Source organism: Lotus japonicus, chromosome 2 (genome assembly GCF_012489685.1).
Source record: "Lotus japonicus ecotype B-129 chromosome 2, LjGifu_v1.2".
Taxonomy (NCBI): Eukaryota; Viridiplantae; Streptophyta; class Magnoliopsida; order Fabales; family Fabaceae; genus Lotus; species Lotus japonicus.
Genome location: NC_080042.1, coordinates 66469146 through 66613324, shown reverse-complemented (window position 1 = coordinate 66613324; position 144179 = coordinate 66469146). Strand labels below are relative to the sequence as shown.

Sequence of the window (144179 nt, the reverse complement as noted above, 5' to 3'; positions counted from 1 at the left end):
GTGACGCAGGCCACGTCCGAGGAGATCAAGAAAGCGACCGAAGCTCATGCTGAGGCCCTCGCCACAAAAGATGCTGAGATTGCCTCCCAACTGGCAAAGATCAAAGGGCTAGAGGACGAGCTGGCGACGGAGAAAGCCAAAGCCACTGAGGCGAGGGAACAAGCCGCTGACATTGCCCTTGACAATCGCGAGCGCGGCTTCTACCTTGCCAAAGATCAGGCCCAACATTTGTACCCGAACTTTGATTTCAGCGCTATGGGAGTGATGAAAGAGATAACCGCTGAAGGACTGGTTGGTCCTGACGATCCTCCCCTGATTGACCAACACCTCTGGATGGCGACTGAAGAAGAAGAAGAGGAAGAAAAAGAAATAGGAGAAAAAGACAGAAGCAATGAATAATGTAATTTTAATGTCACTTAGCCTTTTCCGCCCTCTTGTAATGTACTTTTCCGCCATTCATATATATAAGCAACCTTTCGCCATAGCTTTTATATCGCCGTTGGATATTTTGTAAATCATGTTGGAATGCTTTCGCCAAATATTCACTCGCCGACCTTATATCTTGCGCTATTTTTTCACGCGTCATGTGATTGAATTACGCCTAACGATTCTGTGCGTTAATTTTAACTAGGACTTGTTGCTTGGTATTTCCCCACCAAGACTTTAACATTTTCCACAAAGGGATAAATGGCCTCCATTCTTGAGGGCTTCGCCCGGGGCTTTGCCCGCTCGGGGCTTACAATGCTTGGGTCCCAATGGCCATTTGGGGGTCCCAAGACTTTTGCCTAGTTAACGGTGCTCGTCGTATTCTGGCGAGACTTACCCAGCACATCGTTTACGGGACCGGCGATCACATCAGACTTTCCGGGGGGTGATTCCCAGGCGTCAAAGGCCATTTGTGGAATCGCCGCCACCATCAGGGTTCCAGCAGGCCCCTTTGGGGATCAAGCTTGTCCCACTTAGTCATCGCCGTAATTCTTTATGTCGATCGGCAATTCCGATCGTCAGGGAATCCCTGGAATTTTTGGACACGAATTTCATGAATTTCCGTTTTATTTTATTGATGGAGCGCCTCATTAAAAAACTCCTTTCGGAGAAAAAGAGCACGCTTTGTTATAGCAATACATTGGAGAATTTGAAGACACTTTTCAGAAAAATTTAAAGGATATCCAGCTTCGGCGACTCCGCCTTATTCGCTTTCTCGCCTGCGATCAACTATAATAGTAGCGCAAGCTCAGACCATTGAACGACCTGGGTAACCGCCTTCCATCAAGCTCTTCCAAGTGATAGGCCCCGGTACCGAGAACTTTGACAATGCGATAGGGCCCTTCCCAGTTGGGAGTCAGCTTGTTTCCCGGGGCTCCTGATCGCCACTTGAGGACCAGGTCGCCGACCTGCATATCTCGGACGCGAACCCTGCTGTTGTACTTGGCTGCCACGCGTTGCTTCATCGCCGTTTCCCGAATGTGCGCCTCGTCACGCGTTTCTGCCAAAAGGATCAGCTCCATCGCCATGTTGGCCTGATTTTCCCCTTCAAAATCTGGTTGAGTCCGCCATGTAAAATTGTCAATCTCCACCGGCAACATGGCATCTACCCTATAGGTTATTCTAAAGGGGGTTTCCCTTGTAGTAGATTGCACAGTGGTGTTGTACGACCACAGCACCACCGGAAGTTCATCCAGCCAAGCTCCCTTAGCCTCCTCAAGCCGTCGCCTTAGTCAAAGACCTTCCCCCGATGTGGCTCGCACACACTCCTTCATGTACCTCAGACATTATCGCCTCGTACTTCTCTGGCGGTACGCATTTTAACAACGGCGTTGAAAAACCACGGCGATACAAGTGTCCGTCAATGAGAGTATAGTGGCTCGCCTCCCGCCGTTGTTCCTTCGTGCATTGCTCCACTTCCGCCGGGTCCCCCGCCGGTACCGAGAACTTTGACAATGCGATAGGGCCCTTCCCAGTTGGGAGTCAGCTTGTTTCCCGGGGCTCCTGATCGCCACTTGAGGACCAGGTCGCCGACCTGCATATCTCGGACGCGAACCCTGCTGTTGTACTTGGCTGCCACGCGTTGCTTCATCGCCGTTTCCCGAATGTGCGCCTCGTCACGCGTTTCTGCCAAAAGGATCAGCTCCATCGCCATGTTGGCCTGATTTTCCCCTTCAAAATCTGGTTGAGTCCGCCATGTAAAATTGTCAATCTCCACCGGCAACATGGCATCTACCCTATAGGTTATTCTAAAGGGGGTTTCCCTTGTAGTAGATTGCACAGTGGTGTTGTACGACCACAGCACCACCGGAAGTTCATCCAGCCAAGCTCCCTTAGCCTCCTCAAGCCGTCGCCTTAGTCAAAGACCTTCCCCCGATAGGTTATTCCTATCACTTGGAAGAGCTTGATGGAAGGCGGTTACCCAGGTCGTTCAATGGTCTGAGCTTGCGCTACTATTATAGTTGATCGCAGGCGAGAAAGCGAATAAGGCGGAGTCGCCGAAGCTGGATATCCTTTAAATTTTTCTGAAAAGTGTCTTCAAATTCTCCAATGTATTGCTATAACAAAGCGTGCTCTTTTTCTCCGAAAGGAGTTTTTTAATGAGGCGCTCCATCAATAAAATAAAACGGAAATTCATGAAATTCGTGTCCAAAAATTCCAGGGATTCCCTGACGATCGGAATTGCCGATCGACATAAAGAATTACGGCGATGACTAAGTGGGACAAGCTTGATCCCCAAAGGGGCCTGCTGGAACCCTGATGGTGGCGGCGATTCCACAAATGGCCTTTGACGCCTGGGAATCACCCCCCGGAAAGTCTGATGTGATCGCCGGTCCCGTAAACGATGTGCTGGGTAAGTCTCGCCAGAATACGACGAGCACCGTTAACTAGGCAAAAGTCTTGGGACCCCCAAATGGCCATTGGGACCCAAGCATTGTAAGCCCCGAGCGGGCAAAGCCCCGGGCGAAGCCCTCAAGAATGGAGGCCATTTATCCCTTTGTGGAAAATGTTAAAGTCTTGGTGGGGAAATACCAAGCAACAAGTCCTAGTTAAAATTAACGCACAGAATCGTTAGGCGTAATTCAATCACATGACGCGTGAAAAAATAGCGCAAGATATAAGGTCGGCGAGTGAATATTTGGCGAAAGCATTCCAACATGATTTACAAAATATCCAACGGCGATATAAAAGCTATGGCGAAAGGTTGCTTATATATATGAATGGCGGAAAAGTACATTACAAGAGGGCGGAAAAGGCTAAGTGACATTAAAATTACATTATTCATTGCTTCTGTCTTTTTCTCCTATTTCTTTTTCTTCCTCTTCTTCTTCTTCAGTCGCCATCCAGAGGTGTTGGTCAATCAGGGGAGGATCGTCAGGACCAACCAGTCCTTCAGCGGTTATCTCTTTCATCACTCCCATAGCGCTGAAATCAAAGTTCGGGTACAAATGTTGGGCCTGATCTTTGGCAAGGTAGAAGCCGCGCTCGCGATTGTCAAGGGCAATGTCAGCGGCTTGTTCCCTCGCCTCAGTGGCTTTGGCTTTCTCCGTCGCCAGCTCGTCCTCTAGCCCTTTGATCTTTGCCAGTTGGGAGGCAATCTCAGCATCTTTTGTGGCGAGGGCCTCAGCATGAGCTTCGGTCGCTTTCTTGATCTCCTCGGACGTGGCCTGCGTCACCGCCTCCATATCAGACTTCGCCAAGGCCAAGGACTCAGCAGACTTTTTCTCTTGCTCCGCCAGCGCTTTCCTCACTAACTCCAGCTCAGCGCGCAATGTGGCGAGCTCTGACTCCTTCGCAACCAGCACCTCGCCTCTGGCGATCAGGTCCTTCCCAGCTTGCTCTTTTTCCTTCTTGCAAGCTTGAAGACTTGCGTCAAGATCATCCTTTCATCAGCGCCAGCTGACCCTCCAGTTCGCCGATTTTAATTCCCGCCGTGCCAATCAACTTGTCGGCATGGACCTTGTCTTTTCCAGCCTGCGTCGCCAGTTTGTCGAAGCGCCTTTCCCAAGCAGCGGCGGCTTCTTGGTGCTGAGCACTCTCAGCCTTCAACCGCTCAGCTTCAACGGCGGTGGAGTTGAATTTCTCAAACGCGTGGGCGAAAATGCACCCAGCACTAGTGGACTGGCAAGGGTTTCCTCCTTAGTCTCGTTGATGCCTCGGCTCAGCACTTCTTTTTCTATGGCGTCGCGGTTGAGGCCAGTGAGCAGGAATTCTGAAGGTTCAATGGCGTTGGGAAGCATATTGTAATAGCTTGAAGAACCGCCCTCGGGAGCAGGAGCTTGCTCAATCCGGGCTGCTTCAGAGGTAATGGCGGCGCCAGGACAGGATCTTTCCTCTTGATGAGGCGGGGAAGGCATGGAGCCCCCATCATTTGTTGGGGGTGGGCTAGGAGGTGCGTCCTGGCGAGTGGGAGATTTCGGGGTTTCATCTTTTTCTTTCTCCCCAGCAGGAGTATCGGAAGACGCAGCAGCTTTGGTGGCAGCGGGTTTCTCAACAGCTGGAGATTGGGAAATGTTGGTGTTTGTGCCAGCGGTTGGCGGCTGGTCAGCGGAGGGGGCTATGGCACCGGAGGAGGCGATTGAGGCGCCAGCAGTGGACTCGGCGGCGGCAGTGGCAGAAGTAGGAGCCGGGACGGTGGTTGTCTCGGTGGCCGCAGCGACGGAGGCTTCAGTAACATTTTGGCCTATAGACGCAGCGGCAGTGTTGGGCTGAGCGCCGGGGTTGGAAGAGCCGGCGACGGAGGAGACTTTGGCCAATTTTCTTCTCTTGGGGGCTTTGGCGCCCTCAGCTTGGTTCTCGGCACCACCCCGCTTTTTCACGTCGCCCTCAGCGTTGAACTTTGGGGAAAAGCGAGCCATTCTCCTCTCGCGGGCCTTCAGGAGCTCGGCGTTCGTGAAATTCATATCTTCTGCAACAATAAAAAACATCAGTGACAACTCAGGAGACGAGAAAAGAAAATGTCGATAAGAAAACCAAGCTATGGACAACCTAGGTATTTGGGAGTCCTTGAGTGGTCAAGGATGGGGAGCGGGGCAAGGAGATTCAGAAAAGCCTTGTCGTTGGTGGACAAGGATTCCTCTGAAGGATCAGTAATCCCATTAGGCTTCTCCGTCCAGTAAAGAGGGAAAAGGGCGGTCCCATCCCTAAGGGTGAAGGCCTTTGGGTAGGCGGGGTGAACCGCCACACGAAAGTACTTCCGCGCGAAGGAGGACTTCGCGTTACTTTTGTGGGGATGCAAGCACTTCCGGCCGGCCCGGGCCTTTAGGGAAATCCATCCTCTGTTTTGATGGACTTGGGGTCAACATCGTAGAGGTAGAAGAAACTGGTGGGAGATGGGGCGATGCCAACCGCGGCGCATAAGATTTCAAAGCACCGAATGAAGGCCCAGGCGTTGGGGTGGAGTTGGCAGGGAGCCACGTTGACGTCGCGGAGGACGGTTTGGACAAAGGGCGAGAAAGGAAGCCTGATTCCAAGCTCGCTAAACATGTATTCATACGCAAAGAAAAAGTGGGATCTCTTTACGTCGCCGTTTGGCTTATGAAGCCAGGGGCGATCCCCGGGGCTGCAGATCCAGATCCTGAGTCTGGCGTTAAACTCATCGTCATTAGACAAACCACCCAGGGACCACACGAATTGCACAATGAGATCGCTATCCTGGAAAATGGAAGGTTGGTCTATAGCCTCGTGAGTGGGGGCACTTTGGACTGGAAGGGGCAGAGTGGCGTAGGTTTTTAGTCGGTAAGGAGGGATCTCCGGGACCTCTAAACGGAGGCCGCCGGCGGCGGTGGAGTCAGGGTCGCTTCCGGAGGAGGAAGAGGAATGATTAGGGGAGGTAGGGTTTGAAGCCATTTTTAGAAGACAGCGAAGTGAAAGAAAGGAAAAGATGAGTATGTGTATGATGCAAAGATAAGGACAGTAGGACTCACCGGAGTAGGATGTGAAGAGTGGGTAGCGGAAAGGGTGATAAGCGACGGCTCCAGAACGGAAGTGGGCAGAGGGAGTTTGGTAAGCGATTAGGGAAGTAAAGAGAGGTCTCGGAAAGGGATGATTGTGGGGAAGAAGGGTTTTTATAGGAGAAGGGGGGAAGCTGGAAGGGTGACGCGTGGTGGACGCGTGTGGAAGGTTGGAAGTCATGATGGTTTTGGGAAAGTGGGTCGCGTGTAATGGGGAGTTACTGCGCACGATGGGACGGTTATGAAAAGTGAAGTGACGGTTCCGGAGAAAGAGGGAAATTGATGTAACTGACGCATCACGTGGGGCAGTCACGTGGGGCAGTTAGGGATTTGAAAGGGTTTTGAAATAAGGGAAAGCGCGAAAGGCCTCGCCACTTAAGAAACCAAACACCATCGCCTGACGGGTGATACCAGCAACAAAGTTTAGTCGCTCCAGAATGATGCCCGCCGGCGAACGATCATGTACCTGCTCCAGCTAATCGCCAGCACGGAGCGATCGCTCTCGCCGCTTGTGGACTTGTGGACTTGCCGGCTCGGGTTGCTCGCCAAGTCAGTGGACTAGGTGGCTAAAGATGTTAGTTTCCTTTTGCTCACGCCATGTTGGCGACGTAGTTTACCACACTTTTCTCAAGTCATGATTGGCAGTTTAGATCCCAGTATACAATAGCACATGTAAAGGCATTTAAAAGACACACTTAGCTCTCATACTTCGAGCTCGGTGTCTTGTGGACTAGTGGACTGGGCGAGCCCCTAGAGGGGCAACGCCCAGCATGTAGCCCGCCCTGAGGCGGGGCCCTGGCCTTAAATTGGGCCTTGATCTCGGAGGTCCAATTGGCCCAATAGGTAGTACCCAAGCTCTATAAATAGGAGGTAGTTACCAATTGTAAGGGACTTTGGCTCATTGGAGGAAATAACACATGAAATTCAGCATTCTCTCTCTCTAGCACAATCTCTCTACCCTTAGGTACTATACCTTTCCTCAATGTTCATTCCGCTGCTGGATGTTGCCAATGCTGCGCATCATATGGCGCCATTGCTCCTGTGTCACCGCTGGTTGTTGCTCCGGAGCAGGTGAATTCTCTGGTGAGCGCTCCAGAGATCCGACCTGCGAAGGCGACGGAGGAGGTGTTGGTGATGGAGGAGGAGAAGGCGGCTGCACCCCCGCCGTTCGTATCGGAGAATCCAGGACAACTCGATGAGGCCGCCGAGGCTGCGAAATTCGCTGTCGCACTGGTGAATGATGCTGCCTCCTGCGTCGAGTCTCCATCCAAACTAGGAATGACGCAAACCCGATCGGAAAACGAACACCGGTCACAGAATCAAAATCAGAAAACCAGAGAATTGCCTAATCGCAATCAGAGATAACTTCCTGCACAATCAATCCACGTGAATGGGAGTAGAAAGTTTACAGTCCCCACAATCGGCGCCAAATGTCCTGGGAATGAACATTGAGGAAAGGTATAGTACCTAAGGGTAGAGAGATTGTGCTAGAGAGAGAGAATGAGAGAGAGAATGCTGAATTTCATGTGTTATTTCCTCCAATGAGCCAAAGTCCCTTACAATTGGTAACTACCTCCTATTTATAGAGCTTAGGTACTACCTATTGGGCCAATTGGGCCTCCGAGATCAAGGCCCAATTTAAGGCCAGGGCCCCGCCTCAGGGCGGGCTACATGCTGGGCGTTGCCCCTCTAGGGGCTCGCCCAGTCCAGAAATAATGGAATAGATAATTAAGAAATTCACATATGTAAACGTGCCACAAAATACTATATTGATGTATATATTGTGTTTATTTATTTTGAACTCTTGCAATATTAGGTTCTGTTATATGGAGCCTTTCAAAGGTAAATGTGCATATGTTGAACAAAAGCCGAAGCCTGGCATAGTCGTTGTTTCCACAAAGCGGTCTAGAGATGATTGCGTGCTGAAAGATTCTGAGAGTAAAAAGATTGAAGCTGGTACGAATGCTTCTGGATCAGGTTAGACATGAGATCAGTTGACTACTAACTTGGCAGACAATATTTTTATTTTAAAAAAAATTACTTAGATTAAAATCTTAATATCTTGGATGATTGTGTTCCTTTCAAATGCTTAGCAATTTAGCATGCTCCTTGCAGAAGAGTCTCCTTGAATTAGGGAGGACAAACCATAGCCCATGACTGTGAAAGTCAATTTAGTCGAATTGGGGTGGTGGCTAGATTTCATTTTTGGAGCAGTTATCAGATGCTTTGATTATGGTGTCGATACATTTTGCGTTTGGGCAGGGCCTTTTACATGGAATCAAATAAGTGTCTGTGTTTGTACCTGGTCCATTATAGGTTAGGTTGTAGGGGTGGGTTCAAATCAACTTGAACCAAAAGTGAAATTGGAAGAGAAACGTTCCATTCAACTGGGTGAAAGTTACAATGAATGGAGAGAACTTGCTCTTCTTAGTGTGATGTCTGCTCCCTGATAGTAATGAAGTAACTTGATTATAATTATGATTCAGATTTATAGAGTTGATTAATTACTTGATACTTGATAGTTTCCTTCTTTAGCATATCATAATCCCTGAACGTTAGTGATTGATTTCCTTTATTTTGTAAAAGAAATATTGCACAAATCAGCTTGAGAAATATACCAAAAATTATGTAATTTGTTTTATATAAATTAGTTGGTCGTTTTACACTTTTTTTTATTCTAACTTCTCAATATTTTGCCAGTATTATCTTAGTATCTCAGATAGGGATGGCAGAGAAGCCCAAACCCGTGGGCACCCGACCCGGCCCGACCCGATTTTTTGGGTGAAAACCCGAGTTAAATGGGTTCGGGTTCGGGTTCGGGTTTTACCCGATTGCTTTAACTGTTTTCGGGTTCGGGTTTGGGTTTGGCCAAACCCGCACCCGACCCGACCCGAACCCGGTTATGTATAAGTAAAATTCCTTATATATCCTTAGGTATATATATGTTACTAGAATAGAATTAGGCTTTGAGGTTCCACTTTCAGTTCACGGCTTTCTCCTTCTCTGCTTCCTCCGAATCTGCCGTTCTCCTCTTCCAGTCCTGCTCCGTCTCCTTCTTCCGTCCACGGAGCCACCTTCCAGGCGTCCACGGAGCCGCCGTCACCTCCGCTTCAGGTTTTCTCTCTTCCCTTCAACCGTTTCCCCTTAGCCTCTTTTTAATCTGCTTCTGCATTTTAATATTAACAATCTTGTTTCTGTGTAGGAATTTGCTCCTAACCATTCTGAATATTACCCATTTGGTGTAGATCGATGTTTTCTTATCTCCGTGAAAAGTGGACCATATAGCTAGGTTTGTGGAGCTTCCTGTTATTGGTTCCTCTGGGAAATTTCCACCCATACTTGTTGTGAATGTACAGGTACTTCTACTTTGCTAAAATATAGTTATAATTTTTTAGTCTTCTTTCTAGTCATTGTTTTAACTTTTAATCCCATTGATCTCCTCGGTCCATTCCATTATGACCTCTGTTTAATCTCCTTGGTCCATTCCATTGTTTTAACCCTTGTTTCGTTGCTGTTTTTTTTTCCAGCCTCTTTGTATCTGTTATCTTATCTTCTTTATATATATATTTCATTCTAAAAAAAACAAAGAGAACATTATTATTCCACCAAGTACTCACAGGAGCTAACTAAGCAAATTTTCTTTTGTTTCTTCTTCTTTATGGGAAGGATTATCCACACAGATATAAACCTGGTCTAATCCAATAGCTATAGGTAGTCAAGTTCAGTGCATAAAACACAAGGCCAGCATTCTGGGTACTTTTTTCTAATTTAAACCTTTAATAGTAATTTGATGGAACACCCTTTGACTTAAATGAACTTTTGTACCTACCATAGTCATTCAAATGTACCTTTCATGTATACATTTATATATATTGAATGGAACTTAAGCCACTCCCAACATTTAAATTCTCAAGTTCAAGACAATTATCTATTTATGTACTTGTCATCTATTCATATTAAATATGACACTGCTGCTACAAATTCTGTTTCTGACTTTCTTTCATAATTCATATATTCCAATATTGTGATGATTAGAAAGTGACCTTTGATAACTAGCTGAACCTGACCACGGCTGAACCCTTAGCTAAATTTTTGACACATAATGCTTTAACATATTCAAAGACTTGATTGTTTCTAGTAGTTATCATTCTAAGAATAATTGAGTGCTAAAAATTGTGAATGACTCTATCTTGGGATCCCTTCTATTCTATATAATTAAATTATTAAATTGAGATAAGTTTAATTTTTGTTTGTTTATCAAACATTGTTGTTTACTTTTTCTGATTTTGTTATTGATGTTATAGGGAAAATGGATCAAGTGAACACAACTCCGGAAGGAACTTCTAATCCTACACAAGAAAGCATGTATGAACCAAGTCTGGAAGGATCTTCTAATCCTACACCTGAAGGTCCCTCACTAAATGATTCAACTCATGATGGGCAAAATGTTGCAGATTCAACACAACCTCCAACAAAGAAGCCAAAAAGTGAGGTATGGAATGATTTTGATAAGGTTAAAGTGAATGGGGAAGTAAAGGCGGTATGCAAGTGGTGCAAGAAACATCTTAGTGGCAATTCAACGTATGGAACAACTCACTTGCGTGGTCATGCAAATAGGTGTACTCAGAAGTTGATTAAGACGAGAGGCCATAACAAAGGGCAAACATTCATCATGCCTAAAGCCATCCAAGGCAAGCAAGAGATAGGCTTTGGAAATTATGATGCAGAGAAAACAAAGAAGTTGATTGCAAATGCAATTGTCATGCATGATTATCCACTATCAATAGTGGATCATATTGGTTTTAGGAGAATATTAGGTTCTCTCCAACCATTGTTTTTAGTTCCTAGTCGAAACACTATCAAGAAGGAGATTTTGAAAATCTATGATATTGAGAGGCAATGTACTATGAAGATGTTAGACACTCATGAAGGAAGAGTGGCCATTACCACAGACATGTGGACTGCAAGCAACCAAAAAAAGGGTTACATGGCGGTCACAGTTCACTACATTGATGGCACTTGGACTTTACAAAGTCGAATTTTGAGGTAATAAAGTTTAAATTTCTTTTATCCTACTAGCTGTTTTTGTATGATAAAATTTTTAAATGTAAGTTAGTTATTTATGTTCCTTGTTATTTTAGGTTCATTTATGTTCCAGCCCCTCACACGAGTGAAAGACTTTGTCAAGTACTTGTCGAATGTTTGATGGACTGGAACATTGACTCAAAATTGTCTACAATCACTTTAGACAATTGTGCTGCAAATGATAAAATGATTGACCTTGTTAAGAATAAGTTGCAGTTGGAGTCTTTGATAAAGGATGGGTCTTTATTGCATATGCGTTGTTCTGCGCATATCTTAAACTTAATTGTTAAAGAAGGCCTACAAGTGGTGAAGGATGGTGTAGAAAAGATTCGGGAGAGTGTGGGGTATTGGAATGGTACCCCAAAAAGGCACGAAAAATTTGAAGAAACAGCTAGAGAATTGAAAATTAATTGTACTAGAGGCTTAGTAAATGATGTTCCAACTAGGTGGAACTCAACATTTAAGATGCTTGAGTCTGCCATACCATATAAGGATGTATTTGTTCGGCTAGCTCAACGTGAAAAGCTATACACTTGTTTGCCAAGTAATTCACAATGGCAATTTGCAAAGGATGTTTGTGGGTGTTTAGGATTGTTTAATGATATAACTGAGTTGGTTTCTGGTACCAAATATCCAACTGCCAATCTTTATTTTCCCAAGATTTGTAAGATTAAGTTGGAAATAATTAGATGGCAGAGCTCCTCTAATACATTGATTAAGGAGATGGCAAATAGGATGATGGAAAAATTTGAAAGTTATTGGAGTGTGATACATGATGTCATGGGAGTTGCTACAGTTCTGGATCCTAGGAACAAGTTGGTAGTGCTTCGGTTCTATTTTGTAAAGTTGTATGCTAACAACTCAGTTGCACAAGTGAAAAGAATCCAAGATTTGTGTTATGATTTGCTCTCTGATTATCAAAGCAAAAACAATTCTATTGAAAGCTCTCCATTGATTGATACTAATGTTGTTCATGATGACCCTTTGGTGGAAGAATTGGAATCGTATGTTGAGAGGGAGGAAGAAGCTAGCTCTACAAATACTAAATCTGAGTTAGATCATTATTTTGGAGAGAAAGTCTTAAAGAAGGCACCGCCTGATTTTGATATTTTAAATTGGTGGAAGGCAAATGGAGGACTTTACCCAACACTTCAAACAATTGCAAGAGATGTGTTAGCTATTCCTATCTCTTCAGTAGCTTCAGAATCGGCATTCAGCACTAGTGGTCGAATATTGAGCCCTCATCGAAGTCGACTTCATTGGACTACTGTAGAGGCTTTGATGTGTGCTAGGAGTTGGCTATGGTCTAATGAGAGTGATGGTAAAAATTTAAAATTTTAATTCAATATCATTTAATTTCAAATTATGTTTATATATTGTCAACTAATCATTCTTTGGTACTCTATGTGGGATATTTGTAGGGAATTTGAATTCTAGTGTTGCACAAGAATATGCTACGGTATTGAATGAAATGGAGTCCGATGACGAAGGTATTTTATTCTTCATTTGCTTTGAATATGTTATTAATGTTAAGCTTCGATGTTTTATTTAATTTTGACTTCTTATTACAGCTGAAATAATAGATGGTTTGAGTTACCGTTTTGATGATTAATAGCTACTGCATCTATGCTTTAATGCATAACACGGTTAGTATTATTGTTAACTTTGATTACAATAACTTGTTTCAATGTTGCTTTAAGAAAAATTACTAATGAGCTGCTTAACGTGAATATAACAGGTTGATGTTGAAGATTGTGGACTTTATATAATTGGATTGAGCTATTGAGAACTGTTGTTTTAATTTGGAAGAGGGTGTTGTTGAAGATTGTTGTTTTAATTGTATGCTTTGAGTTTTTCCTTGTGTTGGATTTATGCTTGATGTTGAAGACTTTAAATTGTTGAGTTTATCACTTTTATTTTACTTGTGGTTTTCAAATGTAATTGAGAAGTTTAAGGACCCATGAATTTTGTAATTGAGAAGATTAAGACTGTTGTTGTCTTTTTAATTGCTTATAATACTATGATTGAGGCACTTGCTAAGGGCCATCATGCTCTTCAAAAAAATGGTGGAGAATAATTGTCAGCCTAATGAATTTACATACAATGTGCTTTTGCACTTCTGGTTGCTGAAGGGCAGCTTAATAAGCTTGAGTGCTTGACAATATTGTGGAGTCACTATGAAATATATAAATAAGCAGGTGTATGTTTAGGTGATTTTGATTGTAAAAAGCAATGAAATTTGCTAAGAAAGTAATGTTATTCAAGGTTAGATCGGGTTGCAACCGGGTCGGGTTTTATAATTCGGGTTCTTTTTCGGGTCGGGTTCAGCTGTTTGTTTGTGGTTGTGTGCGGGTGTGGGTACGGGTCGGGTGAACCCGAAACCCAATGGGTTCGGGTGTGGGTTTAAGTTCACCACCCATTTCGGGTTTGGGTGCGGGTGCGGGTGTGGGTTTTTGATTTCGGGTTTGGGTTTGGGTTTGGCAAAACCCGCACCCTACCCGACCCATTGCCATCCCTAATCTCAGAGCATTGCATTGCTTCGGTTTCATTTCTAATTTGTGAGGCTCAACTTGCAGATGAAAGGCCCAAGTGATGTATTAATCCATCATGACACAGCTGGGGCCAAGACTATGAAGGTTTACTCTAGAAGGGGCAAGAGGGTAAATGCAAAGTAACTACCTAACAGCGGGTAAGAGAGAAAGATTGTATCCGCTCTATGATATAAGGAATGTAGAGAGAGGTTGAAAGGCTGTTCTGGATCATTTTAGTGCTTAGATATGAATAGGAAGCATGAAACGGTTTAAAACAAGCTTTTGCTTATGATCGGTTAAAGTCACATCGAAGATATAAATTGGTTGTTCAGTTGTCAGTTATTATTTCCATCATGATTTTTTGTTACATTATTGACGGTCATGATAATCATAGTAAAATATATTTGTCTAATTTAAATTTATAGAAACTATTAAGCTTCTAGGATAGTTAATTGATTTTATCATCAAGATCAAATTCAGTTTTCTTTAATTAAATTAATAACCAAAACTTTTTATCTATGTAATGAAATGAATGTATTTGCAAGAGATTATTCTTGTTTTCAAAGAATGCCTTGGAAACCACAAGTGGTGAATGTGCTTTTCCTTAAGTGATTTCGCATATGCTTCTGACCCGGGTTTAATGCCCTCTGAGGTAAAAAATAATACATTTGTAGGGACATCACTACTGTATCCTGAGCCAGATTAGTTATGTGGACCCCCTTTCCCTGTGAAGACTGGTGGGCAAAGGTAAAAAAAAATGCGGTGAAACCTACTATTTGTCACGTCACTCTCTTTTTATCGGTTAAAACTTATGTAATATTCAATCATCCATTAAATTATGAGTTTTACTTCCTAGGAACCATATAAATCTCAACCTGGCACTCTATTCAATAAGCATTGAGATCAGCATTGTTTTTAATGAGATACTTAAATTTGTGTTGTCCTCAAGATATTTAAGCAAGTTGCATTTCAATTTTCAATCATGGAAGATATTATTGTTTGTCTCGTTTTGTTTTCTAACTAAGCAAAGAGCATGTTTTTGCACAAGGGAGGTTTTTATTCTTTTCATACTTTTGTCATATTTAGTTTTAACATCCACATTTCTATAAGAGGTAATTCTATTAGAGCTGGTAACATCAACGCCAATGATTTCAGTCGGGCTAGCTCTCCTGATAAAAACTTTTTGTGTACACAAGATTCAAATTCGTGAACTTACATGAGAAATGAGATATCTACCCCTATTTTTCCTTTTCCTGATGTTTTGCAAAAAAAAATTATCGTCACCAAACAATGTATAATAGTTCCATGGGGGCCCATTTATAGGGACATGCAAAGTCAGGGATGGGGTGGGGCCAGGTCTGTTTTTGGGCCATACTTTTTTTGATAAAAATAGGGCAAAAGCCCATCAAGAACAAGAACCTCAAGGAACAATATCATTTCTCAGTATAGGAAAGAGAGAGCTAAGAATATGATTATGATCAAAGTTACTCTCAGGAGAGGAATGTCCCATTTTGGCAAAATCCATTTGAAGGAGATCTCCCAAGTTTGGTCTTCTAAGTATTGGATGTCTCGAATTAGATCAACCCAAGGATGGCCCCTGGGATATTTGACAGTGATAGGGTCACAAGCAATCTTAGAATCCATCTTCACTATGATTTTTGATGGCCTGATTGAGGATACTAGCCTGAGGACTCCCCATAATTTCGCTTTGACAGAGCTACAGAGACCTAGAGAAGAACAAAATCCTGTAATTACTTTCCCTTCCCAATCAATCCCTGATCAGATCTCCCAAGTTTGGCTCTAATAGCCCTTGTTCTTTTCTAGTGGGCTTTTTTGTGTTTAAGTTTGGGCTTAACTGAGAAGGAATAGGATTTAAAAGAACCAAGCGTGGTCGTTCTGCCATTCCGTTTCATTCTTCCTCTCCTCTCCGCAACGATGACGACGCCTCGCGCCTCCATTCCCAGCCCCTCCGATTCAGGTACAAATCACCGTAAACCAAAGCACGATACGCACCATAACCTCTAATTTAATTACAATCGATTTCTTGTTTTCTTTTGATTAGTTGAGAATGACAAGGATTTTGCTCCACTGGTAAAGAAATTCAAAGTTGACAAGGTTTTAGTAGGAGAAGAAGAACACAGCACTGATTCCGGTACAAACGGTCCCTAAATCATATCTTCATTCTTATATATCTTTTGATTTGTTCCCGTTCCAATGGTTTTCTTGTTTGTTTTCTGTTGATCAGTTGAGAATGACATGGATTTTGCGAAATCGAAAGATTTAGTAGGAGAAGAAGACAACACTACCGTTCCAATGTCACAAGATTCCGGTACAAACGGTCCCTAAATCATATTTTCATGTTTTCTTTCTTATATATCTTGCTTGGTTTTGTTTCTGCATTCTTGTTTGTTGTAGATTTCGATCCTAAAGTAAACTAAACCCTAAATCATATTCTATTTTTCTTATATATCTTGCCTGCCTGGTTTGTCTGTTTTTGTTTCTTCTGTGCTTAATTCTTGTTTTATGCAGCAATTGATTTAGACCCCAGAACAGCTTTCAGTATCTGGTGCTGTGTGTATGCACAAGTTTACGAGGACAGAGAGGAGGAAGAATGTAGGTATAAAGTGTTCAAGCAAAATCTTGATAAGCCCATACCCTCAAGTAATGGCAAGAATTATCCGCACTATGCTGATCGAACTGAAGAAGAATTTGCACAGTTCAGAAGCTCTTTTAGGGAGCCGGATTCTTATTCTTCTGTCTCCAGCAAAGAACTCAGTAAACACGCTATCCTTCCACGGCCAACTTGTACAAACCCTAAATCATATTTTGAGTTTAATTAATTAATTAATTTCATGTTTTCTTTCTTTCTTATATATCTTGCCTGGTTTGTCTGTTTTTGTTGTTGTAATTGTTGAAGCTCTTTCTGCTTCCATGAAATTTACTGCCGAGGAAGCTTTCCAAATCTGGCGCAAAGCCTATGGAATGGAATACCGTGACTCAGAAGAGTTTGAGTTGAGGTTCAAAAATTTCCAGAAAGCTTTATATTTGGACCACCCCCCAACTGATTATGGTGTGAATTTACCAAGTTTGGCTGATCGAACCAAAGAAGAACTTGAGGAGGTTGGAGACTCTTTTAGTCACGTGTTTAATAATTATGTATCCCGTGAATTCCTCGTTGTTGAGACCCTGATGATGAAAGGTACAAACCCTATAAATCATATTTAGAGTTAAATTAATTAATTTCATTTTTTTATTTCTTATATATCTGTGGCTGGTTTTGTTTCTTCTGTGCTGATGCAGACAACACTCCTTTTCCAACCCATCCTATCGATCCTAAAGGTAAACCCTAAATCATATTGAGCTAAATTAATTGATTTATTTCATGTTTTCTTTCTTTCTTTCTTATATATCCATGCCTTTTTTTGTTAAACTTTTGTTAGGACCATCCCCCAAGTAGTGCCAGGAGTTTTCTGGGTTTGGCTGATTGAACCAAAGAAGAATTTGATGAGTTTAGAGAATTTCATGTGCTGCCGTGCAATAATTACATATCCCTGTTTGAATTTCAAATTTAAGTTGTAAGTTTGAGGTTTTGTAATTAAGGTTGAATAAGTCCTTTTAAAGTGAATCCAGCACAAATGGATCACCCTTTTTAAGGATTGAAATAAGCTGAAATCTATATTCTATCTTGGGAGTTCGTCGTCTTAGCCTACCTCACTTAGTGGGATAAGACAAGACTTTTGTGGTTGTTCTTAGTAGTCATGAAACAAGTTATTATTTTAATTTTATTTTACATGTTATACCATCTATATACCTTTTACAGTTGGTAGAATTGGAAAACAATGATAATAAATCATTTGAGTGTGATTTTGTTTTATCATATATAACTAGCACACATTGGCTGTGTAAAAGAGCTCTTGTGATATTTTCTCTGTTGATTGATGTGACCAATCAATCATCTTGTGAGGTAAGTCTATAGCGCTGTACGTGTGGGTGGGATGATCAATTTGACACGCTATAACTGTGCATGTAAAACCAGTGCACTGAAATCTACAGCTAAGTATTTGGTTTAGAGGTTTTTTATTGTATTTTTCATTGTTGAAACCATTGTTAATATCAATAAAATTCTCCTAAAGATGTGGAGATTAGAATGTGATGTTGGTTGAGACCATCTTTCTAATTCCTAATTTATCTCCTGATCTATGAAAAGATTCAACTTGAGCTTTTTTTTTATGCATCTAGCAACCAGGTTTATGTTATTGATCTTTGGCGTAATGCCATAAAAAGGAGAGTTGAAAGAAATTGTGTTATTGATATTTGGCGTAATGCCATGAAAAAGGAGTTAAAAAAAATTCTGTAAGAGTTAACACTCAACACTTATTATTATTATTATTAGTTTTTTTTACCCGTGCAACTATGTATGTTGTATTTAATACATCAATCAATACGTTGATTATTAAAAATAGAATAATCTGAAATGATGAGCAAAGTTGACATAAAGTCTTAAACTGAAATCATTGTTCCGTAGATTGAGATTCGTACAATAGAATAACTAATAAAAAGATTGTTTTACCAAATTTCAAATACTGTAAAACATATTAGGGGATGGTTTAATAATGGCTAACTAATAGCTCATTTAATCTACTGTGAAAAAAAGACAAGTTTCTAAATGAACGTGATTACGAGTTCATTTTCGCACGGAAAATTAAGCTAAGCTTGCTTGATTCAGATCAACAGTAACTCGTTTCACATTCTTCATGAACGTGAAGAAAATAGCACAAATCATAGATATGAGGAATCATCAATAGAGCATATGATAAACTGGAAGGTACAAACTCACATGAGAAAGGGATTGACCTTAACTATTGTTTATAGTCATTGTGAAGCATAAAGTTACGAGAAATTGCCTTCGAGAGAATTTGAAGGGAAGACCAGAGTTAGAAGGTGTTAAGCTTATCCTTGGAATGTGTATTGTTTTACCCAACTTAATTCCTGATAAAGTAGTTGCAACAATTATATATTGAGTAAGACGGGTGACTCTCATTGGGTTATATTACACAAACCAGCTGCTGAGTCTATATTTCGAAGAAGCAAGCATGATCGAAACTCCAACTTTCAATAGTACGGTTTGGAATTCCTGAGTATTGCACATCGTTTAAGAACTCAGAGGTTAACCATTCTGCATCAAAACATGAAGTTTTTTTTGTTGAAATAAATCGAAAATAAGCTATATATAAGCATAAGTTCTCCCAAACATTGGCTTAAGAGCTTATGATATCAGATAAGCTCAAATAAGCTATTCCAAAGATTTCATTACTCATGTTTAATTTTCTTCACAGACAACCCTTTATCTTGCCCTTTACCTTGGTGTGTATTTATTTAATAAAAATGATTTGGTAGGCATTCAGCCGGGAGTTGGACAACTTATAAATGCTATAATCACTTACGTTGAACCAAATTAATCCCAGGAAGAAAGCGTGCTTTTTCTCGAGCTCCAAGTTGCATTTCCTTAGAATTTTTGAATAAAGAAAAACTCAAAGAATACTCCACTGTGTAAAAGATAAAAGGGAAGCACAACTAACAAATATAAGAACAAAAGCTTACCATTTCTTAGCTAATCAAAGGTCATTAAACAAAACATATTTGTAAGAATTTTTAACAATAGTAACACAAAAAAAGAAGGGAGACAAGAAGAGAGAAAGCGGAAGCTGCTATAGGATTACATTGCAAAATTAGGGTTACAATAGAGAGCTACAGAACAAATATAAATAAGTAAATACTAAAATGCTAAAAGACTAAGCTACCCTTAAACCTAAATAATATAATAAACCTATATTATCTAACAAGAATAAGAACACAACAATAAAAGCTAATATCAGGAAGCTATGAAGAAGTTAAAATCTAGAGATTGAAACACAAAAGAAAACGATAGTACAAACAAACACAGGGCCTAATAAATTGAGAAAACATAAGCTCAATAAACAAATAAAATTCCTAAAAACACTAATTTAGGAATTATGCCCAAGCCTTCTTGGTCGTCTTCAACAACTTTGGACTGCTAATTCCGGCTACACTGTATGCATTCATCAAACATTCTTTTTTCTAGGGTAACTTTAGAAACATAAATATAGAAAACATCCGCTAGATCTTCAATTTCAACACAAATTCTGGAAACATTTAAAGAAGCATCAAAAAATCCAAAAACAAAAGAAATTTCATAAACAATATTGCTTTTTCTTGACCAATTCATGCGTTCAGTAGGCTTCAGCAACACACATTCAGCGTCTCTCTCCTTCTTCATCTCCATTTTGTGGGGATGTCTAAATGACCCATGATGAAGTTTGGGTTAAATAACCCATCATCCAATCACATTGGAGATAAGTGAGTTGGAATTTTTAGATTTTATTTATTAATTTATTTCCAACTCATTTATCTCCAATGTGATTGGATGATGGGTTATTTAACCCAAACTTCATCATGGGTCATTTAGACAACCCCAATTTTGTTCCTTTCCTTCTCCTTTCACAAAACCTCAAATTCTGAATTTATTCGCAGCCATGAATTACGACTACAACTACAACCACCACCAACAGCCACATTTCTATGAATTGCAGTACAACTCATCTCATATTCAACCCTGCGACCAATCCTATGCATACCAACAACCCTACTACGCCTACAATCAACAATACCCATACGTCGCTGATACCCATCAATCCCACCACCTTCAATTCCAACTAGAACCCTCTCCAGTTTGTTGGAAAAATTATATTTCTTTATTTTAATTTAAAATTATGATTTAAAAATGATTGACATTTTATTTTAACTACTATTTTATTTTCTTATATTTTAATTAATATTATATTCTTTCCTGATTGTTTACTTGTTGAAAAGTATCAGAAAGTTTACCTGTTTTCCTATTTTTTAGCCCACATGAGGCTTGCTTCAAATGAGTCAAAACAAACTCCTATTTTGTTGTGGCAGACTTCATGTTGCCTGTTTACTTGGTGCACGTTCAGCAAGTTAAAAAGATATACGACAACAAAATGATTTTCCACTACATCTATTAAAATCATTTTCTCTTCTTCCTTTTTCTCTGGTTTTTTCCCACAATTTCTTTAAAAAGCACAAAGGAATCTTTTGCTGCACACAACTGATCGAACGAGTTGACGTATCTTGGAAGAGGAGCGCATTTAAGTTCTCATTCTACCCTGTGCAGTGGGGGTGTTTTCTCTCTAAGGACAGCGTCTAGCGTGCTTCAACCCAGGCTATTCTAAACTCATGCTCTTATTTATTTATCATTAATCATTATTTAATTTTTATTGTAATATGTTGTGCTTGATCAATATCAGTATGTATTTCCCCTTTGAATATATATTTGATGTTTCTCAACATTTATTTATTGACAGTATATTCAGGTTAATAATTTTCTAACAGTTCACCCTCTGGACTCAACCCAGCCACTGCTGAACCGAACCCGTATTCGGAGGAGAAGTGGCGAAAGCTAGGGTTTACGGGGAATGTGAAATTGGGGGTGGAACGATGATGGAGTGAAGAGAGGGTACGGAGTTGGTGAAGAAAGAAAGGGAAATGGAGGTAAATAGAAACTAGGGTTTTAGAGCGATTGGGATTTTGCTCTCTATTTTTTGTTTGGTGATTGGAAATTTAATGTCTGATTTTGTGGTGTTTGATGATGAAAAGGGATGAAGGGGGTGGATTAAGGATGAATGGGGAGATTTCAAGGTGGTGATGTTATGGGAACTTACTGGGTGATTTCAAGCTCCCTGATAATTTCTACCCTGCGTATTTGAAGTGCTGGAGCTTTGAAGTCTCTGTTTACTCTATCCTCATCGTTTTCTTCTTTTTTCTATTACTGCCTGTAGAGTGAATTTGTATTGCTTTGTAATTTCTTCTTCATGAATGGGGAGATGAAGATGAAGAAAATTTTTCAGATCTAATGAATGAAGAAAGTGTGATTCGTTTCTCCCAATTAAATTGATTTGTTCCAGATCTAATGATTTTTATCGGTCCCTATTAAATTTGTTTGTTCCATTTTTTTTTTGTATTTTTTAAGATCAGATGAAACTAGTCTAGAATTCTGCACCAGTAATTGAAAATCTTTTTGTCCATTTGTTTTCTCATTGTTCCTTTGGAGTTGGACATCCATATATATATAAATTGGAACTATATATGTTTGTCTAATGGGAATAGGGATGGCAATGGGTAGGATCGGACACGAGTTTTACAATCACTACAAAAAAATCAGCATTTTGCGGCGGTTCTGGGAGAAGCTTGCGGCGCTTTAAACCGCCGCAAAATGTATACTGAGGCGCTTCTTGGGGCGCCGCAGTTACGAGCGTCGGCGGGCGTTCTGCGGCGGTTTTGGCCAAGCGTTGGAATAACCGCCGCAGAATATAGTGGCGGTTTAAAACCGCCGCAAAGTGTATATTTCATTCCGCCTCTGTTCTGCGGCGGTTAGAATCGCTGCAAAATTCTAAAATGATCATCAACAATCAGCGTGCCAGAAGCGAATAATAGTGTAAACAAAAAAAATATTCAACTAACTATAGATAATATTATCCCAAGAGCATATCTAGTATCTTAGAACCAAATTAAAAGCTAGCCAGAAGCTCCACATTTGTGTGATTTACAAAATAGAAATACCATAACAAGACACATGGGAGTATGGGACCAACCAACTCAAATTCTATTAAGCACCAACCAACCTACTGAATTGTAGAGCTAAATTAGCTAAATTTTTACTGAGAATCCTACAGTGGATATCATTGTGCTAAGCAAATCAAGATCCATTTTTTCAAGATTCAAGCCAAGCTCATCAGGGATTCTATTTGACACCTCACCCAGGCTTATGGAAAAAGAAATAACATAACATATTCTTTCCTTAATAAAGAATTCTCCTGGTGAAACCTTAGTAAGCTTTTCTATCAAATCTTTTAGCATAAAACATTGATATCCCTTAACAGCAATAAGAAGTAACCAACCTCATTAGCATTCATGTTACTCTGCGTGCCACTGCCAGTTTGCCACACAAGAAGCGGAAAATGATCATTGAGCTTTCTCTCTGCAACTACTTGAGCAGCTTGCATAACCTCTTTCGCAATGGTTGGATCAAGATCATACTCCATGTTCACCTGCAATTGAACAATGGTTATATTTTGATTCAATTCGTGATCAAATTCGACTTGTATTAAGAAGTTCAAAATTATTATTATGAAAAAATCGTTAAGATAAAGAAACAAAATCTGACAAGCACTAGCATAGGATGAAATTTATAGTTGTTGTTTTTGTTGTTGAGAAGGAAGAAAACGAAAGAGCATATAAGTGTGAATCCATGTGTCTCAATCACACAATAAAGAATAATGTACACAGTAGGAGTCATAAATATAAGGATTTCCCAATTCTAAAAATTTAAAGTGATAAAGAAATTAAGATACACTAAACTAAGGAAATCTGAAAAGAATTGAAGATGAATAACTAAGGGGATAAAATGTCATACCTGGCGCTTGAAGGGTAGACAAACCCACCAATGCTTGCTCATCAAAAACAAGAAAAACAGAGAAACAAAAAAGGGGGTTAATTAGCTACTATTATTGTTCAAGAAACATGTAAAAACAAAAAGGAAAAGAGAGATTGAAGATTTACTAGGGTCAGATGTTATAGCAGTAGTTGTTCCTGCAAACTCACATGTCCCTTGTCCTTGGGCTTTCCTCTGGAAAAAGCAAAAAAGGTTACAACTGTCAGCATTATAAAAATGGAAACTTTTTGAAGAACCATAAGACAGGAATCATAATACACATAAAGAAGGGATGAAATGTAGAAAGACTCTTCTAAACATGATTTTTATTCAAACAGATATCTCCCTGGCTGAGATTAAACAAACTTATCTTTGAAGATTTTTGTGAGAAAAAAAGGAAGCAGAGATAGAGATCAAGCATTCAGAGATATATGCATCTCATGCTTGTTTAATGATGGAAAATTTGTATGCACATCTGTCCATGCAATGTCCATTACTTTTTGGTATGGTAGTAAGAAACAAATGTCTGATGAAAAGCTCAAATTATATGGGATAAAATATCAAAAGGAATGATGATTATCCGTCTAATAGCAAGATACAACAATAGAACAATACACCAATGGGTTAAAAAAATAAAATGAAAGAAGATCTTACTATTTTTTAAAGAACATACACAAGGAAAGTACCGCTTACGGTAAGTTCAAATTTGTATTAAAGAACACTTGGTGTTGTAGCTAGTTCGAATTTTAGCAGGCAATGCAACATTTCCCTTCTTTATCAATAGAACACTTGCTTGCCCTTTCATTGTTGGAGACATGGTGGAACAGTGGTTCTGATGATGATGAATGATGATGGCAGCTAATGTGATGTGAGATCATACATACTCTCTACTTGAATAGGATTTTAGAAATAAATGCCAAAAGCTTGAATGCATCGATAAGCAATCGAACCGTGAAGCCCCATAGTTTTATGTACCCATCTAGTAGTGGTTTAACCATAGGCTCTATAAATATGCTATAAATTTTCAGTATCCATGTTAGTATTGCATGAGGTTTTCTTAAGAACCCTGCATGAACAGAGCATAAATATGTATGTATTAGTCGATGTTCTGTGATATGAATGAAATGAAATCTATATACTTTAGAAAAGAGGAAGGTTGTGAGCCCCACCTCCATGATTTGGCACTCCAAGAATGGCTCTCACCCACCTCCCCTCTTTACTTGACAAGTGTCACCGTCTTATTATTTTGGACCAATATAGTATAAGCCCATTTTGATTTCAGTTTTTTTAGGCCCATTATTCAAAGTCATTCAAGTTTTTGAAACTGAATTTTCATTATGTTTTTAAAACGGATATTTTTTTGTATAAACCATTTATTAGGAGCAAAAAATTCCATTATAGGTTTTTAAAACATTCCTTATTTAAAATCTCCAACAATTTTGCGGTTATGGATTTTTAAAAGATATGGAGGAATTAATTCAATTAGCTCTATTTTTAACAATTTTTCCGTTTTTTTTTATTTGAAATAAATCAAGCAAAGATCAGAATTTGAAAAAAAAAATGTATTAATTCAGATTTTTTTATAAAATATAAAAACCACGAAAATTGGTGTTTAATTAAGGAGAAAAAGTCAGGCCATTCATTAAAAAGGTTTAACTCAAATTGCAAAAAAATAGTGTTAATTTTGCTTAAAAAAAGTCAAGAATTAAAATGGTGTTAATTTTGTTGAGAAAGTCACGGTTGAATTTCATTCAAGCATTAACACCATGTTAATGTTGTTTGCAAAACAAGTCAAACCTAATGAACTTAGTGTTATTTACCATCAAGGTTGCAACGACGATTTTAACATATTAATTAATTTCCTATTTAACTGTATTAAGATCATGTTAATTGTATATCCTATTTTCCTATAATAGGAAATTCTGATGAGTAATTCACGTGCAGCCTTCAAATTTGGTCCATATTAATTAATTGTTATACATAACATTGAGCTGAAATCTCACATATGCAGAATTTGATTCCAAGTTTGTGTAAAACAAAAAATCAACAATATGGGTTCCTAGGAAAAGAGACCTTTCTCTTGGTCGATTGCAATTTATTGCTCCTGGAATGGGAGAAAATTACTACATGCGGGTTTTATTAACTAGGCAAAAAGATTGTGACAGTTTTAAAAGCATAAGAACTATTAAGGGTGTTGTTTATCCCACATTCTGCGATGCATGCGAAGCGATGGGATTAATGGAGGATGACCGGGAGTATGTTGATGGAATTTCAATTGTAAGTGAACTTGGTTCCGGATCTCAGCTAAGGAAATTATTTACTAGAATGCTGATGACAAACTTGATTTCCAGGCCACAAGAAGTTTGGAGAAAGTCTTGGACTCTTTTAAGTGATGGGATTTTATATGACATAAGAAAAGCACTCAACATTCCAGGTATTTCATCAAATTAATTTTTTGGACACAATTAGTAATATTTACTTTTTTCTCCCTTATGAATTAGTATGCGTTTATTTTTTCACATGTATAATTGTCCATGGCTATTACTATTTATTTCCATATGTTAATTGAACCCAACAGTATTTACCGTATTTTAGAAAGTACGCCACAACCTAAGAGATTGGACAGCTACTATATCATAATTATATACCATATCTATTTTCTAATTTTTATAGAGATATTTTGTTCTTATACTCAAATTAACCTATAATTAGTTTTCCCAATAGAAAAAAACAAAGATTCACCTACAAATCTCACTGTTATTTGTTGCAGGTTAAAAAAAAAATTCAGAAAAAATCTATATCAGAGCTTCTATTGTCTAAATAAATGTGTCAATTTTTTTTTTAAAGTTTTATACGTGAGTATCACGTTAAAAATAATACAATTTTTTAAAAAATATTCCAAATTTGACATTATCAAAATATGGCGAGTCTTATTAGAAGGAAAAATTTAAGTTGTGTAAATGCATTTTCTTTCTCAAAATGGAAAAATTAAAACTCAATATTTCTCATTTAATTTAATTTTCTTATTTAATTTATTTTCCTTATTTCATTTAATTTCCTTCATATCTTCGTATAGAGGATGAAGAATTACAGAACTTATGTATGATTGAGATTGAAAAAATATTGCAAGGCAATGAAAGGTCACTCAAGGAATTTCCATGTTTACCATACCCTAAATTTTCAGAAATTCATAATTTTGAAGATAGATTCGTTGCAGGTGAGTTGAATTATAATATGGCTGAAATGGTAAAGATTCATGATGAATTGGTCAGTTCACTTACTTCAGAGCAAGATATTTTTTATAAGAATGTTTTGGACGATGTTTTGTCTGATAACAGTTGATTCTTTTTTCTATATGGTTTTGGAGGAACTGGAAAAACATTTGTTTGGAATATATTATATGCTGCTTTGTGTTCAAGGGGCCTTATCGTCTTAAATGTCGCATCTAGCGGATTTGCATCGCTATTGTTACCTGGAGATAGAACTGCTCATTCAAGGTTTTCTATTCCTATTTCAATAAATGAGATATCAACCTGTAATCTTCGTCAAGGTTCCCCAGAAGCTGAATTATTGAAAAAAGCAAGCCTAATTATTTGGGATGTGGCACCTATGTTAAACAAACATTGCTTTGAAGCTTTAGACAGATCTCTAAATGACATTATGAAGACTCAGTCTACCCATGGTTATGACATTCCATTCAGAGGTAAAGTTGTGGTACTGGGAGACGACTTTAGACAAATACTTCCAGTTATTTCCAAAGGAAGCCGTTCTGAAATTGTCGGTTCAGCTATCAATTCTTCATATCTGTGGAAGCATTGCAAGGTAATGAAGTTGACTGTTAATATGAGATTGCAAAATGCTACATCAACTTCTTCAGCAGCAGAAATAAAAGAGTTTGCAGATTGGTTGCTTCAAGTGGGAGATGGTACAGTTAAAACGATTGATAAGGAAGAAACACTTATTGAGATTCCTCCAGATCTTCTTATTGAACAGTGTAAGGAACCGTTGCTTGAATTAGTTAATTTTGCATATCCGAAACTTGCACATAATTTGCAAAAAAGTTCATTCTTTCAAGAAAGAGTGATCCTTGCACCAACACTTGAAAGTTTAGAGGAAATCAACAACTTTATGTTAGCAATGATTCTTGGTGATGAAACAGAATATTTGAGCTGTGATACTCCGTGCAAGTCAGACGAAGATTCAGGTGACAATGCGAAATAATTTACATCTGAATTCTTAAATGATTTCAAATGCTCTGAAATACCAAACCATGCAATTAAATTGAAAGTTGGTGTCTCTATCATGCTCATTCGAAACATAGACCAAGCTGCAGGGTTGTGTAATGGCACTCGAATGATAGTCAACGCATTGACTAAATATATAATTGTTGCTACTGTTTTAAATGGAAACAAGATGGGTGAAACAACATTTATTCCAAGGATGAGCTTAACTCCATCTAATTCTGACATTCCATTCAAATTCCAGCGCAGACAATTCTCTGTTACTTTATGTTTTGTGATGACTATAAATAAAAGTCAGGGACAATCTTTATCTCATGTTGGATTGTATTTGCCAAGGCCTGTCTTTACTCACGGGCAGCTATATGTTGCACTTTCTAGAGTTAAATCTAGAAAAATGTTGAAGATGCTCATCATTGATGACGAAGGAGTTGTATCTAACACTACACGCAACGTAGTGTATCAAGAAGTCTTCGATAATATTTGACATGTAAGTGCTGATTTATCTTACAATTAATTTGAATTTAAATTTTAGAAATAGGAAAACTGATATGGTTATTCTCTTTATTGTTGGCAGCATAAAAATATATCAAGCAACTTGAAATTATACACTGTTTATATTTGTATTGGTTACTGATTATTACACTTATAATTTTTTTTCCTTTCTAGGTTCTATAGCTCAAATATGCTTATTGACAACAAGCTCGATTATGAAGTTTATATCATTAATCATGGACTACAATTTTGAATAAGGGTTCATGTTGCTGTCATTGTTATGTTTATCTTATTTTAATTTCAATGTAATGCATTACTTAAAAAGTTGTTTTTTATTACTATTCAAGTGTTGACATAGTCAGGTATCTACAACCTCATCAAATTAATCTATTTACTGTGCTATATTCATCTACATGTTTGTAACATATGTTCGGTTCCATATCTTTTATACTTATTGAAAAGAGCCTAAACTAAATTAAAACACATTACTACTGATTTATCTTTACAATAAATTTAATCGCCGTGCAACGCACGGGTAAAGAACACTAGTGAAATGAGAAATCTAGTTATCTAGGAAAATTGACTCACATTCAGCTGCATTTGGAAAGGCATCAAATAGTGTAGTCACAGTCTTCAACACCGTCTGAATTTCTCAAGAGGAAACAAAATAACCATAGGATTGTTATATTTAGGATGTACAAAATAGATTATCATAAGAATCAGAATACTTAGAAGAGTTAGATTGTGTTTTTGGAGTTACCAAAACTATGCTTCCAGGTTTGACTGGTGATTCGATTAGTACTTCAGCTCTCCTGAATATAATTTTATAGTGAGTATATGTATTACACAATAGATGACTCTTGACAATTTGATCGTTTTGCTACGCACCTAATTATCATGATTTCTCCTTCTTTTGAAACTGCAGCCTCTGGTTAAAGGGATCTGTTCCTTTTTCCATTCTAATATACCACAAATATATTCATCAAGCCTTGTATTATTTGTACCTTAGGCTTAGGAAGCAGTAATACATGCATCAAGCCTTGTATTATTTGTACCTTCTTGCATTCTTTCTGTGAAGCAAATCCCCCACAAGCCTTGTTCTCCTTAGAGGTATCCTCATCTTCCTCAATATCCAGTAATACATGTTGACTGCTGCAATTATCATTAAGTTGCAATACTGACCTTTTCACCTCTAACCAAAGAAAAAACCAGAATCAGTTTCCAAAACTAGAGAAACAGTTTAACAAAAGAGGTCTAGAGATAAAGTGAAAAGAGCTATTCTGTGTCAGTCAATGCGCGAAACCCATTCCTTTTCCGTCTCCATTCCTGGTTTGCAAGGAGGCAACATCCCACTGTGACATATCATCGAACAGGTGGTGTACCACTCTGGTTCTCTGTTGCTTCTTTTCCATCAAACGTGGTCCGTATCATACATCTATGAGAAAAATGAAGATATCAGTCTTAAAGCAAAAGCAATTGTAGGACAACAGTAAACAAAACACAAAGAATTAATCGAAGAAGCTGGAATCTGCTTTGAGCGATTCTGATTGTGGTTTGGCTTCGAGGTTGCGGTTTGGCATCACAACCGAGACCATGCTTTGCTCTTCCTTCACTGCAATGGCCATGAGGATCCTTTGGCTTCAACGGTGGTCAACTTAGAAATCGAGAATGCTGTGGTGCTTGAAATCATTGGGTGAATCGGTGACAAGATCGACCGAATTTGTCATTACTTCGTTTCTAACCCATTCAGAACCAGAGGAAATCGAACCTGAGTCTCAAGCTTTTTCTTCATTATCATCAAGATCTGCGTTCTCCTCTGCCTTGCCACACACTAAGGAAATCGCCGTCCCTGTTCTCTTCATCGCTAAACCTCTTGCCAACTTGTTTCCGTTCTCTCTGGTTTCTTCTCCGCCAGATCTTTCTCACTGAATGATGAATGGAAACAATGTAAAATCAAAATCGAAACAATGACAATCAAAATTGAAGATATAGAAGGTTGAATCATGAATCGAAACCTGAACAAGAGAATGTTCGTTCTTCAATCAAAATAGGAGAAGAACACACAAATCGCAAGATGAGACTCTTCAATCCATGGATTCAATCCATCACTCAGTGAAAGTCTTCAATCCATGGCTGGCTGAGTGAGAACGAGATTAGGGTTTTGTAATTTTCAAGATCGCGAAAAAGAAGATGAGTTTCAGAGCAGAACGTGAATGAAACGTGAAGCAAGTGAGTTAGGAATCTCACGTGACCCCTTTTAATTTTAAAAACTATAAATCTGCGGCGCCTTCCCCGCCCCTTGTTAAACCGCTGCAAAAAATTGAAACCGCCAGAAATTGAACGAAAACCGCCACTAATTGTTCCCAACCTGCGGCGCTTGACTAAACCGCCTTCAAAACTGCCGCATATTATACTTTGCCTCTAAAATGAAATTAAACTATTTTCCTTGTAGTGAATTACCAAACCCAAACCCAAATCCCATAACCCAAACCCAAACACAAACCCTTATGGGTGATAAAATGAAATTCATGCCCAAATCCATTGGGTTTCGGATTTACCCGAAACCCAAACCCAAACCCAAACCCATTAGTTACGTAGCAACTCAATCCAGAACTTACTTTCATATAAAAAAAAAGTGAAATTCATATAAAGAAAAAAAAAACAAATATTATTCATCATCCTCATCCATCACTAAAGTGAGACAACAATAGTTTAAAATTTACTTTCTTAAACATACAAAAGTACAATTAATCATCAAACACTAAGAACAAAGTTTATAAATATATATATGTATGAGGGTTTTTTTGTAATTTTATGTTTCGGGTATCTTTGGGTTCGAGTTTGGGCGGGTATGGGCACAGATTTAACTAATACCAAATTCAAACCCATAAATAACTACGGTAACGGGCAAAACCCAAACCTAAACTCAAATCCAGTCAACTCGAAAATTGTTACGTGTTTTGCATATTTACCCTTTCCATACATCTTGAAAATTGTTACGTCTTTTTGTTTTGTTTTGCCTAAAACTGCCAAGTGTGCAATCATCCATGTCAATCAAAGCATTAGCTCCACACACGGTTAACCTGTTCTCTACTTTTTCTTCTAGTGTTGTTGCCTTTCCTATCATGTGTCCCATGTTCTTTCAATTTGATTCCTCACAGGATTGGGTCCCTCAACAACATAATTATTACTTCTCTTTTATTTATTTTTGATAAAATTTATGGTGAACTTATGCCGCATTTAAATTAATTAGTCAAAAGGTTATAACTAAGTATCACTCTAATTTGAGTCATATAATGTTTTGAAGAATTTAATCTATTTTTTAAAATTAAATTAGTCAAAAGTAATAGATTTTAATGGATATGAACGGTACACTGTCATCCAATTATTGTATGCCACGTGGGATAAATACTTATATTCTTTATATATTTTAATTAAACTACAATTATAATTTCTAATGTGGCAAAAATAATTGGACGTATGTGTAAAAAAAGTTTATACCGATGGTGTATCTTTTCTTTTCTCAAAGTAATATATTCATGAATCATGAAAACTTAATGTATAATGAAGTATAACTTTATGTTTTGAGAAGATTTAATTGATTAGAACTTAAATCATACATTAATGTTTTTTTTTTTACAAGAGGAAGGGTGATCCTATGATGAGTGGCTCACTGGCTCTCTTGCTGCTCTGTCTATAGCTTTTGTGCTGGGGTTTAATTCCCTCTCTGTAACAAAAGTAAAGCTAATAGAGTTTAGAACCCGAAAAACACGTTGTTTAAAAAAGCTTATAGTTTAATTGGTTGGGGCTGAGCCGCTGAGGGCAAGGAGGAAGGCGATCAATTAAAACCGTTAGTTATGTTATGCGAATTTTTGTTTTGTATTTAAGAGCATTTCTTAAGATTTTGGTTGCACCAAAGTATCTTATAGTCAATTTGTATGAGATTAATCTCCTCGAAGGTCTGTAATTTGTGTAGGTATTTTCAAAGAAATTTTTGTACATACACACTGTCCAACAACCGAACCTAATATTTGAGATGATTTTTTTGTGTGTAAAAGAAATGAACATCCTCAAGAGTAGTAAAAAAGAAAAAGTTTAAAATAGGAATCCTTTAGACAATGAAAAATAAGAATATTTTAATTTTTAAAATAAGAATATTTGAAAAAATAATAATATATATGATGATTGAAAAAAGAGCAAATTAATGACTTAGTAATTAAAGATTTTTTTAACGACACTTAGTCATTAAAGATGACATGACTCCTTTGTCGATCAAAATTACATAAAAAGGAAACCACCTAAAGTTTTTACTTTTTTTTTTTTCAAAAGGTTGATATTTGTAATATCATTAAAATATCGTTATAAAAAAAATTATCATTAAAATATCAGTCTTATATTTCTATCCTCACCGGCCTCTTCCTAAAAAAATCTATCTTTACCTCAGTGCTTTTAATATTATTTATTTTTCCCTTGTATATATAGAAAGATCCCTGGTCTTCACAATCAAATAGAACCAAACCACCTAAAGTTTTTACTTTTTTTTGAAAAGGTTGATATTTGTAATATCATTAAAATATCGTTATAAAAAAAAATTTATCATTAAAATACCAGTCTTATATTTCTATCCTCACCGGCCTCTTCCTAAAAAAATCTATCTTTACCTCAGTGCTTTTAATATTATTTATTTTTCCCTTGTATATATAGAAAGATACCTGGTCTTCACAATCAAATAGAACCAGCTACCTTCAAAATTTTCATCCATCATCCATGGCTTCTCAAGCTCATCAGGGAAAGCTCAACGTTTCCACATCCCCAACGAGTGAAAGCGGAACGGCGTCAATGCCAAAGGGTCACTGCTTATGTTCTCCAACGACACATGAAGGTTCCTTCCGGTGTCGTTTGCATCGCGGGCCTAACTCTGCTCCAGCTTGGATGAAACACTCCAATTCCATGCCTGCTAATGCTAATAAGCCTGTTGTTTCTAGCTCTCCACATGAAGTTGTTTAGTGAGTGTTTCATGTAAATCTTTATGAATTCTTGATTACTTGAAAATTGATGATAATTAGTATTATATAATTCTTGGAACCTTATCTTTTTTTTTTGAAAGATATGGAACCTTATCTTAATTTGCCTATGCTTAGTTATATATAATTCAATTTTATAGATGTTGTGTGGATTATGAGTTGTTATAACCTATCAATTGTCCCGAAAGCTCATCAAATTTTGATCTAATTGTTTTAATTGCACAAATACCAGCTTCTCTCTTTTTTAAAAAATTTAAAAGCGAATTGTATTGGATTTTAAGCACATTCTTTAAAATAATATTATAAAATTATTCATGTGATTCTTGTTAAATAGTTTAAATTTTCGAGATTATATGAGATAATATTAGAGAATCTTTATGATCAAGCCGTCTATAATTCAATCTCTACTACTCCAAATTTATTAACATATCATAAATGAACATGTGCATTTCTAGGCTTAAAGTCCAAATAGACGCTCAAACGAACTCTTACATAAGAGTGTGTTAAAAATAATAATATAAAATCATTCATATAACTCTTACTAAATAAATAACTTACACTTTTTGGATAAACTATTGATCCTCTACTTGTTGAGTATCCATTTCAAAAGAAGAAGAAAAAACTATTGATCCTCTACATTATACACCGTTTTCAAGGAATCCGATATATTAAATCTGCTTGTGTTTATTTTGATGTGCATAGTTAATAGGAGAAAGGAGGGTATCAACGAACATGATCATCAAAATAGTTTGGAGCTGAAGAAACAGAATTGAAAAAGTTATAAGTTTTTAAAAAATATTTGGGCAATGAGAAGATATTATTATTAGGGGATTTGTGCATATCCACCTTCAACAATAAATTGGAAAATGAAAAAATAAAATAAAAAAAGATACTTATTATATTTGTTTACATTATTAGTGAACAACTGAACACGTATGATCATTGATGTACTTGGTTCACACATTTTGTGTACCGAGATAGTGAGATTGTTTATCTGGACAATAATAAAACGGCTTGGATGAGATTTGAATGGCGTGTGATTTTAGCGGTATTGCGTATATGATAGGATTGAAATTGAAGATAATCATGTTGACCAAAATTCTTTTTCAAGATAATCAAGTTGGCTAATGATTTTTATTTTTCTTGGTCAAGTGTTGTCAAATGACTCAAGCGCAAGAAAAACCACCAATCCCCAAAAGAAGCCATTGGCTTTTGAATCTTGATAAAGACTAAAAAGACACTACCATCCTATTGTAAAGAAACAGAGTTCATAAAGGATCTTAATCCATCTCTTTCTATCTCTCTTATATTTTCTAATTAAAACACAAATCATATCTCTTACTAGCTTCTCTCTTTTATGTATATTAGGGGCGAAAGCAAGAATAATAGACTAAGAGGCGGAAATTTAAAATATGCTAAGTAAGACTACAATGTCAAACTTTTACTATTAGAAATTGTATAAATGAATTGATCTATGGTTTTTCTGTTCCCAGGCGAACCGCCACCACTTTGATTGGATGATTGTGTGAGGAATTAAGGAATTAAAATTTCTTTATTTTCTTATTCTGTGTGGTTCTGGGTTTTGAGTAGCAGTTTTTGTGTAGGTTCTATGTTGAGTTGAAGTGGATCATGAAGATGAAGGATAGGATAAAAGTGAAGATGAATAGTTTAGGGGTCCCTCTTATTATGTCATTCACATTCATATAAAAAAATTATGACATATATCAACCTTTTTTTAACTATTGGACGGCAATTTAATGTATGCACCATATATGTTCAATTTTAAAAGTAGAGAAATTGAAATAATAGGGACCAAAATTACACATTTTTGACCAAAAGTTCATTTAAGCCTATTTATATGAATGCGGTAGTACTTTGGGAGATTTTGAAAAGTTGTTAACTTTGAGAGAGATTTTTAGGTAAAATTTAAACATATAGTTATTATCCAATGAGTTTTTTCTCATGTATAAGAATTAAGAATCGAACTCTATCACTTACTTAAAAGACGACATATTGAACGATTATGAGAATATACTTATTAACTAATTATAGTATTTATTCAATGGAACCTAATTAAAAGGAAAATTAATTATAATGATAATTATTTTTCTCAATCTTTGAGAATTAAATAAAAGTGACATACTCCCTCCGTTCCTGAAAGATTTTTGTTTCAAATCATCTTTTAATATTCCAAAATGTTTGTTGTTTTAGAAAGTCAATGCATTTTTTGCAAAAAATTTTCACCGGTACCCTCATTTTTAATAAATTTTCTCTCACTTATCATATTTCATATGAACCAACTACAACTTTTCTCTATTAACTACATTCTTCTAGTTAAAAAAAACTACATTTTTCTCTATCAAAGTAGAATTTAATTGTTGCATATTGTACTAGTAAAATTAATTAAGGGTACTATAGTAACATTATACTATCAATAATTGTTATCTTACCCTTTGTACCACAACCTTAAACAACAATCTTTATAGAATGAAGGAAGTAAAAAATAAAGAGTAAATAGAGGAATTACTTAATTTTTAAGCGAGGATCGTGTTTATTTGGCTGTATATGAAATATGTGGTGGTGCGGAGGCCTAGGACACTGAAAATAATCATCACCATCCACCTTACAACAATTACCCCCAACAAAACGCCATCGTTCTCCTCCCCTCCTACCACCAACATTGGCTCTGCCACAACACCACCTCCTACCTCCTTTACTCCACCGCCCTCCTCCTCCTCCTCTTCATCGTCGTCGTCGCCTTCTTCCTCTACTCATCCAACCCCAAGGTCTTCCTCATCCGAGCCAGACTCAATCACATTGGGGTTTGAGTCAACCCGAAGCCCGTCCTTGAGCTCTCGTTCTCCGTTAAAGTTCAAGTTTGCAACAGAGACTTCTTCTCGCTATCGTACAACTCCCTTGCCGTCAACGTCGGAGATGAATATTTGAGATGAATTTTTTTTTTCAAAAGAAACAATCAAGCTCAAGAGTAGTAAATAAAAATTTTAAAATAGGAACTTTTTTAACAATGAAGAATAAGAATACTTTAATTTTTAAAATAATAACATTTTTTTTCGGTGAATGATTAAAATAAGAATATTTTTTTTTAACTCGATTAAAATAAGAATATCATCAATTATGAGAAAACAACTTTATCAAGCAAGTTTTTTTGTTTTTAAATTTTATAAAACAGAAAACTGTTTTTAAAAAAAGATATCAAACAGGCCCTTAGTAATTAAAGATAATGCACGTTCAAAAACAATTAAAGATAATGCCATGACCCATCTAGCCAACAGGGTCAAGGAGAATCATCTAGACATCCTCAACACACCTTTCTCTAGGGAGAAGGTGGAAGAGGCGCTTTTTCAGATGCACCCAACCAAGGCCCCGGGGATAGATGGCTTCCCCGCTCTTTTCTACCAGAAGTTTTGGAGTACGGTTGGAGATGAGGTGACTGAGTTCTGCCTGCAGGTCTTACAAGGGACTATTCAACCAGGTATGGTTAATCAAACCCTCCTTGTTTTAATTCCAAAGGTTAAGAAAGCTATATTTGCAAATCAGTTTAGGCCGATAAGTCTATCTAATGTGATATTCAAGATTATAACTAAGACTTTAGCCAATAGAATGAAACTGATTTTGCCTGACCTTATTAGTGAATCTTAGAGTGCGTTTGTTCCGGGTCGGCTGATCACGGATAACGCTTTAATTGCTTATGAATGCTTTCACTACATGAAAAAAAGGATAACAGGTAGGAGAAGAATAATGGCTTTAAAGCTTGATATGTCCAAGGCTTATGACCGAGTTGAATGGTCTTTTCTGAGAGCTGTCTTAGACAGTATGGGGTTTCCGACTTTGTGGGTAAACTTGATTATGAACTGTGTATCTTCAGTTAATTTCTCAATTATGTTAAATGGAAATCCGCAACCGACTTTCGCACCCCATCGGGGATTGCGACAAGGGGACCCTTTGTCTCCTTATTTGTTTGTTCTTTGTGGAGAAGTTTTTTCTGCTTTGATTCAGAAATCAATTGCATCTTCTCAATTACATGGTATTAAAATTGCAAGGTCAGCACCTATGATTTCTCATCTTTTGTTTGCAGATGACAGTGTTCTTTTTGTCCGGGCTAATGTTCAGGAAGCAGAATGTATCAAAAACATTCTTGCAAATTATGAACGAGCCTCTAGGCAGATGATTAATTTGGACAAGTCCATGCTTTCTGTTAGCCGTAATGTGCCGAAGAATTGTTTTCATGAGCTGAAAGAGCTGTTAGATGTAAAGGCTGTTGAAAGTTATGACAGGTAGATGGGTCTTCCAACGATAATTGGTAAGTCTAAAACCCAAGTGTTCAGATTTGTCAAAGAACGTGTTTGGAAGAAACTCAAAGGATGGAAAGAAAAAACTGTGTCTCGTGCAGGTAGAAAGGTGTTGATTAAATCTGTGGCTCAGGCGATTCCTTCATATGTGATGTCCTGTTTCATTTTGCATGATGGCCTTTGTGAGGAGATAGAGAGCATGATTGCTCGTTTCTTTTGGGGGGGGGATGCCTGTTTACATTGGATGAGTTGGAATAAACTTTGCCGGCCCAAACTCATTGGGGGTCTCGGCTTCAGGAATTTTAAGCACTTTAATTTGGCCTTGGTGGTGAAAAACTGGTGGCGCATTCACACTTCTCCAGAAACTTTGTTTGTTCGAGTTTTTAAGGCTGTATATTTTTCAGGGAGTTCTATTGTTGAGGCTAAAAGAGGTTATAGACCGAGCTACGCCTGGTCTAGCATTTTGAAGAGTAAGTGGATGTTTGAACAAGGAAGGTGCTGGCGGGTGGGGAATGGCACTAAAATTCGTATTTAGGATGATAAATGGCTCCCTAATGGAGCACCGATCAATTTCCGGCAAGATGTGGTGGAGGATCTTGGGCTTAAAATGGTGGCTGATCTGTTGCTTCCTTCGGGGACATGGAACATGCCTTTGATTGAGTGGACTTTTTGTCCTGCAACCGCTGAGAAAATATTAGCTGTTCCCCTCCCTCTTCAACTTATGGAGGATAGTTTATTTTGGATGGGGACTAACGATGGTGTTTATAGTGCCAAAACTGGGTATGTATTTTTGCAACAGGTTGATGAGCAAGGTGTGGCTTCCCCCTCTATGTCTGTTTCTATGGAGGAGGGAAGGTGGAAAAAATTCTGGGCTGCTCCATCCCTTCCGCGATGCAAAGAGTTCTCTTGGAGGCTCTTTCATGGCGCGATTCCGGTGAGACAGAAGCTCCGTCAGCGAGCTATTGATGTTGATCCGAGTTGTCCAATTTGTGGTTTGGAAGATGAGTTTGTCGATCACTTGTTCATGCGGTGTGAGGTCATGAAGGCTACTTGGTTTGGCTCTCGTTTGGGTGTGAGAGTAGACCCGCAGCAGAGCTTCTCGACTTTCTTTCAGCAGCTGGTCCGTGATTTGGACGATGGGGGAGTGGCAGAGGTGCAGCGGTTGCTATACGCAATGTGGGAGGCTAGGAACCGAGCGGTTTTTGATGAGCGGCGGGTTGATTGGAGAGAGGTGATGTCGCGTGCGGCAGCGTTACGGGCACCACTGGAGGAGGGCATGACTAGGGATGTGCCGGCTGCTACCATGGCACGATGGATTCGACCAACAAGGGGAATAGTGAAGATTAATATCGACGCTGCGGTGGGGAGAGACAAACTCGCAGGTTTTGGAATGGTGGCCAGGAACTACAATGGGGAGGTTATGGCGTCCGCTTCTATGTATCCAACCATGGTGTTATCGCCAACCATTGGAGAGGCTCTCTCGTTGAGGTGGGCAATGGAGTTAGATACTCAGCTGGGATTCAGGCGAGTTCTTTTTGAGACAGATTGTCTTCCTTTGTTCCAGGCTTGGAAGAAGGCGACCAGAGGCTCTTATTTATTTACTATTATTCAGGATTGTTTTCGTTTTTGTAATTTGTTCGACTTTGTTGATTTTACTTTTGTTCGCCGGAATGACAATAATGCGGCTGACTATATGGCGCGAAATGCCTCTACCTTTACCAATGAAGTTTGGGTGGAGGAAGGACCGCCGGGTTTAGCCCCGCTGTTGTTGGATGATTGTTTGGCTTCTATGCCACTTTGATTTTAATAGAATCATGTTCCTTTCAAAAAAAAAGATAATGCCATGACCTTTAAAAAAAAATATAATAATGCCATGACATTACTCTTAGTCGATCAAAATCCCATAAAAAGGAAAACACCTAAAGCTTTTCTTTTTTTTGAAAAGGTAAATATTTGTAATATCATTAAAATATTATCTTATATCTCTATTTTTTTTTATATTTTATTTTCGAAAAAAATTATTTTTTGATGGAATTATATCTCTATCTTTTTTTTTGACGGAATTATATATCTATCTTCAACTCTTCCTTTTGTAAAAAAAAATATATCCTCACCTCAGTGATTTTAATATTATTTTATTTTTCCCTTATATATATATAGAAAGATCACTATATGGCTGTATTTCACAATCAAACAGAACGTAGCTTACCTTCAATTTTTTTCATTCATCCATGGCTTCTCAAGCTCATCAGGGAAAGCTCAATGTTTCTACATCTCCAACAAGTGAAAGCGGAACAACGTCGTGGTTGTCAAAGGGTCACTGCTTGTGTTCTCCAACGACACATGAAGGCTCCTTCCGGTGTCGTTTGCATCGCGGGCCAAATTCTCCTCCAACTTGGATGAAACGCTCCAATTCCAGGTCTTTTAATGCTAGGGCCCGTTTGGTGGCCAAGACAGGATAGGATATGACAGGATAATAATCATATCCTGTTGTTATCTGTTGTTTGTTGCGCCAGCAGGATAGGATAACACTATCCTGTCTCCTATCCTATCCTGTCAACCATGTGTAAAAGTTATCCTGAGGGGGGAGCTAGGATAGAACAGGATAGGATACCAGTTATATATTTTCTTTCAGTATTCTAACTCCAAATTAATTTATTTTTATATTATATAATTTATAGTAATATTAATTAATAAATATAAAAATATCAATTTAACTAAAATAAAAAATAAAAAATTATTATTCATAAATAGTAAAATAGACTACTCACTTACAAATATTGATTTATTAATAATAGACTAATTTAATATTTTTATCTCCTATTATTTAAAAATTATTTATCTACTTATATAATAATTTAAATATAAAGTATTTATGAAATAATAATATTTTTAATTTAGTTAATTTTTATTGTTTATCACGTGTCACAACTAAATGAAAACTATTGATTACAAATATTGATTTTTAATAATAATAGATTAATTTTTTATTTTCATCTCCTATTATTTAAAACTACTTATCTACTTACATAATAATTTATAATTTAAATATAAAGTACTTTTGAAATAATAATATTCTTAATTTAGTTAACTTTTATTGTTAATTATCACGTGTCACAACTAAGTGAAAACCAATTGGTTAACTGCATAATTTTATTTAAAATATAGGCCATCTTCAAAACAATAAAATAGGTTAATTAATAAAATTTAAATTTATTTTATTTATTTTAAAATATAGACGCATTCATGAAAATGTAAAAAAATTAAATTTAATAGAATGAATAATTTTAAATGTATTTTTTATTCAAATATAAATCTGATACATTTTCCTGATCATATCCTGTCATTATCATCTGCACCTCAAACACAGGATATGATAAGAGTCTATCATGCTCTTATCCTATCCTGTTGCTATCATGTTCACCTATCATATCCTATCCTGACCACCAAACGGGCCCTAAAAATTAGTCTGTCGCTTCTAGCTCTCCACATGAAATTGTTTAATGAGTGTTTCATGTGTATCTTTATGAATTCTTGATTACTTGAAAATTGATGATGATAATTAGTGTTATATAATTCTTGGAACCTTATCTTAATTTGCCTTTGCTTTATTTTATATAATTCAATTTTATAGGTGTAGTGTGGATTATGAGTTGCTATAACCTCTCAATTGGCCCCGGCTTTGTTGAAAGATCATCAAATATTGATCTAACTTGTTTTAATTGCACAAATACAATCTCTAATTGCGTTGGATTTTAAGCACGTTCTTTAAAATAATAATATAAAACTATCCATATGATTCTTTTTCTTTAAAGTCATATGATTCTTGATAAGTATTAGGAAATCTCAGTTTAGAATTTAACTCTACTGCCCCAAATTTATTCTTTTTTGGTCAAACCTATTTTTTTATTAAAAAATAAATTAAAACATATGGTAAATAAGTTTGTGTATTCTCTACCTTTCAAGTCAAAACAAACAAACTTAAACGGACTCTTGTATAAAAGGACATATTAGAAATAATAATATAAATTCATTCATATGACCCTTACCCAATAAATTAAACTCTTTGGATAATAGGTTCATGACACAAGTTTTCAATTTTGTGGATCAATTTTGGTCCTCTACATTATCATACACCCTTTTGGAGGAATCACTAGTATATGTGCTTGTATTTATTTTGATGTGCATAATTAATAGGAGAAAGGAGAGCATTTAACGAGATCATAAGATTCATATCCACGAACATGATCATCAATATAGTTTGGAGCTGAAGAAATAGAATTGAAAAAGTTAGAAGATTTTTAACAATATGATTTGGGCAATGAGAATATATTAGGGTATTTGTGCATATCCACATTCAACCATAAATTGGTAAAAATAGGTATTATACTCGTTTACGTGTTAGTGAACATGTATGATCACTTTCAAAAAAAAAAACGTATGATCATTGATGTACTTGGTTCACACATTTTTGTGTTCCGAGATAGTGAGATTGGATGGGATTTGAATGGCGTGTGATTTTAGCGATATTGCGTATGATAGGAATTGAAGATAGGGTGAACCTAATATGCACCAATTTTAGGTGGTGTAATTTTACACTACCTACTTTGATTGGGTATAGCAGGTCAACACATTATTTTTTTAAAGAAAAAATATCACTAAAAATTTATTATGTATTAAATTTCTTTAAAAAAAGATGTGTTGACCTATTATAACAGGTTAAAAAAAGTGGTCTAAAATTAGACCACTTTAAAAGTGGTCCACATTAGGGGTCTTGAAGATAATCATGTTGACCAAAATTTTTTTTGAAGATAATCATGTTAAAGTTTGCAAATGGTTTTTATTTTTCTTGGTCATGTCAAGTGTTGTCAAAGTACTCAATGCGCAAGAAAAACCACCCAATCCCCAAAAGAAACCATTGGATTTTGAATCTTGATAAAGATTAAAAAGACACTACTATCCTTATGTTTTTGCAACTTTAATATATTGATATTCACACACAAATCTTTCTCTTTAATTCATCACACTTTACTCACTTTCTCTTTGAATCAACATCGTTCATCTCAAAATGATGTTTTCTTTGGCTCAACCATGAAATTGTGTTAAGTTAATTAAAAATCACTTATGTAATGTTATAAATGTTATTTTCATATTTCTTAATTGACATGCTATAAATTCATTGGTTTTGGTTTAGACATAAAATGAAATATTATTTGAAAGAGAGGATTTTGATCTTCTCTTTTGATATCTCTTATATTAGATATCAAAACACAAATCATATCTCTTCCTTCTCTCTTCTCTGTATATGATGATATACGAGAAGAATGGAGAAAAACTCGTGATTGGTGTCGAGGGGAAGATCTTTTTATTATATAGTTTAAGAAAGAGTTGTCTCATTGCGGTTGATCGATTTGCATCTATGGTTAATCAATAGGTTTCCAGAATTATTCTTCTATACGATAAATCGCCATCTCGTAGCACCACCACAAAACTCCTCCGACACGAGTCCTAGTCGTTGCACCACAGTCTATTTCCCAGCTTCACTTGCGCCATTTTTTGCACTTATTTAATTATGAGTTTCATCCATCCCCCACTCTAATGAATCTAGTATATATGTATGAAGGAGTCAGTCAAGCAGTTCGGGTTCTCGATAAGTCCCGTTGCTGCTTGATTTTATTAGTAAGTAAACTTGATTTATTTTATAAGGCGAAAGGTTGCTATTTTTATAATTATTATAGCGTTAGCGTTTTAGCCTTAAGTTCAAGAGTGGGTTGTCTCCTCTTCAACATTTCTACGACTTCCTTGCCTCCCCTTTTCAGAGATCTCATTTGTTCCCTTCTCATATTTTCCTCAAAAGCAAAAATAATAGACTAGGAGGTGAAAATTTAAAATATGCTAAGTAAAACTACAATGCGAAACTTTTACCACTAGCAATTGTATAAATGAATGGATATATGGTTTCTCTGTTCCCGGGCGAGCCACCGCTATGTTTGGATGATTGTGTGAGGAATTAAGGGATTAAAGTTTCTTTATTTTCTTGTTCTCTGGTGGTTGAAGGTTATGGTTTGAGTGGGAGTTTTTGTGTAAGTTCTGGTTGAGTTGAAGTGGATTATAAAGAAGAAGATGAATGATAGGATAAAGGTGAAGATGAATAGTTTATTTGGGTTACATCATTTCTCTTACTATATCATTCATGTACAAAATTATGATTTACATCGACCATATATGTTCAATTTTGAAAGTAGAGAAAAATAACTTAGCCAAAGCAACTAATACTATAAGACCAAAATCACACATTCTTAAAATCTTTACTATCAAAAGCATTTAAGCTTATTTAAAGAATGGGGTTGTCTAAATAACCCATGATAAAGTTTGGGTTAAATAACTTATCATCCAATTATATTGGAGATAAATGAGTTGGAAATAAATTAATAAATAAAATATAGAAATTCCAACTCACTTATCTCCAATATGATTGGATGATGAGTTATTTAACCCAAACTTTATCATGTGTCATTTAGACATCCCCTTAAAGTATAGATAAATTAATGAACCTTGTAAGTTTTTTAATTCTAACAATAATTTTAAAAAAATTAACAAACTTCTTTTTTAAAAATAAAATAAAAGTGACGTATAAAAATCAAGAGAAAAAGTTTGATGTACCGACGGTGTAAAGTTTTTTTACACCGTCAACCAATCAGATTTTAAGGATGTGCCACGTCAATTAATGAAATTAAATAAAATGAGAGATTTTCCCACATCTTAAAATCTGATTGGTTGACGGTGTAAAAAAACTTTACACCGTCGGTGCATAGAAATTAAACTCAAAAATCAAAGAATAAATAGAGGAATTAATTAATTAAATCTTAAGCAAGGTTCGTATTTATTTGGCTGTATATGAAATACGTGGTGGTCCGGAGTCGTAGGACGCTGAAACAAAGGAACCATGACCGGGAAGGACGACTCTGTCCCTTACGAGCCCCTTCCCTACAACAATTACCCCCACCAAAACGTCGTCGTTCTCCTCCCAACCTACCACCACCACCACCGCCGCCGCAGCACAACCACCTCCTGCCTCCTCACCGCCCTCATCCTCCTCCTCTTCCTCACCTCCGCCGCCTTCTTCCTCTACCCATCCGACCCGGAAGTCCGCCTCATCCGAGTCGGAATCAACCACATCGGGATCCGAGTCAACCCGAAGCCCGTCCTCGACCTCTCGTTCTCCGTCAGAGTTCAAGTTCGCAACAGGGACTTCTTCTCCCTATCCTACGACTCCCTCGCCGTCGCTGTTGGCTACCGCGGCCGCCAGCTAGGGTTTGTTTCGTCATCCGACGGTGGCAGAATTAGGGCGCGTGGATCGTCCTACGTCGACGCCGTGCTCACCGTTGATGGGTTTGAGGTCATCTATGATGCTTTCTACTTGCTCCAAGACATTGCCAAGGGTGTGATTCCTTTCGATACTGAAACGCGTGTTGATGGGAAATTGGGGCTTTTCTTCTTCGATGTTCCCTTGAAGGTAGTAGTAGTACCTTTACTTGTGAATTTAAGTTCCATTTTTTTATTTGATTTGCTTGAAAGATGCTAAAATTTGATGTGGGTATGTGAGAATTGGTGAATTTGAAGTTTGAAGGTACCTTGTGAATTTAAGTTGCTTTTTTTTTTTGATTCAATTTCGTTTGAGTTTGTCTGAATTTGCTTTGCTTGGAACATGCTTAATTGGGTAAAATTTGATGTGGGTATTGGTGAATTTGATGAGGCTTTGACATTGTTTGAACTCTGAAGTTTCTTTTACTGTGACTTGGCTTGTGATTGTATTTAAGATTTTCATTTGTTGAGATGATGAATGTTAGTGCTCTGTTTTACTTTTAAACCTCTGTACCTGAAGTATTGTGTGTGCTGAATGCAGGCGACAGTGTCGTGCGAGGTGTATGTGAATATAAACAAGCAGACAATTGTACGGCAAAACTGCTATCCTGAGGTGAGAAATTTTGTTTCTTTTATTGAACTTTAGTTTGCAATGCAATTTCCTCTACATGTTTATTGCCAAGGAATCCATTTCAGCTATACATAGAGACTGTTCTTTGTCTGTTCCATTCTTTTGCTGAGTTGTGTAGTTAGTTCTGATTTATACTAGAGCAACTGATTTGTTAGGTGAGATGAAATGTGATATATTATACATATCTCTTTTGTAACATTTGGGGGTAGCTCTTGGGAAATCAACCTTGCATTTTGGTTAAGATATCCTTTCGTCACTATCAAACACTTTATCTGATTTTAGTCTTTTATCATCATACTTCAGTTTCAACCCCATTTGGTAGAGGTTTAAAACCGTTTCAAAGTTAGTCTGATAAAGGAGAGGCACTATTGTAGAGTAATCTACTGTGAAGCATTAGACGCTGCATAAACCCTAGAGAGGCATTTTATGTTAAAAGATTGAAACTGTAAGCCATAAAGGACCAAAGTGTCTAATTTTTCTATAAATTACTCCATGCTCTTCTGTCAATATTTTTAAAATTCAAACAAGCAAAGGTATAAAATGCTATACTATATATATCACTGGCTAATGAAATCCTTTTCTGGCTGAATGCTTGAGGTGTAGAAGCATTCTCTTAAACTAGACATGAAATTTTTTCCATGTTTTATGCTAGTTAAATTGAAGTGGGTATTTTTTCATTTCCAGGGTTGAATTTGTGCCTATGTTTGTCAGCCTAGAAACTTATTGATGTTAACCATTATCCTTGTTTCTTAAATTCCCGGAGTGCTTTGCTCTGGGATTGAACTTCTCCTAGAATCTGTTAGTTTTTATTCCGTTTCATCTACGAACTCTTAAACATGGTTTTGCTAGTTAAAGTTCAAATTGAATTATATTTATGGGATTTATTTTAATGCATAGTTTGATTTATTATAGAAGATTTTGCTAATCCATTGTTGATTTGCTTCAGTCACTGGGAGATACATTGGCTCAGAGCGCAGATATTGGAGCTGAAGAGAACGCAGATGTTGGAGCTGAAGTGAACACAGATATTGGAGCTGAAGATACCTGATATTGTACTATCAATCTTTAGCAACCTTTGTTTATAAAGTGGTGGTGGTGTTCTATTCTTTGCGTTGCTTTTACTGTGCTTTATAAATTGTATATTGTATGGATCTCTCACGCCCTTGTAAAGTATTGAATTTAGCTCTAGTACGAGATAAAAGTGATGAAAATGGTCCCGGGGAGTTTTATCAGATATGAGAGGAGTGAACTGAATTTATCAAGTAGAAATGAAATGATACATGCATCGGGACTAAATTAACCAGCTAACTGATTAGCTGTGCAACTTTCTTAACTACATTAACCAACTAACTAAACGTCATCTTGACAAATGTTTTAGTTGTGCTTGAGAACTAGTACAATATTAATGTCTTCTGCATTGAAATGTCATGTTCTTTACAGAGTTTCCCAGTGACCCCAAAATATCTATTTTATATGTGCATACGTTTGATATTAGTGGAGTTTTCTTTTGTTAGTGCATTGTGGCTTGTATCCTTTTCCATTGGTTTGGTAGCACGAGATTTTCTTTTGTTCTACTATGAAAAAGTAATAATTTATGAAACGGGACAGTGGTTATAAACCATGCCAGTAGCTTTTCTCATAAAGTGTAATAGATGGCTTTTGGAAAAATACTTTCAGTACCCGATTTCGTCCCACACCTAGTATGAGATAGAAATTTTTCCACACCAATAGCATAATGGGAAGTATGATGTGATTAAAAAAATAAAAGAGAAATAAAAAGTACATGAAAATGAGATGGAATAATAATGTGTGAATGTATTATAACATACATAGTGAGATTTGGTTCCTTTAAAATGAAAGACTCATTTTGATGTGTAAAATAAGTCATTGCAACTACTATTGAAAAATAACCTGTTGTGATTTAAAGAACACGAGGGAGAGCCAAGTCTCAAGCAGTGAATTTATATTTACCAAATGTACTGGACAAACTTGGTTGGTGTGTTTATATTTCTGCTATACTCAAGTTAATGTAACAAAATCTTATATTTTCCGATCCACATTAAACAAATTCTTGCTTCTAGTTCTAGGTTGATCTTGATATATGTGAAGTTAGGTTCATGTTTGCATTGATGCCAAACTAAATATGTGAGAAACTTAGAAGTGTGTACTTTCCAAATGCGGCTATTAGTAGCATGACTTTAACTTCTTTGTGGTTAGAAACTTAGAATCGCGTGTGTGGACTTAGAAGCTACTCGTTTCCAAACATGTGATTCTATGTGATCATGTCTTGTGTTATTGCTGCAAGTGAAGGCATGGAAGACCCAATTACAGACACGTAGAATGTTCATGAGCATGGAGGGTCCTACCACTACCACGATATGATATTGAAATGAAAGGAGTTTTGAATCTCAATTTCTTGGAGGAATATCATTGTCATGTGTGGTTAATGGGTTGCTGTCTAGAATCAAATTTCTGGTAACATTTTCTCATTCAACAAATATTCCGTTCTCAGTGGATTCTTACAATGGCATAAAAGTATAAAGTTCTAGCAAATTGTTGGTGTAGGCGAAAATTCCCAAGATGAAAGAAAATATAAATCAAAGGGTAATAATTGTTGTGTTCCTTTTCAATATTCTAAAGACAGGGTGCTTTTCATATATGTCCTGTCCTCATGCTCAAAAGAAGTATATTATGCTTTTTAAGACATTATTCCCCAACAAATAAAACGCTTCTATAATTTTCATCTTTCATGATATGGCTCCTAAATAATACCTGCTCTGTGGACTCACCATCGCTATATTATTAATTAATGGAAGAAGACCGAGTCTTTCAAGATTGATATTATCTCCTACAAGCACTTAAATAAACAAAAATTCAACCCAATAAAAATTTTATGATAAAAATTAACTATGGATTTCCTAACTCAATTATCTTAATTATCATTCATTTAATATTATAAATCGATTAATCATCCTCCCCTAGCCTGTCAATTATACAAGGATACATCACCAAGAGATTTTAAATAGAAAATGAGTGGATGAGATGAGTAGAGAGATACCCACATAGAAACAAAGAGTTGCAACCTCTTCTATTCAGATTAATTTTTGTTCAAAAGGTGCCATTATATGTACTCAATTTAAAAACCGTAAAAATCCTCAACCCTTTCGAACCTAACTCATGTAGTTATGATGCATTAGATTAATCAGCAAGGAGAAAACAGAGAAAAGCACTCATTGTTTATTTGTTTATTACAAAATGCTATCAACTCTCTGAGAACCTTGTAATCTCAAATTGATCTTATATTTCATGCATATATGTTTATAAAGTAAAAAAAAAAGGTAGAACCTGAACCTTTATGTACGATTTGAATTGGATATATCTAAACTCATCGAATCAACGGACTACTTAATTGCTCTGCCTCGCCACACATATTCACCGTGATGCTGCCGGCACCGGAATGACCCTGGATGCTGCGACGGCGAGCACGAGCAGTGCTTCACCGCACCACCCTCACCAGAGCTTCCACCACCATGAACTTGCCTAGATGCCTGCCCTGCCGCCACGTGTGCCTCCCGGAATTGAAGCCATCTTCTATGTACCATCAAGATTTCTTGGCTCACAAAAGGAACTCCAGGGTGACACATTGATTCTTCCAAATTTTTTTCCTTTCAAACTCTTTGTTTAATAGTAATAGCTTTAGCTAATAGCTATAATATATATGTGCCTTGCTTTCACGAGTTAAAGGTTGAGAAAGAAAAGAATCTTAAAGGTAATTTGGCATTGTAGTAAAAGAAGAAAAGAAAGAGGAAAAGGTGGAGGATAAGTAAAGTCTAGATATATAGATTCCCTAGAAGAGGGGTTTGTGTTATCATGCATTGCAATTTGCAACCTTAATTTACCTGAGTGTGTATGCCTATTTTTCTCATTCTTGTCATGTGTGAGTGTGATGAACCAAACCAAACCCACTTGATGATGTTTTCCAAAACTAGTGTGGCCCCACCACAAGTGATCAAGCAAAGCTCTTTAGACACCTGCCTTTGATGTTGCCACGTGGAGGCATATTATTATATTTTGTGGCTTAAACCAAAGCATGGCATGTGCCTAGTAGTGTTATTTATAGCATTGTGTTCATTTTTAGACATCTAAATTTTATATAATAACTTCATTTTTCGCTTTTCTTTGTTGCATTTTTTTCTAAATTGGTATCACTAGAATGTGGTAAAAGTTAAATATTTTTAGAATATAATTCCTAAAAATCAAATTCTTAATCAATCATTTGTTTGAATTCTTAGATCAAGAATAGAATTAAGTTCAAACAACTCCTAAATAAAAGTCTTAGGATCGCAAATCCGCAATTTCAGCCTCATGAAAGTCTTCTAACAACTCAAAATATCTCAGCATTACTAATTTCCTAGTATACCAAACAATAACATACCTTCCAATAAGTGTTATATAAGCGCGCGTGCCATTAGAATTTAGAAGGTCCAACTCAACTCAAAAGCTAACTCAAGAGTTGTAGGTTGCTCTACCCTTATAAAGACTATATACGTCATGTCTCTATTAATGTGGGACTTCTAAGACACCCCGCTTACTTTCAGAGTTTTACATTCGGAGCGTGAGATTTGCAGGATTGGACATATGCAGGGTGACCTAAATATGGAGGTCTCCACCATCAAACAAATTTAGGATAGGCTCTAGTATCATATTAGAATTTGGGAGGCCTAACTCAACCCAAAAGTTAGCTCATGAGTTGAAGGTTGCTATACCCTCATAAAGGCTATCTATGTCATTTCTCTAGCTATCCAGTGTGGAACTTCTAACACGTACAAAGTGTGGCAACTGAACTTTCATTGACCTCCTCATATTTATGATCATCTGGAGCCACCCAAGCAATCGCTTGACAAAAGGCCTCTGAGAACTCAATGTCACGCCTGTAGTCGATAACCTGTCTATCGTCAGGCCCAATTGTGCAATGACATCTTGTAGGTGAAGTACACTCACCCACTGCCATGTGAAATGTGAGTTTCGGGTCACCACCGCTCAACCAACGCTGATGTTAAAGTAGCATTTGGTAGACAGATGAGAAAGGAATGACGTGACATACAATTTCGTTATGTGTTTGTATTGTTTTTAAGATAGAATGGAACATGACATAAAGCTTCCGAAATGGGACACATTGGTCTGCAGGAAAAGGTGGAACATAAGAGAATAGAACGAAAAACTCTTCTAAAACTTTCACAAGTTCAAGTGCCCCTATTTTATATTTAAAATGTATAGAAAAGAAGTGCCCCTATCCATATAAAAATTGGGCCCGTTTGTGTGTTCTTAAAAAAGAAGTCATTTTAAAGTTGAATATAAAATTGATTTTATTTTAGGCTTAAAGGGTCCAAAGGCCCCTGAGATTACAAAGGGAATCAAATCCAGGACCTAGAAAAATTTTACGTCAAATTGGGTCCCTAAGAAATTTTTTTAATTCAATTAAGGCCAAATGTTGCCACAACTCAATTTTGTCCTAGTCACTTTTACCACGTGGCTTTTAAAATTATTTTTTAATTAAAAAATTATAAAAAATTATTATTTTTAATTCCAACTCATTTACTTAAGTAGAAAAAAATTTAAAAACTTAATAAATCCCTAATTTAAATAAAATCCCTTACCTAAATAATTACCTAATCTAATAATAACAAAAAATATCAAACCCAACCAGAAATTAACAACTCCAAAAAAACCCATTCTTCTTCTTCCCCACCCCCACCCACACCCACCCAATAAACCTAGACAACCAGAGCCCTACCACCCCCAATCCACATGCAAATCTGAACTCAACCTCACCTCACCATAACTCTTGGAAGTAAATCCCAAGCACCCAAGCAAACCATGTCTATAAGGCAAAAACGTCTTCTTCCTCAACTCCTCTGATTGTGCTCTTTTTTTGGTGGGGGAGAATGAAATGGTGGACCATAACTTGTTGTTGCTCCTTCCTTCACTTTTACTCCTGAGAAAATCCTTCAAGAAAACCCACCTCTTTGAGCTTCTCCCAGCTGAAGAACACCTCGAAGAAGAAGCTGAAGCTGAATGAATTTTCTCGAAACCCACTTCATCACCCACATTCTCCTCTTCCTCATCTTCTTCTTCTCCCTCAATTTTGTTGATTCTTCCAGTCTCTGTCCATTGTAAATGCGTGTTTCTGAGAGGAGACAGAGATCTGGTTCTTCTCCTTCTGTTCCTTCCTTTTGTTCTTCTCATAGGGTACAATTTGGGGATGGGGATGGATAGGGTTCAATTTGAGATGAACAGGTAAGTTTAGGGATTTGTGATTATTAGATTATGTTTTTATTTAGGTTAGAGATTATTAGATTAGGTTTTTATTTAAATTTAGGATTTTATTAAGTTTTTTTTTATTTCTGCTTAAATATATGAGTTGGAATTAAAAACTAAAATTTAATACTTTTTCTAATTAAAAAAAATTAAAAAGACACGTGGCATTGCTGACTAGGACAAAATTGAGCTCTGACACACTTTGGCCTTAATTGAATTAAAAAAAAAAATTCTAGGGACCCAATTTGATGCAAAATTTTTCTAGGTCCTGGATTTGATTCCCTTTGTAATCTTAGGGGCCTTTGGACCCTTTAAGCCTTTATTTTAAGCGATTATTTCAAAAGTAAAAATTAATTTATATTTGTGTACAAATACAAAAATTACATTTCACTTAAAGGGCCAGTTTCACATTGCTTATTTCGTTATATAATTACTTATTTTTAAAAAATAATCATTATTTTTCACGTTGCATATTTGTGTATGCTTGATAAAATGCAAAGTAAAAAATAAAAAAGCAAAAATTTGCTTATTCATCTAAGCAATTTCTTGTAGCGTTTGATATAATCAATTTTTTAAAGTAAATTCGCAATTGAAAAGCACTTTTTTATGTTTATACACAAACATAAATCAATTTTTGCTTTTTGGAAAATCACTTTCACTGAAATTAATTTTTTATTCAACTTTAAGATCACTTGTGATTTGCTTTTATTAGCCCAATGTGATGATCCCCTTAAGCCTCTTGCGGCCCAACAGTGGTATCAGAGTCAATCGTTAGTGCGACCATGATAATGACTCCTTGTATCGAAAGTCTTCCTGACAATGGTTGGCAGGCAGCGTATCTCCCGTTGATAGAGATCCAACAGCTGTTCAAGTAGTTGGAGACTTCCGCTTGAGATAAACTCACACTTGAGGGGGAGATTATTGAGATATCAAGTCTGAGTAAGAAGTCTCACATTAGAGGATTAGGAGAGTGTAGAGCAATTTATAAGTGAGAGGGCTTATACACCTAATACATTAAGATTTTGGGTGAAAGATGTGGTATCCAATCCATTTATGATTTGCTTTTGTTAGCCTAAAGTGATGATCCCCAAAGTTTTAAGCCTATTGTGACCCAACTGTTGGGAATTGGCTCATTAGGAAAATCTGGGGCCCACAGATTTTATTTTGAGGCGAAATATTCAGTTTATTAGGATTTTATTTAATGTGAATTGTAAAAGATTTTAAGGGATTATTATAAGATTTATTATGATTTTATTGTAAAATAGAGATTAGTAGAATCCACTATAAATAGATAAGGTCCCTAACCCTAAAAGTGTGCTAGTATGCACCAGGTGTGTGCGGGGTGCGCCGCAATTGGGCGGTGTGCAAGTGCGCCGTAATTCAACAGTGCGCGAGGGTACACATCAATTGGGCAGTTGAGGAAAACTGCTATTGCAGATGTGTGAGACAATTAGGTAGTTGAGAGAAACTGCTATTGTAAACACGATTGATTATTGAGAATCAATAAATGGAGCTATAACTACTCTATAGCCGCAGAGGTAGGCAATTTGGCCGAACTGCGTGAACAAAGTTTTTTGTGTTGTTTATTCATGCTTTCTCGCTCTATCGTGCTGTCTGAATCAAGTTGTGTTTTTCCTCATCAATTGAGTTTCAAAAGATGCCCCATGCGCTTGGGTCATCTCAGTGAACGTGGGGTGATGGAACTACATAAGAGGAATCTGCTGAAGGGTGTTCGCAGTTGCACAATTGGATTGTGCACGTATTGTGTTCTTGGGAAACAGTATAGAGTTCGTTACAAAATCGGGCAACACAAGACCAAGGGAATCTTAGACTATGTCTATTCTGATGTCTAGGGGCCTACAAAAGAGCTCTCCGTTGGAGGGTTTAGGTACTTTGTTACATTTAATGATGATTTTTCTCGTAGGGTCTGGGTTTATTTTATGAAATATAAATCTGAAGTCTTTGCCAAGTTCAAATTGTGGAAGGCAGAGGTTGAGAATCAGACAGGGAGAAAAATAAAATATTTGCGGTCTAATAATGGAACTGAATACACTGACAAGAACTTCATGCATTTCTGTGAGGAGAATCAAATTCAAAGGCACTTTTCTGTGAGGAAGACACCACAACAAAATGGTGTTGCAGAGAGGATGAACAACATTCTGACAGATAAGGCAAGGTGCATTCGGTTGAATGCTGATCTTTCAAAAGGTTTCTGGGCAACAACAATCAATATGGCGTGCTATCTAGTCAACAGGTCACCACGAGCTTCTTTGGATGGAAAAGTTGCAGAGGAGGTGTGGACAGGTAACCCCATTGATCTCAGTAATTTGAGGATTTTTGAATGTCCAGTATATGTGCATATTTTCAGTGAGGATCGGTCTAGACTTGACCCAACGTCAAAACAATGCATCTTTATTTGCTATAATAAAGGTGTGAAGTGGTACAAGTTGTGGGATCCAGTCAAGAGGAAGGTGGTTGTCAGCAGAGATGTTGTATTTGATGAGCAGTCAATGTTGAAACAGTCAGATCTGACAGTTGTGCCAGATACTGCGGTAGAAATTTTCAGTCAGGACAAGATCCAAGTGGACATTGAGGAGACACTAGTGAGTCATATGCAGATTGTAGCCCAACAACAGAGTGAACCAGACTCAGATTTAGGTGGAGTACAAGACTATAAACTTGTGCGTGATAGGGAGCCCCGTCGTATTACACCGCCAGTGAGATATGAGTTTGGAGACTTAGCAGTATATGCCCTTCTTACCAGCTCATGAGACCCCTCTACTTATCATGAGGCTATGGCTAGCCATGAGAAAGATAAGTGGATGGGTGCTATGGTAAGGAGAAGATTTTATAAGAGATGTGACCCATAAACCTAATGCCTTAATGTTTTGGGTTAAGATGTGGCGTCGAGATCTCTGGGTGTCTTACTCCTCGGCCCATGGGCTCTCATGTCTCCCCCAACAAGTGGTATCAGAGCTGGTGGTTGGTGTAGCCATGATAAACGATTCCTTATGTCGAAAGTCTTCTTAGCAGTGTGGCAAGGCGGCGGGTTCTGTTGAGCGAATGGCGGTACAAGGTGGATAGCTTCCGCAAACGGGAGGACCATGGATGATGTGGTTGAGGGACTCACACTTGAGGGGGAGATTGTTGGAATCAAGTGTTAGAGTCAAGCCTCACATGAGAGAATTTAAGTTAAGAGAGAGAGTTTATAAGGAGATGGACCCATAAACCTAATGCCTTAAGGTTTTGGGTTAAGATGTGGCGTCGATAACTCTTGGTGTCTTGCTCCTCGCCTCATGGGCTCCCCTATCTCCCGTAATACCAACAAAACACAACAGTACGTATATGAGAGAGAGAGAGAGAGAGAGAGAGAGAGAAACTATACACAAATTTGCAGAAGAGCAGAGTGGAGTGGTGGAGACCAGAGAGACGATACATAGTGGGAAAGGGATTAGTTGAAGAAACTATACACAAATTTTAACTATATAGAGTTTCAATTTTGATGGCTCTCATCTACCTAGAATTCACTTTTGTTCTTTTCTTGATTAAAATAAGTCGTGTGAAATTTCTAGCTTCATAAAGATTTGGTGATTAACATGGAAGTTTTTTCTTGCTAATACTTTTATCTCTATTTTTTTATTTTTTTCATGAAAATATTATATGGAAAAAATCAATTAATAGTTGAATACTCCTTTAAAATTTTAAGTGGACTGATTTAAAAGAAATAAATATCTCTCTAAACAACCTTTTAATAATCTGTCAAAAAAAAAAACCTTTTAATAAGAAATGAAAGTAGTGCAATACAGTGAGAAATACTTTTTATCATAGTAACTTCCACAAAGAACCGATAGAGGATTTTAGTAGTATATGTTTAATTCACTATTTGAGCAAGTTTTGGGTTCGAGTCCCGAAAAAAATGTGAGTTAACCTTATAGAAATATAAATGTTCACATCTTAAACCAAATTACCTCTGGGAGGGAATAAATGAATCATACCAAAAGTGCATGAAAAATTGTACATTTTAAATACATGTTTGTGCTTATAAAAAGTTCTAAATAGAATTTCATTCAGTAAATTTCTTTAAAATGTGACTTTTAGTGTTTGATTCGCTTGAGAAAATAACATCTCTTTTTTTAAAAAAAGAAAATATTCTTTACTCCTTTTTGGAAAAATGATTTTTCCTTTTGAAAAAAATACAAAGATATATATATTTTTGAATTATTTTTTATTTTAATTTTTTACTTTGGAAAATAACACAAAAAATTTAGACACCGACAAGGAGTCCCTCAACATGAGAGTCTCTAAATCCATGGGTGAAATCATACTCACATTAGAAATGGGTACCTTAGTGGACTAGGCGTAGCCCCTTCAAATATTTAATCTAGCTAATAGATAGTATAGTGCTATTAGATAGAGGCTAGAATAAAAGATAATAACTGATTTGGTTATTATGATAAGAAGTTATCTTTTAGTTATCTTCTAGTAAGTTAGATCTTTTATATAAGACATGTATTGCTTTCAGTTTTAATTAAGTCAATAATATATTTTCCCTCAATCCCTCTCTCTACTCTTTCTCGTTATTTCTCTATTCTCTCCTTAGAGGGGCTACGCCCAGAGGATTCCCGCCAAGGGGCGGGTGCCTGGCCAGTAAATTGGGCCTCGACTGCGAGGCCCAACAGACCCATCAAGGGCAGTTACGTGGGAAGCCCAACTCTCACCCTATAAATAGAGGACGGTTACCAATTATAAAAGACTTTTCCTCATTTTCTATCAATAAACAAGTTATTCAGCTATTTCTCTCTAGTGCAATCTCTCTACTCTAGGGGCTACCCCTCTCTTGAGTGTTCGTAGCGAGACCATTTTGGCGCCATCTGTGGGGATCGAACCCACGACCACGTGCGGGCAGTGAATTATGTTCAAGAAGTGCCCTTCGGGTTTGATCATCCAGACATTACGATTACAAATGCGGATTTCAAGGGAATCAAACCCCATAAGGATGATCCTATTGTGGTCCAGCTGAGGATCAACAGTTTTGATATCAAGCGAGCGTTTTTGGATCAAGGGAGCTAAGCATACATCATTTACGAAGACGCGTTCAACAAGTTGAGCTTAACTGATAATGATCTAACGCCATACACAGGGACCCTCGTGGGTTTCACCGGCGAGCAGGTGTGCGTACGAGGGTACCTTGAACTGGATACTATTTTTGGTGAGAAGGAGAATGTGAGGGTACTAAGGGTTAGGTACCTGGTGTTGCAAGTAGTGGCCTCAAACAACGTGATCATTGGGCGGAATACCTTAAATCTTTTATGCGGTATAATTTTAACGGCTCATTTGGCGGTCAAGTATCCGTTGGATAATGGAAAAGTTGGAAGGATCGCAGTCGATCAGCAGCAAGCTAGGGAGTGCTACGACAATTGTTTAGGAAAAATGCCATGACGGGGCACTGATGCTATGAGAAGAGACTCCAGCGGAGAGTCTTGACCCAAGGGGCGAGGGGCGTTTGAATCGGCCCACACCAATTGAAGAAACGAAAGAGTTGAGGTTTGGTGAGAGAATCTTGAAGATTGGAACAAGACTCACTGAGGAGCAGGAGACGCGGTTGGGAAGGCTACATGGTGAGAATCTAGATCTGTTTGTGTGGAGTTGCAAGGACATGCGTGGGATAGATCCCAATTTCATTTGTCATAAATTGGCACTTAACTCAGAAGTTAAGCCAGTGTTTCAAACTCGCCGTCGGATGGGCGATGAGAAGGACAAGGCGGTAAAGCAGGAGGTAGACAAGTTGTTGGCGGCGAAATTCATTAGGGAAATGATGTACCCCACGTGGCTGGTGAACGTGGTGATGGTGAAGAAGGCGAACAACAAGTGGCGGATGTGCGTGGATTACATAGATCTTAACAAGGCATGCCCGAAGGATTCTTACCCGTTACCAAGTATCGACAAGCTGGTAGATGGCGCATCAGACAATGAGCTGCTCAGCTTGATGGATGCCTATTCTAGTTATCATCAAATTCGCATGCACCCGACAGACGAGGACAAAACAACTTTCATGACCGCTAGAGTGAGTTACAGCTATCAGACAATGCCTTTTGGGCTAAAGAATGCGGGGGCGACTTACCAAAGGGCGATGGACAGGGTGTTCACCAATCAGATTGGGAAGAACATGGAGGTGTACGTTGATGACATGATCGTAAAATCTGTGTTGGGAGTGAATCATTATGAGGATCCGTCGGAGGCTTTCGGTGAGATTCACAAGCACAACATGTGACTTAACCCGGAAAAGTGCTCATTTGGGATCCAAGATGGGAAGTTCTTGGGGTTTATGATTACTTCCAGAGGGATTGAGATTAACCCAGTTAAGTGCAAAGAAATACAACAAATGAAGAGCCCCATAAACGCGAAGGAGGTTCAATGCTTAACAGGGCGAATTGCGGCTTTATCACGGTTCCTTCCCCACTTAGGTGACAGGTCAGCACCATTCTTTCACTAGCTTGAAGGAACTCCTGTCCTCCCCGCCCATACTGTCAAATCCCATGCAACGTTTGCTTCTTCATTCTTATTTTGAAATTTGTGATAAGCGATAAGTTCTGTGATTTTTGCAAGAGATAGATGGAGAGGAGAAGATAGTATACTTTGTGAGTCACACGTTACAAGGCGTGGATATTAGATACCAAAAGATTGAAAAAGTGGCGTTGGCAGTGCTTGTAACCGCCAGGCGGTTGAGGCCATACTTTCAGAATTTTCAGGTGAAGGTGCGAACGGATTTGCCCCTGAGGCAGGTCTTCCAAAAGCCTTACTTGTTAGGGAGTTTAGTGGCATGGTCAGTAGAGTTTTCTGAGTATGGTTTGCAGTATGATAAACGTATGAGAATGGGCGCGCAAGACTTAGCTGATTTCGTGGTTGAGTTGACGTTAGAGCCCGGTGAGAGGGTGAGCACTCAATGGACATTGTTCGTGGATGGTTCTTCCAATGGAAAGGGGAGTGGAGCATGTGTAACATTGGAAGGCCCTGGAGACTTGACTCTGGAGTAGTCTCTGAGATTTGAGTTTCAAACCAGCAATAGTCAAGCCGAGTATGAGGCGCTGATCGCCGGTCTGAAATTGGCGATCGAGGTGAAGATTGAGAGCCTACTTATCACGAAAGATTAACAGTTGGTGGCGAACCAAGTGCAGGGGGTTTTTCAGGTAAAGGAGTCACACTCATTTTGTTTAAGCTTTGTGCTGTCCACAGCTACACTGACTGACGCATTTGTGTTGATTCGGTGTGCCCTGTATGTGAGGATTGAGGAACAAAGTGAGTCCATATGGTTTGTTTCCTTTTATCAAGTACGGCTATCAATCTCCTATTTTTAAGTAAAGCTCTATCTTTAAAAGAAAAATTCTTTAACAATCGTTTCAATGCTCTCATTGATTTATTGGAACTCATGTAGACGTAGCTTCTACTAAATTAGAAATTAGATTCATATTTTCAATCAATCTCACGTGAATTTCAACTATTCAATATGATAGTATTGCAAAGTGTGTTACAAAGAGAGTGTTACTAATATTTTCCTTCAATTTCAATTAGATACTTAAACAATATTTTCATGAATTTGTACCTACCACCAATAACTTGTTAACATGCTTTTAGTAAGTTTCTTGATAAGCATGCTTTTAGTAAGGCTATGTTTGGCATGCCATTTCAGCTAGCTTATAGCTTATTTGACTAGCTTAAAGCTTATTTGACTAGCTTAAAAGCTCTTCAAAAGTGTTTGGTGAAGGAGCTTATTTTAGTAACTTAAAGCTTTAAGCTATAAGCTATCTCAGGTAGCTTATAGCTTAAAGCTTATAGCTTATTAAATTTATTCTCATTTTTATCCTTATTATTTTATTAAAATTCTACCATTACCCTTATATATTTATAAAAACAATAAACTTATTTTCCCCTCACACTTACGTATGTAGTTTCCGCCACACCGCTGCGCACCACAAGTATTATAAATATTATATTAATAAAAATAAATAAAAATAAATATTATATTTTTAAGATGATATATAACTGTAGCTAATAAAAATATTTAAAGTGATAATAATTTTAATATTAATATCATATTGGTATTAATGTGAAAATAAAGTAATGTTAAATATAAAAATAATTATACAAGTATGTCCTTTTATGTCATTTTACAATTTCAGCTTGTTTAACAGCTAGTTCTACCAAACACTTTTGTTTCAATCACCTAGTTTTTCAGCTTTCAGCTAGCTTATCAGCTTTCAGCTATCAGCTAGCTTATAAGCTTTCAGCTAGCTTTTCAGCTTTCAACTAGCTTATCAGCTAAACATGCCAAACATAGCCTAAGTATGTATGACCTTATTGACCTATCAGTTTTTTATGGAAATATTGGCTGAGGAAATTATATGGCGATACAACCAAAATATAAACCGCGTATGTTTGTTCTCCTAATGAACCCCCTTCACCACCAATGTTTGTTCTCCTAGTGACTTACTTGTTCCTGGACATTGAACATAGATTAGACCCATTCCTACCCCAACCATTTGTTGCTACTGACGAAGTAGTTGATGCTATGTAATTATTGTTACTGTGGAAGCTGCAGCTGCGAGAATTGTTGTTGAAGTTGAAAGACTTGTGGTTGTTGTTGCTGCAAGGGAGGAAGTTGTTGTTGTTGTTCTTGCAGAAAGTGAGGAAGTTGTTGTTGTTGTTGCTGCTGCAAGTGAGGACGTTGTTGTTGGTGTTCTTGCTGCAATTGAGGAAGTTGCCGCAACTGTTGTGTCAGCCGCTGCTGTCGTTGTAGCAGTTCGCGCGCACGTTCTATCGACTGTTGGTGATGTTGTTGTTGCTGCAAGTGAGGTAGTTGCCGCAGCTGTTGTACCAGTTGCTGCGCTTGTTGTAGCCGCTCCAGGTGCTGTTGTGATTGCATCTGCTGCAGCATTTGTGGTAAATTCAAAGAGATATCCTGCGTGCATTCAAGGCTTAAGTAAATAGGCATGATATATAATGGATCAAAAGAAGTATAATAGAGCCTCCAAAGTCAACAACTAACTGTTACTCCTAGAAAAAAGTTTCCCAAACAAGAGGCAAGCTTTGTCGGGAGCAGAGAATAGTTGATAGTAATTGAATAACTGCACACTGAATTCTACATAATAAACTTCAAGTTGTAGCCTAGAAATCTAGGAGTACTTCTAGAAAAGACATTTAAATGGTACTATTGTCTAGTGCCTATGTCTACTAACAGAACTTTCCAGTGAATTGTTATGAATCCAGAACTCCTTGTGTTGAGGTAAATGAGTTGACAAGATATTTAAATGTTACTACTGTCTAGTGCCTATGTCTGCTAACAGAACTTTCCAGTAAAGATATTCCCAAATCCTCTACTTCAATTACATTGTTACTATTAGAGATAAATAGGCATACTATCCTACGGGATATTTTCTTTATTATTATTTATTTTATTTTGTAATATGCCTCAGAATATTCTTAGCATATTCTGTTATTTTATTATTATAAATAATATTGTCTACCTCACACACAATTTGTGGTGAGAGTATCCAATCTTACATGGTATCAGGTTTAGGTTGAAAACCCTAGCCCCCAAACCTTCCTGTGCCGCCACCCTTTTTCTCTCCCTCTTTTTTCTGATACAACCATTATTTTCCCCTTTGATTTTTGTGCCTGCTCATGCTTCCGTGTGTGCTGTCAGCCAAAAATTTCTGTGCTGTTCTCGTGCTTTGTGCGCCATCAGCAGCCCTACACTCGTAATCATCACCTTGCTTTTCGTGAAGGCTTTGCAAGTATCATTCCATCATCATCACGTTGCTTTTCATATGTAACAATCATTCCATCATCATCACCTTGTCTTTTGTGGGGTCCCGTGCCAGCCAGCCACCAACAGCCATTATTTTTTCTTTGTCATTTTCTAGTGACTCATCCACATATTTGATTATTTGATTTATTTTCCAGTCTTGCTCACATGGCTTCTGATGCTACTCCTTCGACTTTTTCCATGAACACTTTGGTGCATATGCTTACGGTGAAACTTAAACCAGATAATTTTCTTCTCTGGCGTAAACAGGTTACTGCTCTTCTTCAGAATCAGAACTTGTATGATATTGTTGACCCTACCGTCGATCCTCCGCCAGAATTTACTCAACAGACATTTGCACAAACTGTTACTCAACCACAACGTAATGGTGCTCCTTCTCCAAATCCTCTTTATGTTGATTGGCAGGCTCGAGATCGTAATGTCAACAGTCTGCTTCTTTCCTCCCTCACTGAGGAGGCCTTATCTGAGACTCTAAGCGCAACCACTGCTCGTGATGTTTGGGTTGCTTTACACTCTGCCTATGCCTCCCGCAGCAAGGCACGTGAACTACGTCTCCGTGATGAACTTCAACTCATGCGTCGTGGTTCTTTATCAGTTTCTGAGTACGGGCGGAAATTTCGCACTATCTGTGATCAGCTAGCTGCTATTGGTGCACCTGTGCCTAATGATGATAAAGTTCACCGGTTCCTTCGTGGTCTTGGCCCGTCATATGCAAATTTTTCCACGGGCCAGCTTGATCAGGTACCCCTACCTTTCTTTACTGACATTCTTTGTAAGGTCGAAAGCCATGCTATTTTTCAGGCTTCTCTTGAGGAATCAGTGACCCCTCCGCCTGCTGCCTTCCATGCAAGCAATCAGCCCCGCTTTTCTGGTAATCAGTCTTCCAATAGTGGCAACCGTGGTAATTCCGGTGGAGGTTCTCGTGGTGGAAATCGTGGCAACTCTAATGGAGGATCTCGTCAGCGACGCCACAATGGTGGCTCTGGCCGTCGTGGCTCTTATACGCCTCGCTGTCAAATTTGTCGTGAGCAGGGTCATTATGCTGATAAGTGTCCGGTTCGCTGGGATCGGTCTTCTGAGTCTGCAAATCTGGCACAATCGTTTGCTGCAGGTTGTTCGTTGGATAACTCTGACCGTTCTGATTGGTATATGGATACAGGTGCCACCTCTCATATGACTCCTTCTCTATCTCAGCTGACGGACTCTCAGGACTATTCTGGTAATGACCGTGTCTTTGTGGGTAATGGGGCTGGTTTACATATTACTCATACTGGTTCTCGTTCTGTTTCACATTCTGTTCCTTTATCTAATGTTTTGGTTGTGCCTCAGTTAACTAAAAATCTTGTTTCTGTTAGCAAATTGACTCGTGACCATCATGCTAAAGCCATTTTTTTGGATGATTCGTTTGTGATTCAGAATCGAAAGACAGGCGCCGTTCTGGGAAGGGGCAGATGTGATCAAGGACTTTATGTGCTGAATCAGGACTCGCAGGCGTTGCTTACTACTAGTTCTCCATTACCCCGTGCCTCTTTTGAATTGTGGCACTCAAGATTAGGACACGTCAATTTTGATATTATCAAACAATTGCATAAACATGGTTGTTTAGATATTTCCTCTATTTTGCCTAAGCCCATCTGTTGCACTTCTTGTCAGATGGCTAAAAGTAAACGATTAGTATTTCATGATAATAATAAGCGAGCTTCTGCATTTTTAGACCTTATTCATTGTGACTTGTGGGGACCATCTCCCGTTGCTTCTGTTGATGGTTTTTCTTACTTTGTTATATTTGTTGATGACTTCTCCCGTTTTACTTGGTTTTATCCATTGAAGCGTAAGTCTGATTTTTCTGATGTACTTCTTCGCTTCAAAGTGTTTGTGGAAAATCAATTTTCTCGGTCGATTAAAGTTTTTCAAAGTGACAACGGCACTGAATTCACAAATAACAAAGTACAGACTTTATTTACTTCTTCTAGAGTGCTTCATCGTTTTTCATGCCCTCACACTCAGGCCCAGAATGGTCGGGTTGAACGGAAACACAGACATATTCTTGAGCTTGGTCTTGCTATGTTGTATCACTCGCGTGTACCTACTGCTTATTGGGTTGATGCCTTCAGTTCTGCGGTATACATTATTAATCGTGTCCCCTCTAAGGTGTTATCTGATCAGATTCCGTTTCAGCTCCTATTTCAGGTTGTACCCATGTATGCTAATTTCCATCCTTTTGGATGTCGGGTGTTTCCGTGCTTGTGTCCCTACATGAAAAATAAATTTAGTCCTCGGAGCACTCCTTGCATATTTCTGGGATACAGCAGCAACCACAAGGGATTCAAATGCTTCGATCCGACGACTTCTCGCACTTATGTGTCTCGTCATGCTCAGTTTGATGAATTTTGCTTCCCTTTTGCAGGTTTACACTCTTCTCCCCATGATTTGGTGATTTCTACGTTTTCTGAACCGGTTGCGGGATCTTCTCCATCTTCACACCCTGTTATTCCTGTTGTTCCGGAGAGTTCCCCACCGACTGGTCCTCTGCCTTGTTTGTCTTGTGCTGACCCAGATGTTCTGCCGGTTCCTCCTGATGATGCACCACCTTCGCCGGTTCTTCCGGATGATGCTCCCCCTTCGCCAGCTCCTGCTTCCCCAGCACAGCCGACCACTCCTCCTATTGTGACTCAGGCTCCGCCTACTTCCCCGCCTGCTACACCTCCTGTTGTGGCTCAGGTTCCACTTGCTCCTGTTGCTGCTCGTCCGCGGACCCGCTCTCAGAATGGTATTTTTAAGGCGAATCCACGTTATGCCTTGGTTCATGCTCAGCCTACTGGTCTTCTTACTGCTTTGCATACTGTTACTGAGCCTAAGAGATTCAAATCTGCTATGAAGCATCCTCATTGGTTGGCAGCCATGGAGGATGAACTTTCTGCCCTTCATAAAAATTGTACTTGGACTTTGGTTCCTCGTCCTTCCACTACCAATGTTGTTGGAAGTAAATGGGTTTTTCGCACTAAATTCCATAGTGACGGCACTGTTGAGCGTTTAAAAGCGCGTTTGGTGGCTCAGGGTTTCACTCAGATTCCAGGTTTTGATTACTCTCTTACTTTCAGTCCTGTTGTCAAAGCTACTACTGTACGCCTCATTTTATCTCTTGCCGTGCTTAATAATTTGCAGCTTCATCAGTTGGATGTCAAAAATGCTTTTCTTCATGGTCATCTCACTGAAACTGTTTATATGGAGCAGCCTCCTGGATTTGTTGATCCTCGTTTCCCGACTCATGTGTGTCGGTTGAACAAGGCCCTCTATGGCCTCAAACAGGCGCCTCGTGCTTGGTTTCAGCGCTTGAGCTCTTTTCGCCTGCGTTATGGTTTTTCGTGTAGTCGGGCTGATCCATCCTTGTTCTTTTTCTACAAAGGACATATTACTCTCTATCTTCTTGTGTATGTGGATGACATCATCCTTACCGGTAGTGATCCCTCTCTTCTGACTCAGTTTATTGCTCGCCTTAATGCTGAGTTCGCCATTAAATATCTGGGTAAGCTTGGCTATTTTCTTGGTCTTGAGATCACCTATACTGCTGATGGTTTGTTCTTAGGACAAGCTAAATATGCCCATGATTTGCTTTCTCGTGCTCTGATGCTTGAGGCCAGTCATGTTTCTACACCCTTGGCTGCCGGATCTCATCTTGTCAGTTCTGGTGCTGCTTACTCAGATCCTACACACTATCGCTCTTTGGTTGGAGCTTTGCAGTACTTGACTATTACTCGTCCTGACTTGTCATATGCTGTTAACACTGTTAGTCAGTTTCTTCAAGCTCCGACTGTGGATCATTTTCAGGCTGTCAAACGAATCCTTCGTTATGTCTGTGGCACACAACATTTTGGTCTCACGTTTCGTCGTACTTCTTCCCCCGCTGTTCTTGGTTATAGTGATGCCGATTGGGCTCGCTGCACTGACACTCGCCGCTCTACTTATGGCTACGCTATTTTTCTTGGTGATAATCTTTTGTCTTGGAGTGCTAAGAAACAACCTACTGTTGCTCGCTCTAGTTGTGAATCTGAGTATCGGGCAATGGCAAATACTGCGTCTGAGTTAGTTTGGTTGCTTAATCTTCTTCATGAGCTTCGTGTTCGGTTATCAGCGACTCCTCTTCTTCTTAGTGACAACCAGAGTGCCTTGTTTATGGCTCAGAATCCTGTTGCTCATAAGCATGCCAAACACATTGACTTGGATTGTCACTTCGTTCGTGAGCTGGTTTCCTCTGGTCGTTTAGCTGTTCGCCATGTGCCCACTTCTCTCCAGCTTGCTGATATTTTCACTAAGGCGTTGCCTCGTCCGTTGTTTGACCTTTTTCGATCCAAGCTTCGAGTTGGTCCTAATCCAACGCTAAGCTTGATGGGGGGTGTTAGAGATAAATAGGCATACTATCCTACGGGATATTTTCTTTATTATTATTTATTTTATTTTGTAATATGCCTCAGAATATTCTTAGCATATTCTGTTATTTTATTATTATAAATAATATTGTCTACCTCACACACAATTTGTGGTGAGAGTATCCAATCTTACAGTTACTAACGCCAAAACAAAAATTACATTGAAAATTCAAATGAACTTATATAATTGAAAAGTGAAAACACACTATGATGCAATGCAATTCAAAGATAGCAGCGCAACAAACATATATACAGTATGCATGATCTCATGAAACTCAGGTTCTACTACCAAGATATTCCCAAATCCTTTACTTCAATTACATTGATACTAAGCTACCTTGTTTCTAAACTCTGTTTCTTCCCTGTTTTCTTGTTACTTTGGCATGCTGATCTGTATTTGTTATACCTTCGCACTTGTGCTATTGAATAAACTTTTGGCTTATCTAAAAAAAACCAAACTACCCCTTTTCAAAGACGAAAATCATAGTGGTTTGTAATTTCTTTTTATATTTAAACCTCTATTTATTCTTATTATTGTTGAACTAGATCGGGTCGCTAAATCAATGGATAAAAAACCCAGGATTTTTTTTATCTAGAGAGTCAAATCTCAAGACAGAGACCTAAAAAGTTGTTGTTTTGAGAATCGAAACATAACAGACAATAGAATTTTCAAAACCGAACAAGCTTATGTTGTTTGAAAACCCGAGGGTGAACAAATCGATATATATTTGCATAATCAAAATTCCCAAAATTAAGGATCAACAAATCGATATATACATATAGCAATAATAGCATATATGATTATAGAAGTAGAACACCAGAAATCTGGGAAAGATTTTTCGTGCATACCTGTTAAATTATGTGTGAGCGATCTCCTCTTGCTTTGCTTTGAATGTTGATGAGGCGAATTGCAAAGCCTTGTTTCTAGACAGAATATATACTCCTACTAGGATATAGCCTATATGTTTAACAGTCTTTTCAAACTAATTATGACTAATTATGTGATAAAACATGAGTTACATAATTATTATTGATGTATGTCATATTAAATAAATTGACTGTCATTATTATTTATCATACATCACATCTAAATCTATATCTATTTTTTTTAGATATATAAGCCATATCTATATCTATATATGTATGTAATGGAGACTTAAATTTAGTTGCACTCCTTTACATTAAATGCATTAAATGATAAAACATTTCTTTTGCTTCAATAACTTAAATAATAAAATTAAAAACTAAATTAAATTTCTTAAAGTCATAAAATTTCTTAAGTAATAAAGTTTAGTTGCACTCCTATATATGCTAGCTTGTTGTGCGGTTTGCCGTGGTGCTGGTTTGGGGTATCTGGTACTGGTATATCTGGTACATAATTATTATTGATGTACATCTGTGTGTGTGTGTGTGTTGGGGTATTTATCATTATGGAATATGTATGCTTCAAGTAAGCATTTAGTCATACATAATGGCACATGTGCTGCGTGTAAGGGGGGATCCATAGTGGGGTTTCGATCAAGTGATGCTGGAATTTATGGTACTACAACTGTTGTAATTTTCCTTTCATGGGAGTGTTTGTCCCATGGATTTGATTAATAATATTATCTTCTCTAGCTTTTCAAAAAAAAAGGCTAAACTGTAAGTTAGGGTTCATTTCAGTGAAAAAGGTAGAAACTTTACTTTTGTTGCTAATAGTGTTAACGTTCTACATTTGTTTGAGTACATTGAGTATCTCTTTGTCTGCAGTCTTTGAAGGTGAGCTTGAACTTGAAAAATTCTGATAACTACTTCTTAATAAATCAGCTTCTCCTAATTAAAAAACTTACTTAAAAATTCTGATTTTACAGTGCAATAACAAAAGCAAGAATGGATACAAATTCTGATTTCCTGGGTTCATGTAGATATCACAATTTGAATTTTTAGTTTTAATTTTTTTCAGGTGATGTGGAGATGGGCTAAACAATAAGAAATGACACATGCTTTGGGTAAGTAGGAAGTATTAATTATCAGCTTCTACTATGATGACCCATTACAATTTCTCTCATTAGATCTTCTTGAATGATTTTTGTTTAGACATCCCCCTGTTTAGACTAACTTACATCATCATGAATGGAGTTTTAGAATTTTTACAGGAGGATCTGTTTTATTTTTATATGTAGTGAAGATATCTGATTTAAATTAACTAGGAAGTTGTTTGGGTTTTGTTGTTAGTTTTTGTTTGGTACTTATGTTTGAAAATATGTGGACATATTTTGTTTCGTCTTTGACTAGAATGGACGTCCTAGATATTCTGTTGAAATGATGCACCTCTATGAGTTGTTTTTAAGAATTGCAACTACTGTGTTGTGATTTTATGTTCTGATTTCTATTTTCAGGTGGGATGCTGACAGAGCTCTAGATCACCTAGGGCAAAATAAGAAGGCTGAGATTAAGTAGCAATTGATTATGTTTTCAAGGTCTATTTTTATTAGAGATATTAGAGTATTATGATCAACTTAAAGGTGAAACAGTTGTTTGGAAGAGAGGAGCAGCAGAGGAAGAACGTTGCAACAAAGTTAAGGAACCACATTTCATGAAAAGGTATCTTCTACACGATTCAACATTGTCATTGTCGCGCCCCCCTTCCATGACAGGATGCTTGTTCATATATGTCTTGTCCTCCTGCTCAAAAGAAGTATACTATGCTTTTTAATTTATGACATCATTCCCCAACAAATAAAATGCTTCTATAATTTTCATCTTTCATGATATGGTTCCTAAGTAATACCTGCTCTGTGGACTCACCTTCGCTATAATAGTAATTAATGGAAGAAGACGGAGTCTTTCAAGATTGATTTCGTCTACTAGAAGCACTTAAATAAACAAAAAATCACCCCAAAAAATTTATTTATAAAAAAATTAATTATGAAATTATTAACTCAGTTATCTTAAATATCATTCATTTACTTGGAATAAGGTAAAGTAACTCTCATAACTCGTGAGTTATTTAGACAACTAGATATTACTCCATTAATCATCCCCCCCCCCCTGTGTCAATTATACAAGGATTTATCACAAAGGGATTTTGAACAGAAAATGGAAGGATAAGATTAGTAAAGAGATACCAAGAGCAACAAAAAGTGGCAACCTCTTCTGTTTAGATTATTTTTTTGTTGAGAGTGACAATTATGCAACATTAATGTAGAAAAATTAAAAACCTTAGGAAATCCTTAATTAGCTTAATCATGTAGTTATGATGCATTAGCTTAATTAGCAAATGAGAAAACAGAGAAAAACACAGTCATTGTTCATTACAAAACGCAATCAACTCTCTGAGAACCTTTGTATATAATCTCAAATTCTTATATTTCATATGCATGTTTATAAAGTAAAAAAAAAAAGGTAGAACCTTAACCTTTATGTACGATTTAAATTGGATATATATCTAATCTCATAGAACCAAAGGATTACTTAATTGCTATGCTGCTGTGCCACACATATTCACCGTGATGCTGCCGGCACCGGAATGACCCTGGATGCTGCGACGGCGAGCACGAGCAGTGCTTCACTGCACCACCCTCGATCACCAGAGCTTCCACCACCATGAACTTGCCTAGATGCCTGCCCTGCCGCCACGTGTGCCTCCCGGAATTGAAGCCATCTTCTATGTACCATCAAGATTTCTTGGCTCACAAAAGGAACTCCAGGGTGACACATTGATTCTTCCAAACAATTTCCCTATCAAACTTGTAAGATTGGATACTCTCACCACAAATTGTGTGTGAGGTAGACAATGTTATTTATAATAATGAAAGTACAGAATATGCTAAGAATATCCCGAGGCATATTACAAAATAAGTCAATAAATAAATAAAGGAATATCACGTAGGATATTATGCATATTTATCTCTAACACCCACCGTCAAGCTTAGCGTTGGATTAAGACCAACTCGAATCTTGGATCTAAATGAAGGTATGAAAAACGGTAGAAAGGGGGGAGGGGGGTTTGAATAACGTTTTCAGAATAAAACTTCCACCTAAAAGATTTTAGCAAATCTTTCGAGAACAAATAAAGTGCTTAAGATAAGAGATAGAAAAGCACACAAGGATTTTATCCTGGTTCACTTGATGAATCACTCAAGCTAATCCAGTCCACCCGTTAAGGTGATTTCTTCCTTCTTAGAATGAAGGCAATCCACTAATCAGGTAAATGTTACAACTGCACTTGAAACCTACAAGTGACTAACAATACACTGACTTAGCTCACACTAAGATTCACTCTCTTAGTCTTCTCTAGGATCCGATCAACCTTGATCTCCTAAAGGTAAACTAAACAACTGTTTAATTGAGAATCGTTTACAAAGAGATTGCTTCTAAAAAGCTTATAGTAAACACAATGAATTCAAGATGAAAGAATGCTTAGAAAGTTTGAATATAGCTTGCGCGTGTGAGATTCTTCCAACCACATCTTTCAATCTTCAGCCTCTATTTATACTCCAAGGATTAGGGTTTGAACGCTGCATGGGAATGCTACCGTTGGAGGGCAGTTCTGGAAATTCCAGCTTCTGCTGTGGTTGAGAACATTAGGTTAGGTCGTCAGGATAGTACGTTAGCTTTTGTACTTTGGATAGTGACTTGACCTTTAACCTTGTTTGACTTCTGATCAGAGGATTGCTTCGTGTTGGAACTTGTGAAGCTCGTTGATCAGAGTCAGAAGGAAGCATGGATCCTCTGACCGTTGTATCTTCTGATTCTGAACTCAGAGGGAAGTACTTGGTCTTCAGAGCCATTTTGCTTCTGGACATCAGAGTCTCCACTTTTCAGCTTCTGGATCATTAGAGTCTTCTACACCATCAGATCATCTGAACCTTCAGAGTGTCTGGGTTGTCAGAACGTCTAGATCTTTAGAACTTCAAGTGACTGAGTCCACATCAGAGCTTGATATACTTCAGATCTTCTGAAGCTTTTCTACTGTTCAGACTGAACATAGAGATTGCGAAAGCGTTGCTTGGGTCACTCTTTAAGCACAGTGCTTCTGATTTGTGTGAGATAATATTGAGGTCAGAGCCTGTAAATAGCACACTCAGAAAAACACGTTAGAGTACCATAATTGTTCATACTAAAATGTTAACTTGTAATCATCAAAACATAGAGTTGTACTACTCGATCAAAACTTGATCTTACACTAAAAAGGTCAAATAACGGACGAGGCAACGCCTTAGTGAAAATATCAGCAAGCTGGGGTGAAGTGGGTACGTGGCGAACATCTAATCGACCAGAGGAAACCAGCTCACGAACGAAGTGACAATTCAAGTCAATGTGTTTGGCATGCTTATGAGCAACGGGATTTTGAGCCATAAACAAGGCACTCTGGTTGTCACTAAGAAGAAGAGGAGTCGCTGATAGCCGAACACGAAGCTCATGAAGAAGAGTAAGCAACCAAACTAGCTCAGAAGCAGTATTAGCCATAGCGCGGTACTCAGATTCACAACTAGAACGAGAAACAGTAGGTTGTTTCTTGGCACTCCAAGACAAGAGATTATCACCAAGAAAAATAGCATAGCCATAAGTAGAGCGGCGAGTGTCCGTGCAGCGAGCCCAATCAGCATCACTATAACCAAGTACAGCGGGGGAAGAGGTACGACGAAACGTAAGACCGAAGTGTTGCGTGCCACAGACATAACGAAGAATGCGTTTGACAGCCTGAAAATGATCCACAGTCGGAGCCTGAAGGAACTGACTAACGGAATTAACAGCATATGACAAGTCAGGGCGAGTAATAGTCAAGTACTGCAAGGCCCCAACCAAAGATCGATAATGCGTAGGATCTGAGTAAGCCTCACCGGAAATGACAAGATGAGAACCAGCAGCCAAGGGCGTCGAAACATGACTGGCCTCGAGCATCAGAGCACGAGAAAGCAAATCATGGGCATATTTGGCCTGTCCCAAGAACAAACCATCAGCAGTATAGGTGATCTCAAGACCAAGGAAGTAGCCAAGCTTACCCAGATATTTAATGGCGAACTCATCATTAAGACGAGCAATAAACTGAGTCAGAAGAGAGGGATCACTACCAGTAAGAATGATGTCATCCACGTATACAAGAAGATAAAGAGTAATATGTACTTTGTAGAAAAAGAACAAGGATGGATCAGCCCGACTACACGAAAAACCATAACGCAGTAGAAAAGAGCTCAAGCACTGAAACCAAGCACGAGGCGCCTGATTGAGGTCGTAGAGAGCCTTATTGAACCGCACACATGAGTTAGGAAACGAGGATCAACAAATCCAGGAGGCTGCTCCATATAAACAGTTTTAGAGAGATGACCATGAAGGAAAGCATTTTTGACATCCAACTGATGAAGCTGCCAATCATTAAGTACAACAAGAGATAAAATAAGGCGTACAGTAGTAGCTTTGACAACAGGACTGAAAGAAAGAGAGTAATCAAACCCTGGAATCTGCGTGAAACCTTGAGCCACCAAACACACTTTTAAGCGCTCCACAGTGCCGTCACTATGAAATTTAGTGCGAAAGACCCATTTACTTCCAACAACATTGGTAGTGGAAGGACGAGGAACCAAAGTCCAAGTACAATTTTTATGAAGGGCAGAAAGTTCATCCTCCATTGCTGCTAACCAGTGAGGATGTTTCATAGCAGATTTGAATCCCTTAGGCTCAGCAACAATATGCAAAGCAGTGAGAAGACCAGTAGGCTGAGCATGAACCAAGGCATAACGCGGATTCGGCTTAAAAATGCCATTCTGAGAGCGAGTCCGCTGAAGAGCATCAACAGGAGCAAGTGGAACCTGAGCCACAGCAGGAGGAGTGGTAGGCGGTGAAGCAGGCAGAGCCTGAGTTACAGCAGGAGAGGTGGCCGGCTGTGCTGGGGAAGTAGGAACTGGCGAAGGTGGAGCGTCATTGTGAGGAGCCGGCGAAGGTGGTGCACCGTCAGCAGGAACCGGCTGAACATCTGGGTCAACGCACGATGGACAAGGCAGAGGACCAGTCGGTGGGGAACTCTCCGGAACAACAGGAATAACAGGTTGTGAAGATGAAGGAGATACTGCAGCCGGTTCATAAAACGTAGAGACCACCAAGTCATTGGGAGAAGATTTGGATCCTGCAAACGGGAAGCAAAATTCATCAAATTGAGCATGACGGGACACATAAGTGCGAGAAGTAGTCGGATCGAAGCATTTGGATCCTTTGTGATGACTGTTGTATCCCAGAAATATGCAAGGAGTACTTCGAGGACTAAATTTATTTTTCATGTAGGGACGCAAGCACGGAAACACTCGACACCCAAAAGGATGAAAATTTGCATACGTAGGTGCAACATGAAATAGGAGCTCAAAATGAATCTGATCAGATAACACCTTAGAGGGCACACGATTAATAATATATACCGCAGTACTGAAAGCATGAACCCAATAGCTAGTAGAGACATGTGAGTGATACAACATAGCAAGACCAAGCTCAAGAACATGTATGTGTTTCCGTTCAACCCGACCATTCTCTACCTGAGTATGAGGGCATCAAAACTGATGAAGCACACCAGAAGAAGAAAATAAAACCTGGACTTTGTTATTGGTCAACTCGGTGCCATTGTCACTTTGGAAAACTTTGAGCGACCGGGAGAATTGATTTTCCACAAATGCTTTGAATCGAACAAGGACATCATAAATGTCAAACTTGCGCTTCAATTGATAAAACCAAGTAAATCGGGAAAAGTCATCCACAAAAATAACAAAGTAAGAAAAACCATCAACAGAGGCAACAGGAGACGGTCCCCACAAGTCACAATGGACAAGGTCTAAAACGGCAGAAGCTCGTTTATGATTATCATAAAAGACTAAGCGTTTACTCTTAGCCACCTGATAAGAAGTACAACAGATAGGCTTAGGCAAAATAGAGGAAACGTTGAAACAACCAAGTTTATGCAGTTGTTGAATAATATCAAAATTAACATGGCCTAACCGTGAGTGCCATAATTCAAATGAGGCACGAGGTAATTAAGAACTGGTAGCAAACAATGCCTGCGATCCTTGGTCAAGAACATAAAGTCCTTTATCACATGGACCCTTTCCCAGAACGGCCCCCGTCTGTCGGTTCTGAATAACAGAAGAATCAGCCTAAAAAATAGCTCTAGCATTATGGTCACGAGTCAATTTGCTAACAAAGAAAAGATTGTTGGTTAGCCGAGGTACAACCAAAACATTAGATAAAGGAACAGAATGTGAAGCAGAACGGGAACCAATATGAGTAATATGTAAACCAGCTCCATTACCGACAAGAACACGATCATTACCAAAGTAGTCATGAGAGTCTGTCAACTGAGATAGAGAATGAGTCATATGTGAGGTAGCACCTGTATCCATATACCAGTCGGAACGATTGGAGTAGTTCAACGAACAACTCGCAGCAAATGATTGTGCCAAATTTGCAGACTCTGAGGGACGATCCCAGCGAACTGGACATTTATCAGCATAGTGACCCTGCTTACGACAAAGCTGACAACGAGGAGTATAAGAGCCACGACGACGAGAGCCACCATTGTCGCGACGCAGACGAGAGCCACCATTATAATTACTACGGTGACCACCACGAGAGGGCGGAGAGCTAGAAGAGCGAGTCTGATTGCTCGCATGAAAGGCAGCAGATGGAGGTGTCATAGAATCCTCAAGGGAAGCCTGAAAAATAGCATGACTCTCGACTTTACAAAGAATATAAGAAAATAAGGGCAGTGGTACCTGATCAAGCTGGCCCGTGGAGAAATTTGCATATGAGGGGCCAAGACCACGAAGAAACCAATGAACTTTATCATCATTAGGCACAGGTGCACCAATAGCAGCCAGCTGATCACAAATAGTGCGAAATTTCTGTCCGTACTCAGAAACAGAAAGAGAGCCTCGGCGCATGAGTTGGAGTTCATCACGGAGACGTAATTCACGTGCCTTGCTACGTGAGGCATAAACAGAGTGTAGAGCAGCCCAAACATCACAAGCAGTGGTTGCGCTTAAGGTCTCAGATAAGTCCTCCTCGGTCAAGGAAGAAAGAAGCAGACTGTTGACATTACGATCGCGAGCCTGCCACTGAGCATAAAGAGGATTTGGAGAAGGAGCACCATTACGTAACGACTGAGTGACAGGTTGTGCAAAAGTCTGTTGAATAAATTCTGACGGGGGAACAACCGTAGGGTCTACAATATCATACAAGTTCTGATTCTGAAGAAGAGCAGTAACTTATTTACGCCAGAGAAGAAAATTATCGGGTTTAAGTTTCACTGTAAGCATATGCACCAGAGTGTTGAAGGAAAAAGTCAGAGAAGTAGCATCCGAAGCCATGGGAAAAAAAAGGAAAAACAACTGTCCCAAAAAAGAAATTAAACTTCCAGCGAAATCAATCCTGGTAAAAAAGAACTCAATCTGGTCAAAAAACGTCAAAGCTTAAGATAAACCCGAGGTAAAAGCAAACCAACGTGGATCCCCAAAGGACTGACGGCTGGCGGCAGGAACAAGATGTAACGGCACCTGAAGAAGGCTGGAGCGACACGGAATCTGGAGCAGACAAACGGGTTGACGGCGCAAGGGACAAAAGACGGGATGCTCTCCAATCCGTGAAGAGGCGGCGCACAAAGCACTCTGTCTGGGCGGCGCACTGAAGATGCGGTTGGGCAGCGCTGAACGCAAGGAAGAAAACGCGTGAAGCACAGAAAACAGCAGCGCACGGAAAGCAAGGTGGTGACACGCCCAGAACACGAGGATTGCAGAGGAAAAAGGAAAAGTTGCTGCACAGAAATCAAGGCACCTTCACAAAAAGAAGGAAGGGAGAGAAAAGACGGTGGCGGCCCAGGAAGGGTTTGGAGGTTAGGGTTTCAACCAAAACCTGATACCATGTAAAATTGGATACTCTCACCACAAATTGTGTGTGAGGTAGACAATGTTATTTATAATAATGAAAGAACAGAATATGTTAAGAATATTCTAAGGCATATTACAAAATAAGTCAATAAATAAATAAAGGAATATCATGTAGGATATTATGCATATTTATCTCTAACAAAATTATTTGCTTAATAATATATGGCTATGCTTTAGCTAATAGCTATAATATCTACATATGTGCCTTGCTTTCACGAGTTAAAGGTTTAGAAAGAAAAGAATCTTAAGGGTAATTTGGCATTGTAGTAGAAGAAGAAAAGAAATTAAGGGGAAAAGGTGGAGGATAAGTAAAGGCTTCTAGATAGATAGATTCCCTAGAAGAGGGGTTTGTGTTATAATGCATTGCAATTTGCAACCTTAATTTACCTGATCGAGTGTGTATTTCTCTTTTTCTCATTCTTGTCATGTGTGATGAACCAAACCAAACCCACTTGATGATGTTTTCTAAAACTAGTGTGGCTCCACCACAAGTGATCAAGCAAAGCTCTTTAGACACCTGCCTTTGATATTGCCACGTGGGGGCATATTATTATATTTGGTGGCTTAAACCAAAGCATGTTATGTGCCTAGTAGTGTTATTTATAGCATTGTATTCATTTTTAGACATCTAAATTCTATATAATAACTTCATTTTTCGTTTTTCTTAGTTGCACTTTTTTCTTCTCACAATTTTGATTAGGGTGGGGTGAAAATTAAATATTTCTAGATTATACCTTTTATGGATCAAATTCTTGATTTAGAAGTTCTAACAAGTTATAAACATTGAGACTAGGATTTGTTGGGTTCTTAGTTGTCTTTCTCATCTTCTTGTAAAATTATATATATTATTTATTATGTATTCTACATTTTATTAGAGAAGGGGTCCACTTGTTTCAAGAGTATCCCAAACAAGACTTGCGAGGTCTAAATATGAGGGATCTCCACCAACAAACGAATATAGGATAGACTCTGATATCATATTAGAATTTGTGAGACCTAACACCCAAGAGTTAGCTCAAGAGTTGGGGGTTACTCGTACCCCTATAAAGGCTATATATGTCATATCTTTAACCAATGTATGACTTCTAAACACGTATAAAACTTCATTGACCTCTTCATATTTATGATCATCTGGAGCCACCTCAGGCAATCGCTCGACTATAGGCCTCCAAGCACTCAATGTCACGCTTGTAATCGATAGCTAGTCTATCCTCAGGCCCAAATGAACAACATGACATCCTGTAGGGTGATAGTGCACTCACCCACTGCCATGTGAAATGTGTGAGTTTCGGGTCTCCATCGCTCAACCAATGTCAATGTTAAGGTAACATTTGGTAGACAAATGAGAAAGGAACAATGAGACATAAGGTTTCGTTATGTGTTTGCATTGTTATTAAGATAGAACGAAACATGGCACATAAAGCTTTCAGAACGGGACACTCTGGTCTGTGGAAAATGGTAGAATGAAAGAGAACAGAACGAAAAACTCCTTAAAACTTTCACAAGGTGATCAAAAGGGCCCCTATTTTATATTTAATATGTTTAAAAAATTAATCAAAAAAGTATCCATATAAAATTGGGCTCGTTTGTGTGCGCTTAACAAATAACAAAGAAGTGATTTTAAAATTGAATAAAAAATTAATTTTATTTTAAGCGATTATTTTAAAAGTTTAAATTAATTTTTATATTTATGTATAAATACAAAAAATTGCTTTTCACTTAAAGGGTCCATTTGACATTGCTTATTTAGTTATATAATTACTTATTTTTAAAAAGAAAATCACTATTTTTCCACGTTGCATCTTTGTGTATGCTTTATATAATGCAAAATAAATAAAAAAACTGAAATCTGATTAATTATTCCTCCTAGCTATTTCTTGTAGCTTTTGATATAAGTGAGAAGCACTTTTTATAATCATACACAAGCATAAACCAATTTTTTCTTTTTGACACCTATTTTTAAGTAGACAAAAACGGGCTTAAATGGGAAGAAAGAGAGGCAGTTGAAAATCTAAATCAAAGTTTAAATCTGAACCATTACTTTAATGGAGGGAACCATTTCGAGCTAGAGAGAGGAGGTTCTTGAAACTTGAGAAAATGGAGTTTCTTTGTTGGGGTGTATTATATGGGAGGCACATATTGGAGCAGCGACAATTTGCAGAAGAGCATAAGGCAGGGGGGAAAGGATCGGTTGAAGAAACTATATACAAATTTTAACAAATACAGTTTCAATTTTGATGGCCCTCATCTACCTAGAATTCACTTTTGTTTTTTCTGGATTAAAATAAGACGTGTGAAATTTCTAGCTTCAAAAAGACTTGGTGATTACTATTGCAAGTTTTTTGTTGGCTAGTTCCTTCTTTAAAATGGAATGGTATCTCTCTTTTTTTATTCTTTTCATGATGATATTATATGAAAAAAATTAATTAATACTCTTTTTGAAAATTTTAGTGGACTGATATAAAAGAAACAAATTTTGTCTTTTCGATCGGGAAGGTAATGCGTGGACTTTCATTCGGTGCAGGTGGAAATCTTTCCACCTCCCCCCCCCCCCCCCGGGATTGGCTCCTTTGCTGCTGGCTTATAGGCTAGGTGTTCCTCATTTGAGACTTTAGTTTTTCTTTTCTTTAGCGTCTTCTACCAAAAAAAAAATTTATTAACAAGGAATGAAAGTAGTGCCAATACAGTGAGAAATGCTTTTTATCATAGTAACTTCCACAAAAGAACGGCTAGAGGATTCCAGTGACATATACTTAATTTACTATTTAAGCAAGTTTAATTTTGGATTCGGATCTTGGGTACGGAAAAAAATTAAGCTAACCCTATAAAAATCTATAAATCCACAACGCACACTCCCTTCCGATCCGCTCCTTGATCTCATTAAGCATTGAGAGAAACCTTCTACTTTCCTCATCCTTCATAGAAGAAAGAAGCTTTGCAAAATTGACCTCACGGATCACGTCCTTGCAACCACGGTTCCTGGTGAGAGAAAAGTCTTCCCTTGACACCATAGCTTTCGTTAATAAGGGGTTGCCCCCTCCCTAGTGCAAATAGAACTCAAACAACCAATGCCCTTGCTGATTTTGTGCCATGCAATTCTCATGCTCTTGAAAACTGCCATTAAATTGAGTTTGAGGACTCCGACGGGAGGAGGCCACCACTTGCTGATCATCCCTCCAATATCCATCTTGATTGTACAAATTATGTTGATCCATGGAGGTCACATACTTCTTCTAAGAACTTATACTTCTTTTAAGACAAAAAAATATGTGTCCCCTTCTTAAAATTCTTATTCCATGTTAGTAATTAATAATTAGTAGCTAACAACTCATCTAAATTTCTTTCTATTTTTAAAGAGGAAAATGAATAAAGTTGCATATAAATATGTTTATGCTAGTAAAAACTATGAGTTTATAGGGTGATATTTAATTTGCACAAGTTATTAAAAAAACTTCACTTAACCACAAATCACAATTAACTATTTGTTATTTATTGACACAAGTTGAATTTGAGAGAAATTATATAGCTTCCCAATCCATATCGGGGGAGGTGAACGGAGCAGAGCCCCGCCCTCGGAGGGGGATGCTAACTTCTTTCCGACCCTTAAGGAACACCCCTATCTCATAGGAACAAAACCATAGGCAGTTTTCCTCTAGTAGGTATAAATATAAGTAAATCTAGTATAATAATATATCAATTTTGAATCGTGAAATGTAGTGTTGTCACGTGTCATTTACTTCAGTCACATTACATATTTAGCTTAATTTTCATCTTATAGGACTAAAGATATTTCATCTTCCACTATTCTAAATGTAACTTCCATTATAATTATTTCAAAAAAAAACTTCCATTATAATTAAATATAATTCAAAAGTAAATATAAATCTCTTATAATAATTTATTTTCTTATTAAAAATACAAACAGTATATTCTCTAATTGATTATGAAATTTGAAAATAATTACAAGTTATTATTATTATTTTAATTTATTTTTTCTAATCTCTCAACCATCTTACAAAGTAAGTATATGCTCACGCTTTGCACGTGTTTTATTCTAGAATATATTTAATCTAAAGTTGAGATGTGGAGTTGCCGCATCAAAAAAATCCGCTCTCATTTCATGTCGCATAAGTAGTTTTAAGCAGTTGGAGCACGCTCCCCTATTTATTTTTCAACTTTCAAATGATTATTTTCAGTAAGATTTTTAACTTCAATACATGAGCCTCAATTAAGAAAAAAGTTTAAGATATGACCGAATGAATATAGTTAACCTTTCATCTAACCTCTCTTTAAAATATATTTGCACATCTTTGAAGTCACATTAATTTTTTTTTGTTACAAGAGGAAATATGAAGTCACATTAATCTATTCTAGTATATAAAGTTAAACTGTAAGTTACAAATATGACATTGATTACAAGAAAAACAGGAATTACCGACAGACAAAACTGTCGGTAAGCCCAAAAATTATTCAGTAAAGAAAAATCATTGACGGTCTAATATCCTTTGATATTAAGCTCCTTAGTAATATTTACCAACGATTTTCAAAATTCATTAGTAACTTAGCGACGGTCATAGTCATTGGTAAATTATTAATGACCTCAACTATCGTTAAGTTACCGACGACACAGACCGCCTATAATATGTCAATTGGAATGAAAAAATATTCATTACTTGGAATGATAAAAATATTCATTACTAGGAATGAATCGAGTGCTTCATTAGAAAAAAAATTAGTTCGTATAATATAACCTATTTATAGGTTAGTAAAAATTACTCATATTATTAAACATTGAACATTATTAATATGACATATTGAACATTAAACTTATTTAATCACAATTATATTTACTGATAATTATTCCATAAAAATATATTATTTTTTTAGCAAACGCATCGGAAATCCCGTAAGATTATGCATACTGTATCATGTAATCTATGAGTGACATAATTGATTCGAAGAAAAAAATACACTATTGCAAACATGCTTTCTTGATCAATTTTTAATAACACGGCAATATCCAATGGAAATTCCAGAATATGTACAAAGATGCAAACTGGGATCAAGTAGCAAAAATCATCTAAGGCGAAAGAGGCAGAAAAGCATTAGCAGAAGAAACATTCCACAGCAGTCTAAAAGAAGAAAACAGCAGAGAGCTTAGCAACATCGACAACGATCAACTCCTTCAAGAGGAATCACCAGTTTCGAATGATTTGGAAGATGAACTTCCCCACCTCTAACAAAACCAGAACAATTCCCAAGGAATTGCAGACCAAAATGAAAATATCCATCTGGTGAAAACTGAATAACAGATCCAACAACCATGGCTGAGAAATCTAGTGATCCATATCTGCCACTTAAGTTCAGCAACCTTTTCCAGAATTTGTATCATCTCATAGATTGTAAGACCAAAATTCAAAGCCAAGGAGCTTGATGCAACGATCACTGCCCTAGCATGTTTGACTTCATACCCCATAAGTGTCCACAGTGCAGCGGACACAAACACAATAAGGCCAACCAAGATAATGAACCCAGTATACAACTTAGTTTCTGGATGAGAAAAACGAAACAGAACTATTGTTATGCCTAGCTCAAATAACGCAGAAACCGAATAATGGCTGAGCACCAGAATACAATCTTCATGAACCGGGGGAAATCCGTACAAAAGCCCTATCAAGCAGGAAACAAGAAGGGTCGCATTCAGATACGGGCGAGTGTTCTGAAGAGACAGGTTCCAGAAGCGATGGACAAGGATTTGGCACTCAAACAGATATTCGAAAAGCCAAATGAGGTTAGCTCTTTTGGCCTTTTTGTCTGAGCCCAATCATCCATACTAAAAAATCTTTCAAGAGGGTCCAAGATACTGTGAAAATGAAAATCACTAAAACTATGTTGAACGAGATCCATGAGAAAAAAATAAACACAAGCACTGCCGCTGAGAGATGTATACATATTCATGATATTTATAAATATAAACTCAAAATATATCTACACTTCTAGACTCATATAATCTAGGTCTTTTCATTCAGGAAACATATAACACATGTTTATATAACACACTTATAATGCATTGTTATATAACCAACATATAATACATGTTTAATCTATCTATATATTCGTATCAATACACATACAGATATTTACAATATTTTATGAAATATATATATATATATTATTGATATATTTAGTAAAATTTATAAAATAAAAAGATTATATTATACTTTTATTTATTAAAATTAATATTACTTAATTAAGTTTGTTTAAAATAATTTACATTTACTTAGCATGAGTATTAAGTTAGTTGCATGAATTATTGTTAGTTCTATTTCTAAGTTTTAATTATTACCAAATTCTATCGGTATTGACATAATTAATATTTTAGTTTCAAAAATGATTCAAGAACACATCGACATAATAGACATAATTTTCCTATTTACCAAAAAAAAACAAAATAGACATAAAAAAACACTCATTTTCCGACGGATTTTGCTTTGAAGTTTCTTACGTATTTTACTTCGGATTTTGCAACGTTATATAGCAGCGGTTTGAACCCCCGCAAAGTTATTTCTTGCGAATTTTTCATTGAAATTTTTTATATCAAAACTTTCTTACGTTTACGAAATTTTCCCGCGAATATTTTTAAAGCAAAATCCACAGAAACGGAGGTATTTTTTTATGTCGGTATTGTTAATGTGTTCATAAATCATTATTAATTTACCTTACTATTTTATAATTCTTAGCATTTCATTTATATTTTAAAATATTGTTTTAACTAAAAAAATATTAATATATGTTAACGCAACGTGCGAATCTTTCATCTAGTTATAACTTAATTTCGGTAATACTCATTCCCACTTCTCATACTCTTCACTTTCCCCCTTTCTTCTACTCGTTTCGAAGAAATGATGCTATTTGAATCGATGCTAATTTCAATCTTACTCCTCTTTCATCAACTTCAATGTAGCTCGAGCGTGAGCGTGAGTTTCGTTTGTGCTTTTTACGTTCCTTTGATTTGGGGCGATGCTAATTTTTTTGTTTCACGCTGCATTCTTATGTAATTCCCCTTTTCCTCTTTGGTTTAATTGATTTAACAAGAACGCCGTGTTTCTCTTGTTTTGATTTTGGCATGTTGTGTTACATTATTGATTTCTTTTGTTATGTATGATCTAAGCCATAGCTAGTTGTTGCATTATGAGTTTACATTGTAAAATAGACCTGAAATTGTATGCATTACCATTTCATTGAAGAAAAATAGGTAACAAAACAATTAGGCCAAACATTCACGATTTGTTTTGCTTATCAATATTAACTTTCATTACTTATTGCTTTGCCAAAATTTGTTCTGTAAGAACTCTTTTTTAAGTAAACATCCTAGGTTTCAACATCAATTTGGTGCTTTGGAAGTATAGTATTATAGATAACAAGTTGTCAATTTGATTTAACAACATCAATTAGTTTCTCTGGAAGTATAGAATTATATATAGCAAGTTGTTAATTTGATTTAACAACATCAAGTGCTTCTGATGAGTATTGTCTTGCGGAATCACAAAATTGATGTCCATGTTGCATAAGGCTAATTGGGATATCACTAGCACTAGATTTTGAAGCTAACTGGGTATCCTTTCTCAAAATTGTAGGTTTCTTCCTGTGAGTTACGTGAAGAATACACATGATTATCCACGGAGTCGTGTGTTGAAGATTCAAAAAATGTGAAAATGACCTTGATAAGCCTATCTTCTTACCTAGCATGAGTAATAGGTTATATGAATGTAATACTTCGAAGTTGTTTGTGCTCAAAGGTTGGTTATTTGTGACTTCATAATTCATTAAATCAATTTATTCATGAAAGTCTTTTTTTTTTTTTTTTTTCTGATTCTTACACTAGTTTACACTTTGTCTCATTTGGAACGTTACAGGTAAGGTCATAAATGCAAATGCAAATAACAATGGACAAACAAATTTTGGTTATGAAAATAATGTAAGATGGCTTGCATAACGATAAGGATTGATTCTAGCATTATTAACTTGTTGATTGTACCTAGGTGTTGAATTGATTAAATTGATTTTAATATGCACGATATAAGTATTAAAGAATGGCGACACGTTGTACAAAATGGTCATCCCTTAAATGACAAGGAAGCGAATAAGCAAAACTGAATGGTAAGGGTTACTTGCATACATTGCTTATTGTTGCTAGAAGCTGATTTGATATCAAAAAAAATTAATATGCAGAATGTTAAAGCCATAATTGCAATTATTAGTACATTTGATACATGTTCTGACGCTATAAAGTAGTCGACTACCTAGAATCAACAATAGTGCTTATTAGTCATGCTAGTGACACATTGGAGGAAGTTGGTCAGAATATACGCTTGATGGCGACGGCTGAAGCGCAGACAATTAACCATGCCAAGGAGGCAGTTGTCCATGCCACTCAGACCTATGAACTTGCATCTGAAACCAAAAACTTTGTCATGGAAGAGACATACTTTTCTGAAATGAAGTTAGTCCCAAGAATCAAATATCTATTCCGGGTCATTTTGGTGGAAAATGAGACAATCTTAGACTAGGTTCCCAATTTAGAATATGTATTTTCACTTCACCTATATCTTCAAGTTGACTTAACACAGTATTCTAAGAAGCATGAGTATTGTTTAGTGTTTTTGGATTGATTTTTTTCATTATTTAACTTCTATTATGTTACAATTTACATTGTTTTTTCGCACAATGTGTTTGAACGAGAGCGCGAAGAGAAAAGAGACATTGAACGAGAGCGTGAGAGACCACACGTGTGTACAGTCCAGGGTTTCGTGTTGAAACACTTATCATGGAAAGGAATAAGAAAAATTCTAAAATCCTGAGTCTTATAGTGTGGAAGGAAATGAGGAGGCCAATGAGCCTGAAGGCTTAAACATGTTGGTAAGAATTGATACTCGACTGTATTATTAAAAAGGTCAATGCTAGCTGCTAAATTATTAATTTTTTTACAGAATGAAGCACCAAATGGTGGGCAAGGAAATCAGGCAAATGAGCTCAGGGGCTTAAACAAATTGGTAAGAATTGATACTTAACAGTACTACTAGCATTGTTTCTCTAACAACTGAATAGCAGCGAATACAGAATAAGGAATTGATTATTAATTGTATTATTAACATAGATCTGAATTTTCCTAGTTGCTAAATTGATTTTTTTTTTACTGAATGTACATGCATGGAATGCAATGAACCATACAAATGATGTAAATACAAAACATACAAAAATATTGTAAGATATCAAATTAGCAATTGCATAAATTAGTAATGCAATTGAGCGTTTGGATATTATTGCGGAGGGAAGAGGAATGGCAGCAACTAGCCATCTTAGGCAAGCCTTTGCGAATGCTAGAGTATACGTTGAACAAGCCAAAGTGATATTGGATCAAGCACTTACCACTACGCCAAAAGTAATTGTTGTTAGTGAGGGTGCAACTTTATTTCCTTATAGCACAGAGTCCTCAAGGGGCTGCGATGTTAAGCGCCATGGGGTGGGATATTAAGCCCATCGAATCCTAAGGGTGACGCTGGATTAATAAATCCAAAAATCTCCCCCCCAGTGTTAGCCGGGGGATTCGAACCCATGACCTTGCTCTGATACCACTTATTGGATCAAGCGCTTACCACTACGCCAAAAGCAATTGTTGTTAGTGAGGGTGCAACTTTATTTCCTTATAGCACAGAGTCCTCAAGGGGCTGTGATGTTAAGCGCCATGGGGTGGGATGTTATGCCCATCGAATCCTAAGGGTGACGTTGGATTAATAAATCCAACAAGTGATCCATGAGCAGACATGTTTGGGAAATCTGAGGGTTGTTGAAGTCGGAGACTGGGCATATAAGGTGATTTTCCCATATGCCTATTCGGAGGCAAACCTAGATGCCAATCAAGGGGGCATATACGTATCCCACCTAAGCTGAGCATTTTCATCAAACACTTCACATGGTTGGTCTATTTGTTGCAGGGGTAATATGAGAAGAATATTTTAGTCAATATATAAATGTTTTCATCAAACACTTCAAATGGTTGGTCTATAACTATTTGCTTCACAATGTACAATAAAGTTGGCCATAATCCACCATTTTTTTTGACATAGAAAGAGATTAAAGATATGGACAACCACATTATAATAGGTTCACAATGTGAAATTAGAATGTTGAGCCACTATTAACAATCAACATTTGGAAAAAACCAGTCAACCAAATGAAACTAAATGGTCATTCTTTATAACATAAAGAGAAACAATAACATATCCTTCCACATAAAAGCATCCACCACAACCAAGCTCCACATGAAGTTTCCTTCATAAAACTTTCCCTCAGAAACTTCATGCTTGGGCAGGATTTTTACAAATCCTGACAGCAAGAACGATAACAGACACCAAGACACTAATGACATTATAGGGAAAAAAAATTTCTTCAAAGTTGACAAATAATAAGTACCCTTGTAGGAGGTAAAATTACGAAGGTAAAAAAAAAAACTACCAATTTAACCGGATTTCAACAGCTCAATTTGCGAAGGTAAAAATACCAAATCCGGTTTAATTTCAACAGCTCGGAGAAGAAGGTTGAGATGGTGGTTGCGATTCTCCCTTCTGGTGGTTTGAGCTGACTGAGGCAGTAGGTTGTGCGATGGCAATGGCGAGGAAGAAGAAGAAAGAGCTTTTTAGGGTTCTTTTGTTTACGGTTTTGTTTACAGTTTTGGTTATGAAAATAATGTAAGATGGCTTGCATAACGATAAAGGTTGATTCTAGCATTATTAACCTTGTTGATTGTACCTAGGTGCTGAATTGATTAAATTGATTTTAATATGCACGATATAAGTATTAAAGAATGGTGAGACGTTGTACAAAATGGTTATCCCTTAAATGACAAGGAAGCAAATAAGCAAAACTGAATGGTAAGGGTTACTTGCATACATTGCTTATTGTTGCTAGAAGCTGATTTGATATCAAAAAAAATTAATATGCAGAATGTTAAAGCCATAACTGCAATTATTAGTACATTTGATACATGTTCTGACGCTATAAAGTAGCCAACTACCTAGAATCAACAATAGTGCTTATTAGTCATGCTAGTGGCACATTGGAGGAAGTTGGTCAGGATATACGCTTGATGGTGACGGCTGAAGCGCACACAAATAACCATGCTAAGGAGGCAATTGTCCATGATGTTAAAGCTATAACTGCAATTATTAGTACATTTGATACATGTTCTGACGCTATAAAGTAGCCGACTACCTAGAATCAACAATAGTGCTTATTAGTCATGCTAGTGGCACATTGGAGGAAGTTGGTCAGGATATACGCTTGATGGCGACGGCTGAAGCGCACACAAATAACCATGCTAAGGAGGCAGTTGTCAATGCCCTTCAGACCTATGAACTTGCATCTGAAACCTAAAACTTTGTCATGGAAGAGACTTACTTTTCTGAAATGAAGTTAGTCCCAAGAATCAAATATCTATTCCAGGTCATTTTGGTGGAAAATGAGACAATCTAAGACTAGGTTCCCAATTTAGAATATGTACTTTCACTTCACATATATCTTCAGGTTGACTTAACACAATAGTCTAAGAAGCATGAGTATTTTTTAGTGTTTTTGGATTATTTTTTTCATTATGTAACTTCTATTATGTTACAATTTACATTGTTTTTTCGCACAATGTGTTTGAACGAGAGCGCGAATAGAAAAGAGACATTGAACGAGAGCGTGAGAGATCACACATGTACATGTTTGGTGCTAGAAGTAAATGTAGATAAGGGTGGTTATGACCACCATTATGTTAAACATACTACCGTAATATATTTTGTATTATGGTGTTTTGAAAAATGTCGTTTTATACATAACATTGTGATATTTTCCGTAAAACTTCGTAAATTACTAACTGCAATTCCAATCTTTACCTTAATCTATACCAAACTCCACATTTTAATGCCATTTTGTTTAAGCTCTATACTTGTGATTTTAGTTTGACTTGACTTAATAATCGTGAAAACAGACAGCATGTTGGATAACCACCCTATTTTCCCTTAATTGGGTTCCTACTCATCTTGCTACATGTAAGACCTGGATTTTCAGAACAAGTTAAGTTTCCGACTCACACGTAGAAATAGTGTAAGCGTGACAGGAGTTTGACATTTGAGAAAGATTAATGAAGAAGAAAGTTCAGGAATTGCTTGAGGAATGTTGCGTAGCTGTTTTCGGAGTTAGTGCGAGTCGTCTGCACACCTGCCTTATGGCAAGCGTGTCCAGAATAGGCTATTTCGCTCTTAAAGCAACGTTTTGAGTGAGATTTCGAACTCTCGGAAAATTTAAAGATTCTTTTTATTTTTCCATCGACCAGCGTTTCATTTCGGAACTCTGGACTGTACGCACGATAGGTTTCACTTTTCGGATGTCCGCCGACGCTAATTTCTTTGCTTCGAAACCCTATTTTCGAGCAATGGATGAATACTTTTTCTATTCGGGACTTCTAACGAAGATTCCGTCCGCGTTGCCAGACTTGTTTCGACGTTTCCAATCTTTCTTCAGTTGGAAGTTTTGTCGTTTGAGCATCACAGCAAAAAGTAGTTTTTCGGGGCAGATTAACCGACACCGCTTTTGAGTTTTTCGATATCGTTTTTCCCAAATCCTAGATATTTGTTTTGAGTTCTGGAATTCCGACGCCAGAATCTCTCTTAGAATTTCTCGGTGATCGTGCTGCAAAAATCGGAATCGCGAAATTTTCATTTTCCCGCGATTTCACCCGCCTATAAATAGCGCGAAAAAGCAAAATCCTCTCATTTTCTTTCCATTTGTGGCTGATTTCGTGGAGAGCAAGGGGGGAGGGGATTTCCGCGAAAACTTGACCAATCTTCGTGCAGTTCGTCCCTACTTCTAGGTATCGAGGTAACTATCATGAATCCTGCCTCTGATTTCTGTTTCTGCTGAGTTTCTGAAGTCGTTTCTGTGCTCTAAGTTTTGAGCTTTTTCTAAAATTGTCCGATTTCTCTGATTTCTCGCTTGGGTTATGTTCCTTATGTTCCCCTGAGTCTAAAACCTCTGTCAGTAAACTCTGATTGCGATTCAGTTGTCCAGGATCTGAAAAATTGACTCAAAACTCTTTTTGTCTCACATTTCGAAACTTTATTGTCGAAAAGACTTAATATGACTTCGTGCCTTTAGGATTTGTTGTCACGGATATCATGAGGATCGTTGCTGTCAAATTTGTTTTCAGAACTGATAACTTTGAAGTTTTGAGCCTTTATTTTGGACCAAAATGCCCCTGCGTAGTCGTATTTCGGCCCGATTGTCCGAAAATTGTTCTGACAGTTTCTTTGCCTTAGTTTTACCCTAAAACTACCTTGTAAACTGATTTGATCGAAGAAAAAGAGCCGAAGCCCTTTTCTCCTTTTGGCCGTGGGTTTTTCCTAAGGGGAGGGGAGTTTTTCGTTTTCGAAAACTTGTCCTTTCGTACCTGTTTGTCGTATTCTGAAGCTTTGATGCTTTGTCTATCGTTTATGTATTGTATTGCGATCGAACTAATCGATTTTGTGTGGATTCTGCTTTGTTTTTCCTCCGAGGTTCAGTTGAAGGAACTTTGGAAGTTTCAAGGCATTCCTGTGAAGGAGATTTGATTTGCGAAGCTGGATCAGCTCGAGGTTAGGGCAACTTACTATATATTAGCTATGACTGCATGATAGGCGTCGATAAATTCGACTTATGTTTTATCTGATGTTGTTTTTGATGATGAGTTGATGTTATGATGCTTTTCCATACTTGTGATGTTGTGCTTTTGTTGGATTGAGCGTTTTGACGCAATTTCGGAGTGGAGATTCATTGATCTGGTGATCTTTGATATTTCGGGTTGGATGAACAACCCTAGGCAAGTCCAAATGTGGGGTTTGAGACTTAGCCATATGTTGGAATTCTTAGACTTTCCCCGGGAAATGTATTTTGGGTGGTTGATCTTTGAAAACTTAGAATGATAGAGCTTTGAAAAACTAAAGACTTGGGAAACTTAGACTTTGAGAAATAAACTCATAACTTGACTAATTCGAATTGAAACAATTTTTATTAACGTTTAAGCATAGGAGAACTGAAGGGGAAAATATTTACGAAAGACGGGGAAAAGTCGACTTTGTTGTGGGTTTGGAGAGTTATCGGAATTGGGGGAAGCCACTAAGGTGAGCTATGGTGATGATTGAAAGTCACCGAGTACTCTAGTACTCTTGGGGATTGTTGTGGAGCCGTGTTGTATTGACCGACACCTAGTGCTCTTGTTGTTTGGGCTGTGTTGTATTGACCGACACTAGACCCTTGTGTATTCTGTGGATGGAGTTGTGTTGTATTGACCGACACTTACTCCGAGTTGTGTTGTATTGACCGACACTAACTCATGGGTTTGTTGAGATTGGGTTGTGAGCTAAACACTTTCGTGGTAAGGACGATTCGTTGTTTGGCTAACCACGTTGCATTCAATCGGGTGAATAACGGGAATGGTTCACCTGTGCATATCATGGTGAATAACGGGAATGGTTCACCTTGCATTAATGATGAATAACGGGAATGGTTCATCATTCGGTGAATAACGGGAATGGTTCACCAAGGATGAATAACGGGAATGGTTCATCCAGGATGGATTTCATCCAGGATGGATAACGGGAATGGTCCATCCATAGTGAAAATGCTTCACTTGTGGCGAACGGGAACGCGTCACAAATCCGGATACATATTGTGCATTTCACGCATACATTCATGCTGACTGAGATTGTGTGTTGTTTGTTTATTGAAGCAATGTTAGAGCCATAACATGCTAGGATTGTTTATATGTATATATATCAACATATATCTATACCCCATATCACATGTTGAGTGTATATCTACTTATTGCTGTGAGTTGACCCTAGCGCCTTGGCTTTGTTTGTATGTTTGTGTTTGGGCGGTCGGCCTGCTGCCAGATGTCGATGGCCGACTGGTGTTCGATGGTCTCTCCCTCGGGGGGGATCAGATATGAGCTTGTGGATCGGGATGCCCCCACCGCTTGGGTGATCGATGTTGTGGGTCATCGAGCGACGTACCGGGGAAGGGTCATGGAGGACCGGACTGACGAGTGTGAACATCTGACGAAAGAAGTTCTACGACGCATGGAGCTGAGCTTCAACTTGCCGTCTTCAGTTCGCCGAGGACTCGGATGTGTGAGCAGTTATGGGTTGGTAGAGTTAGGCAGGCGTCATATTTGTGTAGAGCTCTGATTCGTTTTGCTTTTGGGACGGGGTAGGTTCCCGACGCATGGCTTTTGTGTGGTTCTCTTATTGAGGGATCACAGTGAGTCAGTCGGACTATAGGAGTCTTTGCTTAGGCCATTTTGAGGCCGACTTTCTCCCAGTGGATTGTAATTATAACCTTTTCACTCACACTTCTGGATCTGTAACTATTTGCCTACGGGCACACTACTTTGGAGTCACTGCGAGTGCGCGTGACATGGGAGTGCAGCTGAGGCTGTACATGTGTATATATTTGTGTGTTGGTTGGGTTTTGTCTTTATTTTCTATTGCTTGATTTAAAAGGTATCAAACAAAAAAAATTACCTGTTTTCAGCGTAAAGTCTATTTTTGGTTACTAAAGTGACACCTGGAAATCGGGGTGTTACACTACACACTTTCTTTTCATCTTAATGAATGCATCCTTATCATCGTTTCACCATATGTCCCAAACATTTGGTTATGTAGTTGTTTTAGAATTACAACATAGGATGGCTACATATTGTACTATATCTGTTGTTGCTTTGTTGCATGATGTCATTTTGTCTTGTTCACGCAGGTGTGCTGGAACCTCTATAATGCCTGTTTCTTGAATTTTCTTCTTTCATTAAGCATGTGTTTATTTTCTGCACTAGATTCCTTGGTTCACTAGCTTCTTTTCATCTAATGTCCTTTCCCTCTTTCACCCTCTCTCAAGAGTGATGCCTTATCATTTTTCTCTACTTCTGTTTTGACACAAAAGCGTGGGGTCCAGTCCAGAGCCAATTTTGAATTTCCAAACAACCACTAATTTGCAGTTGTTCAGGATAATGGGTGACTTATGGCATTTGAATACTTTTTTTAACATGCACTATATTTCCTCGGTTGTGGTTTCACTATTTTAGGAAACTAACAATCCAATATGCATATTTTTATAGCATATTCTCCTCTGACATGCATATTTGGGTATGACCACAAATTATAATTTTTATATTCTTTTATGTTTATAAGTTTTTTATTATCTACTAAATATTTTAATTTTATTATTTCCAGGTAAATGATATTGGAAGTATGCACCAAAAAAATGATATTGGAAGTACATTCGACATACATTCGGATGAAAGCGGATCATACAATGCTAGCAACAAGTAGTGCTATTTTGTTTTCAAAGTTGATTCGTTTGAAGATACATTTAGGTTATTTTGGATCTAAAGTTGTGTATGGGTTATTTTGGATTGAAAGTTATCTATAGGTTTATTTCTTTATTTGAAGTGTTTTGTTATTTTGGATATTGTAACCTTAAGTTTCTCACTATGATGTTTGGATTATGAATCCTTAAATCATGGTCACATTACATTGGTTATTTGCAATAGAGATTTATTAATTCATATTATGTGCATTTAAATATTAAATAACTGTGCATTAAAGAGGTGAATAATATTTGTATGTAGATATTTTTTATGGCAGCCTCAAATCGAAGATGGTTAATAAACCATAAAAAGGAAAAAAGAAGACTAGTTAAGATGTTTAGAAAACCTCTTTAAATGGTTAATACATAAACTCCCACAATTAAATGAGGTTAAAAATGTCCTCAAAGTAAACTCTGGTAGCCAAGAGAGGTTTAAAGTAGTAAATAAGCTCTTGCAGTAAAACTCTCGTTAAATAAAGTTTGCGGATAAGGGATGTTAAAAAACCTGTTAAATAATCGCCGCTAAACACATTTTGCATGTCCGAGAGGTTGTTGAAAAACACTGTTAATATGTTGTGGAGAGTGTAACTTCGGGATTTTTCAAAACCGTCGGTAAGTAACTCGTGGGGGTTGAAAACCCCCGATAAAAGCAAATAAATAAATAAATAAAAACCTCCGCTACGTGACGCATTTTTGTAGTGGGACTATATAATTAGTTTTCATGGGAATTGAATTATGATACTGTTTACACCGATTTAGTTTCTAAATGTTATGGAATTGATAGTCAAAAAGGAGATATAAGGTGCATGCTAAGTTGACAAAAAAATTACAATGGAGATGAGTGTACCACTCTTTTTGGTGTACACACCAAAATATATATGAAATGTAGAGAGAAAATAATAAATGTGATATGATATGTGAGGATGGAGAGACGGAGAAAATATATGAATATTATTAGTGAATTGGGACTTACGTCTTTAGTTGGCAGATGAATAATGCTAGAATTTAGGGAAAACACAAAAATTACTTTGATAAAAAGAATTTATGTATATAACCAGGAAGGAAGCCATAACATGAGAATCTAAAGGCATATATATGAATTGCCATTGAATTAATTGATTGCAAATATGCATGCTACTTAATTAGTTTTTTCGCTTGTTTCTTGTTTTAAAAGGTTTTTTGGCTTGCTAAAAGCTCAAGAGCAGTACATAAAAGAAAACTATAATGTGACAAAAGAAATTTCCTTTGATGAAATTAAAGAGACCAAATTGAAAAACTTATCCAACTTCGTGCATCTTATTCACTGAATAATTTCATGAAAAGAAAAAACTCACTTTACTCAGTTACTGGACACAATTACTAACTCACCACCATAAAGTCCTACCATAGAGTCTGTGCTGATATATAAAACATGACTTTGCAAGATAGTTGTTCTGGAATAAAATCTAGGGTAGAGCAAAGAAGCTCAAGAGTAATATTGTGGTAATAGAGAACATGTATTATACATCATAAGCTCCCTTTTATATAGATGGTGAACCCATAACCCTAGTAATAAATGCATTGAATGAGTTGACTAGGTTACATGATTTAGGGAGGAAATCAAGGGGAATTATAATAACTACTTTGACTATTCTTGGGGAAAAAATGGGGATGAATCTGGACTCCACTTCATGCTTGGTTGTCTACCTTTTGGGCTTCCTTACTTGGTTCTTGGGTCGTTCTACTTGGAAGCACGCTTGACCCAATCCAAGTCCATGACGGTACACAGCCCACCAAGGCTTGTGGCTAGGAACTAGGCACAAAAGCCTTTAGAATTGGGCATGTGTTGCTTTAAGTCAGTTGTCTTTAATGAACTAGTTGTTTTTTCCTCTTTAAACTTATTTGCATCGTATCCTACTTGACACTTGGCATGGGGCCAAGCGGTGAGGCTCGACGCGCGACACGGGGTCGGCGGAGTTTGAAACACACTTGGCATGGGGCCAAGCGGTGAAGCTCAATGCGCGACACAGGGTCGGCGGAGGTTGAAACGCACTTGGCATGGGGCCAAGCTGTGAGACTCGACGCGTGCACGAGGTCGGCGGAGTTTGAAACACACTTGGCATGGGGCAATAGGTGAGGCTTGACGTGCAACCGGAGTTGGCGGAGATTTAACGCACCTGCGGAGGTTTAACGCACCTGGTCGAGGACCAAGTGGTGTGGCTCGACGCGCAACCGGAGTTGGCGGAGGTTTAACGCACCTGGTCAAGGACCTGATGGTGAGGCTCAACACGCAACCGGAGTTGGTGGAGGTTTAACGCACCTGGTCGAGGACCAGGTGGTGTGGCTCGACGCGCAACCGGAGTTGGCGGAGGTTTAACGCACCTGGTCAAGGACCTGATGGTGAGGCTCAACACGCAACCAGAGTTGGTGGAGGTTTAACGCACTTGGTCGAGGATCAGGTGACGAGGCTCGACGCGTAACCGGAGTTGGCGGAGATCCAAAGATAGCACTTGTGGAGATACACTATAGACTTTCCATGGAGTCAACCAGACGAGCAGAGAAGGCAAACCAAATTTGGACAATATTTAGTAATTTAGTCTTCAGGTCATATAGTCTATCACGACAATCTTTACAAGGACTAAATTGGTGGTATTCTTTCACTAGCATCCCTGCAAAACAACTTTCTTTACAAGGACAAATTTGATTAAACTATTTCACTAGCATTCTAGTTAACAAAACGTCTTTGTAACTTGCTGAATCTCTTGGTTGTTTGATCGGATGTGAGAGACACATTTGGTAAGGCGATAAATGGTAATAAACAGTAGTTATAATGGATTCTTCACCAATTATTATTGCAACAATATGATTTAACGGATATACTATAATAAAGGGAGGAATAAAAGGCTATTCATTAGGCACCTAGATAATAACAATAATAGGGGAGCAATATTAAAATGGGTTAACGTTTAAAACCGCAAAGGGTGATATCAATCCTAATAATGCCAATTAGGAATAGTAACAGCTAAATGGAAAGATATGATACGTTGATAAAGTTAGGGGATTTAGTCAAAAAGGAAAACATAAGTCATGAATGTGAATTCAAATTGTATTGATAGGTGATTAAATGATCATTAATAATCATAACCGATATATCAAAATGATAAATGTCGTTCATACCATCAAGTAAAAAATGCATATTAAAGTTATATAAATGTAATAATCTTAAAAAGCTAACTTGGAGCAATAAAATTGATTCCACATAAGATCGTGAAAAAATGTGGAACAGCAAGGTTGACTTAATCAAATCAATTCAATTCCAATATTTAAATGACATCACATACACAAAAGGAAGGTTGTGCCTTATAAGTGACAATTATTGCAGTCTAATTCACAGGTTAATGAATTCATACAATAATCAAATTCTTCAGAAACTGACGCATAAATCATGTTAATTCACTTCAATTGTCTTGAATGAAAACGGTATCCAATCAAACAAATCTGGCCGAAAAAATCAAAGCAACAAATAATACCCCTCAATTTATGAAAAATTTTATTTAGATAAAATTACGTCTTATTCTTATAAATCTTCTAAATCAAATAGAAATAAAAGTATGATAATAAACCTGGCAAGTATCATGCTTAATTAAAAATAATGAACCAGTCATTGCTGAAATCGAGTAATTCTTCAAAGAATTAAATTGAAACGTCCCTAAGCATGGGTGAAGTTGATTAGGGAGAGATATAGATGTGTTGGCCGACCAATTATTGCTCCGCTTGGGGTTTTTTCGTGGAGTTCTTACCGCTGCTTATGCTTCCGCAGCCGCTCACAGATGTGTGATCGAACAAGGTCTTCTTCCACTGGTTACCATGGTAATCTGTTGCTCTTTTTATCCCAAGCTTGCCGTTGAAGAGTTGATTTTCCTTGTCACTCTAAGGAGAAATAGTTATTTTGACACAGAATAAAAACTAGTTGAAATAAAACTGCACATCTAATTATTTTAGTAACTATAATAATAAAGAAGAACGAAGCTAGCAAGAGGAAAATCAAGTGAAGAGTAAGTTCATCATGAAAACCAAAAATCAGCATAGATTGAGAAGATGCACAACAAAAACCAGCATATGATTATGATCGAGATGGAGCACAACATGCAAGGACCCTTAGAGGTGGTATGTCAATATCAGGATCACTTGGGGCCGAGGAAAGTTTTACCGAGCCACACGGTGGGCGCCAATGTTCTGGAATAAAATCCTAGGGTAGAGCAAAGAAGCTCAAGAGTAATATTGTGGTAATAGAGAACATGTATTATACATCATAAGCTCCCTCTTATATAGATGGTGAACTCATAACCCTAATAATAAATGCATTGAATGAGTTGACTAGGTTACATGATTTAGGGAGGAAATCAAGGGGAATTATAATAACAAATATGACTATTCTTGGGGAGAAAAGGGGGATGAATCTGGACTCCACTTCATGCTTGGTTGTCTACCTTTTGGGCTTCCTTACTTGGTTTTTGGGTCGTTCTGCTTGGAAGCACGCTTGACCCAATCCAAGTCATACAATAGTGAATAAACTAGTATATATTCAATAATCAATATGCAATAATTTTCTAGACTGACCATGGTAACTGATTCTAGAAAACTTTGGGGTTGAATATTTGATGGCTGTTGCTTGAGAATCCAAATGTGTTAGGTAGTACAAAAATTAAAATTAAAATAAATAGACACATGTAAGAGCATGACATGCATACAATTTCTTCAACTCTCCTTAATTTTTCCTTCGTGTGATGTGCTGTCCCTACCTGAGTCAACGAGTCGCCAACCCAGTCGAAATCGCTGACGCGTCTTCAAACGTAACTCACTTTTCTTTCTTTGAAATTTCTCCGCAGCCACCTTCCTCATTTCATCCCTTCTTCTTCTTCTCTCCCTCACCTATAAATACCACGCACCCTTATTTTCCTCTCATCAAACACATCACACTTTAGAAAATTTCTCAGTTTCCCAGTGTTGATTTGCTCAACTTTTCCGGCATTAATTAAATTTTCTCACTTCTTTTTCTTGGAAAATATTATTTGGAAATGAGTCCTCTAAGGCTTCTCACCTTCCCAATATTTCTCAGTTTGTTGATCATGGCAATCTCTCATCTGGGTCAAGCTCAGGATTTGGATCTTTCACCAGCACCTGCTCCTACTAGTGATGGTAAGTGAAAAACTTTCCCAATTCTTCATTTCACAGTTTTTTTATTTTTTGTCCATTATTCTTCTTAATTTATGCAGTAAGAAAACTCCTTTTTCTTTATAATTGTTAATTTAATATTGTTTTTTATTTATGACAGGCACTGCAATTGATCAAGGAATTGCTTACTTGCTTATGGTTGTGGCGCTGGGAATCACATACATGCTCCATTGATTTTATTTTATTTTGTATTTTCTCCTGATATTTGGCGAGGGAAATTCCATGATTTTTTTGTAATTATTATTATTAATGAAATTTAGTATACTATTCTTTTATACATTTACTTCAGAGGATGGTTTCTTTCTTCTTTTCTGTTCTCCTTTGTTTCGGTGGATATTTTTTCAACTCTCCAATATATTAACGCGATTTACTTTTTCTCCGTGAGAAAAGTATAGTATAGTAATGTAGTATAGTCGGCAAATTGAAAAAATCAAATGCCATCACATTATTTTCATTTTTCTTTTCGAGCCTTACACAAAATAACCATTAATCAATTCCCACTTCGCGCACGTATACAAATTGGTCAAAGCTGTAAGAAGTTAATCAATATTATCATTATAAGCAGTGGAGGAACCTGCTGCGAGGGTAGCCCAACACTACACAAGGTTTAAAGTAAATTTTGAAATGAGGTCTTTTTACCTAAAGAAATATTTATTTATTAAAATGTTTGGGGTCTTTTTTTACTTAGTAAAAAAAAATTGGAGGCCTTTTTCTCTTCTTAGTAAAAATTAGTTTTTTTTTAGTGGCCTAAAGCCCTTGCTTTGGTGGCTTGGCCCTTGGGCCGGCCCTGCTGAGGTGGGTCACGGGTGTTGCCGTCTCCCTCATCTTTTTTATTTGCATTTAGATTAAGTAAAATGTAGATGCAAGATGGACGAGGTGGGTTACGGGTGTTGCCGTCTCCCTCATCTTTTTTATTTGCATTTAGATTAAGTAAAATGTAGATGCAAGATGGACGAGGTGGGTCACGGGTGTTGCCGTCTCCCTCATCTTTTTTATTTGCATTTAGATTAAGCAAAATGTAGATGCAAGATTGGACGAGGCAAGCTTCCACACAGGCTTTGGAATGGTTGCTCGCTCGAGTATGGGTACTTTTCTCTATGTTACTACTCATATAGAATCACAATGTGATGGTCCTCTTGTCGCGAAAGCTTGTTGTGGTGTAAGCGTATGACGCATTAAAAAAGAAGTATAACACAAGAAGATATTTAGTTGTTGACACAAGATTCAAAATATCAACTATATCTTGAGATCATCGTTCTAAGGCTTGACAAAGAGTATCACCGATTCCATTTTTAAAAAACTTGTGAATTTCATCAACTTCTCTAGCTGCTACAATAAATATTAATTAAAATGGATGACTAAAATAATGAACATAATAAGAATACATACATTTTAGAAAATATACAACATCATATAGGCCGCGCCTGATTAAGACTTAAACATGTTAGGGAGGGCGAGGTTATTGGCTGCCCCTCCCTAGATACGTCCTTACTGAGAGATCTCACGTTGGGCTTAGAGAGCAAACAAGTGAACTAAACACCACATCTTTCACTAAAACTATTAAGGCATTAGATCTGTATAAGTTGTTTTCACTTACAAACAACTCAACTTTCTTTATTTCCAATATATAACTTCTTATTTTTTAGTATCTCAAAAAATTAGAATTTTAATTTAATCCGGTAAAACATTCAATTTCAAATCATGATAATTGTTTTTTTATCTCCAAACCTTATCTCTTAGTTGAATAAAATTGTATAAACCTCATTTCTTATTTCTTATTTGATTTAATTTAATTTTTTATCTGATGTAAATTGACGAGAATAAAAACAAAGATTGAAATTTAACATGAAAATAGTGGATAAAAAGATAAATTAATATACTGATAAAATCATGAATTTGCAGGATATTAATAGTGGAGGATTGCTATTCAATTGAGTGAATCACCATTTTGGTCCCTAAGAAAGTAGTCACCGGTCATATTAGTCCCTAGAGATCATTAATGGTTAAAAAAATCCCTGTAAGTATTGACGTCGGTCATAGTAGTCCCTATCTAAGTTTGACCGTTAGTCCCTGGAACGGAAAGTGCTCATGTGTCACGTTATGTGCCACGTAGGTTTCAATTTAGTCCCCGACGTTATCAATTTAGTTCCTAGGTAATTAAATTTAATTAAAATAATGAGTTAAAAAAATAAAAATACAACCCAAATTAATCCCATCTTCATCCTTCCCATCATCTTCAACCCAAATTCATCCCACCCAAATCCTGTTTAAGAAAAACATCAACCCCCAACCCTCAAGCTTGTTTTTCTACCACACTCTTCATTCAATTCATTTACTGGATTTTGTCATGGCAACGTTACCTCAGAAATTAGATGCAAACAAAGCAACCATTAAAGGGTCCCTATTAAACCGTGTTCATCAATTGTTGCACGGTATCAAATGTAAGCTTTAAATAAGATTTTCACAATCCAGACAAATGGTTTTTCTGTTCAAAACCATGAAAATAAGCAAGTCAATTGACTAGGAGAAAGAAAGCAAGCATAGCTTTATTGAAATGAAGCAAAATGAACATATATCTCAACTTTACATTCAGAATGACCCAGAATGACTGTGTTAATTCCACAAACACTAGCAAGAAACGTTTGAATGTTGTTTGAACTGTTTTCACCCAGCAAACCCATCACTCCCTCTACCTCCCACTCCTCTTTTCTTCAAAACCCAGCAAATCCAGAACCAACCCCAAACCCACCCACCATCACCTCCCTTCCTCCCTTCAAAATCGCCACCACCACGCTCCTCTGCTTGCCACCGCCACACACCTCGTCAGATTTGTTGCATCGCCACCACGCTCCACTCCTCCTTCCCAGTCGCATACTCTCTATGTTCCTCTCACGCCGCTCATCTGCAACCGCGCCACCACCACGCTTCCACGCTCCTTGCCGGTTCGAGGAAGGTCGTCGGCATCGAACAGAGGCAGCGTAGAAGGTGAGAGCGAGGAAGGTTGTGGCTATGGGGGTGCGGCTCTGTTGCTGGTGACTGGGGTGGAGGAAACAGATCTTGTGGTGGTCGTGGTGAAGGGAGGGTGGTGGAGTGTAGGCAGAGGAAGAGATGTGTGCTTGTAGTGAAGGCAGATCTGAAACGGCGATCAGATTTTAATTATTTGGCTTATTTTTTATTTTTTAATTAAGATTTTCTATTCTTGTATTTTTATTTTTTTAACTCATTATTTTAATTAAATTTAATTACCTAGGGACTAAATTGATAACGTCGGGGACTAAATTGAAACCTACGTGGCACATAACGTGACACATGAGCACTTTCTGTTCCAGGGACTAACGGTCAAACTTAGATAGGGACTACTATGACCGACGTTAACACTTACAAGGATTTTTTTAACCATTAATGATCTCTATGGACTAATATGACCGGTGCCTACTTTCTTAGGGACCAAAATGGTGATTACTCCTATTGAATTAGGAGATGATTTTCTAGACTGACCATGATAACTGATTCTAGAAACCTAGGTTGAATCTTTGATTGTTGCTTGAGAATATAGCTCTTCAATCTTGTACGGCACAGAGATACAGTTAAGACACGCCCACCACCTTTGACTTTCCTCTTTTGCCCCTCACCTATAAATACCACCCACCCTTCTTTCTTTCTCTCCAAACACACTTTTGAAATTTCCTAAGTTTCCCTGTGTCAATCTGCTCAATTTTTCCAGCATTTTCTTGCCACTTTCTCGGAAAATATAGTTTGCATGAGTCCTCTAAGACTTCTCACCTTCCCAATATTTATCAGTTTGTTCATCATGGCAATCTCTCATCTGGGTCAAGCTCAGAACTTGGATCTTTCCCCAGCACCTGCTCCTACCAGTGATGGTAAGTGAAAAAAAGTTTCCAATTTTCTTCTTCAGTAGATTTTTTTTGTTATTGTCATCATTTTTTAATTTATGCAGTAAGAAAACTCCTCCTTCTTTCTAATTGTTAATTTAATATTGTTTTTATTTATGACAGGCACTGCAATTGATCAAGGAATTGCTTACTTGCTTATGCTGGTGGCGTTGGGAATCACATACATGCTCCATTGATTTTATTTTTTTGTATTTTCTCTTAATATTTTTTTTGAGGGAATTCCAGGATTTTTTGTTGTAATTACTAGTGATGAAATACAAATATACAATATTATTCTTTGATACATCTCCTTTGGAGAACAAGTCTCTTTCTTCTTTTCTCTGTTCTCTGTTGCTGTATACTTGTATGTATGTATGTATGGTTCAATTGAGATTCGTAAAATCACGTTTGCGTTTACTCTAACGTTCTGTACAGCAATTTTTAGAGCAGCCCTTGAGCCCTGAAAACCATACCATGAAACAAATGGGGGAAAAAATCGAATAGCATCATATATTAGTCAACTTCTTAAAGGACTTAATTGTTTAAGTTATTCATGTGAGTTGTTTAACTTCTTAAAGGACTTGTATACACTATTATTACCAGATAACGCCAAAAACTTTTATTATTCAGAATCCAGAAGAGAGGGAAAAAAACTTAAGCAGTGAAAGACACTTTTATGTTTAGTGTTTACAAAAACATATGAAACTTTCAAAGCCATGGTGAATTGTAAATTGGAGTTGCAACTGATTTAACTTGAAGATACTTGTGAAGTGCTTCCAGTCCATAATCTCTTCCAAATCCACTCATCTTATACCCTCCAAAAGGGCAGTCAATGTCAAAGGCAAAGAAGCAGTTGATCCAAATGATGCCGGCACGGATCGACCTCGAGACAGTGTTGGCAATGTCCAAGTTCTTGGTCACAATCCCTGCTGCTAGGCCGTATCTTGTGCTGTTAGCTTTTTCAATTGCTTCCTCAATGATCCTGTTGTACATATGCCAAATTAGTTTTATGTTAGGATCCAATTGCAACGTTATGAAACTTAAATCTCGTATGAGAAATATGACATTGTAATTGTGATAAGGTTCTCCCAAAATTCTTATCAATTGGTAACAGAGTCTTCCACATGTCCTTTGACATTGGGGACTAGTCAAAGGGCTATTGTACGACTAACTTTTGTAGTATGGTTCTCTCAAAGGTTCCTATCATTCAATAAGTTTATGCTGAGTGAAAAAGGAAAAGGAGAATAACATGGGTACTCACTTGAACTTAGAAAGTACCATCACAGGTCCAAATATTTCATCTTTTGCTATCACCATGTCCTCCTACACACAATTTTCAAAATGAATAAATAAAAATATTTAGGTCAGTTGTTCAGTTATGATAAAGATAGCCAAGTTTCATGCTTGAGGTAAAGTTGAAATACACCTTAACATTGGAAAAGATAGTAGGTCCAATATAGTATCCCTTGTTTCCCACTGTCTTGCCCCCAGTCAACAGTGTGGCTCCTTCATTCACTCCATGCTCAATATAGGAAAGGATTTTATCAAATTGTGCCTTACTAGTCTGCATAGAAAACCAAGTGCAGAGGAGAATCATGTTAACCTTTTTCTTTTTCTGCAAGCAACTACATGAAAATTGAAATAAAATAAAATACTTCAGTGCGTGTTTGGATCAGTGTTTTCACAATTGATTTTGGATAAAACTAATTTTGGTAACATTGATTATAGTAAAAGTGGGTTAAGACTTAAGAGTAACGTGATTTATGTTGGGATGCATTTATGAATGACTTTTGCAGGGTATTGCTGTGAAATCAAGTTGTAAAATCTCACAATTGATCATCTCCAATGCAAAAGTTACTCTCTAGTTTCTAGCAAATTTGATTTGGGACTGATATCAAATCTCAAAAATGACTTCCAAACTTCTATATAGTCATTCACAATTGATTTTACTATGTCAGATTTGATTCTGGGGTCTCCCAAACCAAACACACTCAATTTTGTGCATTTTATGCTCCTTTGAAGTATCCTTACTTGGGGGCCTTGCTGAACTTTAGGATCAAAAGGGTCTCCCACTACCCAAGTTTTTGCCTTCTCCACCACCTTCTTCTCAAACTCATCATAAATCCCTTCCTGGACAAAAACTCTGGAGAATGCAACACAGACTTCTCCCTGAAAATTACAGAGTTAGTTACTAGAGTGTAGAGGTATAATAAGTCTTAGTTCTTTTTTATGTTTCTTGAAAGAAACTATACCTTGTTGTGCAGGATGCCAAAGAGAGCAAGTTCAACAGCTTTGTCTACATCAGCATCATCGAAAATCAAGACCGGTGACTTGCCTCCTAATTCGAGCGAAACAGGTTTCAAATTGCTCATGGCTGCAGCCATCATTACTTGACGACCTGTTTCTGATGAACCTGTAAAACTGACCTGTAACATAACAAAATCAAAGCAAACTTAGTGATTGCCGGTGCCTAGTTGGTATGAAATATACAGTGCACTTTCAAATTACAGCATCAATGTCCATATGTGAGGTAATTGCAGCTCCAGCAATTGAACCAAATCCGGGTACTACATTGAGCACTCCATCTGGGATACCAGCCTTCATCAAAAGGGAAAACAAGAAAAACCAGTCAGCTTATATTTTTATTTTCATCCATGTATTAGTGATATTAGGATTTAGGTGCGCGTTTAGATCAGGCCATCAGGGTTGTCGGCGATAGAATTGATTTTGATTAAATTTATTGATTACACTAAAAGTGAGTTGGAAGTGAAGCGAAGTAAGTGATTAATTTTAGGATAAATTTATGGAAAAAGTAATTTCTATAGGGTAATGTTATGATATTCTGCAATTGTCACCACAGAAGCTACTCTCTCTAGCTAGTAGCTTCTCCGCAAAATTTATTTTGGGACTGAAATCAGTTCTTGAAATCGATTTGTTAAACACCTATATGACCACCTAAAAGCTATTCCGAACAATGAGAGCTGATTCTAGGACTCTTAAATGTAGAACCAAACACAGATTAATAAAATTACCAGGATATCTAATATGCTAATGTTTCTGAATGAATTAGGAACTATATTTAATAAGAAACTCATCCAATTTTGATAAACCATACCTGCTTTGCAAGATGAGCATAGAAGAGTGCTGAGAGTGGTGTTTGCTCAGCAGGCTTGAGGATCACGGTGCAGCCAGCAGCTAAGGCAGGGCTGACCTTACCAAAGAACATGATGGTGGGGAAATTCCAAGGAATAATGTGTCCAACTACACCAACCGGTTCCATTAAAGTATACAAGTGGAGGTCCCTGGAAGTTTTGCACACATCTCCATGGATTTTATCAGCAGCACCAGCATAGTAACGCAGGAGGTTGGCGGCTTCAGGAATGTCCACAGCCTTACACCAACTGTATAGCTTCCCACCATCAATGGTGTCCAATGCTGCTAATTCTTCTATGTTCTGTTCTATTAGCTCTGCCCACTTCAGCATAATCTTTGCTCTCCCCTAACAAACAAATATCCCATGACCACACCATATTAATTAATTAATACATGTTACTCCCTACTTGAGAAACACTGCTTATGTTTGGGAGAAAAATTGTTAATCTTCAATTTATGATATTTGATCCTTTAACATACTCTATTTTTTATATATTTTCTATTTGAGAAATGCTACCACGATACTCTTTTAAACATACTATTTAGGTAAATATATTGACTTTTAGGAAAATAAACCCATCACATGGAGTATGTTAGAGTATGCTTAAATGAGTGTGTTGCTGCAATTTTTTTTCTTTTTATCACCATGGAAAGCAACCAACTAAAATAGTTCTCAATTTCTCATAGACCATACCATCATATAAATATTAAAAAAAAAGCAGTAATGGAAATAGTTTATATGCTATTTGTATTCAAATAGTTTATAATACTCAACATGCAACTTTTCACCTTGAAAATCCACAACTACTGGTTTTTTTTTTCCTGGATAATGATGAATGCCTTATTTGTAATCCATAATAATAGAAATAGAGGGTGAAGATCTGAACTTACAGCACCAGTCATGCGTGGCCATGAACCAGAATCGAATGCTTTACGTGCAGCCTTCACAGCAATATCAACATCTTCTTTGGTAGCCTCTGCTATCTCTGTAATCACTTCCTCTGTTCTTGGATCAACTGTCTCAAACGTTTTTCCTTTATTTTTTTTTCAAAAGTCCAAAATACATATTAGTAACAATTTGACTTAATTGTTTGATTTTAAAAAAAAAAATTGGAATCATTACCCTACTATTATTTGGCAAGGTTTCAAAAAAAAAGTGTATTAAAATTTTCTTAGTCCTGTCACTCCTGTGTAAAATCTTGCTTATTTTTGTAACAATTATATATTCAAAGAAACTTTACTGTTAGAAGTTAGAACCTGAAACTGAATCCACGAATTCTCCATTGATGAAAAGCTTTGTAAACTTCACTGTTGGAATGTTGACAAAGGAGTTTATATGGCAGAGGCCATTGCTGAGATTTGCCATCTCTAGAGAGCAATTGTAGTTAATTTGAGGGAGTGTGGTTTTGGCTTTTGTCTGTGAAGGGGATGCAAGAGTAAAGAGTTATTTATACTATTGAACAATGAACACACACGTGCATATCTCACTCACATTTGAGCTTGCATCATGTTTATTTATTGCAGTTATGAAGATGTGGAATGGTGGTTCACCAAAAGAAGATCACAATTCATATATACTCATGGGTAGGTAACAAGAATGGGTAGAAAAGTATCAAAACTCAAGGGGTTTTCAAGTTTTTTACTTCTTTGTTTCCCTTTTTATATATGGGGTTTAGAATTTTTGTTCATTTTTTCATTTTCCACTTTAAATGCCACACCAGAGTCAGAATTTGTGGGAAATGTAAAGAGTGGTGGAAAACCAAAGTAAAAACTGAAAAATGGATGTGGAAGGAAATATTGATGGTTCACGTGTTAGACTCATGATAATTGATTTGTTCCAAATTACCAATTTCCTGCGCCAGTTCTTATTTAATCATTCATTAGCAATTTTTATGGCTTTCAAAGGATAAGTCATAAAATATTATTCATCATATTTCTAGTGAATCTGAAGATTTAATATAGGGGGATATAGAACTAATTAATAAAAATCGGTTAACACTTCACTCATTTCACTCACACTTTATTGAATTATATAAGTGTAAAATGAAATAAGTCTTGCATTGGATGAATAAGCAAGTGAAAGTCTAAGATGATGTACTTCATTAATGTTGAGTCCCAACACTTGATAAATGAATGCGCAAAGTAAAGTACTCAATGATTTCCATAAAAAAAAAAGTACTCAATGAGCGTAAAAAAGAAAGGGAAAAAGCCCCGAAAAAAAAAGCCTCGATAAAAAAAAGGATAAAAATGAACAAGTTAGTTAGACTTGAAGGGAAGTAAAAAATAGAAAAATCACACTTGAATGAGAGTTTTGAAGTATACTAGTGTGAATGAAATATTTCATAGATGGATAAGCAAGTGTTGAACAATTTATAAGTGGAATGACTCACTCATTATCTTAAGGTTTTGTGATCAATGTATGGTTGATGTCCAAATCACTTATATAGCTCAATGTGGATGGTGAACTCTCAAACCCCATCATGAACCATCAGGCTATGAGAGTCTCGCATTTCATTGCATCACTCTAACACCTCACACCTAGTTGAGAGAGATAGAAATAGAAGTTAGAGATATGATATTATGATATGTAATTTGATAGAAAAAGAGATATGCAAAAAAATTGGTTGGAAATGAAATAGAAGAGAAAGTTGTGTGAATATACTAAAACCCATATAAAATAGTTTATGATATAATACTATCTTAGAATTCATATATGACATTCAATAATTAGTTTAAGGCTAGTCTTAGTTTAGAGGTTGATGATTGTTCTACTTTTTATAAAGACTTATTTATTAGTTTAGACTTAAATCCGAACCAAAACTAGTGTGATGTGGAAGTGGAAATGGTAAAGTTGGGTTAATACTTAATACCCATGAATTAGCTTCTTCAATGTTATTTTTTTTTAATGTACATTGAATCTAATTTTTTTAATTTTTTCGAATTAAAAATTGCAGTGGTAATTATGGACGTGATTAATTTTAGCTAAGAAAAATCACCTCTCCAGCTCTCCTTATATAACTCCCACCAATATTTAAAAATCAAATATTATAATAAAATGTTATGATGTTCATTCTTTTCCATTCTAATCATATATACACATATTTCTTTCACCAAACTAATATTTACACCAACCTTTATGTTCTGCTCACTCATGATTTTCTACCTAACAAAGTTATTTTTTTTTTCAATGGCTAATCACTCATATCAACCAATACTATTTATTTAGGGGCACCATGGACGGAGGCGAATGGCGTCATAATGGAACTGGTGACGTAAAGGGATACGTAGTTCATTTAAATATTTTCCCAATTCACCATGCTCCAATTTTCACGGCCAACCACTTGACATAATAAGGTGTTACGAATCCAATATAATTGAGAGGACCCAATTGGCCGTGGATGTCAATGTGCACCACGTTCCAATTAATTTGGCCTAACTTTGGCGAGGTTTAATTTCTTGGGTTATTATTAGCGTTCCCATTTCACAACGTGTTCTATTCATGTGAAAATCAAGATGATCCCAAAAGTTAAACCAACCAAAAACTTGCATGATGCCATGATTCTGTAGCCACAATGAATTGCAAATTGTGTTTTTTCATTTGAAAAATGAGTACTTCAGAATGAAGAGATAAATGTTGTCTACATATATAAGATCATATATAAGGAAATAAAGATGCTTGTAGCTAAGCTTGTTTCTTTGTGTTTTTTAGTAATGTAAGATGCTTCTGACCACAAATATTTGTATCTGATTTAAAATAGAGGTACATTTTTTCAATGAATAAATGTACAAAACATTGAGAGAGTACAATAAAAATTATTCAATGTGATCTACTTATATTATATTTGAATAGCTTCATCAAGTTACACTATAGTGTTTTATTGTATGGGCTTTTGCCCTCCAAATTATAAAAAAAAAAATAGTGTTTTATTGTATAATGCAGGAATTTTTAATCTAATATGTGAAAACAAGTATTCTTGGTTTGGTTTTGTACACTGATTAAGGCATGAGAGCCAATCCTTCCCATAAAGAATAACTTATTTCTGTCATTTTAGCTCAGGGTAACAGCAAGAGAATTTACAAATATTGCTAGAAGACATGGATATGGTGTTCTCTTGGCATTTGCAGGAGCATATTTAAATGAACTTTCTGTAATATCATTGTATTTCGTTCTTGGCTTATATAAGAAGTTCCTCCTAAAATTAATTTAGACAACATCCAGGAAGAAATATACCATAAATTTGATGCTACCAACATCTTGGACCAGGATTCTCTAGGTAGCGTTTGGTAGACAAGTGAGAAAGGAACGAAACATGACATATGAGTTTCGTTCTATATATGTTTGTCGTGATTTTAGGACGGAACGCAACAAGATAAAAAACTCCTAAAACAAGACACTTTGGTTCTATGAAACAGTAGAAGACGCAACAGAACAACCACTTAAAAATTTTACACCGTAAAAAATGTCCCTAATTTTTATTTGAAATCATTTATATCTAAACCGTTTAAAATCACTTCCTATATTTGTTGGCAAACTTAAAATAAATTTTCACTTTTCAAAAAAATCACTTAAATTAAAATCAATTATTTTTTAAAAGTACAATCACTTTTTTTAAACAATGACAAAAGAGCTAATTTGAGTGCATTTGTTTCAGCTTATTTTTAGAAAAATCTCTTTTTCATTTTTATGTTTGTTTCAGCTTTTCAAAAAATCATTATTTTACAAAAAGCTAAAAGCAGAATATTTAGAAAAGTTACTTTAAAACTTGTTTCAGCTTTTTTTTTTAAACCACTTTTTTCATTTTTATGTTTCTTTCAGCTTTTGAAAAAATCATTATTTTACAAAAAACTGGAAGTATATCATTTGGAAAAGTTACTTTAGAGTAAATTTGCTTCAACTTATTATTAATATAAAAATCACTTTTTCATTTTTATATTATTTTCAGATTTTCAATAAATCATTATTTTACAAAATGTTGAAAGCATATTATTTGGAAAAGTTACTTTAGAGTGTCTTTGTTTTATTATTTTTAGAAAAAATCACTTTTATCATTTTTATGTGTGTTTCAGTTTTTCAATAAATCATTATTTTACAAAAAGCAGAAAGCATATTATTTTTTTGGTACATCGGAAAGATAAATTGCATTATACCGACCAGGAATCAATCCCTGGACCACCCAACTCATATATCTCTCAGCTCCTACCACTTGAGCTATTCTACGGAGACAAAAAAGCATATTATTTGGAAGAAACTACTTTAGAGTGTGTTTGTTTCAGCCTTTTTTTTTTTGGAAAAATCACATTATTTTTATGTTTGTTTCAACTTTTAAAAAAATCATTATTTTACAAAAAGCTGAAAGCGGATTATTTAAAAAAACAACTTTAGAGTGCGTTTGTTTCAGTTTATTTTTAGAAAAATCATTTTTTCAATTAAAAAATCATTTTTTATGGAGCCAAACATAAATCATTTTATGTTTTTCCCAAAATCTCTAAAATTAATCTTTTATTCGGAGAGGTTAAAATTCCAATTTTTTATCTGAAACAAACAAAATCTTAATTAGCTTATTAGGTTGTATATGTAATTAAACTTATGGCAGTACAAAAAACATTATTGTCATGTTTCATCATGTTCTGTCCCGTTCCGTTCTGTTATGTCACGTTATGTTCGGCCACAAAACGTCACCTTGGAAAACTCTCCTCAATATTAAGAGCCACTCAACCACCACAACACCCACATACTCAGTCGACATGCCCGGTACGAGCTATATTGCGTATAATTTCCATTAGGGAGGTTGCCCAATGCCAAACCATCACCTTGATTAAGTGGTGGTTTTGCTGCATGGTGAAAGCTTAGAATATTTTTTCACCTAAACTGTTAAATGTGTTTGATAGGTATTTAAAATTTTATTACATTTTATATTTTCCATTTTTAACTATTTATTATATTAATCGAATAATAAATTTATATATTTAAGTTAATAAAATATTTAAGATGACAATTTCATCTGACATGAATATCATAATTAGTATTTAAAATCTTTCTTTCAAAAAAAAAGTATTTAAAATCTTGTAAAATACAGTGATTAAATCCCACGACAAATATAAAAAAGGAAATCTTGTAAAATACAGTGATTAAATCTTGTTTGGTCAGTAGCTTAAAGTTCTTTTAATAAACTAACTGAGGTAACTTATAACTAAAAACTTATTAAATTTTTTCTCATTTTTATCCTTATTATTTCATTAAAAATACATTAATTTCCTTTTTATATCTATAAAACACTAAAACCCTAGTTACTTTATATTGAAATAAATTTTATTCAATTTTAATATAAAATTATAAAAATATTTAACTTATTTTAATCATCTAAGGCTTAATTAAATCTTTATTTCCTTACTTTCAAAAAAAAATCTTTATTTCCTTATTTAAGCGGTTACGAAAAAATAAAAAATAAAAAAATACGCGGTTGCGTAACTTGTACGGGGAAAGCAAACATATATATATATTCGGCAAGGTTAAAACACAACTCACATTGGTAGCCGTAGGGCACAAAATCCTTCTTCTCCCGCGCTTCCCATTCAGCTTCTTCGAGTGAGCGATGATGGTGCTGCTTTCCAACTTTCAGGTTTGCGATTCGTTATCGTCTTCAATTTCTGGGTTTTCTTGGGAGATTTCGGGACTAAACTTGCAATTGCAAATCATCGTGTGTGACTTTCTGTGAATTGTGGGTTTTCTTGAAATTTTGGAATTAATCTTGAAATTTTGGACTACTGTTTGTTTTCTTCTGTTGGCTTAGGGTTTTAGGGTTTCTCTGAGAATCAATTCTCCTTGGTATCAAGTGCTGAGAAAAATCAGTTGATAGTTAGTTGATGGAAAATTAAAATACAAAGATGTCCAAATTGATAATTTCTGTGTTTTATTTTGAAATGCTATATATCATTCTTGCCTTTTTAATGCGAGCTCCATGTGATATTTTTCTGCTTCATATCATAGTACCTCTAATAATTTACTTGTGAGTTCATTCTCTGCCTTGTATAATCCATTTAATATTGTAGTCTCAAATAATTTGTGTGATTTTCAAGGGAGAAGAGGTGGATATAGAAAAGGTAGTAGACTCAATTCTCTTCAGATCGTGGCTTTGGTTAAAAGCCAAACAGAGCTTTTTCTGCATCTTTTTATGAGTGGTTTGGAAACCTAATTATGTGTCTGCAGTGTCTATAATGTTGAGTATTTGCTCTGCAATTTTCGTTTATCTCTAGTGGGGGGAGAAGTTTCCTGTTGGGTGTTGATAGGCTGGTGGTTGTTGCTTCTTGAATAAACTCCGGGTGCTGTTTCGTGAGATTTGGGGATCTTGGCAGGCGCTATATTTGAATTGATCAGGACGGGTTCATGTTTGTTGCTGGTCTGTTTACTTAATTTGCCACTTTCTAGAAGGTTTTAGAAGCTAAATTCTGGACCTTATGCAGTTTTTAGCCTTTTCCCTATTTCTTATATGATGTATCTCTGTTAGCAGTTTTTGCTACTAATCTGAACTATAGCTTTTTCTTTACTTATTTTATTGTTGCTGATTTCAAATTCCCATCTGTATTTTCATCTCAGGTTCATGAAGATGATTTGTGAATCATTTTGAGCACATGGTAAATGTGGAAGTGGACAATGCAGTTTATAATTATTCAAAACAAAGAGCAGTTGATACAATGGTTAACGTATTGGAAATGAGGTTAAACTCTCAATGGTATAATATCTTCTCGACTTTTAAGCATGTGTTTCTTAAGAGGCTAAACTAAACTGCTGCTCAGGATGTTTACTTCTGTCTCTTGTAGGGTGAAGGAGTTCAAGTATCCCAATTTGCTGGCAGAGCATTACAAGTCATATGCTTGCGTTTCGTCAGTGAATCTCACAGCATATTCTAGTTATTTTACCCATTTTTGCCATGGTATTCCTTTCTCTAAGGCAGACTCTAATGCATATATTTCTATTATCAATGAGTAAACATGTTAACACTCTTAAGATTTAACAACTTGTTGGATGCATAGCTTTGTTCTGGAATGTCCATCGGAAGTTGCACATGTCACGACTAGTTGAGGAGCGTTACATCAAGGTATATTAGAATGTGTGTGCAATTCTGTGTTGGCTAATATGATTTACTTCTGGATTTTTTGTGTGCTTTTTCTGTGTTTATTTGCCTAGACTTAGTTGTGTATTTTTTGTGTGAGTCCCTAAAACGAGATGGTTAATCATGTGAACAATGACCCTGAAGTTGAGTATGCTAATTCTAATTATTGACCCTTGTTGCCTTTCGGATAATGATAATTTGAGGGCTGACCCTTTTGACGGAAATCATCAATATGAGTCTCTAAAACAAGTCCCTAAAATGAGATGGTTAATCATGTGAGCAATGGCCCTAAAGTTGCGAGAATGCTAATTTTGATTATGGACCCTTGTTGCCTTACATATAATGATAATTTGAGGGCTGTCCCTTTTGACGGAAATCATCAATGTAAGTCCCTAAAACGAGTCCCTAAAACGAGATGGTTAATCGTGTGAACAATGACCCTAAAGTCGAGAGAAATGAGAATGCTAATTCGGATTATGGACCCTTGTTGCCTTTCGGATAATGATAATGTGAGGGTTGACCCTTTTGATGGAAATCATCAATGCGAGTCCCTAAAACGCGATGGTTAATCATCTGAACAATGACCCTAAAGTCGCGAGAATGCTTATTCGGATTATGAACCCTTGTTGCCTTTCGGATAATGATAATTTGACGGACGACACTTTTGATGGAAATCATCAATGTGAGTCCCTAAAACGAGTCCGTAAAATGAGATGGTTAATCATGTGAACAATGACCCTAAAGTCGTGAGAATGCTAATTTGGATTATTGACCCTTGTTGCCTTTCGGATAATGATAATGTGAGGGCTGGCCCTTAACCCTTTTGATGGAAATCATCGATGCGAATCCCTAAAAAGAGATGGTGAATCATGTGAACAATGACCCTGAACTTGTGAGAATGCTAATTTTGATTACAGACCCTTGTTGCCTTCCGGATAATGATAATTTGAGGGCTGACCCTTTTGACGGAAATCATCAATGTGGGTCCCTAAAACGAGATGGTTAATCATGTGACTAATGACCATAAATTCGTGAGAATGCTTATTCGGATTATGGACCCTTGTTGCCTTTCGAATAATGATAATGTGAGGGCTGACCCTTTTGATGGAAATCATCAATGCGAGTCCCTAAAACGAGATGGTTAATCATGTGAACAATGACCCTAAAGTCGCGAGAATGCTTATTCTGATTATGGACCCTTGTTGCCTTTCGGATAATGATAATTTGACGGCCGACACTTTTGATGGAAATCATCAATGTGAGTCCCTAAAACGAGTCCGTAAAATGAGATGGTTAATCATGTGAACAATGACCCTAAAGTCGTGAGAATGCTAATTTGGATTATTGACCCTTGTTGCCTTTCGGATAATGATAATGTGAGGGCTGACCCTTTTGATGGAAATCATCGATGCGAATCCCTAAAAAGAGATGGTGAATCATGTGAACAATGACCCTGAACTTGTGAGAATGCTAATTTTGATTACGGACCCTTGTTGCCTTCCGGATAATGATAATTTGAGGGCTGACCCTTTTGACGGAAATCATCAATGTGGGTCCCTAAAACGATATGGTTAATCATGTGACTAATGACCATAAATTCGTGAGAATGCTTATTCGGATTATGGACCCTTGTTGCCTTTCGAATAATGATAATGTGAGGGCTGACCCTTTTGATGGAAATCATCAATGCGAGTCCCTAAAACGAGATGGTTAATCATGTGAACAATGACCCTAAAGTCGCGAGAATGCTTATTCTGATTATAGACCCTTGTTGCCTTTCGGATAATGATAATTTGACGGCCGACACTTTTGATGGAAATCATCAATGTGAGCCCCTAAAACGAGTCCCTAAAATGAGATGGTTAATCATGTGAACAATGACCCTTATTTCGTGATAATGCTAATTCGGATTGTGGACCCTTGTTGCCTTTCGGATAATGATAATGTGAGGGCTGGCCCTTTTGATGAAAATCATCAATGCGAGGCCCTAAAACGAGATGGTTAATCATGTGAACAATGACCCTAAAGTCGCGAGAATGCTAATTATGATTATGGACCCATGTTGCCTTTCGTATAATATGATAATTGTATGGCTGACCCTTTTGATAGAAATCATCAATGCGAGTCCGTAAAATGAGATGGTTAATCATGTGAACAATGACCCTAAAGTCGCGAGAATGCTAATTCTGATGATGGACCCTTGTTGCCTTTCGGATAATGATAACTTGAGGGCTGACACTTTTGATGGAAATCATTAATGCGAGTCCCTAAATCGAGATGGTTAATCATATGAACAATGACCCTTAAATCGCGATAATGCTAATTCATTCTGATTATGGACCCTTGTTGCCTTTTGGATAATGATAATGTGAGTGCTGGCCTTTTTGATGGAGAACATCAATGCGAGTCCCTAAAAGGAGATGGTTTGTCATGTGAACAATGACCCTAAAGTCGCGAAAATGCTAATTATGGTTATGAACCCTTGTTGCCTTTCAGATAATTATAATTGAAGGGCTAACCTTTTTGATCATGTGAACAATGACTCTGAAGTCGTGAGAGTGTTAATTCTGATTATGAACCCTTTTAATGCGAGCCCCTAAAACAAGATGGTTAATCATGTAGACAATGACTCTGAAGTCGCGAGAATGTTAATTCTGAGTATGGACCCTTGTTGTGTTTTAGATACTGACAATTTGAGAGCTGACACTTTTGTTGGAAATCATCAATTCGAGCCCCTAAAACGAGATTGTGAATCAAGTGAACAGTGACCCTAAAGTCGTGAGAATGCTAATTCTGATTATGGACCCTTGTTGGCCTTCAAATAATGATAATTTGAGGGCTGTCCCTATTGATGGAAATCATCAACGCGAGTCCCTAAAACTAGTCCCTAAAACGAGATGGTTAATCATGTGAACAATGACCCTGAAGTCATGAGAATGCTAATTCTGATTATGGACCCTTGTTGCCTTTTGAATAATGATAATTTGAGGACTGGCCCTATTGTCGGAAATCATCTATACGAGTCCCTAGATCCACGGGGGGCGGTTTGTCCAGATATTCACGACCATCTGAATGAATTCCATGTTCGATAAGCACATTCAAACTTGGATTTTTACGTCTGCCCCCACTGTAATTTCAAATTGTGTCTTATTGCAGGCAAATCGACTGATAGGCTTCTTTTCAAGGAATGATTATACGATGTAGCTCAATCATAGCGGAAATAAGGAGAGCTATATTTAGGTGTCTTGTGTGTGGATTCTGCTCTGAACCAGTTGCTGTAGAGAGGTAATCCCATGACCCTTTTTGTATATTTAATGTTTTGCTGAGCATTGTGACTTTTAGGGCGGATTACTGAACCTACTTTATGCTTGAGGGAAGGGAACACTGGTTCACAACCAATGCAGGTAATGCACACCTATGGTTTATTTGTTTAAGGAAGACCTTGAGGGAGCCTGATGTTGAAGCAAATTTCCTATTTCTTTTATTCTTTTGTTGATATACTATGTGTGCATGGAAGTTATTCAGTTTCTTTTGGTTTTTGCTCTTGACTGTGAGAAATCAATGGCAGAACTGAAATTTTCCTGGCCAAGTAAAAGTTAGGCAAATGATTGGCTACAGAAGTTAATCTTCTGAAACTCATCTTCTTCTCGATTTACCTTTTGAAACCAAAAGCTAACATGAAATCCAGTAATGCCTTTGAAATTGTTATAAAGATGCTTGAATTATTTCTTATGTTTACAAATAAAATTAACCTGCTGTTAATGATTAAAATTAATATATTGAGTCCATTTTGAGTCCAGTGTGACAACTCAATTAAAGTTCATGCTCATCCTAAAATACAAGTGACAAGGGTTAGTTATATCTAGAAGGTTAAGAACTATGCTTCTTGTGTCAAGTGGTTAACATATGTATATTGGTTCAATTGAAGAACAATGGATAGATTTAAATGATACGTAATACATGGGTTCATGATTGTATTAAATAATAATCTTGATTGTGTAACTATTCAGCTTGCTTATCAAAAAGTTTAACTGTTCTGCTATGTGTAGAAATTAAGGGCTTGAATTTCAGGTTTGATAGCTATAAAACTGCAATTAACTGATTTGTTATAAAAAATCAGGTTTTCGGATAAGCTAATTGTGAGGCTCCAGGAGACTCCTGATGAGATAGATACCTGAAGGAGGAATGCTTCACACAGTTAGCTTGCTGATGCAGGACAAGCTGGTAGATGCTGGAAAGCCAGGTGACAGAGTTTAGGTGAGAGAATATACTATGACATACTTTCTGACAGATAAATATCCATCTCTGCTTTTGCTTAATTATCCCATCATGTCTTTTCTTGTGCATCAGGTGACTGGTATTTATAGAGCTATATGAGTGTCAGGGTTGGGCCAACTCAGAGAACTTCCAAGTCATTATTCAAGGTATGCATTATGCTCTTAATTCATTTAACATTTAGAGCTCCATTCTGACATTTTCTATTTTGTCTGCTCAATGTTTCTGTTTTGTCCCCTTCATGTTGTAAATATATATTGATTGTCTTCACATAAAGAAGTTCGTTGAGTCCAGGATGCTGATAGAGGATACTACGGAGGTTGAAAATACCCAGGGAAAAAAGCAGAAGTTACCTTTGATAAAGAGAAGGTACAGTTTGTATCTATCTTCTATGAAATCCACTTCTTGCTTTATGCCCTTGCTAATTGTGTGTTTGTTTGTTCGAGTTGCAGGTGGCTAAACTGAAGGAGCTGTCAAAAGATCCGGATATATATGAAAGTCTGACAGAGTAATTAGCGCCAAACATCTAGGAGATAGATGATGTGAAGAAAGATCTTCTATGTCAGGTTACACATCTTTCTCTCTAGCTATGCATTCATCGATTGGTTGACTGGTTTCCGGAGGATGCTAATTTTTATTTTGTTGCAGCTTTTTAGTGGCAATGCTTTGACGTTGGTATCCGGTGCTAGCTTCGGTGGTGATATAAATATTCTTCTCGTTGGTGATCCTGGGACAAGCAAGTCCCAACTACTACAGTACATACACAAATTATCTCCACGTGGCATTCACACAAGTGGAAGGAGTTCTGCTGTTGGACAGACAGCTTATGTGACCAAATATCCTGAAACAGGGGAAACTGTGAGGACATAATACATTTTTTTATTTTTTTAATTGCCTTCTGTACAAGAAATTTGGTGGACCCTAATTATTTCTGCTTTATCTTCAGGTTCTTGAGAGTGCTGCCCTAGTTTTGAGTGATCGTGGTATCTGCTATATAGATGAATTCGGTGAAATGTCTGACAATGCCAGGAGCATGTTACAAGAGGTTGATTACCTTTTTTTTTGTCTATGCATGTTTGCTAATGAAGTATTTCTGCAGTCATATTTGTCCTTTCTCCAAAACTTGCTATGTTTAAAATATACATTATGACAAGGCCTGCCATACTAATAAGCCTGTGACCTATCACCTATGAACTGTATACTTTTGAACATCTAATGGACTAGCTTGCCTCTGTTTATTCCAGGTTATGCAACAACAAACCGTTTCAATAGCAAAGGCAGGCATTATTGCTTCCCTTAATGCTAGGATGTCGATGTTGGCTTGTGCAAATCCAAGTGGGTCACGATATAATCCTCGCTTGACCGTCATTGACAATATACACCTTCTTCCCACTCTTCTGTCCAGGTTAGATGTTGGCTGTGAACTATGGTAACTAGATGTTGGGTTTGGTTGCATATGTATGCAATTCCTGCTACTGGGAAGCTTATTACTATGAGCAATTTTTTGCCTTCACCTTGCCTTTAATGTTTATGATTTATTGTCAAACAAAAGAAGTATTAATCATGTTATTGAATTCGCTGTTAATTCTTTTTATCAAACCATAGTGTGAGGAGTATGGGTTAAAATTGAGCTTTTTAATGCCTTGAAAAAATAAATTCAAGTTACTAATAATTTTGTAATTGTTACAATGAACTGAGTTGATCTTTTTCCTTGCAGGTTTGATTTTATCTACTTAATCCTTCACAAGGCTGACAAACAGACTGACAGGCGACTTTCCAAACACATTATTTCCCTCCACTTTGAGAATCCTGATGTAAAATATTACAATAATCTAATTCAATGTTAAGATCCAAGAAAAACGCTAGCGACACTCTCGTTAACTCTTTCTTTCCAACATTCTCCTATTGATTGGTTGAAAATCAAATGAGGTCCACTAAAAATATGAGTCACACTTGTAATTTAGTGAGGCCCACATGAATTTCAACCAATCATTGAGAGTGTTGAAAAGAGAGTGTTGCTAGCACTCCTCTAAGATCCAAACTCAGGTAGTTTTTACTTGTTCGCTAAATTATGTGTCTAATTGCAGAACATGGAGCAGGATGTCTTGGACTTCTCTACAGTAACTGATTATGTTACCTATGCCTGAAACAACATACACCAACAGCTGTCTGATGAAGCTGCTGAAAAAGTAAGGTTTAAATATTATGTGCTTTATTTACATGTGAGAATAAAAGAAGATTTTTAAAATTTTCATTTCAAATCAGAGAAGTCCCTAAGACTCTAACAAACCATATGTGTTTTGTTTATTCAAATGAAAAACAGAAAAGCCACAAGTCAAAGAAAGAATGTATCCAAAAGGATTCAGAACCAGCATCTGAAGAAGCACTGGTGGATGCAGGGGCTGCTATTGCTGCAGCAGAGGGAATGGGTTGGCTCCTTTATGTAAGAGTACTATTTGACTAAATTTTTCCAAAATATGTTTGCTTGTTCATTATTAATTATTGAAAGTTTATATTTTCCCTTCAAATATGTTGTTTACTTCGTTTGCGTGTTCCTTGAAAGTGTTTGTTTTATCATAATCTGTTTTAGTCACAATACTTTCCTGTATAGGTTTTATTAATTCAAAATGTCTGATTATTGCTTGATATTTAGTGAAACGGGAAGCTTAAGGCAACAAGCCCGATCGGTCAGTTTTTCTTCGGTGACTCCATCGCCATGAACCACCCCACTCCGGAGAGCTTTCCGACTCCTTCTCTTCATTTTCAGTGAGCTCTCTACACCCCCTATTCTTTTTATGCTCTGATCACACATGCAAGAGAGGATTCGAGTTCTTCCCTTGCATGCAAGGCCGCAGGTGAGTTTTTCTTGCTAAACCTAAACTTGTAAGTTTCACTCACCTTTTGCATTTTAGCATAATAGTCGCATTTAGCCCCTGTTGTTGATGAGCCTGAGTGTAGCCTACATGATGAAGCTTGAGCTTCATTGTTGCCGTTGGGTTAAAAGTTATATGGGTTATCTTGTCTTGCATGTGTTGCTGATCCTCTTGAGTTGTAGATTGTCTTGTTCATCAGGCCCTGTCGTGCATGCATCACCAAGTATGGGTTGAGCTCCTCCAAGCTCCCCATAGCCATGGGGTTTCCACTAAAAGCCTAGGTTGGCAATTTAGTTGTGATGAGTCATGCCTAAATCATGATGATATATAAATTTTATGACATATAAATTTAACTTTATGAAATGATTTTATTTAACTTTGTTGACTTCATTTTAAATCACCTTCAAAAAAATTCATTTTAAATCTATTCCTTCTGTCTTTTATATGTGTATTCATTTATCTAAGTATCTAACTTTAAGTTAGTTTTTAAAACCTATATTTTCAAACCTATTTTTTAATACCTATTTTAACTATTTTTTATAACAAATATTTGTCAAATGCATGTGTTTATCTAACTTTAATTTAGTTCTTTTCACACTATACTTTCTATCTATTTTTAGGTTTATTTCCTCGTTGATATTTGCAATTATTTTTTTGTCTATCTCTAACTTGATTTTTATAAAACTTTAGTTTCTGATCTATTAGTCAATACTTATTTTAAAATTTCTAACTTATATTGGGGGTGCTAGATGTTGAAGGCTGATAGTGGAAATGTCAAGGCATCATACAACGCAGCAAGTTGTTCCTGGTCAGTATTTACTTCTGAAAGTGCAACATCAAGACTTTGAAGTGAATCTGACATGGACCTTGGAGGACGAAGGCAGAAGGCTATGGCAGATATAGCATAGAAGTATGTTTTTGTTTCAGTCTTATTCATTCGTGCTGGTTTTGTAAATGGCCTCTTAATATTGCTTTGTAATAACCCGGTGAGATGAGTGGTGGGTATGATCTCGGTGAGGCTGCTTATTCTATTTAAACACTTGAGTGTACTCGTAGGGTCAATGGTGAGTAACGCTTAGTTATCCATCCAAGAATGGCTTGGATAGAAACATAACCTAGTTTCCCCAATTTTGAAAGGTCAACATTACATGTACAAAGAGTCACCCTAGGTTAAAATAGAAGCATGAGTTATTACGGGGTCAAATAAATTTCTAATCAACTAAAGTATTTTCATTAAATCCAGTGGGACAAAAATTCTTGCAATGTACAGTTGCATAAATCAGTAATCATTATAGGCATCAACGATTTTCTTTAAAAATGGTGTATCCGTTTGATGGACATGATAAGCAGACAAGATATGATAAAATACTTATTTGTTATTTGCGCTATCAGGATAAGATAATGCAATTCTGTCCCTTATCCTATCATGTTCATCACGTGTAATAGTTATCCTGGAAGGGGAGCTGAGATAAAATTATCCTGACATGATAGAATAGTAATTTTCAATTCTTTTTTAGCACCCAACCCTAATTTCAATATAAAAATGTTAACTTTAGTAATATACTAATTTTATTATTTTATAATTTGGCCTTTAACTTATACCCTTCTATACAAGTCTAGGTGAAGAAACCCATATTACATCATTTCTTGAAACATAAACTAGAAAAGGAGGGACATTCTCACTCTTGAAAACTAAATCTTGGACTTCATGCCCAAATTTGACAAGGATCTCAGCACACTGATTGGCTTCCATGACAATATGGTGGAAGGAGACATTCCAAATTTGTGAACCAAGCTTGAAAATCTCCTTCATCAAGTCTAAGTAAGGATGCTCCAAAGGATAATTCACAACAATTGACTCACAGGGCTTCCTTAGAATCTAGCTCAATCTTAATTTTTCTAGGTCCCAAATCATAGGTTAGTAGTCTCAGCCCTTTTAACACACCCCATAGTTCAACTCTTAGGAGATTACCTTGGCTAAACTTATTGGTGAAACCCTAAATGATGTTCCCATTGCAATCCTTGATCAACCCTCCACAAGCTGCATTGCAAGTATGATGGTGAACATTTCCATCAGGGTTTAGTTTCTAGGTAGCATGATCTGAAAGATTGCCAGGTTTAGCTTCTTCCTGGCAATTGGGTTCTCCTTTCTTGTGGAGGTTTGAAAGATCATTTGGAAAGCCTAAACTCTTGGTTATCTTAGTTGTACAATTATTGATGGAAAAACACATACTACAAGGCATTTTGATGTGATTATTAAAGACAAGATCACATATATCCTTTAATATTTGCCAAGCAATCATACGAAATAGGAGAGCCCAACTGAAGTCAGCATTATGAAAAAAAGACATGCGCCGATTGAAATCAAATCAGTTGTATATACCCGGAATGTAAAACGTGCTCCATTCCTTCTCAGTCAAAAAAATACTTCTAGACTTAATGTAGGGAAATATCTAATTGCACAATTAATCCAAGAAAATTGTTTACAGTGCTTCCCTATGCGTAAATGACTTGGGATTTGAATCTCTTGGTTAGACCAGTTCTATAATGTTGTTGATGGTTCCCATTTCTCTAAATAAATTGGTGACAACTCTGTACATACACTATTAATCTTTTTTTGACGGGAACTATACCATATTAATTTATTATTCACTTTATTGATTTTTTTACATTGTGTGTCGCAACTTCGGTTGCTACAACCTTTAAAGAAGGCTATATCGAGCCCGTGAAAAATAACGAAATAAGTTAGATACCAACCTTAGCCTTTGGGGGTCTCCAATACCTAACCAACCATAGTAAAGAAACAGAGAGGGAAGAGGAAGTTGGTGCTCACAATGTGGTGGAGGAAGTGGCTATTGGAGGCAACACAATGGCAGAGGTGGAACAACAAAGGTGACGAACGACGACTGTGGCGGAACAACAACTGCATAAAATGGGGTGGAGGGAGCTAGTTGTGGCAGCAGAAAAAAGAGAAGATCCACATTAAGAAGGAGAAAAAACTCACTTATTGGGCAACAAAACCACCTAATGTGGTAAAGAACTCACCTATTGTGAGAAAAACATTTACCTAATAAAAGAAAAGGCCTTCTAGAGGATTAGGAACCGCGAACTGAGTGAGGAGACCCCCCCCCACCAAAGAGAGTGGCTACTCTGCTCCAAGCTTTGTGCCCAGCTGCAGGAGGGTCCAGCAGTGTATACCACACTTAAAAAAATTTAGTGTTTAAATTACTTTTTTCACCTCAACACATCTCAACCATTAATTATTTTGATCTATGGCTATAAATGAGCCGTAGAGGCTGGAGAGGATTTTGGGCTGGAGAGGATCCAGATCGGACAAAAGGGTGCTATTAGGTTTTTCTTTCGTAAAGAGAGACTACAACAATCTTTGCGTGCTTTGGGCTTTTAGCCCTTTCAATGCAAGGTCTTCTTAACCAAAAATTGCTTTTTCACTGTTGAACAAAAAAATATTGTTTGTCCAAAAACAATAAACAAAATATATTGAAAGAAACATGTTGGACCAAAACATTCATCTCAGTTCTCACTACGTTAGCAACGTTCTACATGTAGTTAAAATTTTAATTAGCTAGGGATTGATTTTTCTGTGCTCACTAGTCACTATTGATTATGATGATAGAATATTTGTTTTTGCATATCATGTATCTAAGACTGAGAACCGGGACACTTTTGTATTTGTAGGAAAAAGTTGTAAGAGAAAACCTGCATCTACATGTAATGGTGTAAAGTTTTTTACACTACTATCGACTAATTAGATTTTAACACGATGTCAAATCTTGTTAAAAAAAAAAACAATATGTCATATGAATTGTTGGAGAAAATAGAGAAATAACGTGAAAGAGTAGAGAGAGAGATTGAGGGAAAATATATTATTGACTTAATTAAAACTGAAAGCAATACATGTCTTATATAAAAGACCTAACTTACTAGAAGATAACTAAAAGATAACTTCTTATCATAATAACTAAATCAGTTATTATCTTTTATTCTAGCCTCTATCTAATAGCACTATATCACTATCTATTAGCTAGATTTAATATTTGAATTAATATCCACAATACTCCCCCATAATTCAAATACCCAAGAGATACTACACCTATCTCTTTCCTTAAGATCACAAATCTTTCAGTCTTCAAAGGCTTGGTGAAGATATCTGCCTTCTGCTCATCAGTGGGGCAGTACACCAGCTCCAGCTTCCCTCCATTCACCTGTTCACGCAGAAAGTGAAATCTGACTTCAATGTGCTTACTTCTTCCATGAGAAATTGGATTTTTAGCAAGACTAATCGCTGAGATGTTGTCAACCATCAGCTCCATTGGCTTCTTAGTCACAAAACTCATTTCTTTTAACAGTTCTTCAAGCCAAACAGCCTGGCAGGCAGCAAAGGACCCTGCTATGTATTCAGCTTCACATGAGGAAAGAGCTATGACAGGTTGCTTCTTTGAGGTCCAAGAGATTGGAGCTCCATGTAGCTGAAACAAGTACCCAGAAGTACTTTTCCTGTCATCCAAGTCGCCACTATAGTCAGAATCTGTGTAGCCAACCAGTTCCAGCTCCTTTCCAAGCTTCTTCTGCCTTGGAAACAATATTCCATAATCTGTAGTACCCTGCAGATACCGCAAAATTCTTTTGGCAGCAGTCAAATGTGATTTCTTAGGTGCACACATGAACTTGCTGATGAGTCCTACACCATAGGAAATATCAGGCCTTGAGTTGCACAAAAATCTGAGTGAACCAACAAGTTGCTTGTACAGAGATGCATCAACATCCCCTTCATCATCCCTCCTCAACTTGATATTCACTTCAGATGGAGTTGTTACTGGATGACAATTCCCCATGTTGAACCTCTTCAATATGTCTTTGATGTACTTCTGCTGGTACATGAAAATTCCTGCTGCAGTATACTCGAATTGCATGCCCAGGAAGTAACTCAGCTTTCCTAAATCTGACATCTCAAATTCAGACTTCAGAATCTGCTTCAGCTCATCAAGTTCTTTAGGATCTGACCCAGTTATCAACAAATCATCTACATATAGACAGATGAGTAGCAAACCAGTGTCTCCATGACTCTTTCTGACATACACACCATACTCCACAGAGCACCTATGAAATTTGAGTTGAAGGAGGAAACCATCAATTCTCTTATTCCATGCTCGCGGGGCCTGCTTCAAGCCATATAAGGCTTTGCTGAGCTTGAAAACCATGTTCTCTTTTCCTTGTATCTCAAATCCAGGAGGCTGACTCACATAAACCTCTTCTTCCAAAGGTCCATTCAGAAATGCAGATTTCACATCAAGCTGAAAAATAGGCCAGTTTCTCGCACTAGCAATGGAAACCACTAGTCTTATGGTTTCTATCCTTGCCACCGGTGCGAAAACCTCAGAATAATCCAGCCCAGGTTTCTGTAGAAAACCTCTAGCCACAAGCCTTGCCTTGCCTAGCAATAGAACCATCAGGATTTAACTTCTGTTTGAACACCCATTTAACCCCAATTTTGTGCTTATTTGGAGGTAAATGGACCAGAGACCAGGTCTGATTTTTCTCAATTGCTTTCAACTCATCAATCATAGCAGCCTTCCAAACTGGTTTCGCAAGAGCTTACTCCACATGCAATGGCTCAGCGTCAGCCATCAAAGCAAAGTGAATCAGATCGCCTTCATCATTAACTGCATGGTCAGGGACTGTCTGATACTCACTATATCTTTCAGGCCTATTTCTCTGCCTTTGAGGTCTTGGAACATGGTCTGCAGAACCATCTGAATCAGCCTGATCATCATGTGGTAAAGCCTCAGAATTAGTTTGGTGGACATGTGATAAAGGTGCAAAATTATTGTTCTCACCCAGAACATCAAGTCCAAATCTTCTAAGACTGCTTCTGTTCTCCTTCCAGTCCCAGTGCTCTTTCTCAAGCACCATGACATCTCTGCTGAAAGTCATCTTCTTTCTTGCTGGATCATACAGCTTGTACGCACCAGTTGGATGATATCCAACTAAGATCATTGCTTCACTCTTGTCTTGTAGCTTGCTTCTCCTTTGATCTGGAACGTGTTTATAACAAAGTGAACCAAAAATCCTCAAATGACTAACCTTTGGTTTACTTCCAGTCCAAATTTCCTCAGGAACCTGTTCTGGAAGCCTCTTTGTTGGACATCTGTTAAGAATATAAGCAGCTACTGCCACTGCTTCTCCCCAAAAACTTTGAGGCAGAAATTTCTCCTTCAGCATGCTCCTTGTCATGTTGAGGATGGTTCTGTTTCTTCTCTCTGCTAGACCATTGTGTTGTGGGGTATAAGGGGCTGTTACTTCATGTTGCACACCACATTTCAAACAAAAATCAGCGAACTCCTTGGAAGTGTACTCTCCTCCTCCATCAGTTCTGAGTGTTTTGAGAAGCTTCCCACTTTGCCTTTCAACTGCAGCTTTAAAGTTCACAAATGTTGAGAATGCTTCACTCTTCTGCTTGATAAGATATACCCACAACATCCTGCTGTACTCATCAACAAAACTCATGAAATACTTGTTTCCTCCTAATGAAGGAACCTCAAATGGCCCACACAGATCAGAATGCACAACTTCTAGAATGTCTTTAGCTCTCATTCCTAGTTGTGACTGAAAAGAATTTCTGGTTTGTTTCCCAACCATACAAACCTCACAAACTTTCTCAGGCAATGCAGTAACAGGCAAACCGGACACCATGTGTTTGGCACCTAACTGATGCAAACTTTTAAAGTTCAAGTGACCATACCTGGAGTGCCAAGTCCAACATTCTTCTTCAGGTTCTTGTGCAGCAAAACATTTGATTTCAGCAGCTTTCATATTGACCTGAAAGGTTTTGTTCTTTGTGAGATTAGCATTCAGAACTAGCCTTTCCTCAGGATCATACAGATGAAGCTTCCTATTCTTCGTGTCAAAGTTGTACCCTTTCTCCACTAGCTGACCAATACTCATCAAATTGCACTTTAACTCTGGAACATAGAAAACATCTTTGATAACCGCAGTCTTACCATTCTTCCTTGGAATGACTACATCTCCTTTCCCTTTTATCTGAAGTGTCCTGTTATCAACAAATTTTACTCTGCCAGTCCTCGTCTTGTCCAGATCTACCAACCATTCATTGTGGCTGGTCATGTGATTGGAACAGCCTGAGTCTAGGTACCATATCTCATCAGTTTCAGCACTCACTGTTGAATTCATTGTTGTGACCATTAGCATTATAGGATCTTCATCAGAATCTTCCCTTGTTGCATAAGCTTCCTTGTGTGCATTCTACTGCTGTTTTGGTTTACCAGCGCGACACTCATAGGAGTAGTGTCCCATCTTGTGACACTTGTAGCATTCAACATTCTTCTTATCAGTCTTCCTCTGATTGCCACCATTCTTTGCAGATTCACCTCTCCTTTTGGACGATTCTGGCTTGTCAGAATTATCTTGAGACCACTTTGACTTGTTGTCGGACTTTCCTTTGCCTGTCCACTTCTTCTTTTTGCCATCATGATTGTCCAGACCAACCTTCAAAGCTTGTTCTGCAACTTTCACAGAATTACGATCAGCAAGGCGCATCTCATGTGCTTCCAATGAACTCTGCAACTCTTCTATCTTCATGTTGTCCACATCTTTAGATTCCTCAATTGACACTACGATGTAGTCAAATTTGGGAGCCAAGGACCTCATGATTATCTCTATCACCATCACATCAGTGATCTTTTCTCCACAGCCCTTCATTAAATTGACAATGGTTAGGATCTTGGTGAAGTATTCACCAACCTTTTCATTCTCCTCCATCTGAAGACCTTCATACTGTCTTCGAAGAGTTTGCAACTTTACCTTCTTTACCTTGTCACTGCCACTATGAACTTTCTGCAGAATGTCCCACATCTCCTTTGCTGAAGATGCATTTGCTATTTTTTCAAAATGCGTATCATCCACGCATTGATGAATGAGAAACATCGCCTTACAATCCTTCTTCTTCATATCGTTATGAAGAGTCTTCTGTTCTTCAGTCATGTCTTGGGTCAGTGGTTGAAACCCATTCTCTATAACATCAAGAACATCTTGAAACCCAAATAGAACTTTCATCTGAGAATTCCATCGATCCCAATTCTTATCAGTTAGAACTGGGAGATTTACTCCCGGCAGATTGTTACTTGCCATCGTGAGGGTTGGTTTCTTGATCAAAATCGAGATTCACAGCGTGTAGGGGAGGAACCTCTGAAACTCGCAGCTTCCACTAAGTTCAGAATCGCAGAATTACAATTCTGATGAAGGACGAGACTCACAGAATCGCACTTCAACAAAACCGAGCCAAACAGATTTGAAACACACAGTTTCACAGCAACCCTAAACCACCAAACCTATCACAGGCCTCGAAACTCGCAGCTTCGATCAGAGGTTGTGTTTGGCTCCGTTTAAACAAGATTGAAACACGCAGCTTCAATCTTCACGACCCGCAGGTCCAAGAATCGGAACGTGCTCTAGAGAAATAACGTGAAAGAGTAGAGAGAGAGATTGAGGGAATATATATTATTGACTTAATTAAAACTGAAAGCAATACATGTCTTATATAAAAGACCTAACTTACTAGAAGATAACTAAAAGATAACTTCTTATCATAATAACTAAATCAGTTATTATCTTTTATTCTAGCCTCTATCTAATAGCACTATATCACTATCTATTAGCTAGATTTAATATTTGAATTAATATCCACAATATGAATTAATTAGATTAATAAAAAAATCTGCTTTTTCTCCAAATCTTTAAATCTGATTAGATGGATTTTTATAAAAATATTTTACACCTTACTGCATAGAAATAAATCTCAAAGCTGTAATGGATTGTTTTTTTGCTTATTGATAGTGACATATGATGGAGTATTTTACACGTTATGTCATGACTATGTCATATTGATTGTTTTTTCTACATATATATTGTCGTAAGTCGTAACTTGTTATGAAAAATTCGTTTCAAATATATTTAATATATATAGTAGGTCATTGCAAGTTTCAATTCTTGATTGCAAAAAAATAAATTAATCTTTATTTTAAGTTTTCCTGTCCAATTTTAAAATACTCTTCCATTATATATGTGCGTATATTTTGACTTACTCCAGTCAATGAAGAACATAAAAGTAACTAAGTAAAATAATTCCCACAAGGGCTAATTGATCATGAAATATGGAATACTGTATTATTTTGACTTTATTTAATCAGCAAAAGATCAAAACAAAAACTGGATCATCGATTTCTAATACCGACAGCAACGAAGGTCAGGTTTAACACATGTATACGCAATTTTTTTTTCCCTTTAGTTTGGTTAGAGATGATACGTAAGCTTGTGCTGCTTTGCTTTGGAATTTAAAGGTAATCACCTAATTTGCTTTGAAATTAAATGTATTCGTTGCTCGTGTTGCTCGTTTAGAGCTAGAGATAGAAATAGGCTAGACTAAGTTTGGCTTAGACAGATGTCATTTACTTAAAAAAATTAATGTTTTAAGTCTGATTTGTTATCTGTTATAAAAATGAGTAATGTTTCATCCACACCTCTCTTTTGAGGTGGAGAGGCGGAATGGTGAGAGAGATAAGAAGAAAAGAAAAAGTAAGAGAGAGAAAATATGAGATGTGATAGATGATAAGACGAGAGATATAGAAATAAAAAGAGGTGGAAATGAAGTGTTTAAAAAATAAGGTGTCTATATATCATTACTCTATAAAAATTCTTTTAAGGCTCAATCTAAACCTTTTGAAAGTGTGCTTTTTAATAAGATATTCAAGTTGGTTGATAAATTTAATTTGTAAAGATATCAAGAACCTTATAGGCTAATGAGCTAAAATATATTAAAATTGATATAACATCTAAGTCAAAGTAAATAGATTATCAGTCTATTTCTATAGAGATTTTTATATGGTTAAATTGTTATATTATCTGGCATGATTAAGCATATAAATAAGTCAATAAAGATATAATTTTAAGATATTAATATAAAAATCCAATGAGAAAAAAATAGATATAATTTTATATTTATTTAAATAGGCTGACCTAATAGGCTCATAAGGCTTTTTGAGTGACCTAAGCACCGTTTTAACTAAACAAGCTTTTAGAAAAATCTTAGCCTTATCTATTTATTAACTTGATCTGGTCTGACTTGAGTTTGATGTAGGCTAAGTCATAGACCTCTGTCGGCAACCTGACCTATTTTCATCGCTATTTAGAGTGCAAAAAGAAATTGTTGTGAACCTTTATTCAAACCTAGTTCACGTGCTCTTTATTTTTTATTGAAATTATATTTGTACGAGTCCTCTAATGTGTTGGGGAAAAAATCACAAGCACCTTAGTTTTGACATGTTATTATTGATAGAGCAGGTTAAGTCTTTTTTTTTTTATAAAAAATATTATTCAAATCTGGCACAAATCAATTTAAGTTATATACTAGGACTCCACCCCACCTCCCCTCAACCTCAACCTCCTCCCCATCTGCCACAAGCCCACAACCACCGCCACAAAATCTTCTCCTCTCTTTCCCATCGATCACCACCCCTCCCATCCTCCACCACCCTATGTGCCCTAATAGCATTCAACCCTAGTCACAATTATAAGCCTCCACAAGCGTAACCCAATGCCTAGTTTGGTCCAAGAGATGATGGAGTCGGTGGAATCATCATCCGCTATCTTGTAACACTTGTTCAGGAATAAGGGGTGTAATTGGACCGGATTGGTTCGAATTTAGGGCATTTAAATGTCCGAACCAATCAATCATGTTCGGTTTGGGTCGGTTCAGATTTTCTGATTTCAATATAGAAATTTGCACGAAAATTATTATAAAAACGTAAAAAATTATAAAGAACATAGCAAAATCCAACATTTTCAACGAACAAAACATTCGATAATGACATAATCTATATAATCCACATAAAACCAACATCTCAAATAAAAATATAAATAGCAATTTAATGAGTTGGAGTGTTTGGGCTGAATGTAAAAAACAATTCTCAATTCATTGGGTTGGTTCGGGTGTATCAGTTTTTCAATCCCCAAACCCGATACCCGAACCGATGGTGATCAGATGCAGTAAAAAAAATCCGAATTGAACCGATGATCCAATCCAACCCACCATAATGTGTTCGGTTCGGATTGGTTTGATCGGATTCGCGGATCGGGCCATACCCGCTTACCCGCATCAGAACCAGAACCGTTCTTGCTTAATTTCACCATCACACACATAACAGCAAAACCTTTATTTTTCAAACACAAATAAGATCAATGACTTGTCCAAAATTCATAAAATTCTGCTTCCTTTTCTTCCCAAACCTTTATCAGGTTTTCAAATCCCGTTAACACCACCTTTAGACTCCTCTAAAATAAGAAAATAATCTCATACAACCCCATTTACCATCAAGCTCATCATACCTACGACCCAAACCACCAACCAAACTTTTGCATCAAACCCCACAACCATCGCGTTGCGACCGCTGCTCGATGTCACTATAGCTCTATCGTTATGGGCCTCGTAGCTCATGAACTAGTGGTGGGATAGAAAATTAGTCTTAAACCAACCCCCACATGGAACCCCCACATGGAGGTGAAGATCGCGACCAAGATCACAACTATTCTCACTAAAACCCGCAGAAAACAGTGGAGATGGACGAATAATTCCCTCGACAAGAGGTGATGCATCGTGTAGGCTTGAAGTGGAAGTTGAGGAGAATTTGAAGTTGTGTCATAATTGATTTCTGCATAACTGCATTCCAGAATAGTGAACAAAAAACATTTAGACCATAGTAAAATAAATAAATCAACATAAAAATAAATTGATTTGAAAATGGGGTAGAAAAAACACTAGCAAAGTACTACTCAAATATGTCATTAAACATATAGTTCTCAGCAAGAATTGTTTTTTTTTTCATATCACGGGACCCACTTTTTATTCTATGAAAAGGGGGAAAAAAACTAGAAATTACTACTCAATTGGCAAAATCAGGATGGTTTCTTTTTTTTTTGGACCATCGGTGATTCTTGAGCCTATTAAGGTAGTCCCTTGAGCCACTGTATTCGAACATAGTTACCAGGGTGTTCCTTTATCCTCCACCAACCACTACCATCGCTTCCTTCTCTCATCAAATTGCGGTAGTTCACACAAAGATACAGAGGCTTTATCATCGAAGTAGAAACTAAGTAATGAATCTAGAGACGTTAATGGTATGGGTGGGCATGAATAGTATATACCCACAACCCGCTCCACAGGTAAAAATATATACTTGTACCCGCTCTATACCCACATGAATATCCATTAAGCGAGTTTTAACCGAATTTTAAAATATTTGTGGATATTCATGGACCATTGGCACCCAACACTCATGGGTTCAAACGAAAATAGTATTAAAAATAAAAATATTGGAATTTATAGTCAATCAATGTGTGAAGGGAAGTACTTCTTTTCCACCCCTTTTTGAGTCTAAGGACTTTTTTTTACCATTACCATTGTATAAGTTTACTTGAAGAGAACTATAACTCAACCAAATTCATTAGATATTAGACTTTATATATATATATATATATATATATATATATATATATATTTTAGTATTTTATATACTGGGTGGGTATCCATGGGTCTGGATACATCAATATCCGTACCTGCCCCATTAATAAATAGATAGTGGAAATATCCATTAAATAAATTTGTGGAAATCCGTGGGTGCGGGTAATTTTACTTATAGCGGGTTTTTATCTGTCGGTATCCTTGGGTGTGGATAATTTTGACATCCCTAAATGAATCATCTTCCTCTCGTTGTCAGTACCGGGGTGGTGGTGCATGTTTTCCCTAAAACTCAACAAGCTGGCCACAAACAATTTACAGTTGGAGTTGCTCACCGTAAAATTTTAAGATCTATCGCCGAAGCAAAATCTTAGTTGTCACTTCTCTTCCTCTCGTGTTCACGAGGCGGTGGGAGTGTCCGTTTACCCTAAAAATCAACGAGTTGGTCACAAACTCAATTTACATGTCGGAATTACTAACCGTAAAAGTTTCAAATATGTTGTCGAAATAGAAACTAAGTACGTGGTGGATCCTCTTACTCTCGTGGCCAAGGGCGCGATGGTAGTGTATGTTTCTCCTGAAACTCAACGAGCTGGGCATAAACTCCATTTACATATTAGAGTTGCTCAACGTAAAATTTTCATATTTGTCGCAAAAGCAGAAACTAAGTATGGATCGTCTTCCTCTTATTACCAAGACCGCGGTGGTGGTGTCTATTTCCCTTACAACTCAACGAGCTGCAGGCAGAGGCCTATCTAGGGAGGGAAAGGTAGGGTCCAAATCCCCTCAAGAATATATTTTTTGTCGGTTATATATATTTTTATATAGAACTTTTTTATATTCTTAGTCCGACCCCAATAACTTTGTAGATTTTCTAGAATGTAAATTTGCTTATAATATTCATTGATTTACTCATCCACTTTAACTAATATTTGTTGTAGCACTTCATGAGTTTTAGAAAAAAAAATGGTTAGCATATGAATGTGGTATGACCTTCACCAAAAATTCACGATGAGGTACAAAAGCAACAAGCAGTCAAGATAATTGAATTGATCTATTTGGGATGAGCTTAATACTGGAACAAGCTAGTTTGAATAAAAAAGGAGTATGTTATTTCAACTAAGTCATTATCATTCAGATGTTTCTCGAGATCTTAATTTAGGAAAAATACTCACTTTATCCGATTTTTACCAACGTGTTAGATGAAATTAGAAAAGCAACAATTTTTCCACATATTGGTAGATCGATACATATTGTTTTAACGCTTCATGTTTCAACAATATCAGCGGAGCGAGTTTTTATTTCAATGAAAGTTTTTAAGACTCGACTTCGCAGCAAGATCAAAAATTCTTTCTCATAAATTTATTAGTTGAAAATATTTAAAAAAGAATTTGCTGAAAAGATGATCGATAATACAATAATATATAATAATATAAATTTAAAATTATGAAAGAACGAAGAGTTGTATTTAAATTTTTTTTGTTTATTTTTTTTTGTTACAGGAATAAAATAATTTTTTTTTGTTTATCTAAAGTAATTAAGTATAATATTAATTGATAATTTTTATAGTTTTTTCCAGCTCCACAACAAGAAAATTCCAAATACACCCTAACTACCAAGGAAAGTTTTTACTGGACCCTATTTTAACATGTCTTATTATTGGAAATTTTTCAAATAGATATTAAAATATTATTGAAAACACCTAAATTATTGTGATTTTATTGGAACAATGCCAACAATTAAAGTCTAGAAAATATTATTGGGTGGTTTCTAGACAAAATAATTTATGATGCCAGGCTCATGTGTCATATAAGACCAAAAAGGTATTTTATACATTTGCCCCTCTGGCCACTCGTTGAATCTAATAGCTCCTGTGTGTATAAAAGAAGTCCCTTCCCAATTCTTAGAAACCAAAGCCTTAATTAACTCCAACAAGTTGCAATTGCCTTGTGATATTTTCTCTCTACTTTCATTCCATAGGTACACAAACAAACAACCATGTCAGGTCTCTCCAATGGCCACTCCTTCCAAATCCCCACCGTCAAGTTCAACAAGCTCTTCATCAATGGACAATTTGTCGATTCCCTTTCAGGTAACCTTCTTAACCAAACCTAATTTCCATGTTTGTTCTTAGCTAGTTATCTATCTCTATTTCCCCTCTTGGTTTGCAACTTAATTTCTTTCCTCTGTTTTTCCCCTGTTTTTTCCCTTCACGTGGAAATGGAATAGTGATACACTACACACACGAAATTTCACACGTCGATTCCAAAGACAGATGACGGTGAAAACTATGTATTATAGTGTAAAGCAGCAGTAAATACTATTAGATATCATAAAGGTTACCCTCACTCACCCGTGATTCTCGGATTTGATTTTGGTGCTGTGGCCTGTGAGACATGGACATACTCTGCATTCACTTAGCTACACGCAATTTAAACCGTACGATCAATATGTATTTTATCAAAATTAGATGATATATATGAATATAAATGGTAACCGCCGCGGATAGATAGACATATGAATTGGAAGAGTGAGGTTCATGATTCAATCATAGTCTATACTCAAATTGTGTGTGTGTGCGAACGATAATTTAAACTACGTTTGGTTTTCATTTTTAAAGCCTGTTTGAAGCATTGAATTTCAAGATCACACATTTCAATGTCCTAAATGTAAAAAATATTTTAAAACTCTGTTGGATGAAAACATTTTCAAGGCTTTTGTACTCTAGTAGTATAGTTTTTTTTGGAAATTACACTTTTGGGGTACTTTTTCTTTTATTTCTAGTATAAATCGCCACTGTCAGTGACGAATCTATTTATTTTTTTTAATTTTTTTAAAGAATCGCCAATAGCATTGGCGTTTTCATTTTTTTTTTCATTTTTTATATAAATCGCCAACCATGTTGGCGCTTTCTTATTTTTTATTTTTGTTTTTCTAACAATCGCCAACTATGTTGGCGTTTTTTACCTTTTTTTTTAAATCACCCACACGTTTTTTTAATTTTTTTTAAATTAGTAATTAAAATGGTATTTAATCAATTGATACTCACACACAATTTTGTGTCATTACTCACTTTTACAACACTTTAATCATAAATATTTGAACCGATATTTAAAGATAAACATATGCATTACGTAGTTTAGTTGGGGATGAAGAGTATTGGCCATCTTACTCAGGTCCCAATTGCATGCTTAGGCGAGAACTTGCTGGTAGACCAAATAATTTATTATCAAAGTGCTGTAAAAGTGAGTAATGACACAAAATTGTGTGTGAGCATCAATTGATTAAATACCATTTTAATTACTAATTAAAAAAAATTAAAAAAATGTGTGGGCGATTTAAAAAAACATAAAAAGGTAAAAAAACTCTAATATAGTTGGCGATTGTCAGAAAAAAAAAAAAAATTAGAAAACGCCAACCATGTTGGCGATTTATATAAAAAACGAAAAAAAAATGAAAACGTCAATACTATTGGCGATTCTTTAAAAAAATAAAAATAAATAAATAGAATCGCCACTGACAGTGGCGATTTATACTAGATTGGTAAATAAATAAAAAAGTACCCCAAAACTGTAATTTCCAAAAAAAACTATACTACTAGAGTACAAAAGCTCAAACAGCATATAATCCATTTATGTGATTCTCATTCATGCCACTATGCAAGTATGTGTCATAGAAATATTCATGATAAAGTCATTTTTATTATTAAATGTTTTATACAGTGATAAAGGTACTTAAACTTTTAATTTTTATCTTTAAATAATTTGTTAGAACCTTTTTGTGGTCTTGTTGTGGTTATTAAGCTTTTGTTGTCATGAAAAAAACAGGAAAGGAGTTTGAGACAATTGATCCAAGAACAGAAGAGGTGATTGCAAGGATCTCTGAGGGAACAAAAGAAGACATTGATGTTGCTGTCCAAGCGGCACGTGTCGCTTTTGATAGCGGTCCATGGCCTCGCATGCCTGGCGCTGTACGTTATCATTGTCTCTCTTACCTCTCTTTCTAAAACTGCATATCACATTTGACATTACCACTATAGTTTTAGTTTTATTTGACTTGCTTTTCTCCAATTGACTTGTCAGAATGATAATCTTATTTGGAAAGTTTTTTTTTGGGTTAAATCTAAATGGGACTTGAAGTTAAGTATAGGGTAAGCAACCAAACTAATGGTCCACTATTACTAATGGTTGATTCAGGATTTCCAATTAAGAAATTATTATATTAACATTTATTTTTACAAAAAAATAATTTATTGATTGATAAAAAGTACATGAGAATAACCTATTATGAAGATAGGAACAATAACAAAACCACCATTATAAGGCCAAACTTGGGAATGAGCCTCATTAAAATCTTATTAAAATCTTATTAGAAAAAACTTATTATAAGCAATTGGTCATATGTAAGCAACTAAAAAAATTATCCACCCTACAATCTCCATAGATTAATTATATCTTTACATGTGTATTAAATAAACGGTATTAGAAATATTTTTTAAGAAATAGACATAAATTCTAGAATGAGAATGTTGAGCATCCAAACTTTGACCCTCTTGTTAGAATAATGTATGGTTTATCTATTTGGCATGTAGTTTGGATTTATATATGACTAGTTAATCAAGTGCTGATGGGCATCATGCATAAATCCCCTACTTGCAGTTGTTTATTTATTTTTTTGTTGATTATGTCACTTGAATAATTGCAGTTCTATTATTTTGAGGTTTTTAAAATTTCTACATAAATCATTCAAATAAAAAATATTATCTAGAGGCAAGCATGTACAAATTTATAAGTAACATTAAAATTGTTTTGAAGAATTCAAACATTGAAAACATATTTCTTTTGGTCTTTTCAAACTTTGAAACATGAAATCTGGACGTTACTATTGTCTTGTCTTGTGTATTTACTATTTGGAATTGGAATTGGATTTTTGTGATAATTAAGCTTTGTTTATACTCAATGCATTGGAGACTGGACACCAATTGAGTAAATACAATGACCGTGGCCATAAAAAATGGTCAAAAACACAATTTTATTCATTTAATTTAAGTCTTTGTTTTATCCTGCTTTCTAAGATTTTCAAAGTATATCCCCTTAAAACTACCAGATTTCAGATGATCCATGTGATCCATTTGTTAATTAATGCACACAAAAGAGAAAATGAAAGATACTGCACATGGGCAGCTTCAGCCTTCATATATGAAGGGGGTTCCTTGACTTCTTCCTTTCAATTCCCCCACTTATTTATGTTAGCTGACCCCTCCACACCCAAGAAGTAGAAGAAAGCTATATAGGGGCCCCTGTCTCTTTTAAACTTTATTCTCTTATAATGACCTTTGATAATTTTTTATATAATGATATAAATTATTTTAAATGATAAATATTTTAAAATTAGGGTAGTATTATTTGTAATTTCTGTAGTATCATATATATATATGTTGAAAGAGAAATGTTACTCCAACAATTCAACCCCAGTAGTGGTAGACTGGACTCTTAAAGCATTTAATCATCCTATGTGGTATATATGGAGAAAATTTTATTGAAAGAGACCTATTCATTTTAAAGTGACATGTGAATCTTAATGAAATTAGTTTTCAACCGTCAACTATATATGAATGTGATTGTGTTTTCTGATGTATCGAAAAAAAACTATGAATGTGATTGGTGCAAATCCAAACACGCTTATGGTGCAAATCCAAACGAGCTTATGAAATAAGTCGAATATGGACTTAAGAATTAAGATGGCATGATGCATGAGAAAATAAACATGCCTATTGTGTCTTAACCTGGTTGAGAATTCATAGAGCCTCATAATCAGATATTCAGATGGAGTATTTGTTTAACAAGTTCTCTGAATGTGTTATGTCATGTGCTCTGACTTCGCACCTGAGAAATAGTCCCCCCAAAAAAATAGTCCAAACGTAAATGTCGGTCTACGACTCTAAGTTGGAGAAATTTAACTTGATTAGCAATATATACTATTCAACTTCAGTACTTTAGGACTCATTTTAAAAACAATAAATATTTGTCCATATCAATACACTCACACCGATTAGGAAATTTGGGTAAGGAGATGGATCCTTATAATTGAAATAGATATTATCGCTCTGTTTGGATGCAGAGTGAAAAATGAGAGGAAGAAATATAAGAGAAAAGAATATAAGAGAAAAGAATATAGAGGGAAAATGAGATGATTTTAAAGTTGTTTGTTTTGAGAGAAAAAGGAAGAGGAATGAAAGGAAAAGTGAGAATAATAAAAAAAAGTGTAATATATAATTACTCTTTTGCCCTTTATATAAAAAAGTTTCATAAATAATTCAAATAATTTTAAAATGCAATAATATACATTTTATATAGAACTATAATTAAATTATGACATTTTATATTTACTGAAGTTGTAATTCTAATTATTATAAGACAGATCAACGTTTTTTAAGGTAAAAATATATGAACGTTAATTTATTATTATTTTTAAAAACCAAATGAACCATTCATTATTAAAGTAAAATGAGGGTTGTAAAAAAAAAGTAAAATGAGGGTATAATTATAATTGGCACACTTTCCACTATGCACTGCTCATTTTCTTTGCTATCTTGCGGTGATTTCTAAACGGCAGGTGTGTGGTACGGTTTTCACCTTGTTTTCCTTTCCATGGGTGAAACAAACACACTAGCACAGTGTTTTCCAGTCACTTTCCATGCTATAGTTTTCCAGCCCCCTTGTTTTCCAACTTTCCAAACAGAGTGTATACAAATTTTAGGGGAGGATGGAATAATATTTAAATATTTTTTTATTGAGAAAAAAATTCTCTTGGAGGGCGATTGCCTTCGTCCCTGCCTATAAATTAGAGAGAGATGATAATAGAAGAAATGAGAAGTTGATAGATTATAATTTATAACTAATTTATTAATACTTATAAAAGTATTAAATGAAATAATATACATTTAATATAGATTTCCGCTGTATCGAAAAATATACATTTAATATTTTAAAAAATTGAAATTAAAATATGATTTATTCAGTAATTAAGAAATTTATTAAAGAAATCAGTAGGAGGACTCGGAGGAATACCATATCTTACTAAGTATCCCACTATAGATCTTTGCTTCTATTTTTTTCTGAAGAAAGTGTCACTTTGGTAAGCTTCTTAGAGTTATAATTATCTATAAAAGACTTTTGAGTTTATTTCAATAAATTTCTTGAATAAAACTATGAACAATCAGTCATATAATAACTAATTCATAATGTAAACTTTTAATTAAACTAATTACACAAACTCACATTATTCATCATCATTCCCACTGCCACTGGGTCCTTGGTCTGATGGTGATATCTTTAGTTTTTAAATACAGCAGGTAACCAGTCAGTTTGTGCACACTTAAGTACCATACACATTTAAGACATGGACCATGTAGTGGATTCAATTGCATTTAAGTTCCATTGAAACAAATTTTTCCACTAAGCTCTAGATCATTCAAAATAATTTATAGTACTAGTAAACACGCCAAAATGGATTTTCTTTTAACATTTTTTAGCTAGGGAGGGGTTTAAAATTAAATTACTTGAGTTTTCCCCTTTTGTTTCTTACTTTCATGTCAATTTCCCTCTTTTGTTGCTACATAGTAAAATTGACATGAAGTGGTTTGATAATCAGGAAAGAGGAAGAATTATGATGAAATGGGCAGAGCTAATTGATCAAAACATAGAAGAAATAGCAGCACTAGATGCCATTGATGCTGGAAAGTTATTCCAATGGTGTAAGAACGTTGACATTCCTGGAGCAGCAAACACTATACGGTACTATGCTGGTGCTGCTGATAAAATTCATGGTGAGGTGTTGAAACATTCTCGGGAGATGCATGCGTATACTCTATTAGAACCAATTGGTGTTGTGGGACACATCATTCCCTGGAACTTCCCTAGCACCATGTTTGTTGCCAAGGTTGGTCCTTCCTTAGCTGCTGGTTGCACAATGGTTCTCAAGCCTGCTGAACAAACACCACTTTCAGCTTTGTTTTATGCTCATTTAGCTAAGCAGGTATGTCTCCAACAAATGCTTCATATTTCCTTATCAATCATAATTGACTTTCACGAGTTAGAGGGTGTCCGGATACTAGTTGAGTGTAAGATGAATAGACTTTCATTTTCCATTCACTTTTTATCTCGAAGTGAATGTTAATGTCTGTTTACACTAGCGCTAACATGTATCCAAACATAGCCTTAACTGCTTGGGGCAAAGCTGAATATTGGTTTTGCTTGTTTTTATCTTTTGAAGGCTGGAATTCCAGATGGAGTGCTCAATGTAGTGCCCGGATTCGGTCACACTGCAGGTGCTGCAATAAGCTCTCACATGGACATTGATAAGGTAACTCAAATGCCGATTATTAGAATTCGAGTTAGGCATAACTCGAATTTGGGTTAGTGATAATTCCTAGGCAAGTGTACCTATTCGTTAAGTAGTAATAAATTATCGAACTCAAGGATTGCGATCGTCTAAAGCAATTTAACTTATTAAATAACTAAAAAGACTAAGGAAAAAGGTTTGGGGATGGATAATTGTTGTTGAAACGAACTTAATTAATTGCAAAGTAAAGTGAAAAGCAAGTACGTAGTATTGAAAACAATCAAAAGGGGAAGTACCTGGGGTAGGATTTCATCAATTTCACTTATGTTCTTAATAGACTAATTAACTCATGAATTATCTAACTTATTTATGGTGCTTGCCTAAGTTTCTACGTGATAATCTCTTAACTACGTAGAACTTCCAATTAAACTACTAACACTAATCTCTTAGTTCCTAGACGAATTTAATTGGAGAATTAAAACACTTAGTTACTAGCCAACACAATTAGAAGTTACCCTTATCTCTAAGGCGTAGGCGTTCCTAATCAATTCCTCACCGGATCCATATTTTATACCGATTTCTCAATCGCATACAAAATAGCAAATTAAGTTAATCTTCATGCATAAAGATTCATAGATAAAAGATGAGAAATTCATAAATAAAAATAGGATTCATGAGTCTAAAAAGTATATCAAAACATAAGATCAAAAGAGTCAAATCAGACACTCCAAGTACCTACGGAGGTTTAGCCAAGCATGACTTCCATGATCAAATAATTTATTGAAATAAAAAGGTTCTTCAAAAAGCTTCAAGTGCTAGGGTTAACTCCAGGAAAAAACTCAAAAACGGCTGCTGCTCTCAATACTGATCCCGTTTTTCTCCTCTGGTTCCAATATATATATTTCCGTTTCTTTCATTCCGTTTTCGTCTTTATCCCAAGTACAATCTGTTTTCAATCACGTGATCACCTTTTCTGTAGATTTTGCTTTTGGTCCAACTCTTGCCACGTGTCGCGTTGTAATTGGACCGAACTTTAAGTGTGTATTCCAGTACTTCGCGCACCACCATTCTTATGGTAGCCCTTCGTCATGATTGTAGCACATGGCAAAGAAGAAAACACCAACCGTTGGATCCACGCAGGTGCATGGTAAATTCCATGGAACAGCAGCGCCGGATCAGCTCCATTTTCCTGATTTTCTCTTTTCCTTTTATTCTGAAAATCCTAAAAAGATAAAATAAATTAAAATAAATATTAAAAAGATAATAACTCAAAATAAAACATATCAACTAAAAATAAAATAACTTAAATCCTAATAAATCAAAATAAAAATCATAAAAATATATAAAAATACTAAAAACCACATAAAAATAGTAAAATGCATGGAATAATCATGAAGTGACCTAAAATGACCAAAATATCCTAAATAATATGCCAAAATGCATGGAAATAAACTAGAAAAATAGCTTAAACACTCGGGTCATCAGTTAGGCTCTAATATCATATTAGAATTCGGGTTAGGCATAACTCTACTCCAAAAATTCGTTTAAAAGTGTGGATTGCTCTACTCTTTATAAGGATCTATCAAGCCATACCTGTGGTCAACAAGGAACCTTAATACCAATCATTTGGAAGTACCTTTGATTTAAAGTAAAACTAACAGAATTTTCTTGATTGTGTATATGTAGGTCAGCTTCACTGGTTCAACAGAAGTAGGCAGACAAGTAATGCAAGCTGCTGCTAAGAGTAATTTGAAACCAGTTTCACTTGAATTAGGAGGCAAGTCACCCCTTGTAATCTTTGATGATGCTGATGTGGATAAAGCTGCTGAGCTTGCTCTCTTGGGCATTCTATTTAACAAGGTGAAGTTTTTTTCATGAAATCCAAATCTTTATTACAAATTATAAGCCCAATTATGAATTCTCTAACAATCTTTTATATACTTGTTTGATTTCAGGGAGAAATTTGTGTTGCCGGCTCCCGTGTATTTGTTCAGGAAGGAATCTATGATGAGTTTGAGAAGAAGTTGGTGGAGAAAGCAAAAGCTTGGGTAGTTGGTGATCCTTTTGATCCTAAAGTTCAACAAGGGCCTCAGGTATGAACATAGCAGCACAAAGTGTAAAATTGTTTGTTTTTTAAAACCCGCCAACTACTAGATTTCAAGCATTGTACTTGGTTGTATGTATATAAAAAAAAAAGACTAGTTATTATAATCCTCCTCTGTTGGCTAAGAGTTTCTTCCTGTTTCAGGTTGACAAAAAGCAATTTGAAAAAATACTTTCTTATATTGAGCATGGAAAAAGAGAAGGGGCTACCCTTTTGACAGGGGGTAAAAGAGTGGGCAACAAGGGCTACTACATTGAACCTACAATTTTCTCCAATGTTAAGGTGAATTGTAATTCCACAAAGGATAAAAATGTTCTGTCTCCAAATAGTGTCTCAATTTTCTGTTCCACCAATGAAATCTCGTCATTTCAATTAAAAAGACGTCATGGGGCAGTTACAAACTTGCATAATTATTTTTAATCGACATATATTAGTGAGATAGAGAATGAGACAGGGGACAAATTATTTCAATCCCCTTTTAGCATATATTTCAGATGACTAACCATCACATTCTCTTTTCCTTTCTATTCATTATAACCTGTTTTTAGGAGGACATGCTTATAGTTCAGGATGAAATATTTGGCCCTGTGATGGCCCTGAAGAAGTTTAAGTAAGTCCTACTCCTAATTCTATTTATTATTATTACTATTGTAGTCTGATAACTATTGGTACCATTAATTTTATTTTATTTTGCTGATTTTGTTCATGAATACTAAATTCAATGATGAAAAATGAAAAACAGGACTATAGAAGAAGGAATTAAAAGTGCCAACAATACCAGATATGGTCTAGCAGCAGGCATTGTGACCAAGAGCTTGGATACAGCAAACACTGTGTCAAGGTCCATTCGTGCAGGCGTTGTTTGGATAAACTGCTACTTTGCCTTTGGGAATGACATTCCTTATGGAGGTTACAAGATGAGTGGATTTGGAAGAGATTTTGGATTGGAAGCACTACACAAGTATCTACAAGTTAAATCTGTTGTGACTCCCATTTACAATTCTCCTTGGCTTTGAAAGTTTTTTGTGTGCCTTCTTTCTGTGTAAACAATAGTGAACGATACCAGAGTTTTCGTATAAGTACTTCATCAAGGCAATAAAATGGTCCATACAACCAATTTGACGTGTATATCTTTCCTAATTATAAAAAGCTCACTGCTAAAGCTTGAAACATTTTGCTCTACTTTCTTTCTTAATTTGTTTGTTGGCTTTTTTAGATGGATTGGAAGTGCTAGATCATCCCATATCTGGGTGGGTTGGTAGACTAACAGGATGACTAACTAAAAAATAAAAATAATTAGAAAAAAATATTTAAAAATGAAAAACATGAGTCGCAACTTCAAAATATATGAATGTAACATTAAACTTCCGCAAAAGTCGTATCACGTGAAATCAAAACTCATAATCATCTTTCACCTCTTTATTTTTCATCCTGTAGAGGACCGGCACAGGCGAAGGGAGTAGAATCCCCTTCCGGCTCTTTCTCTTATCCTTACCACGACAACCATCGGCACCAGCTCCACGGGAGGAAGCTCTCGCAGAAGAACATGAATTATCTAACTCCATGGTGTAAAAGGAAGGGGTTAAAGAGAAGGTAAAAA

General features: G+C 36.7%; 6 protein-coding genes, 5 long non-coding RNA genes and 1 pseudogene across 13 annotated transcripts; 8 read left to right on the top strand and 4 right to left on the bottom strand.

Annotated features, from left to right (window-relative positions):
- The first annotated feature begins 15490 nt into the window (after positions 1-15490).
- Positions 15491-17357, top strand: LOC130736888 (uncharacterized). Its single transcript, XM_057588662.1, has 7 exons — positions 15491-15533; positions 15618-15707; positions 15801-15884; positions 16085-16360; positions 16473-16754; positions 16856-16894; positions 16996-17357. Exons 1-7 carry the CDS (start codon positions 15491-15493, stop codon positions 17010-17012), a joined length of 831 nt encoding a protein of 276 aa, XP_057444645.1. The 3' UTR covers positions 17013-17357.
- A 5304-nt stretch (positions 17358-22661) lies between these two features.
- Positions 22662-23418, bottom strand: LOC130735568 (uncharacterized). Its single transcript, XR_009018504.1, has 3 exons — positions 23216-23418; positions 23070-23102; positions 22662-22704 (listed from the first exon to the last, which is right to left on the bottom strand). It is a non-coding gene; the product is annotated as an uncharacterized LOC130735568 (long non-coding RNA).
- A 3195-nt stretch (positions 23419-26613) lies between these two features.
- On the bottom strand, positions 26614-30110 carry LOC130738955 (uncharacterized). 3 transcript variants are annotated; one of them, XR_009019715.1, is made up of 6 exons: positions 29836-30110; positions 28876-29745; positions 28709-28779; positions 28581-28632; positions 28409-28463; positions 26614-26891 (listed from the first exon to the last, which is right to left on the bottom strand). It is a non-coding gene; the product is annotated as an uncharacterized LOC130738955 (long non-coding RNA). The 3 variants fall into 3 exon arrangements; XR_009019714.1 differs by lacking the exon at positions 26614-26891 and adding an exon at positions 27280-27768; XR_009019713.1 differs by lacking the exon at positions 26614-26891 and having other exon boundaries at positions 28198-28463; positions 29836-30103.
- Positions 30111-37143: 7033 nt separating this feature from the next.
- LOC130736887 (uncharacterized mitochondrial protein AtMg00310-like) lies at positions 37144-37689 on the top strand. The gene has a single exon (XM_057588661.1). It carries the CDS (start codon positions 37144-37146, stop codon positions 37687-37689), a length of 546 nt encoding a protein of 181 aa, XP_057444644.1.
- Positions 37690-37761: 72 nt separating this feature from the next.
- LOC130736886 (uncharacterized) lies at positions 37762-38955 on the top strand. The gene has a single exon (XM_057588660.1). The coding sequence runs from the start codon at positions 37762-37764 to the stop codon at positions 38953-38955; it is 1194 nt and encodes a 397-aa protein (XP_057444643.1).
- Positions 38956-44049: 5094 nt separating this feature from the next.
- LOC130738954 (uncharacterized) lies at positions 44050-46384 on the top strand. Its single transcript, XM_057591138.1, has 3 exons — positions 44050-44670; positions 45061-45132; positions 46097-46384. The coding sequence occupies exons 1-3, from the start codon at positions 44101-44103 to the stop codon at positions 46196-46198; spliced, it is 744 nt and encodes a 247-aa protein (XP_057447121.1). The 5' UTR covers positions 44050-44100; the 3' UTR covers positions 46199-46384.
- Positions 46385-59571: 13187 nt separating this feature from the next.
- Positions 59572-61334, bottom strand: LOC130738953 (uncharacterized). Its single transcript, XR_009019712.1, has 2 exons — positions 60512-61334; positions 59572-60424 (listed from the first exon to the last, which is right to left on the bottom strand). It is a non-coding gene; the product is annotated as an uncharacterized LOC130738953 (long non-coding RNA).
- Positions 61335-97104: 35770 nt separating this feature from the next.
- LOC130738951 (uncharacterized) lies at positions 97105-97557 on the top strand. The gene is made up of 2 exons (XR_009019710.1): positions 97105-97244; positions 97381-97557. It is a non-coding gene; the product is annotated as an uncharacterized LOC130738951 (long non-coding RNA).
- Positions 97558-100949: 3392 nt separating this feature from the next.
- LOC130738952 (uncharacterized) lies at positions 100950-101477 on the top strand. The gene is made up of 2 exons (XR_009019711.1): positions 100950-101161; positions 101297-101477. It is a non-coding gene; the product is annotated as an uncharacterized LOC130738952 (long non-coding RNA).
- On the bottom strand, positions 101460-105738 carry LOC130738950 (aldehyde dehydrogenase family 2 member C4-like). The gene is made up of 9 exons (XM_057591137.1): positions 105584-105738; positions 105218-105360; positions 104289-104672; positions 103682-103771; positions 103426-103599; positions 103205-103342; positions 102600-102737; positions 102435-102496; positions 101460-102155 (listed from the first exon to the last, which is right to left on the bottom strand). The coding sequence occupies exons 1-9, from the start codon at positions 105690-105692 to the stop codon at positions 101882-101884; spliced, it is 1512 nt and encodes a 503-aa protein (XP_057447120.1). The 5' UTR covers positions 105693-105738; the 3' UTR covers positions 101460-101881.
- A 5081-nt stretch (positions 105739-110819) lies between these two features.
- LOC130738949 (DNA replication licensing factor MCM4-like) lies at positions 110820-122189 on the top strand (annotated as a pseudogene).
- Positions 122190-133995: 11806 nt separating this feature from the next.
- Positions 133996-143761, top strand: LOC130738948 (aldehyde dehydrogenase family 2 member C4). The gene is made up of 9 exons (XM_057591136.1): positions 133996-134224; positions 135960-136102; positions 139786-140169; positions 140407-140496; positions 142162-142335; positions 142431-142568; positions 142724-142861; positions 143128-143189; positions 143322-143761. The coding sequence occupies exons 1-9, from the start codon at positions 134131-134133 to the stop codon at positions 143593-143595; spliced, it is 1497 nt and encodes a 498-aa protein (XP_057447119.1). The 5' UTR covers positions 133996-134130; the 3' UTR covers positions 143596-143761.
- Positions 143762-144179: the final 418 nt, after the last annotated feature.

Coding starts and splice junctions, on each gene's coding strand:
- LOC130736888 (XM_057588662.1), top strand. CDS start 15,491: ATGACGACGCCTCGCGCCTCCATTCCCAGCCCCTCCGATTCAG. Junction 15,885..16,084: donor TCCAATGTCACAAGATTCCG/GTACAAACGGTC, acceptor TGTTTTATGCAG/CAATTGATTTAGACCCCAGA. Junction 16,755..16,855: donor TGAGACCCTGATGATGAAAG/GTACAAACCCTA, acceptor GTGCTGATGCAG/ACAACACTCCTTTTCCAACC.
- LOC130736887 (XM_057588661.1), top strand. CDS start 37,144: ATGGGTCTTCCAACGATAATTGGTAAGTCTAAAACCCAAGTGTTCAGA.
- LOC130736886 (XM_057588660.1), top strand. CDS start 37,762: ATGGTGGCTGATCTGTTGCTTCCTTCGGGGACATGGAACATGCCTTTG.
- LOC130738954 (XM_057591138.1), top strand. CDS start 44,101: ATGACCGGGAAGGACGACTCTGTCCCTTACGAGCCCCTTCCCTACAAC. Junction 44,671..45,060: donor TCTTCGATGTTCCCTTGAAG/GTAGTAGTAGTA, acceptor TGCTGAATGCAG/GCGACAGTGTCGTGCGAGGT. Junction 45,133..46,096: donor GGCAAAACTGCTATCCTGAG/GTGAGAAATTTT, acceptor GATTTGCTTCAG/TCACTGGGAGATACATTGGC.
- LOC130738950 (XM_057591137.1), bottom strand. CDS start 105,692: ATGGCAAATCTCAGCAATGGCCTCTGCCATATAAACTCCTTTGTCAAC. Junction 103,772..104,288: donor ATGCTCATCTTGCAAAGCAG/GTATGGTTTATC, acceptor CTTTTGATGAAG/GCTGGTATCCCAGATGGAGT. Junction 103,343..103,425: donor TTGGCATCCTGCACAACAAG/GTATAGTTTCTT, acceptor TGTAATTTTCAG/GGAGAAGTCTGTGTTGCATT.
- LOC130738948 (XM_057591136.1), top strand. CDS start 134,131: ATGTCAGGTCTCTCCAATGGCCACTCCTTCCAAATCCCCACCGTCAAG. Junction 140,497..142,161: donor CTCACATGGACATTGATAAG/GTAACTCAAATG, acceptor GTGTATATGTAG/GTCAGCTTCACTGGTTCAAC. Junction 142,862..143,127: donor CAATTTTCTCCAATGTTAAG/GTGAATTGTAAT, acceptor ACCTGTTTTTAG/GAGGACATGCTTATAGTTCA.